Genomic DNA, 144,179 nt, shown 5'->3' with positions numbered 1-144,179 from the left:
CCCACCTGAGGACAGGGACCAGTCTGGTTTGTTTCAGAGAGGGTCTTTACCAGTTTGGTGGCAAAGGAGTGGACATTTTTGTTCATGGGAATCCTTGGGAGATAGAAGGGATAAAGAGGTGGCTATCTGCATTGATGTGGACAATATTCTGAATCTCTAGAATTATAGGTTTTTGGAAAATAAATGTGCGCATTTCAACTCCTCTACCTATACACATATATTTTAGCTCATTCGTATGCATATCTCTACATGCATGTGTGTACACAGATACATACTATGATTATGCATGATTCTATTGTCAATATACATGTACATTCATACATACAGAAATATTTTAATTGAAAGAAAATATGTACATGTGTAAGTGCATATGTTATGTAGGCACATACGTATGATATATGCAGAAATATTTTAATTAGAAAGATATACATATACACACATATATGTATAGAATATTCACACATATATGTTTAGTAGTGAAAATCTGCCCTTTGAGAGTTATAATTTGCATCAAAGTGGGAACCCTTTCAGGACAGGGAAAAGAATACTGGGTTTGTATTCATAGGGTCAGGGTTCAAACATTGCCTCTGCCACTTACATCCTTTGTGACCTAGTACTGGTTAATAGGGGCATCTAGGTGAGGTCATAATGCATAGACTGCTAAGCTTAGAATCAAGAAGACTCATCTTCATGAGTTCAAATCTAGCCTCAGACACTGACTAACCACTATGTGACCCTGACTGAGCAACTCATTTCACCCTGTTTGCTTCAGTTTTCTTATCTGTAAAATGAGCTGGAGAAGAAAATGGTCAACATCTCCAGTAGTTTTGCCAAGAAAACCCCAGATGGGGTCATGTAGAGTCACACAAGACTGAGACAACTGAACAAGAACAAATCACTTACTAAACCTCTACTGGTCTCACGTTCCTCATCTGTAAAATGAGGTTAGACTCAGTGGCCTCTAAGGTTCCTTCTAGCTCCAAATCTATGAATCTGTGGACCTTCCCCTTTTATAACTTGGGTTTTCCTCTTGGCCCCCCCTCCTCCCAAAAAACATCACTCCATGGTCAAACAGATGATGAACCCTTGTGAAATTAATGCATGACAGATAAGTGTGTATACAGCAAATATATGTGTGTGTGCGGTGAGGCAGCACGATGGCTAAAACCCTGGATTTGGACCCGGGAAGTCTGGATTTCAAAATGTACCCCCAGTACTTGTTGGGTATATGACCCTGGGCTTAAGCTTTATCCACCTCAATTTCCTCCTCTGTAAAATGGGGATAACAAAAGTATCTACCTTCCAGGGTAGTTGTGAAGATAAAACGAAATGATATTTGTAAAATTCTTAATGAACCTTAACTGCATTTTGTCATCTTCTCTAAGAATAGATGTATGCGTGTGTTTATACACAAAGGTACTTTATCCATTACTCTGTCTTTTTGTTTATCTGTCTATCATCTATCTGACTTTTTTCCCCCTTCCATCCAGACTTAGGTGCAATTGCTCATAACTTATGTAGTCTTGGAGTTTCTTGAGGCCATTGCGATGTGTACTAACTTGTTCAGGTTACACAATGATTGGTCCAGCAGACACAGGTCACAATCCCAGGTCTTTCAGACTCTGGGGATTGCTATCTATTATATTGTTCTCAACCCAGGTGACTCTGGAGGAGAAAATGGGCTGGTGATCTTGCACAACCCTCCCTCCCTCACATCAAAGTCAACTGCAAGTCCTGTCATCCTCTCCCTGATGTCATAGTCCTTTGCAAGAACAAAGGGCAAACATGACAACAACAACCAACAGCCTATGGTAATCTCTCTGTCTTTGTATAAAGTGCACAAATATGCTGTTTATACAAAATACAGAGAGATAACTGTAGGCAGAAAGACATATGCCCATGTCACACACTCATACACAATTGCTGAATTCCTATATATTAGACTACCTAAGTTTTCCCTCCCAGACTAGACCTCCCCAGCTCTCCTCATTCTCCCAAGGGCTGGAATGGGAAAGATAATCCACCACTTGGATTTCCCGTCAATTCGGGGTAGCTTGTTTCTTTGTTTTCAAAATCTAGCTGAGCTCAAAATTTAACTTTACGCTGAATCAACAGGGCATGACCCTCATCCCTGACATTAAATATCACAGAGAATTTGCAAGGATTAACAAAAGCATAGGAGTGCTAATTATTACTTACCTACTAATATCCGATGCTGCTCTGCTCCTTCCTTCATAACCATTTCAGGAGTGGTTTAAACCTTGCTATTACCAGGGCTGTTTTTCTTGTACAGTCAATGCCCTTCCTCACAAAAAAAAAAAAAAAAAAATCTGACTGCCGTGCAATCAAATTTTAGGCACTTACGCTTATCCCAGTGATCATCTTATCTTCCAAATTAATGAGCAGATGTTGAGATTTGCTTGGGGAGGGCCTGATGAGCAGGATTCCCTACTTCCTGTGAAGCTAATTACAACTATTTCTGATTCTCTGGTACTTCAAGGAGCTAGGTGGTACCATGGATATAGGGAGTCAGGAGAACCTGGGTTCAAATCTGACCTCAAATTCTTACTAGCTGTGTGACCCTGGGCAAGTCACTTCACCGTTTGCCTTTGTTTCCTCATCTGTAAAATTAGCTTGCGAAGGAAATGGTAAACCACTCTAGTATTGTTGCCAAGAAAACCCCAAACAGGGACACAAAGAATTGGACGTGACTGGAAGGCCTGAACAACAAGCAAGAACTTCGAAAAGTCTTCTTTACTAAAGGAAAACAAGCAAAGGGTAGAATGATGTTTTTGCTGTCCATCTAGTGCTTTTATTCTACCCGTCAAAAATCGCTCACTGTGGCTTTCAAGGATGTAAATGTTTGCCAAATAATCAAATCCAAAAGAAAATTATTAAACTTCGAGGACTGCAAGGTCGTAGATCTTGTTGTTGTTGGTATGTTTGCCCTTGGTTTTCTAAGAAGACCATGACATCAGAGGAGTGATGACATGACTTGTGCTTGACTTTGTGAGGAAGGACTGGGCAAGGTCACCAGCCTCACTTTCTCCTCCTAAGCCATTTGGATTCAGTGACCAGATATTCATCAGGCTGACTGGAGACAGGCAAGGATGCAATGGGAGACCTTGGTCTTTTTAGGTCAGGGCCTATTCATGTACTCACACCCATTCAGTGAATAGGTCTCTTTAAGAAGTAGTCAGGGAATGACCCCTTTAATGAGCAAAAGAAAAAATAACTAAATCAGTCTGGGAGGGAAAGAGCAACAGTTAGCACTGATAATCACTGTAAGGCAGGAGGGTCCAGCCATTAAGTGGAGCTTGGGCAGGGAAGGAAAGAAGGAAGGAAGGAAGGAAGGAAGGAAGGAAGGAAAGAAAGGGAGGGGGAGACATAAGGGAGAGGATGAGTTGAGTTCTGGGTCCCCATTCAGGAAGCTCTGTCTACTCATAAGTTGCATTTGTCCATTTTTGAAGACCATGACATCAGAGAAATGATGACATATTTTGTACTTGACTTCGTTTTGGGTGAGGAAGGACTGTTCAAGGTCACCAACCTCACTTTCTCCTCTGGAGCCATCTGGATCAAAGTATCAGAAGGAAGTAGAGGACGGCACAAAGTACTCTGGTTCTGAAGTCATCAAAGAACCTGGGTGCAAACCCTGAGCAAATTACTGAATCTCCATGGACCTCAGTTTCCTCACCTGTAAAATGTGAGGTTTGGATTAGGTTCTTTCCAGTACTAGAACTATGATTCTAAGAGGCTCATAGATGTTTAATGTCTTGTTTGAGGTCATATAGGTAGTTAGTAAGTGACAGATCTATGACTCAATAGGCAAGGCATTGTGCAAAGCATTAGAGATACTGAAACAAACAAACAAAAAAGAAGCAAAAAACAAAAAACAAAAAAAACATTTCTCCGCTCTGAAGAGTATATGATCTCTTGGGATACCACTACATTAAAGTGTAACAGACATATTGCAGACTTTTTGTGCTAATGAAGCAAAGCCAGAACTCTTCTCCCCTAACACACCTTTTGTTGGAGTTTCCATATATTTTAAAATTTTTAGTTTGGTCAGAAGCCATGGCTATAATTCAGGGTCCTGTATCAGACAATTGGAATGATTGCTTGTGATTCCTCCAAAAAAGTGAATTGTGAGTCAGAGGAAGGCTCTGTTATTTATTGGAAAGGGCACCAGATTTAAAAAGTCAGTTCAGATCTGGGCTCTGAAGATTTTGATTTTATCGTCCTTGGGCAAATCACTTTACAGTTCTTCCTAACCCGGGCCCTTCCTATCTCTTCAGCTTTATTCCCCCTTTCTCTTCTCCACTCACTCCACTATCCAGCTACCCTTCACTTCCTTGGAGATTCTCCAACATGACTCCATCTCCTGTTTCATGTGCCTAGAATCTTCTGCCTCTCCACCTTGTCCTCCTTTCCATCACTTCCTTCAAGATTCGGCTCAAATGCTGACTTCTGCAGAGGCTGTTCCCAATCTTATCTCTCCTTCAGCTGTCAACGCCTTTTTTTAAAAACATATTTGTCACTGTTTCCATCATCTACTCTTGTTTCTCTAGAATGTACCTGGCATTTCCAGGTTGTCTTCTTCTTTAGAATGTAAGCAGCTTGAGGGTAGAGTTTTTATTTGCTTTGTCTTTCTTTTTTGCCTTCCTATCTCATGAAGTTACCTCAAGACCTGGTATATAGTTAATAAATACTAATTGATTGATCTTAGCTCTCTGGGCCTCAGTTTCCTCATATATAAAATACAGGGGTTGGACTAGATGGTCTCGAAGGTCTGGCTTTACATCATCTGATGTACATGTTGTTGGTTAGTTATTTTTCAGTCATGTCTGACTCTCCGTGACCCCATTTGGGGTCTTCTTGACAAAGGTAGTGGAGTCATTTACTATTTCCTTCTTCGGAATATTTTTGTGGTCGAGTCATTTAAGTTGTGTCCCACTCTCCTTCACTTCATTTGGGGTTTTCTTGGCAGAGATACGTGAGTGGTTTCCCATTTCCTTCTCTAGCTCATTTTACAGGTGAGGAAACTAAGGCAAACAGGATTAAGTGACTTCCTTAGGGTCATACAGCTAGTATCTGAGACTATAGCAATAGATTGTTCTACAAGAAACTCTGAACTTAGCTACTATCATAGAAAAAAATCAAGGAAAAATATTACTAGTGGGTGGGATTTAAACCCAGATATCTTGAGTTTGGGTTTAATTCTACTTTGTCTATACAGTTCTGGCTCTCAGCAATCAGAAACTCTTTTCAGGAAAAAAGTCTTTGAAGGCTACTTGGAGATGCAAAAATTAATAAGGGGAAAAATATGCTACTGACTTTGGAAAGTTGAAGGTTTCCAATTTCATACATATTTTAGATACCTGTGAAGTAGAAAATTTGAGTATTTGTGAATCTTTTCAATTTCTCTCTACCTAATCAGTGTCTTGCCTGAATATTTAGGATGTTTTCTGAGTTAAATTTCTCATCTGGGAATATATCTACTAGTGATTAGAAATATAATGTCAAACTTAAGTCAGATTCTATTTTGTTAGCATCAATATATTTATCATTCAGTCTAAATGTAGCTTTGGAATACCCAGGCTATATAAATACATACAATAAACCATGTCAGGTTGTCAGTTGAACATTCCTTGGGTTTAGTCCTGGCACATTAGGTTCAAAGAATGTGATTTTGCTTTTTTTGTTTTGTTTTTGTGGTTAGTTTAATTTCAGATAGGCATTGTGACACATTGAAAAGAGAAGTCCATTTAAAGCCCAACGAGCTGTATTTGAATTTGGAGTCTGCTTCTACTCTTACCTTGAGCTAATCACTTCTCTCAGTTTTCCTGTCTGTAAAATAACAAATGATCTCTAGACCCCTTCAGGTTTAAATCCTCTGAATCTAGAAGCAACCTAACAGAGAATGCCAAGTCATTTTGTAGAGTTCATCAGATCTTACACAAATTATATGGCCTTTGTCACATTAGCCAGAGAACAGCAGGTTTTACCTTTATTCTTTTAGTACAGTTAACAACCATATGGAGAAACCCAATAAATCAGTTAAAATGACCTTGTGTTCATTCTTGGCAAAGTGATGTAGCAGCATCTAAAGGTCATTGAGGCTGTATTGTCAATAATTCTTAAAATTTGCATAGTTTGATTTTTCTTGTTTTTGTTTTTAAATGGCCAAGACCTGTGGGTATGTAGACATTTGCGCTGGTGATGTAGGGATGGAGTTGTGAATTTAGCTTCTAAGGTATCAATAAAAACAAATTTATGTTATTTTCCATAAAAAAGAACCATGAGTGAGTATGGGGCCTGTCATAAGAAATTAACGTTGTTTGGATTTAGACCATTGGTATCTGGTTAATGCCCAAGGCAGTATGAAAAGAACTTGGTGTCCAGAGAACTGGAAATTCCTCCTCATACAATTACAGGGCAACTAGGTGGCAGGGTGGATAGAGCACTGGGCCTAAAGTCAGGAAGACCTGAGTTCAAATTCTGCCTCAGATATTTTCTAACTGTGTGACCCTAGGGAAGTCACTTAAATTTGTTTGCCGCAGTTTCCTCAGCTGTAAAATGAACTGGAGAAGGAAATGACAAACCACTCCAGTATCTGTCAAGATAATCTCAGTGGGGTCATGAAGATTTGGACAACAACTTTTATTAGCTGTTACTATGAGCAAGAATGTTAACTTCACACAAACTCATTTTTCTGATCTGTATAATAGGAATAATAATACTTTCATTACCTAACTCACAGGGTTATTGTATGAAAGACTTTCAAGCCTTAAAGTACCACAGAAAGGGAAGTTGTGTGGACACTTGTTAATATCGGCAATATCGAATGGTCTGGGATTTCATTCGTGTTACCATTTCTACTGAAGCTGATCACAAATCCATCCTCCACTTCTCATCCTGTGGAAATCACATGTCCTTCAATAAATCCTCCAAAGGATATCCAACTAGTATCCTGGGGACCTTCTTCTGGGTCTTGGGACATTAAGCAGGTGTCAGTGTGACATGAGGACTCTCTGTTATTCTTTGGTAGTGGGACCAGCCAAGTTACCGTATATTTCTGAGATGCATGTATGCATGTATATGTGTATGTTTGTATACATATTTTTAGCATGACTTTTTGCACACAATTTGTCGTTGCTAATATGTTGCAGCCTATTTACATCCCTGACACATCTCTCTCCTGTGCTGAGTGACTTGAAATTTTGATTGCTCCGAGCTTGTGGTAGCCTGTAATTTACAGCTATATAGACATACTGGAAGAATATTGATGTTGAAATGATGGGGTTTTGTTTCAGGATAAAATACCTCCCAATTTCCACAAAACAATCCTGTCTTTTCTATTCTCCCTATTAAAAGCTGGGCCCAGTTCATTGTCTAGCCTCAATGCCTTTCCAAGATATGTGTACTGTCTCTATGAACTGTTCGTCCAAAGGCATAATATAATCCAGACAAAAGCCAATCTTTGTTTCCTTTTTCCTGTGTGGGTAATCAGGCCAAACTCATTTGGGTGACTGTGATTGAATTTAGGGAGCTCGAAGGTGTTTCATGGCTGGACATAGTCATCATGACATCTGTCCTTCCTCACCATGGCGGGAGGCATCTCTCTTCCTCACTGTACACTCAGCTTTCTTAATGAGGAACAAATGTCTTTGATGACCATTTTCCCATTTTATGCTTTGAATGATATCAGAACATCATCTAAGTTATTTCTAATATTTCATAAATTAAAGAATTTGCCATGATCTTAACACTTTCAGGACATTTTGTTGAGGGAAAGGCTTTAAAGCTGAATTTTGCTTTTCAGACTCAAATATTTTTAAATTGTTAAACAATAAGCACAATAGATTCTTACATTATCTCTGCTTTTATATTAATTACCTAATCACAAAAAAATGGTTAACTGTAAGATACTGTTTGTGAAAGTCAGTCTATCCCCTTCTCATACTTACATGAAGGATGCTTTTGATATGGCTATGTTGTTGAGTTGTGATTTCATACAGGGTTTTCTTGGTGAAGATACTAGAGTGGTTTGACATTTTCTTCTCCAGTTCATTTTACAGATGGGGAAACTGAGACAAACAGGGTTAAGTGACTCACTGAAGGTCACACAGCTAGTAAGGGTCTGATTTGAACTCAAGAAGAGCAGTCTTTCTGACTCCAGGTCCAGCCATTTTATCCATTATGCCACCTAGCTGCCCTGATATATCTATACATTAGTTTTATAAAGATTTTGGAGAGAAGAGAAAGGAGGCCCATTGGACAGGGATTATTAATGTTTTCTTTATTGTCTTTTTCTTTTAGTATCTATGATTTCCCCCCAATCAACCAGTATCACCCTGTTAATTCAGATGATTAGAAAATGGACTAATGGATATGTTAAAATTGTGCCTCCTTCAACAGGGACCTTTTCTGTATGTTTGTGACCCGGCTCAGCTGATCTTTTGAACATTGGTGCCATTTCCATTTCACCTATTCATCCTTGTTCATCACATAAGGAATTTGTGATTTTAGAATGCATATGGGATTACTCCACGTCATTGAAGATGGGAAAGAAAAAAAAATCATGCTGATATTGTACTCTGAATATTGGACATAAGTCTGCCAAAAAAGACCTTTATTAATTTATTATTGTTCTAAATTCAAGCATTGATTGGGAGACAGACAATGACACTGAGACAAAGATGTCCAAGAAGGTAGAGTTTTCTCATGGCCTTTAATATATCTCTCTAAAACAGATTAATGCTGGAATGTCAGTTGAATTAACAAATTAGGAGATTTTAATATGCCTCCACAATGAGGAAAATAATTTGATGTAGAAATTTTGACAGATTGTTTGCTTTTTTCTGTTTTCTTTCTTCCTGTTTTATCTTTAAATACCTGTGGGGTGGGTGGTCTGTCATCATTGGGTCTCACTCCAAACTTTTACGAACCATTTTTTCCCCTTAGAGTGTCTCTTAACATTTTGTAAGGAAATAAATGATCTTCCCCCATTCTCTTCTGAATTTTGCAAATAGGTTTAGATTTTCAATCAGTGTTGTCCTTTGCTTCAGTAGTTCTCTGCTTAACAAAGAGATGAGGTGTTTTCTGGTGGATAATTTCTAGGGTTTTTTGCTTGCTTTTTTGTTTTTCAGCTTCCTTGTGGTAATTTATTTACATTAGATAAGCTTTCATTTGAAGTGGTGATATTTTGTATCAACGTCTGCTCCTTTATCCTTTTTAACAATAACTTGTCAGGTTGGAGCTATTTTAATTACAAAATTTGCCAATTTTATTCTTTTAATTTTGTTTGAATTTTGATTTTTGCTAGAACAAAATTTTGGCTAATTTATAAATTATTCTCATATGAACAAATAGTCACTTCCTGTCTAGAATGGTCAGTTTCTTTTTTTTTTTCTTTTCTTTTTCTGGTATTTGTGCTCACCAAGTCCAAAACCTCCTGACTCATATAAAAGAAAATATTCGTGCTAAGTATGTGTGAAGCTGCTCTACAGGCTGTCAGCCTTTTGCCTGCTTTATTTCTCAATCCTGTACTATGTTTTATAATTTTTTTCCCTGTCCCCTTTCATGTCTACTTTCATGTTGGTCAGTGAGTATTAAAGATTTTTTTTTTTTGAATTTGCAGGATCTAATAGAGATTTGCACAAAATCCGCCTGCCCTGTCATCACGTACAACAACTGTGCTTATTTCTTATTGTCTGTTGAACTTTAATTCAATGAAAGTCACAGTAATTTGGGGCACTGAAATCTCTTAAAACAGGTATATTTAGAAGATCACAGAATCCTACACTAGTAAAGCTAGAAGGGACTTGAAAAATCACTTAATTCAAGTCTCCCCCACTTTTTTTTTGAGGAATTTGAGGGTTAATTATTCATTTAACAAACAGTTACTATTAAACCTTCCTGAGACAGTTTCATCTGCAATGGGAGGTCATGAGAAGAGAACTGATTAGGAGTCAAAGGGAGACCTGGCCTCTGAGAGCTTTGAACCCTGTGTAACAGCCTTCCAGATTTAGCAGTAGAAAAGATCTTAAGAATTTCAATGGCTTACCCAACGTTCCATAGCTAGGAAGTGGCAGAGCTTGGGTTTCGTTTCAGATTGACAACACCAAATCCAGCACTCCTCCTGCTGTCCTGCTCAGAGAACTTTTACCTCTTCATATCTCATTTGTAAAATTGTGATAATAAAACTTGTGCTACCTATTTTATAGATATTTATGAGGAAAGCACTTTATAAAATGTTAAGTGGCTGAATTTGAGTTATCACTGTTAGCCAAAAGGAGAGATACGAAGTTTAGGTGATTCAGTCCCTGTTCTCATGGAACTCACCTCTAGTAGGGGAAAGATAATTTTAGCATACAACAGTATGAGAAACATACCAGGGAAGAGAAAATAGTGCCATGTCAGCTATTTGATAGGGAGGATTGTTATTGTAGGGGTCAGTGTGGGTAAAGATCGGGGAAGACATTAAAAGAGATGCTGCTTGGGATGAATTTTAATGGATCAGAGGAATTCAGTGGCAAAAGGGGAGGAGGAAGGGCATTCCAGGTTTAGGGAATATCAGAAGCAAACACATGAAATCAGGAAATAGCATGCCGTGTGTGCGTGTGTATGTGTGTGTGCATATATATGTGCATGTATGTGCGTGTGTTTGTGTATATATGCATGTGCATGTGTGTTTGTGTGTGTATGTGTGTCTGTCTGTGTGTGTATGTGTGTGTGTGTGCAGAGACTAATTTAATTTATCTTGAGAACAGAGTGGGGGAAGGGATAAGACAGAAAAAGATAAGGTGGTATTGAATTGTAGTGGGCCTTGAATGCCAGGCTTAGGAGTTTGAGCTTTATTTGACAGGTGATAGAAAACCACTGAAGATTTTTGAGTTGTGTTTGACTGTTGTTTGTCCTCTATTCTTGAAAAAAGAATAATCAGGGAGGTAATGCCATGACATACGAGTGATTGGAATGAAGTAAGGGAGGGCTATGCAAATTCACCAACCTCACTTTCTCCTTTGGAGCCAGCCATCTGGGTACAATGGCCAGATATCTGTGTTTCATAGGATCTGATTGGATATCAGGAGGAAAAGAAGAATTCAAGAAGGGTTTGAACATGGGAAACTCAGTGAATGGTGTTGTCACAGGAAAAAAATAATTAAGTTAGAATGATTGAGTTGAGGGGGAAGGTTGATGATCTCAGTTTGGGACACACTCAGTTAGGGGTCACAGGGAGACAGGGAATGGACCTTGGATTTCATTTGTTTACAGAACTCCTAGTAAGAAATTTCTTCTCCCAATGCAGTGGCATCTACTCTTCCACTCAGAGTATTAAAAAGCTACCTAGGGCACTGAGGCACAAATTACTGTTATATAATTTGCCCAGGGTGACACACATATAGAAGAGGCAAGACTTGAGTTCAGGTCCTCCTGGCTCTGGGACCAGTTCTGCATCCTTCATACCATGCTGCATGTCATACCAATGGGGGCAGCTAGGTGGTGCAGTGGATAGAGCACTAGTGCAGGAGTCAAGAGGACCTGAGTTCAAATCTCCCCTCAGACGCTTGACACTCACTAGCTGTGTGACTTTGGGCAAGTCACTTAAACCCAATTGCTTCATCCTGGGTCATCTCCAGTCATCCTGATGAATATCTAGTCACTGGATTCAGATGGGTCTGGAAGAGAAGTGAGGTTGGTGACCTGCATAGCCCTTCTTCACTCAAAACAAAGTCAAGTGCAAGTTATGTCATTGTTTCTCTGATGGCATGGTCTTCTTCGGCAATGAAGGACAAACACACATACCAATGAGACATTTAAGTGAAAATGGCCTATAGGCAGTTGAAAAATTTGGTGTAGAGCTCAAGCTAGAGGTCAAGCCTGAGATAATAACTTGGGAAATACTGTAGAGCAGAGGTTCTCAAAGTTATTTGGCCTACCGACCCCTTTAAAAAAATTACTTGGTGCCCCCCTGAAAATCTTTTTTTTATGTCTCTTTAATGATTTTTAAAAAATTCTTGTCATTTCAATATATATATGTATATATATTTTAAAATGATGCATCTTTAATAATTTACTGTACATTTGTGATTTTTTCCTTTATTGAAATTTTAATGATGCAATATTATATAAGGTAATCATATAGTAATGTATAGTAAACAAGTCATTACATGCACATATCCTGCCGATCCATTCTGGAGTTCCCAACAATGCATGACATACTTGCCTGCCAGCACTTGCTTGTTAAGACCTGTTGGCAGACATGACCACTGATTTGTTATATTATAACTAATTATAACTTGTTATGATGATTATAACTTGTTATAATGGTTATAACTTGTTATAATGGTCATAACTTGAATTTTGTGTGTTTATTTGGGAAATAATGTAATCACTATGACTTTAATGCTGTTACACAAGAGATGAAACATGAACAATTGGTTTTTAAAAATTTTCTTCTTTCTCCGTCCCCTTGTGTTTGTATCACTCTGGGAACCTATGCAAGTGCAGAGCAATTGTAGTGGAAAGGAAAGGGAGAGAATATTGAGGCAATGTAAGTGCTTCAAGGGCAAGGACCTTTCCATTTTGACCTTCATGTTCCTAGAATGTCACGAAATGCTGACACACAGTAGGTCCTTCTTGACTAAGAAGAGAACTCTTCCAGGGATTCACAGACAAATTTTGTCAGAACCAGGGCTAGGACACAGGACTCAGCATAGTGCTCTAGGATTGTGGTGATGGCAATACATAAGGATTTTCAGTTCTATCTGTAAGAAAGGCAGCAGAGCATAGTGAATAGGGATCTGGTCTTGGAGCACAGAAGACCTGACAGCTAGGTGGCATATTGGATGGAGTACTGGCCTTGAATCTCAGGAAGACCCTAGTTCACATCCTGCCTCAGACACTTATTAGTTATCTAATCCTGGACAAGTGACTTCATCTTCAGCCTCAGTTTTCTCATCTATAAAATGAGGATAGCAATAGCACTTCCTCCACGAGGTTGTTGTAAGGACTATAAATGCCAGTTATTGTAATTGTTATTTTTAGTAAGATCTGGGTTATGTATGTTGCCACATCGGACTCTACGCTACTATAGTTACCTCTCTCTTATTTGCATGGAGAACATCTGTTACGGGGCTATCCCATTGCTATGGTATCTCTAACACCCAGCATGCTCCAGAGCTAGGTCCCCAACCTCTCCTCTCCCCACCCCTCAAATGTGTATTCAGAGTATGTAAATGCATTTAATATTGGCTGAGGCAAAATATAATTAAGAAGGTGAATTGCTGTTGGAAAAAACAATGTTGCATTCCCAAGTCAAATAAATATTAATTCTTAATGTTGAGCCTTTTGAATTACCCAGAGTCATTTGCTCCCTCCTAGACCAGCAGGGAGTGAGTGGACAGAGATTTTATTTTGCTGTGTTTTGTTTTTAGTGGCTGCAGGAGCTTGACTTGACCTCTATGTGTTACTGGGAGTGAGGTGTGAAGGTGTCCAATGCAGGCTAGCACCCCCACGGAGACAACAGAAGCTATCTCTGCCTGTGTGTTGGGGATGGTCTCTAGCAAAGCAGGGGAAACTTCCACGGGGAGAGCAGAAAAGAGCTTGACTGAGAAATAATATGGGTCATCTCTCCCAAGTATCTTCGGTACCTTTTTTTTTCTCCCAGACCTCATCTTCACTCTTATTCCACTAGAGTAAAATGGAGGCTTAGAAAAAGAAGGAGTCTTTAGAAATGTAGAGCAAGAAAACATGGAATTCCAGGATGATGCATGATTAAAAAAGTATTCCATTTAGTGGAGTGAGAGAAACGAAATGAAAATAAGTCTAGTGAAACGTGGACTCTGTTCTGATTTTGATTTTTTACTTGGAAAATTTGACTTTGTAAAACTTTAAAAATAGATGGGTAATACAGTTTTTCCAACTTTCAGAATCTGTCCAATAGGCTCTTCCACCTACCTACCTACCTACCTACCTACCCATTTTGTACATTCACCTGCCAGGCAGACTTAGCTCATTTTCCTTCAGAAGTCTTTTCTGCATACTCTTCTTACTTAAATAATTGTAGGGAGCAGCTACTACAAAGTCCGGTACTGAGGAGCATGCATCTAAGAGCTGACCCCAGTGTGCACACATAGGCTGGCCAGAAAGCTTAATCTTTAAGGCTGACAACATTATCGAAATGACTCTCCAAATGTAATTTTCTCACTTTTTATCTGAGATGTGAACTAGCGAGAATTCTATGTTCAGTTACAGAGAAGTCTATGGAACCCCACAGATGATAACAACCATTCTATTGGACCAAAATCCAATAGAATTCCCTACAAAGTGGTTAGACATGAGATTGTGCTGTGAGTCTGAAAGGAAACTAACATGATCCTTAGCTTTGAGGAAATGCTTGGGAAGAAATCATATGAGGATGAGGGAGGAGTAAAAATTTTTCTTTTCTTCTGCATGACACATAGGGCCACTGTAAAATAATAGAGAAATGACTTCTACCTAGAGTTTGGTGATTCATTTGTAAGTTCCTGAAAGCCAGGGATGGTTTTACTTGAAAGGAAAATCTTGATTGAGATGATTATTCAATGTTATTTCTTGGGTAGGCAAGGTAAAAAGTGAGATGAAGTCAAATCAACTTGATTCCTATGTTAGTCACTCAGCTAAGTGCTGGAGCATACAATGAAAGGTTAAAAAAAATCCTTGGCCCTGTAATCTTAATAAGGAAATCAATTATGTAGCAACAAGATAGATACAGGATGAACTGGGAGGTAATCTGAGAGGGAAGGCATGAGCATTAAGGGATTGAGAAAGGTTTCTTGTGGACGGTAGGATTTGAGTTCAGACTCAAAGAAAGCCAGGAAAGCCTGGGGGTGAAGATAAGGAGGGAGAAAGACCAGGCATGGAAGGTAGCCAGGACAAAATGCACAGAGCTGGAGTATAGATGGTCTTGTGCAAGGAAGAGCAAGGGAGCTAGTGTTATTGGATCACAAAGCATGACAGTGGGAGAAAGATGTTAGAAGAATGTAAAGTAGGAAGCAGCCAGGTTATGAAAGACTGAACCTAAGATTTTATGTTTGATATTGGAAGCAATAAGGAATCATGGATGTTTCTTTTTTTTTTATTTTTTTAAATGTTCTACAGTCAGTACCATAAAACTTAGATTTTTACCCCCCATACTTACCCCCTTCCACCCCCCTCCTTCCCCAGGACAGCATACAATTCTATATAGAATCTACATATACTTTCCTGTTGAATACATTTTCACTATAGTCGTGCTATGTAGACAAACTAAAATAAATGGAAGAAATCATATAACAAATCAAAACATAATACACACACACACACACACACACACACACACACACACACACACAAACATGATCTGCTACATTCTGCAAATGAATTCCATAGTTCTTTCTCTGAGCGTGGAAGGCATTTTGCCTTAGACAACCATTGGAATTTTTTTTTTTAAGTTCTTACGTTATTACGAAGTTCCAAGTCTACCAAAAAAAGCCTCTCGCACACTGTGGTCGTTGCTGTGCACAAAGTTCTCCTGGTTCTGCTCCTTTCACTCAGCATCAGGTCATATAAGTCCTTGCAGGCCTCCCTGAAGTCTTCTTGTTCATCATTTCTTATGATGGGATGTTTCTTAAATAGGGGAATGCCATGGTTAGGACTGTGATTTAGAAAGATACCTGTGATCGCTGAGTAGAGAATGTGTTTCAGTGGGGAAAACCTTGAGGCAAGAAGGCCAAAAAGTATAGGCAGAAGGTGATGAGAACCTGCACAAGAGTGGTGGCAGTGTCAGAGAGGGAAAGGAAGGCATATAACGTCATGGGAATAGGATTAATGGGACCTGATTGGAGATGGCGGATGAGAGAGTGATGAATTTCAAGAATGACTCCGAGTTTGGAAGCCTGGGTGACTTAGAGGATGGTGGTGACCTTGACAGTAAGAGGGATGTTAGGAAGCTGAGCGGATTTAGGGGGAAAGATGACAAGTTCATTTTTGGACATGTTGAGTTTAAAATGTTTAACATGCAAGACTAGAGGTTAAGGGTAGAACTCCTTAAGGAGATCTGGAAATCATTTCCATCAAGAAAATAATTTATTCCATGAAGGCTGAAGAGATGACCAAACTAATTAGCAGAGAGAGAAGAGAAAAGAATCCAGGACACAGCTATGGGGAACCTCCATCATTAGCTGGCATGACCTGGAAGAAGCAGTCAAATGTGTAGGAAGAGAACCAGAAGGAAGCAGCGTCCCCCCAAAACCTAGAGAGAGCAGTATCAAGGAGTAAATACTGTGGGAATGGGCAGGATCTGGAAGGAACTTCGGAAGTCACTGAATCCATTCCCTTTATTTTAAAGGTGAAGAAACTGAAGTTAAATGACCGGCCCAGAGTCACACAGCTAGGTAAGGATCTGAGGCTGGATAAAAAGTCAGGCCTTCTTGACTCCAAATCCAGAGCTCCATCCAGAGCACCAGGCCTCCTCCACCAAAACTTTCATAAATAGCCTCTGGAGGGGCCCTGCAAAGGCTTTTGTGTGACTGGGGGCCATAAGGAAAAGTGATAATTATATTTTGTGCACAAAGTTGTCTATTTCTTTTGTCGTTTTTCTCCTGGTCTGACGCTCCTGGAGATGATGGGGGAGGCTGGCTCTCCCCACCTTCCCACAGTCTTGGTAAAGTAAATGGGTCTAATAATATAATAGTGATCATAACAACCAGTGTTTGTTGAGGATGTAAGTTCATGTGCTTCCTCTTCTTCTCCACCAGAAAAGAGGAACATCCTGTAATAATGCTGTAGTGATATTTACTCCTTCCTTCCTTCCTTCCTTCCTTCCTTCCTTCCTTCCTTCCTTCCTTCCTTCCTCCCTCCCTCCCTCCCTCCCTTCCTTCCTTCCTTCCTGGAAGAGCCAGGTAATATTAAATTACAAAAGAGGATTTTTCTATAAGCATTAAGAACTTCAGAGAGGCTCTATTTACAAAGATTAGTTTCTTGTTCTGAGCTATTGCAATGCAGGATGATCTAAGGTTAAGTGACTTTGCCCTCACTGATTTAGTCTGTCTCTTTAGTTTCATTATCTTAATGATTTGATTTCATTAAAGAAACGTTAACCCAGTATATGATGGCAAAAGACTCAAGGCCGGTCTTCAGTATTTATCTTTGCTGCTAAAGAAGGTAATTTCATGCAAATGTGTCAAATTGTGCTTCAGTAAATCTTAGCTTTTCAAGCATCCATTCAAGAACTCATTAAGCCATATGAGAGTCCAGATTTTCTGTTATTCACATCATTTGGGCTTTAGTAAGGGCAGTGTTTTAGCCACGGAATTTACTAATATTAAAAGAAGAAAAAGAAGGGCAAAGACATGAGATGTATTATCTGTAACATATTAATTGTTTGGAAAAAAGAAACATTTGACAGACGAGATTTCTTGTCCTTAAAGGGACAAAAGATATCAGGACAGTAGGGCTGGTTTTGCTCATAAAAAGGGTTTTCGTACATTAGAATCCAATTTCTTCTATACAAGGCTTAGTACATTTTCTAATGACAAGGTAAACTTATGTAAGTTTCCATGACACCGGACTTAATCCACATTTTGATTGAAATACTTGTGAGAGTAAAGAAAAAGACATAGAGTTCAAGTACAGAAGTCACCAGTGGTGCCACCATCTTGGTTTCTGTTTCTTGATTCCTTTGCTCAGCCCAGGGGTGGGGAACTTATAGCCTCAAGGCTGCATGTGGCCCTCTAGGTCCTTGGGTGGGGCCTTTTGACTGAGTTCAAGTTTTACAGAACAAATCCTTTTACTGAGGGAATTTGTTCTGTGAAGTTTGTATTCAGTCAAAGGGCTGCATGTGGCCTCGAGGTCCTAGGTTCTCCACCTATGGCCCAGTCTCTATAGGCCTAGAGAGCAGGGATGCATTACTTTGTGTGTGTCATGCGTGGACTCCTTTAGAGTTCTTCTAAAACCTGTGGATCCCCTCCTTTCCTCAGAATAATGTTTTTAAATGCATTGCAGTAACCATTTTTGCCATATTGAGTTTACCGTAAGATTACAAAGAAAACCAAATACACTGAAATTGTTATTGAAATTAAAAGAAAATCACAGACCCGAGGTTAAACAGCTCTGCAATGAACTGAGAAGTCAATGTGCATTTATTAAGTTCCTACTGTGTGTTGGGCTCTGTGCTAATGATTGAAGATACAAAGAAAGGTAAAAGAAGATTCTTTTTCCTCAAGGAACTAGAGAAGCAACATGTACAAATATGTGCAGGCAATTCTGTACTAAATGGGAGATGTGTGTGTTCGTCCTTCACTGCCAAAGAAGACCATGCCATCAGAGAAACAATAACATGACTTGCACTTGACTTTGTTTTGAGTGAGGGAGGGCTGTGCAGGCCACCAGCCTCACTTCTCCTCCAGAGTCATCTGAATCCAGTGACCAGATATTCATCAGGATGACTGGAGATGACGCAGGATGAGGCAGTTGGGATTAAGTGATTTGGCCAAGGTCACACAGCTAGTGAGTGTCAAGTGTCTGAGATGAGATTTGAACTCAGGTCCTCCTGACTCCTGCAAAGTACTAGCATTGAGGGAAGAGCACAACATCGCATATACTTACACACACACACACACACACACACACACACACACATACATACACACACATATGCATGTATGAACTATAACGGTTATCTGGTCCAATTCTCTCAATTAAAAATGAGGAAACTGAGGCACAGAGAGATCCAGTGACTTGTCCATGGTCACACAGGTATGAAGTGACAGTGTCAAATTTTTGATTCTAGATTGTCTGACTCCAAGTCCAGAACTGTTTTCATTTGGCAGATCCAATAGCCCAATTAAAAAAAATATACACATGTATGTATCTATTTATATATGAGAGTGTGTATACATACATACATATATACATATACACATACACATATAGATGTGTGTGTGTGATTCAGAGCTTTAAAACAAACAAAACTAAACAAACTCTACTTTTACTAAATTCTAAACCATTTCACTAATACGGACTCAATACAACAAAGTCTATTTTTGAAATGTTTCATCATACTGAAATTCCAAGTATTTTGCTTTGGTCAGGCGGCTTTTGGAGTGTTGCATTCTGCTCTGGGCCTCCTGATTCAGAGAAAGGGTTTGGATGAACTGAAGGGGATCTAGAGGAGCAGGAGCAGCATAGGGGAAGGGCCTTAAGGCTCTGCTGTCTAAGAATGAGCAGCAGGGAGTGGGAATGTTTTGGCAGGAAACCCATAAACTAAGGCCCATCCTGCCCAACTGGAAAAGCTTGAGTCAGTCTGTACACTTAACACACAGCTATCCTGGCTAAGCTCAAGAGGGGTCACCACAGTGGAACATAACCCCTATTATCTGAGGGCCAAGTCTGTTACGTTTTAGCCTCCTCCTATCCTCCAGGGTTTTCTGGCATACCCATTTCTGGCATTCTTTACCATTGGCTTGAGCTTCCACCAATTATGCCACCACATTTTTAAGTACTTAGTATAAGAGTATCCCTTTTATAAAGGGATGTTTGCTTCAAAGTTATATCAAGAACAAGTCGTCGGATATTTCCCCCAACATTTGAGGTTGGGAGGGGGGGTAAAATGCCCTCCTTAGGCAGTGTCATTATCCAGAGAAGGGAAAGGTATATCAGGCTCATAATTTAGCTCAGTTGCTACTGTCAGCTCTGGTGACCAAAGAGTTACAGAAGTTTTGCAACCATTGTTAACTCCCCAAAAACCAAAGTGATCACACAGGTCTGAAATAAAAAGCTTCCTTTATTCTGCTGGGGTAGAGAAATTAGTCACATGTGTTGGGCCCTCCCTTGTAGGGGACCTGAGGCAGCGGGGCTAAACCTTGATTTATATATTTGTGACACAGTGTGGTGTAGGAGCAGTAATCAGGCATAGCAGCAGCAGTGAGGCAAGGTTGTCTGTGACAAAAAGTCCCTTCATGGCTGGGCTTTGTGGCTGGATCTGCAGGGGCCAGTGATTTAGTTGCATCTTGTTCATCCAGAGGGTGAGCCCAAAGGACTGTTGTTATGCCAAGCTCAGAGCACAGCTTGCTTGCTGGGCCTTAGCTCTGGAAAACAGGGTGTCCCCTGATAGTAAAAGGAGAGGAGTCATAAGAGAGGACTGGTCTTGGATCCTGACCCTACAAAGCATTAGTCCTACCAAACTCAAATCCTCAGGATCTTGATGTTGGGCTAACCACAGTGCTCAGCCTGGATTCTTGTATTCTTGGTTCCCCAAGGCTTGAGTCTTGGACCAGATCAGACATTATACTTCCTGCAGCCCAGGGAGAAAAGAGTAACAAGGAGGCCAAAACATTAGGCATGTTTCTCAGTCATGTGGTTTAAGGAGAGGAGGAGGGGAAGGAGGTGGCCCTTAGGCCCTCTCATTATCACACGGTGTGAATGAAGATCTTCACCCTCACGCAGGAATGCAGCAAAGGCCCCAGTAGTGTTCAGTCAGGCACAGACATTTCTGTCTGGGCAGACAGTTCTGGCTGCGTAACTAATTGAAAAAATTTGTTCCCAGTCACGTAGTAGGCCAATGTAAAATGTCCACAAATGCCCACTTCTCTGGCCTCTCAGAAACAAGCCTTCCAGTATCTTGCACATGGGGGATTTCATCTTAGGTGGTCTTGGCATACACCAAATCCCCATTATAACAGAAAGTTTAGCCACCAAATGAATATGGACCACTTCATTCCTAGGCTGAACTCCTATGGACGAGGATAACCTACCTACACTTACTCCTCAATGATTAACCTGCTCCCAGTCCACCATTCCTTTCCCATCCCAAAGATTCTGAACCTCTGGCTGCCATTGTTCAAACCCCATTCTCAGTCCCCAACAGACCACTTCCTAATTTTCAACCCCATCAACCCAACCTAGTCAACATCCTACTCTAAAACTACCCACCCTTTCCACTATTGTCTCTGGAATGCCTGCTCCATATGTAACAAACCAAGTTTCATTTTAAATAATTTCCTTTATTGCTCCTTTCATCTTTTTATACTCACTGGGACCTGTTCCCTACCTCGTGACCCAGCTCCCCTGCCTATGTTTCCAGCGCTTGTACTCATATGGCCAACTCACTGGTCATAGTAAGGGAGCTGGAATTCTCTCCCCACTGACACTGCCAGGCTCTCCCTTTACTGCCAGGACTCACTAATCTCCCTTCCTTTGAAGTTCATTCAATGAATATTCATCACCCAGTCAAGATTCTGGTAACTGTAGTCTACTGACATCAAGGATAAACTCTTTCCTTCTCCCATGAGTCTGGTGCTTGGTTCAGTCTTTCATCCTTAACTCCTGCCTTTGTGGGACAGTTCTTCAACACATATTTTGACACTCCCTACCAAACACCCTACCGTCTCACATCTCCACATGGGCATCTCAAACTGGTTGTCTAATAGACATCTTAAACTCAACATGTCCAAAAATGAAATTGTTTTCTTTCTCTGCAAACCTGCCACCTTCCCCAAATCCCATACTGCTGTTGAAAGCATCATTATCCTCCCAGTGACTCAGGCTCAAAACCTCAGTGTTGTCCTTGAGAACCCTCACTCTCTTTCATCCCCCCACCATGTTCAGTCAGTTGCCAATTACTGTTGTTTCTACTTTCATAATATCTCCTGTATATACCCCCTTCTCTCCTCTGGCACTGCTACCATCATGGTTCTCATCGCCTCCTGCCTGGCCCATTTCAATAGTCTGTTGGTTGGTCTCCCTGCCTCAAATCTATCTGTCCCTGCAATCCATTCTCCACTAAGCTGTCAAACTGTGCAAGTATGATCCTATCACCTTCCTATTTCCAACTAGAGTGATTCCCTGTCACATCCAGGATCAAATATACAATCCTTGGTTTGGCTTTTAAAGCCTCCATAACATGTCCCCTTCTTACCTTTCCTGTGCCTTTATACCTTCCACTCTTTTGTGTACTCTGTGATTCAGTGATGCTGGTCTCCTTGCTGGTCCTTGATCTTCTCTTGATGCTGAGCTCTGGCCTATGCTGAGGATTTTTTCCTTCCTCTACTTTTCTCATATCTTCTAGCTCCCTTCAGGTCTTAGCTAACACCCCACCTTCTATAAGGAGACTTTCCTAGTACACCTTAATCTTTGCACCTTCCCTCTTTCCTTATCTCCAATTTACCCACATCTATCCTATTCTTACAACGATGTTTGTGTATTGTCTCCACCATTAGATTGTGAGATCCTTGAGTTCAGTGATTGCTTTCAGCCTTTTTTGGTATCCTTGGTGCTTAGCCCAGTGACTGGTACATAGTAGGTGCTTAATAAATGCTTGCTGACTGACTGATACCAGATGATTGGAGGGCCACTGAAATCATGCATTATGATATGAAGAGTGTCCTCCCTGATGGAAGGGGTTTCCCCACCAAGGAAATTACAGACGTCTTTGCATATCAAAGTTTTAGTGTTTTTCTTGAGACACCTAGACGGTGCAGTTGATAGCTGAATTTCAGTGTGACACTTCTGCAAAAGGGTTTATGATAGCACCTACCCCGGCACCTACTTGTAAAGATCACATGAGAGCCTGATGTCAAGGGCTTTGTAACTTTAAAGAATTATGCAAAGGTTAGCTCTCTATTTAAATTGCACTGCTATTTTTTTTTCATTTGTGCAAGTAAATTATAGTTAGGTTTATTTATCAATAACAAGCATTTATAAAGATAGTAATAAATCGTAAACTTAGAAGTTCATCATTTAGCACAATTTGTGGAAGGTATCACTTGAAATGATTTCAATCAATGACCAAAGGCAGACTTTTCACCTTGAATGTGCTGCACATTTATTGGGGTTCCCACTGACAGTTTGTCTATGGCCTATCTCAGCCACAGATATAAGCTGACATTTTCTTGCAGGGTAAATGACAAGTCTCATCACAAGACAAAGACTCTAAGTTGGAATTGGAAAGTAATAGTTTACAAAAATGATTGATATCCTTTCTTTTCAAACAATTCTCCATTCCCTATATGTATCCCTCCCAAGAAGTTCATCCTTTAGAAACAAAGAATGAAAAAATAGAAAGAGGGAAAAAATAGCTTAGCAAAACTCAATCACAAATGAACCAAGTGTGATGTCATATGCAGTGGCTCACTTCCACAGTCTCTCAACTCTAAAAAAATGGGGTGCACAAATATTCTCATATAACTCTTCATGGGAGTCAAATATTCAGTTTTGGTTAGGGTTATTACGCTCTCATTTTTGATTCGTCAATGAATGTTATTTGCACGGCTCAGTTTTCTTTGCTCTGTATCAGTTTACTTAAGTAACCCCATTTTTTCTCTGTATTCTTTACAGTCATTTCCAGAATGGAGAATTTCAACATGTCACTCCCTGATGCATAGCTGAGCCCACAAAACCACTTTGGATGAAAACGAAGGAAGAATGAATAACGATAGTTTCCAATGAGAAGAACCTTAAAGACTGAGAAGATGGGAAGGAAGTGGCAAAGTTTGAAGGGCCTGAAATGCTGGGTGAAGGTTCTAATGCATGAGCCTTGGCTTCATGGCTTGCCCTCTCTCGACTAATCCAAAAGACTTCCCTTGGAGTCAAATTCACTATTTCTGTTAATATGAGAGAAACTCATGGAAGGTGTTGGTTTCCTATTTGGTTGGCATGTGTAAATAATGCTAGTTGCTGCAGAATAAAAGCAGTATTTCTGAAGGAAGAGACCAGAGACATCTCATAGATTTATTTTCATATATTTCAACCAGAAAGGGCTCTCTGAGATCATCTAGTGCAAGCTCTTCATTTTAATGATGGTGGAGGAATCTGCTTGCACAAGCAGCGACTGAGTCTCAGGAGGAAACTTACTCGATTAAATCCAAAACAACAATGACAAAACTTGACTCTGTCTTCCATTAAGCTACCATATCAAACAAAGTAATTTGTGATAAAATTAATTTAGAAGAGTGAAAACTACAGTACTGCTGAATCATTCTAAATTGGCAATTTTACCTGTATCATAAAAAGAGCTCAGGTTGGCCACTTCACCTTTGAAGATGTGGAAAACATCTAGTTTCAAAGGTGATTTCAGATGGCATTTAATCATCTGGAAAGTCAGGGGAAAAATGAATATGTTGCCTTGAAATATTTCTCTTCATGGCAAAAAGGAGAGATGTTTCTTCCTATATTTTCTTTTTTCCACTTTGCCATTATTTCAGGGTGTCAGTGACCTGGAGGAAAGAAGGAAGGAGTAGGATGGCTGGCCAGATGTGTGAAACTTGAAGGATTAAGAACAGGAGGTTACTGGATTTCATCTTATGACCACTGACTAAAGTTCAGGTGCCATGGACCCTTTTGGCAATATAAAGAAACCTATGAAAAAAATGAAGTATAAGAGAGCACATGGAAAACTAATTATATTGAAATCCATTTTTCAAAATATATCTTTGTAAAAGTTCATGGACTCCCAGATTAAGAATTCCTGCCCAACGAAGAAGCATTTTGGGCCCCACCATCTACATCCTCTTTCACTTAGCTTCCTCCACAGAATAGCGTGGGAGTCAGAAACAGTGAACTTTCCCCTGAAATGTGCAGGAAACTTAGTTTCCTCATCAGTAAATGGGGTAAAACCCATAATGCCTTCTTTGAACTCTTTTGGCAGGGTAGGGCTAATCCTAGCAGGTGTTATCTGACTTTCTGGTGAGTTTAAGTAGATTTAGGGCACCTCAATCTCAACCATGTTCAGAGGCTGACCACATTCTAAGACTTCCTCAACAGTGTGAGACCTTATGTAGAAGGGGGGGGTCCCAGTTTGGTAGAGAATGGTCCTGGCAAGCCTTGTTTGGTCTTGGTCTAGCTCAGACTAAGTCCAGGAATTCCAATTTTCTTCCTTTTCTTTCTTCTGGGGAAACCTCAGTTGTCCTTAGATATGCTGGAATTTTGGAAGTACTTTTCTTTGCCTCTCAACCTTGAGCTCAGAGAACATTAATCTCTTTGTTGTCCTGGAACTATGTAAGCCTTCAAGGTTGAGGAAGGTTTTGATATCTTTATGTAAGCATTTACCTCAATTAGTCACAATTAGTAGAAATGGTGCTGAGCTCAGAGTCAGGAATCTCCAAGTTAGAAAAGTTTTGACTACATGTAAGTTACCTAATCTTCCCCAGTCTCAGTTTTCTCATTTGTAAAATATAAAAAGCCTATAGTACTTGGGGATGTTGTATCAAAAGAAAAAAAAAACTATGCGTAAAATGTTTTTATGATTCGCTAAGTCAATCCATTAACAAACACTTATGAAGAACCTGCTCTGTGCCAGACATTGTACTAAAAGCACCACATAAATGTCAGTTATCCTGTGTTGATCCCGATTTTTATGTACGAAGAGACTATAGAATGCAGAAGTCAGTGACTACTAAATCCCAAATGATCAGCAGCAGCCCCCGGAGCCAAAGGATACAGCAGCGACTGAACAACAACATTGGACCCATTTGATTTCTTGTATTGAGAAACTTTGACCCTTCCTTCTATCTTTATGGCATCAGAAACCTTAAGATCTGAGGAAATCCACTGTTGGTAATAATATACTGAGGGAGTTTTTTTCTCCATAAATGATTTGCCACTTCCAGTCACCTTGCTTTTTCCCAATACATCTCAGCGATATTCAAGAAAATGTTTCTTAATATCTTATTTCTTTTCTTTTAAGGAGATGCAAAAATACAGAATTCAGTTCAATCCAATTCACTACACATTTCTTTAAAATCTGCAATATGCCAAGCACTGGGCTGGCTTAGAAAGTCAAAACCAAAACCATCCCAGTCATCAAGGACTTCTTTGGGGGAGGCAGGGGTAGAGGAGGACAATTCAAGTTTGATTTTTTTCCATCAGTTTGTCCAATATATCTCAGGATCCACAGTTTACAGAACGACATTAAACAATTCGGTTTTATTTCATGAATTCTACTGTACAAGAAATTTTGATACTTCCTTCTGTAATTATGAAATGACAGAAAATCCCTTCACTGGTGCAAATAGCAACCTCCAGATGGCTTGGTGGGCACATTCTATAGCTTCTTCCCTACTCCTCTCCCCCACCCAATTCATTGCTCAGTGGCCAACGTCTAGTGATAAAGGTTTAGGAGCTGATTCCAATAGATTTCAACTTGGTGATTTAAAGGAAAACTGCAGAATTAGAAATCATTCATGTTATAGAAAGGTACTGGACTTGGAGTTGGAAGAACTAGGTTTGAATCCTACACTGGGGTACTAAATTTTTTGGCAGAATTAATATTTTTGTGTACCATAGACTTTCAATGATTTTCACTGTGTATGGCTTAAATCGATGACTTCCAGTCCCATTTGCTCCAAATACTTAGCTCTATGATCTCGCTCATACCATTTTACCTCTCTGCAGCTCAGTTATATCATCTCTAAAAAGAGAGGGCTGAACCTCTTAGCTCTAACATTCCAGGTTCTTTTCTGTGGCTCCCAGATCCAATGCTCAGTTTGTGTGCACGTTTCAGAGAGAGTCAAAGTTATTCTAACATGAAAATTTTGAAACTACTTTCTACATTCACAGAAGGTAGGATGCAGTACAAAACTCTTAAAAAGGCAAAAATCATAATTTTCAAAACCCCTAACATTTAACATTGAATTGCAGTCCTATTTTTCCCTTATACTAAGATATGTAAAAATTAAACATGAAACCATGTATTTGAAATTATTTTAAGAAATGAAATAGTCTGTCTGTTATAGGTAATTCATGAATTTATTCCATAATGATCTTGCAAAGTCTATGTAGGGAAAATGTATTTTTCAGATAATGACAATTATTCTTTGATTTCTATCCATACAATTTCCCATTATTTTCAACAGATGAACTGATGTCTGAATATGACTCTGTACTCATTTGTGGCATCTGCAGGGCCACATGCTCTGCCGGATTTAGACCAAGCATCACTTCCCGAAGCCTTTCTGAAGGGTCTGAGCTTCCATCAGTCAGGTCTCTGTTGAAAGTCAGGGATGTTGGGGAGAGAGTAGCATGCTTCAAATAATGTTCCTTTTCCAGATGTTGGTGATTCACCAGGGAAAATAAACCAAGAAAGCTACCGCTTTCACTGATCCTAAAATAAAATCCTGGTGCCACTGCCACAATACCAATGTGCCTAATAGAATTGTACTGTATAGTTGTAGCTGGGACTCATGTACTAGTTATTCAAGTTGATACATCATTGGGGGAAGCGCATTTAAGTGTAGCACTCAGACCTGAATTATCATTCTCCTGCAAAGGGAAAACAAGCATGTGCAGTAGCTAAGCTGCAGAAATATGAGCCTGATTATACAGCTCAAGTTAGATGGGTGGAGGAAAAAAATGGGTAGAAGTTCTCTCCTTTGGAAACAATGAAAGTAAAGATTCAGTGTTCGGTAAAAATCAAAATAGCAAAAAAAAATTCCATAACCAGGTTTAAATGTTTGGTCACATAAAAAGAGCAAACTTCTATTAATCAGTTCATATTTATTTTTTCAACTGTCAGGCTGAAAGCAATGTGATAATTTGAATTTTTTTTGCCTGAGACATGATAATTATGTGATGTATTAATGGAAATTTGGTGATACTGCCTTGAAAAAAACCGCTTTGTGTTCCATTTCCCCTTGGATTGATAAGTGGGGTCACTGGACAAGGGGAAAAAAAGAAAATAAACACATAGCACTTCACAGCCAGTAATGCTTAACATTGGGAGCATTGCCCATCCTTGATTATGTACTTTTTAAAGGAGTCCAGTAACTGGTTGAGAAATATTATCTTTGATTATAGGGTCAAATGGACATAGTTTAAATCATAGGTAGCTTCTTTCAGTTAGAAAAAGAAAGAAAAGAAAAAGAGAATCTAATAGTGATCAATAATTTGACTTCATTTAAAAAAACATCTATTTTGTCCTTTTATTCTTTTCAAATAATATTTTAGTTTCTCCCATTACATGTAAAGACAATTTTTAACATTCATTTAAAAAAATGAGTTCCAAATTTTCTCCTTCTTTCCCTCACTTTCCCCCTCCCTGAGATAGCAAGCAATTTGATAAGTTCATTCATGTAAAACACATTACCATGTTAATCACATGTGAAAGAAGGTACAGACCTAAAGGGGGAAAAAGAAAAAAAAGTGAAAATAATATCCTTCAATCTGTATTCAGACTCCATCAATTCTTTCTCTGGAGGTAGATAGCATTTTTCATTATGAGTCCTTCCTTTGAAATTGTCTTGGATCATTGCATTCCTGAGAAGAGCAAAGTCATTCACAGTTGATCATCGAACAATGTTGCTGTTGCTGTATACAATGTTCTCCTTGTTCTACTCCCTTCACTCAGCATCAGTTCATGTAAGTCTTTGCAGGATTTTCCTGGATCATGCTGTTCATCATTTCTTATACCCCAATAGTATTCCATCAGAGTCATAAACCATAACTTGTTTGGCCATTCCCCAACTGATGCAATTTGCCCTATTGAAATTCTACTTGCTATTTACAGTGTTTCAGGTTATTCCTGAGGTTAACGTGCTCAGGCCCATAGAGTGGGTGCAGGTTTAGTGCTTGAAGGGGTCTTGGAGGTTTCCTAATCATTTTATAAAAGAGGGAACCAAGACTTAAGTAAGACCCAAGGTCAAACAGGGAGTAAATGGCAAAGCCAGAATCAATGCCACCTAAGTCATGGCATCATCTTTGGATAATAGATCTAGTTCTGGAAAGTGCCTCAGAAGCTGGGTCAGCTCCTCTGATTCCAAAATCAACATTTGGTGTGTATTTCATCATCTTAATCAACTTAATTTTTTATTAAAAGATTTGGAAAAATCTATGATTTTTTTTATTTTTCATTTTAAAAAGACATCTTGTTTTTGTATCATATTTATTTCTGTGATTACTGTTATTGTACCAGCCCAGAAATGAACCTTTCCTTATAACAAAGACAAAGTTAGTCTAGAACAGCATATAAAGTGGCAGAGTAAGAAAGTATACGCAGGATTCTGCTCCAGTAGTCCCCCACCTCTCTGCTGAGGTGGAGGAGATATCTCATTATCTCTTAGAGGGACCATTACCAGGTTCTTAACTGTTCTCACCATTAATCTTTCTCTTACTGGCCTTTCCACTTACATTTTTGTAGTTATTCTTAAGTTTTTCTTTTTGTGCCTTTCAAGTGAAGGCTAATTTATGAAGAACCTCTCAAAGGAGTTTGGAGAGGAATCTAACCATATTACTCCTGTGATGCTGCTCCAAGCTCTATAATTCTCTAGTTCCCAACTGGTCCCATTGCTGAGTTGATTTTTCCTTGCAGTTCTGGCTTGTTGAAGCCTAATTTCTTTCAGGTCCTTGAGCAATAGATCTAGGAGTGTGAACAGGGGCCTAGAGCTTCTGCCACTGGTCTTAATCTAGGGTGGAGGCCTCTTTTGGAGATCTAAAGTGTTCCTATAGTAGCCTTGCCAGATGAAGTATTTAACAAGGGAGTTGGCCTAAGCTGCTTTCTAAGCCACCCATGACCTCCACCCATGGAACCAACCTTGTTGGAGAACTCAGGAGAAGCTGGAAGCCAGTTTCAAAATCATGGCTGTATATGAGAAGATTACTAAGGAAACAGGACATGCCTTCAAAGTTCACCAATTGTTATTTCATTCAAAACAACAACAAAAAATATTGGTTTAAGCAGGCACCTCCTTCTGACTTCCTGGGCTTAATCAGCAATTCAAAAAAAAAAAGCTATAAGCACCTATTATATATTAAATATATTGTACTAAGGGCTGCGTATATGAGGATAAAAACGAAAGTCCCCTTGGCCCAGGGAACTTAAATTCTATCGATGGGGGTGGGGTTAAGGGAGGTATAGAATATACACAAAGAAGGAAACAGTTGAAATCCAAATGAATCTTGGAAAACTGGACCCTGATATACTGTCACCCTGGTGAAATCCTTCCTGAATACTAAAAGGTGGGGCTATAGGACAAGACAAATGAGGCCCAAGGACAAGGACCTGATGGGTCAGCATGTCCTTTCTTCAGATTCTGGAGTCACAGGCCTGAAGTTTGTAGCCCAGATTTGCCACCATGTGATGTTGGACAAGCCACTTCACTTGTCTGCACCTCAGAGACTTGGGGCAGATGACCTCTAAATATGCCTTGTCTCAAAGTTTTCCCTCCAGTTCATCCTTCACTCAGCTACCAACTCTGCCACTCCACAACTCAGCAAACTCCAGCGGCTCCCCACTGCCTTCAAAATCAAATACAAACCCTCTTTTGGCTTTTAAAGCTGTTTACAACTGGCTCCCTTCCTACCTGTCCAATGTTCTTAAACAACTCCCCTCCTCATACGGTGTCAGTGACACTGGCCTCTTACATATCCTTGTCCAAGACTTGTCCGACTCCTAGCCTTTTGTCATTTACCACACCTGGTGCCTGGAGTACACTCATATTTTTTTATTTTTATTTTTACTTCAACTTCCTGGCTTCCCTGGTCTCCTTCAAGACCCAGTTCAGGTTAAAATATTTTGTTGTTGTTCAGATGTGTGTGACTCTCCATGACCCCATTTGGGGTTATCTTAGCAGAGATACTGGAGAGGTTTGCCAGTTTCTTTGCAGTTCATTTTACAGATGAGGGAACTAAGACAAAAAGAGTTAAGTGACTTGCCCTGGGTCATACAGCTAGCAAATGTTGGAAGCTTGGACTCAGGTCTTTCTGACTCCAGGCCTCCCTCTCCATCCACTGAACCACCTAGTGGCCCTAGGTTAAAATTTACTCTGTATATATCTTGCATGTATGTAATGTTTTTGCATTCTTCCATTGGATTGTGAACTCCTTGAGATCAGGAACTGTCTTGGCCTTTCTCTGTTTTCCTACTAGGCTGGCACGTAGTAAATCCTCAATAATGTTTACTGATTGATTTGTTTAGGTCTTAGTTAATTGTGTGATCATATTTAGGATACTCATGACATTTGAAAGGCTGAAACCTGAAATGCAAATGTGATCCTATTTCTCACAATGTCTTTTCAGATTAAGAAATAAGCAGAGGCTTATTCTGAACATGTGACTTAGTGGTCCTGCCCATTGTCTAGGAAGCTACTATTTAATTTCTGGCAGAAGAGATGCAGGTTCCAGCTCTGCTTATGAATGGATTGTGTTCTGAAGCCTCCAACTTATTTAGCATTTGGGCTACATTTCCCCAGAGAAACCATGCTTTGCATGGTGGTCAGGTGCCCTGCTAGCCCATAAAAGTTCATTGGTTAATGTACCAGAGTGGCTGCCAAGATGTGGGCGATGGCTCTCTGCCAGTTCCAAGTCCTGAGGAGATGTCCAGGGCTTTAGGGAAGAATTCTAAGAGGGTCCTCCCTCACCGAACTCTCCTTTTCATTTCATATCTATTTTGTATATGCTTCCACACACATATATACATGTACATCCATATGTATATGAATACACACACACATACACACATGTTTAAATTTTGTTTTTATATCCCCAGCATTTAGAACCATGCCTGGAACATTGTAGGTTCTTATTCAATATTTGTTGATTGATACACACCCTCTGAAGTCATGAGCCCTTAGAGTTGATACACTCTCCCTGCTTCCCATCCTGTTTTGGAGATCACTGCCCCAGGCAGCTGAGAGGGCAGCCCAGGGCCATTAGTTGAGATGATTCCCTGATGTTACTCCTTAACTTCACCTAGTTCTCTATCAACTCCATTCTTCTAGGGTCTCAAAGATCAGACCATTCACTTCCTTTTCTGTTGTGGTTGAGATTTTTCTCCATTTCAGAGTCACTGAACCTGTTGGACATTTTCCCACAAGACATGAAGCTGGTGAAATGAGGGTGCTGGTGGGGGGAGCAGCTTCCAGTTTGGGGAGAGGGAGCATAGCTATAGCTGCCTGCTTTTCTCTCACTCTCACCATTCCCACCAGAGTAGAACTGGTTCTAGTTTTACTCCCTTTGGGATGAATCATCCCAAAGTGGGGAGAGTGCTCCTAGCCAGCAGTAGTGTGCTATTAAATGTCTACCAACTGTCTATCTGGGGAAAAGGCTTTACGTTTAACTTCCATCATGAATGTTCTCCATCACTTAAGTTTAGGCAATAACCAAAACAACAAATCAAGTCCTGGTTTGTAGCATTTGCTAATTTAAATGAAGATTTACCAATCAGCTCTCCTGATTTTGTAAGAGCCACATCATCATCAATAGTGGGGAAAGGGGAAGAGAAAGGAGAGGAGGGAAATTCCAAGTTACAGCATCAGGGTCAGCAAGGAGGATGAAGACTTTCAAGAGTTGTCAGGTCAAGCAGTCATTTACATGTAAGGGACATGGTTCAACATGGAACTGCCTAGAATTAGGTTTTAAGAGATGAGTGCTGCTCTAAAATAGGTGACCATTTTCAAGTTTTGAATCAGATAATCTTAAGAGCTATGGGAGGTAGCCAATGTGGTGTAGCTGAACTAGTGCTTGACTTTGAAGCCCAGGACCTCTCAGCTCTACTTCTTCCTGGCACTAGATACTTCTTGACCTTGGACAGCTCATTCATCTCTTTGAGCCCCAGTTTCTTTAAACAAAGGAGAGGCTAGACAATGATCTCTCTGAATACCTGGCCAGATCTCAGTCTAAGATTTTCAACCTGAGCAAACTTAATAATCACCTACTGTGGACAGTCCAGTCCCAGGTGCTGAGGTGGAGCTACAGAGACAAAAAAGTGAAGAAATAGCTCTAGCATTGAAGGAGCTTTCGAGTCAACAAACCTTTATTAAGTTTTTGCAACGTGCCTGGAGCTGTGCTAAGCACTGGGGATATAGAGAAAGGGGGGAAAAGTCTGTTATAGTCTGTGAGAATGTAATAATATTTGGCAATGATGTAATATTTGAAGAGTGCTTAGCAAAGTGCCTAGCACAGTGTACATGATATATAAATTCTATCATTATTGTTGTTTTTCTAATCAAGGAGTTCTTAACCTTTTGGGGGGTCATGGATCCTATTGAAAATCTGGTGAAAGCTATGGACCCCCTTTTAGAATAATATCTTAAAAATCACAATCGAAGGAAATGCTTAGTTTTAATTAGAGATGAGTAAAAATGAAGATGTATTTTTTCCCATCTGAAATTTTCCCATGTACCTTGGACCCCAGGTTAAGAACCCCTGATCTAGTTTGACCTCCTAATTTTATAGATGAGAAAATGGAGTCCTAGAGAGATTAATCATCTCACCTGAGTTCACACAGTTAGTCTATACCAGAGCTGGAATGAGAATCCAGGCGCCCTGACTCCCAGTCCTCTTTCTACCACACCACAAGTTTCTTCATATTTTGTATTCAGTTTCTTACTGACAGAGGACAAAACTCCTGGATACAAAAAGTCTAAGGCATGAAGTAAGCTCTTGAAAGGGGAGAGAGTGTTCATCGTACCCTTGCCTAAGGGAGCCAGTACGCACAGCGTGCCATCTGTAGTCTGGGCCATTGGACCTGGTTGTGAACTTTGGAGTCTTTATAAAGAAAGAAAGAAAGAAAGAAAGAAAGAAAGAAAGAAAGAAAGAAAGAAAGAAAGAAAGAAAGAAAGAACAAAAATCCCCTTTGGTGATCAAGGTGATCACAGAATGTCAGGATGAAAATGTTTCAGAACCTATCTGTAATGGTTGGAAATCTCTACCTTCCCCCTCTCTGCTCCCATAGGGCACAGATGGAGGGCCCCATTTATTGTTGGCTACATCTTTGATCAGTCATTGGCACCAAAGGAGGGCCCAGATTGGGAGGATTCTGCAGGCTAGTGGGAAAGGCTAAGAGTCACCTGATCCACCTAGAGCAGATAGGAGGGGTGTTGTAGAAAATTAAATGGCTCCTTGAGATTGGAAAAGGAAAGAGAACTTGACTTGAGATCTTTCCCTTATTTGTCACTAGGTGAATTAGAATAGCTAGGGAGTCTCCTCACAATGGTAGAATTTGTGCCACTTTCCTAGCTCCAATTCCTTCAACCAGTATTTACTAATCACTTCCTATGTGCAAGTCATTAGACTATCCCAGCCCTGACCTTCACAAATCTCCTCTCCTAGTACTAATGGTTACTGTGAATTTTGATGGAAGGAGAAAGGCTTTGATGTCTGATTTCATTGGTTTAGGGACCTTTCTGGTTTCTCTACCAATACAGAACTAGGCTTGTCTGAAAGTTACAGTCTTGGAGAGTTGTTTTCAGGACCAAAACTATTAAATGATAGGCGACGGACCTGAACCCAAGTCCTTGTTAGTTACATAGCTGTTGTACTATGCTGACTCTCAAGGCATGAGGGATACAAAGGTAATGATCAAAAATGTCTGTAACAATGAGAAGCTGACATTCCACTGAAAACTATAACTCACATGAGTAAATAAATTAAAAATATACAATAAGTAAATTCAAAGTAATTTTGATATGCTACTTATGTGAACTTTCTCTAAATCAAAAGGAACTCAGCACTGGGGGAAAAATAGACCTTGGAGATCATTTAAACAAATAATCACAGAGTTTAGAATTGAAAGAGACATGAGAAACCATCTAGTACAAATAATTTCTGATAGGAATCCCTACTATAATATACCCCCAAGATGGTTATGCGATCATCTTTGTTATTGTAACACCAACTGCTGACAAAATGTCATTGGACTCAAAAGCCCCTGCTAGTCACAGTGTTCTCCAAGTCACTGGTTTACTTCCATTCTAGCCCCTGGAACCATCATCAAGGGGAGCAAGCCCTGGAAGAAGAAACCAACCATCCCCATCATCAACTGACTTCTACTGATAGTACTGATACTAGTACTTATAATGCTAACTGTAGCAGGTAGACAGGAGGTATCCTGTTGCAAGCAAGTAAAAATAATGGCTTAATTATCACTACCCCTCAAATCCTGAAAGACACAATCCAGCACTCTGTGCCCAAGAATTCTAGCAATTACAGTATCCATCAGAGAACTAATGCGCTTCAACATAATCCCTCGAATAAGCCCATGTAGGGATATGACCTTCAATTTTCTCTTCAGGTCCTTAGTCATCCCCTACCTCTTTGGTAACCACAATTACTGAAGACCCCAAAGAGGAAGTTCTCACCCCCAAACTACTTGTTATTGTCAAATAGTTCAGCCTCAGAAATGGATATATTTTTACCCATGACAATATCATTGAAGTTACTATCTGCCTTTCCAGTGCATCCTAAATGCCACTGGGTCTTTCAATTTGCTTTGCAGCTGAAATCTCCTACATGTATTGTCTTCCCCATTAGAATCAGAGCTCATTTAGAGCAGGGACTATTTTTTTTCTTTTTGTTTCCTAGCATTTAGCATATACTTTGCATACAGTAAGTACTTCATATATGCCTTTCCATTTATTCATTCACTGAAGATATCCAAGGAGGAGAGATCTATCACCTCTTCTGGCAGCACATTCTACTTTTGGACTCCTTTAAATTTCAGAAGGGGAAGCTGGGGATGCAATGGATAGAGTGACAGGCCAAGAGTCAGAAGACTCAACTTCATGAGTTCAAATTTGGCCTCAAGTACCTACTACCTGTGTGACTCTAGGCAAAACACTTAAAACCCTGTTTGTCTCAATTTCCTCATATGAAAAAGTGAGCTGGAGAAGAAAACAGCAAACCACTCTAGTACCTTTCCCAAGGAAACCCCAAATGGGGTCACAAAGAGTCAGACACCAGTGAAAAATGCCTAAAACAGAACACATTTCAGGAAGTTTTTCTTCATCAACCCTAAATCTAACTCTTATAAAGTTGATGCAAACCTAACCCTCTTATGTTATTGGGGAAATGGCTTACCCTGTTCCCATAATGAACTAGAGATCAAGCCTGAGCTGGCAGGTCCTTCATCTTTTTTTTTTTTCCAGGACATTTCTTGATATTATTCTCCTGGGAGAACTACTTGAAAACCCTTAGTGTCTTCAAGGGGAGCTTATGGATGGTGGTAGGACTGATCCAGACCTCCATTTGGAATGCTCGTTTCCTGGAGGTGTTCAAATCAGTACATCTACAGGTTCCAATACTGTGTACTGAATTCAAGAAATCTTTCACCTGCCTCTTTGTGGCTCACCTACTGGCTCGGGAACAGGTGAGACAATGTGGGTTTTGTCCCATGTGTGAAAGCAGCTGACCCATCTCAGATGTCCTGGGTTCTTTCCCTATCTCTGCTCCTGATTACTACTGTGTCATCTTGGTCCAAGCAAGTGACTTTTATTGTACCTTATATAGTAAAATTCTGGAATCTAAAAGACTAGTAAGCTCAAATAACTGGTTTCCTGCCACCCCAGTCCACTACAGTCTGCTTTATGGGGAGAAAATCAAGTAATTTATTCCAAAAAGGAACTTCTAGTGCATATCTGGGGATGAGGACAGATTTAGCCCTGCCCTATATACTTTCTATATTTACTGTACAATAAAAATCAGTATTCTCCCTCATGATCCTGAAACCTTAACAAAACCTTAAATACCTTCTAAAGCATGTAAGAAAATTAAACCATATTAAGTACGTTTTCTCATTCTTATTTCTGTTGAGAGCATACTTTTAATTCTTCAGTTTTGTGCCTTAGAGTCATCCTTTGCTCTTTCCTCTCCTTCCCCCCCTCCATGAATTGTCAAGTACTGACAATTCTATCTTCACAGCATTTCTCCTCTCCCTCTCATTTTCTCTACTTGTGTGGCTATGACATTAGTGTATGTCCACTTTTCTCTTGCCCGCAATAATATCCTTACTCTTCTCTCCTTCAGGTCCCAACCCATCATTCACCCAACAACTAAAATGATATTCCTAAGGGACACAGGATCAGAAGATCAAGAATGTGAAGCTCAAAAGAATTGTGGAGGCATCTGGTTCATCGCAATCATTTAATGGATGAGGAAACTGGCCCAGAGAGCTGAAGTGATTTGAATCAGGTCATAAAGACCATCAAGAACCAGGTTCTCTAATTCCAAATCCAGGGCTTTACTCTCTGCTAATTTGTTATTTTCCAGTGGTTCTATTCCCTTTTGGATAAGATATAAACCCCTCTGTCTGACATTTAAATCCCTTCAGAGTTCAGTTCTACCATATCTTTACAGACTCATTCCATGGTACTTCTTTCACCCTCTATATTCTTGCCAAATTGTTCAAAATTTATTCAATTTCTTCCCTTTAGGGCTTTGTACAAACTTTCCCTTATGCTTGGAATGCATTCCTCCCTCATTTCCATCTCATAACCTCTACCACTCCTCAAAGATGAATTTAGTACAACCTCTTTTGATTTCCTCCCCCCACCACTGAGTAGTCTCCACCTCCCCCAAACAATGACTTTGCATACACTGTGTAAAGAGGCTCACTCTTCAATCCTCTACTTCTACTAGCAGATTGGGTTCCAAGAGGTTGATTAATCATCTCTCTGCTCAGGGTTCTAGGTGTAATCTGAGAACCATCAGTGTTCCTTATTGATTACCATCCAATTAATTGATTAATTAGATTTTAGAAGTGGGAATTAACTATGGTGATGGAGTAAGAGCAGTCCCCAAACCAGGGACTCACTCTTCCACCAGGATAAGGAGAGTCCAGGTGAAAATGAGCTTGAGTTTAGAAAGGTCCTGGGACAAATTAGTCAATTCCTAGTTATTGGAAAGCCATTTCCCCCTCCATGGAGGCCTCATGACGTCCCTGCTGGGTTCCTTGTAGAATCCTGAAACTGCCTTTCTTTGTTGCTTTCTCCTTAGCTCTCAGTGCACTTGCTGTTATCAGCTCTTGTTCCTGGGATGCTCCTAAAAGTCCAAATTTTCCAGTCATTTGAAGTTCATAAAGTTATCATTGGTCAGAGGAGTGGAGAGGAACTCTCTCCCCACTAGATGATTTGTTCTTACATATCCATATCATCCCCTACTTCCTCCCCACACCCTCATGTAAACTCCTTTAGGGTATCGGTTTAGTTTTTAATTTGTATCCCCTGCCCTTAGCACACAGTGCCTGATATATGGTAGGTAGTTAACAAATACTTATTGTATTGAATTGAATTGACCTAAATTGCAGTAAATACACAATCACTTAAGGAAACTAAATCCTTTTTTCATGTAGTAGTGTTGTCAAGTATATTCAATCTTGGAATTCCTTAAAAATCAAATTTTGGCCTATCTGGTATATTACTCAGTTAACTAGATTTTCCAGCTATCTTGGCTAAACAAGTATTCATTCTGTTAAATGCTTCCTAAGTGGTTATCAAGGAGATTATAATTGTAATGTGCTCTGAGGTCTCCTCATGAATAATTGTGAGAACAAAATAATTGCAGAGTGAGTCTTTAGAATTATTCTGTTTATGTCGCAGGCAAGAAGACCTTGCCAAGAGTCCAAATACAGAATGTGTTTTCATTTTTTTAATCCTTGATTTTAAAAGCTTGGTAAAAAGTAATATGTAAATTGCAGAAGTCCTACTATGGGAACTGATCCTCTCCAGACTACAAATGTCACAGATTTCTCTGGCATATATCCCTCTGCTTATTAGTCACCTAGTGCAAACAGCAAGTTTTCCTTAAGTAAAATGGTCTGGAAATAATCTTTCAGCAGAAAAAGTTTGACCTGAAGAATGGATAGAGGATAGAATTTGGAGAAGATATTTGAAAATGGAAATTTGCAAAGTCATTTGACAGAGGTAAGTAGACTCAAAGGAGAACAGGCTTAGGAATTTTCTTCTCAGAGTATACAATTTGAATGCAATGATGAAAATTGGCAAGGACTGATGAAAGATAAAGTCAATATCAGAGGTGCTATAGCAAAAAGGAGCAGAGGGAAGGCTGAAGCTATGAATTAGTTGAACTATTTTGGAAAATAATCTGCAATTATGGGAAAAATCATTACAGAATTCATACCCTTTAACGTAGCAGTCCTCCTTCAGGTCAAGAGGGGCCTCAAATATATCTTAAAAAAATAGTTAAGCTTTTAAAATGGCACCAAAAACCTGGAAGCAAAGGGTCTCGTGGGTGGGAAAATGACAGAATGAATTGTGGTATGTGAATATAATAGAATATTATTGTGCCATTAGGCACAATGAACACGAAGAATCTGAGAAACATAGGAAGATTTGTATGAACTGATATGGAATAAAAAAAAAGAGTAACCAGAAGAATACTGGAGACAAAAATGGAATGAAATGTAACACTACAGCAATGAAAAGTAACACTGAAAGGAACTTCCCTCGAGTTGATACAGTATCCACTATGGGTTTTGAAGGTCAATTGATGAAATGGTCTGCCTTCATCTTGGTAAACGAGGCACTGTGAGTACAGAATATTGTACAGACTGACCACCATTGTCTTGGTTGATCTTAAACTGTTTTTCATTTACAAAAGGGAAGTTTCTATTAGAATGGGATCCTAACAACAACTGTTGTTGTTCAGTTATTTCAGTTGTGTCCAAGTCTTTGTGACCCCATTTGGGGTTTTCTTGGCAGAGATACTAGGATAGTTAGCCATTTTCTTCTCCAGTTCATTTTACAGATCAGGAAACTGAGGCTAACAGGGTTAAGTGACTTGCCCAGGGTCACACAGCTAGTTAGGTATCTGGGTCCACATTTGAACTCAGGTCAGTGAGGCTTTCCGATTTCAGTCCCAGCATTCTATCCACCGCAGCTCCACCTACCAGCCACAATACTAATATCTGGTATGTAAACAGAGCTTTAAGGTTCACAGTACACTTTACATATTATCTCTTTTGACTCCATTTGATCAGATCAAGTTAGATTATATTGAGAAAAGACAAAGGAATGCAAAATGCATCAATAATTTAAAAATTCAGGGATGATTCCATTAACAAAATAGTGATCAGAAATGAGGACTGAGAGAACTGAGCAGAGTGGACAGCGCAATGTGGCCTTGTCCTGTCTTTTAGCTAGGGTGACCTTTCAGAGCTCTTTGAGTGAACTTTAAATTGCAGTCTTCATGTCTGGGCCCAGCAGTAGTGAATGCAGGCCTCAGTTCCTTTTCTGAATCTTGGAAATCCCCTGGAAGGGGATAGCAGCAACTATCTCATTTGTTATGGAAGTCGGTATGGGAGGAACTGAAGGGAAGGTTTTTAAATCTCACGTATTTTTTTTTTTCCCAAATGGAAGCATTTTCTTCCTGGATGAAGAAAGAAAAAAAAATGTAGCTGTAAAACTTCTCATTTGCACTCTCAGAATTAGAGACATATTTTATTAGGAGTAAAGTTGCAAGCAGAAATTTTTTTTTTTTTGAGGAAAAAAATCAAACCATACCAAGAAAGTTTGGTCATGGAATGGACTGGAGACAAGCTGCAGGTTGGGGGTTTGATTTGCAAATTAAGCTAGCATTGCTCTGGGGACTGGAAATTCGCATTATGTTCTTGAGGTATAGAGAGCAAAGGAGACCAGCTTTGGAGTTCCAAAGACCTAATTTTGACTTCCAGAACTTCCACTGTCTAGTTGTGAATGTGAGTAAATTGCTTAGTAAATCTGGGAATGATCTTGGGAGCAATTCCTTCCCTTTCTTCCCTCTCCCAGATGTACCTCAGTTTCCCGATCTTTTCAAAGAAGTTTAGTTACGAGTCTTTCGTCTCTAAAGACTGTGATCTAGGGATACTGTTTCCCATTTAGGAAACAGATGGCAGAAAAGACCACTGTGTGGTTGTGGCTTTTGAATTCTTAGAACTTTTTTTTTTTTTTTGCATCTTCTTGTTTTTGTTTTTTCACACACGCCTGGGACAAATGGTTCATTTAATTAAACTTTGAAGTGAGGCTTTTGTAATCTATGGAGGCAGGATCTAATTAAAATCCTCCCCACCTGAAGGTTTGTAACCAAGGTGTGAAAAGTACTCGACAGCACTTAAGTAAGGACCCTAACCCTCTGGAGGTGTGACCTGTGCAGGAAGCTGCTTGGCTGAAGACTTGGAGTCAGTCAGTCACTTTCACATTCATTATCTTAATCACAAACCTGAGTTTTTCTTCTCTTTTTATTTTTATTTTTTGCATTTAGCAAACATTTAAAAAACAAACAAATGAACTAATCTGCTACTGTGCCCTCCCCCTCAACTTTCCCTCTTTCAGCAAGTTAAAAAAAAAAAAAAAAGCTCTCAATATATAGTTATATAGTCTGGCAAAACAAACCATGACATTTGCCTTGTGTCAAAAATATACGTCTTTTTCTTTATTTTAAGTTCATTAAGTTCTTTCAAGAGGTGAGTGATGTGTGTCATTGTATTTTTTAAATCTTGTTTTCTCAAGTCTTTCAAAGTTGTTTTCTTTATTATATGATCATCATTGAATCGATTGCTCCTGTTCTGCTCACTTTGCGCATTTCGATTGTTTTGAGACTCCCCATCTCACCTAGGGTGGAAGTGCAGCAGCTACATACGGGCACAAAGCTTTCACCTGCTCTGTCCATTTCTGTCCTACCTGGAAGATTCATTCTTTGAGGGACTAACTCTTGACTTGGCGTGTGGCTTACTTTGGATACCCAATCTCAACCCAGATGTGTCTGCCTCAACCTCCTAGATAGCAGAGATTACATTGTACACTCCCATTTCCACCCTCTGTGCTATGGATCCTGGAAGTCTCCCTAGTTTCCTTCTGAAACTATCCATTTTACCATTTCTTATGGCAGAAAAATATTACATCCATATACCACATACTGATTAGCTCATTTAGGATAAGAGAACACTTTCTTCATTTCCAATTTGGGACCACCACCACTACTAGTACTACTCCTACTCCTACTATTGCTCCTCCTCCTCCACTACTACTGCTGCTGCTACTACTATAAATAGCTGTTTATATATATATATATATATATATATATATATATATATATATATATATATATATATATATATATATATACCCTTTTCATCTTTCTTTGATTTCTTTAAGATATGATTAATTTCTGCATTGAAGGGTATTCACAGTTTGGCCATTTTTGGGGGGAGAGGGATAATTTCAAATAAATTCCAGAACAGACCAATCCACAGTTCCATCAATAGTGCTCTAGTGTGCCTATGTTCCCACAGCCATCCTAACATTTTTCCTTTTCTTTTTTTGTCATTTTTGGCAGTCCAATAGGTGGGACATGGAAATTCAGAGTTGCCCTAGTTTGCATTTCTCTAATTATTATGGGTTTAGGTCATTTTTAAATATGATTGTTCATAGCTTGGATTTCTTATTTTGAAAACTGCCTCTTCATATCCCTTGACCATTTATTTATTGGAGAATGGCTTTAAGGCATAAATTTGAATCAGTTCCTTATAAATCTTGAATCTGAGAACTATATCAGGGAAACTAATAGCAGATATTTTTCTCCAGTTATTTGTTTCCCTTCTAATTTTTAGTACATTATATTTGACAAACTCAAATTTTCTAGGCACATCCACAGAGAAGTTAGATTTGGCCAGAAGTTTATATGTTAAAACAAAGCAAAATGTAAGATAGTATAGATTTGATAATTCTCATTTTCCAAGAGGTTGAATGAATACCATTCATGTCGACAAGCCTTTATTAAACACTAACTGTGTGCAAGACCCTGGGGATAAAAAGACAAAACCAAAAACAATATCTGCCCTGAAGGCATTCCTTTTGAATAGAGGAAAGTGTACTTATTTCAATATTTCATTTAAAAAGAGATAAAAAAAATGAATAATTGCGATTTAAGGTAACTTTAAATGGATTTAAAGGTTTTGCAATTTTGCTGCTTTGGAAGGAAAAGAGTGAGACGTAATTTTGAACTCCTTTTAAAAAGCTATGAGTTGTTAGAAAAATACACCTTCCATAAATGAAATACCACTTCATAGGTTCATGGATGTTCTATAAAGAAGAGACTTTAGAGGTTTTCCAGTCCAGTCTCCTCATTAGTTTCATTTTTAATTATCTGAATGATTTGTTAAGTAAAAAGTTTCTAATGATGCCCTTGGAAACATCTAGAAGAAGGTCTTTTAAAAGAATGTGATCTGAACTAATTTTTCTGTAATAGACTATCAAGATTAATAATTTAATATGAAAGGATAGAAATACATTACATACTTTTTTGGGGGGGGGAGGGGAGGCGTATCCAGACAAAGCTCCACCCACAAAGACAGAATAGTAACTATTCTGCAACTTATAGCCTCAAAGAGCTTTTAATTTAAGGAATACTGAATAACAGGTCACAGAGCCAATATGTGTCAAAGGCAGGATCTGAATCCAGGTCTTTTTGTATCTGAGGTAACAGATGCAAATATCCATATCCATAATACCACAAAATAATAGCTCGCATGGTTGTAAGGCTTTAATATTTGCAAAGTATTTTATATACGTTAACAGAGCAAGATTGGAAGCTAGATAGGTTCTCTTTAGCTGATGAGAAAACTGAGACTCAGATATGCTCAAGGTCCAAAACTATAAAATATTGAGAATGGATTTGAGCCTGTGTCTTCTAGCACTCTGCTAGAACTGCCTCTAAAATGCAGAGTGACTATTCAGAAGAATTTTTAGTCTTTCTCATTTTCTTTATCTGTAAAATGAGGGGGCTGTTCTAGATGGTCTCAGGGGTTCTTTCTAGCTTTAGATGTGTGATCCTTGGATACCAACACCGCCCCCCACCCCCACATACACACACCATGTGCATCAGTAAATAGTAAAGCTCTGATTGGAATGTCCATTTGGTTGGAGGGTGATAATCAAACTTACCAATGGTAGCTCAAAATCCTTCCTCATCAGTATAGCAAATAGCCTTTCAGTGGCACTGCTCCTCAGTCTGGTACTATTCACACAGCCATACATGGAGTCCAGGACATTGGGTGAGCCTCAAGAGAGCACAAGGGAAAGGAATCCTAAAGACTGAGAAGGAACGAAGGGGCTGTGATCTGAGATTCAGGGGAAAAGGCACCCACATAAATGGCATTGACTCTCCAGTGGAGTATCAGCATATGAATTGTTTAGATAATGGGTTAAGGCTCTTGCAGAAGAAGAAAAGAAAAGTGGGTGGGTAACTAGCACCATGAGAGTTAAAGTCAAATTTAGGTTTCAACTCATGGACATTCATTCGATCAACTTGAGTTAGGTGCCTACTGTACGCAGATCACCTTGCCAGTTGTTGGGGAAGCAGGTGGTGGAGGGCATGAATTATATATATATGTATGTATGTATGTATGTATGTATGTATGTACATATGTATGTATGTATGTATAAGACGTGCTCCCTGCCTTCTTGGAGTGTACAATTTCGTAAGGAGATAAAACACAAACTCAGGTAACTATAACATTAAAATATTCCATGATAAATGCGCTAAAGTGTTGCAACACAAACTACAGTGTGAATTCAGAGAGGAAAAGTTGATACCATCGGACAGCTCTCTGAGGTGGGGACTCCCTTCTGCCTCTCTTTGTATCCCCAGTGCTTAGCTCAGTGTCGGGCACAAGATAGTATGTAAATACTTGCTTGCTGACTATCGATCTGGGGACTCATGGAGAAGGTGAGATTTGAGTTAGATTTTAAAAGATGTTGGACTTTAACAAGAGACGTGGCATTCTCTACCAGGGGAACAGTGTGAATGTATGGGCACACATAGAATGTGTGGGGGCAGATAATGGTGGAGGTTGGGAGCCGGGAGCACAAAGTTTGTGCAGGAGAGCAATGGAAGATAAGGAGGAGTTCTGAAAGGGATTCCTTAGACTGTGAGTTTCTTGAGGACAGGAGCTATTTTTGTATCCCTAGCTGTTGGTACAGTGACTGCCCCACAGCAGACTGTCAATAAATGCTTGTTGATATGAATTTGATGTCAGACAAAGAAGGCAGAATTTTGCCTTGTAAACAATATTTTTTGAGCAGAGGAATGCTCAAAATCAGGACCTGTGGATGTGGGGCCAATGCTTTGACTCTTATAAACTGCTACCTCATTTAGAATATTGGGATATGAATGGAATGACTTTTTCTTCCAGTCCATAAACTGATAGGTAGCCCTCATCTTTTGGGTCTTCATCTCATCCTTGACCCAATTGGAAGACAAGGCCTAGGGGACTGCTTGGTGCCTCAGGGTAGCACTATTATTTGGGAGACTAGTGAAATAAGCAATACTTTGTGGGTGAAAACATAAGAGAACAAGGCTCTCAAATCCTTTAGTTCCATAGTTTATAAATTCTATAAGAGCTTTTACAGAAGGAACATCTGATTCCAGCATAAATTCCAATTCCTATCCCTTCTAGTTGTACTTTCAATAGAAGACCCTTTAATTTTGGGAGATAGAACCATGTGAAAATGGGACTGTCAACCTGAGCTATTTAAATACATGGTTAAACTTTATAAATATATCATCAGAGAGATGCAGCCCCTCTGCCTACAGGGCATTCCATAAATAGGAATGATATTGAAAAATCCGGAGCTTTGAAACTCAAATCAGGTGACTTGATTCAATGTCCTCTCCCTGTCCCTGGGTGAGACAGAAGCCTGTGGGTCATTAGGAAGCATGCTGTTAACCTGGCCTGAAGCTGTTGCAGAAGCAGCAGGCCCTGAATGACGGGGACCCACAATGAGTCATGATTGCTAAATCCACAAGGGAAGCCAGATTTCCTAGCAAGCCAAGTTTGCTTCTCTGCCAATTGCAGGGAAGTTAAAATGGGGGTGGGAAGGAACAGTGGCATCGGGCCTGGCTGACAGACAATAAAAGTTGCCAGAGACCAGAATCCAAATGGATGTAGCTATGAGATGGTACCAAGGAGAGATGACTAAGCGGAAAAGGACAGATGGAAGGCGCAGAGTTACTTGTGTGAGAATCACTCTGAAGTTGGATGGGAATTATCATGGGTAGTCAGTGCTATGATGAGTTATTGAGTGACAGACGTTGAGTATTTTGTAGATTGCTTCCTGTTCTTGTTTGACAGCTGAAAAAAATAAAACTGAGGCCCAGATTAAATATCTGACTTGCTTAAGCTTGGGCAGATAGTGAGTGGGTGAACTGGAACTTTAGGCCGGATCCTCAGAGGTTCTTCTGAGTACCATCTGTCTGATCCTGGGCAAGTCACTTAACCACTGGGAAACTCAGTTTCCTCTTGTACAGAATAAGAGAGCTGAGATCCTTAGGCTCTGGTCTATGTTTCCATGATCTTCCAGAACCGGTCATAGTGAGTTATAAGGTCTGCTGTACAAGTCTAGATAGGATGTAGTTTGTGTCTGTAGAGGGAGGGCCCAAATTGACTAGATCACTGATCTTCAGTGAATTGAAGAAGTGTTCACATTTCTCTGAAAGGGCACTGCTGCCCAGCAGGATCACCAGCAACAGCCATTTCCCACTTTGTGCCTCTCCTTCATAGGTTCTAGTTCTTTCCTGAGATTTATCTGAGGCTAAGGGTGGGCAGGCAGACACAAATTACACCTTCTTGTGGGAAACAGAAGAATGAAATTCAAGATAAGGTGTGAAAGGTGAGTATGACCATCAGGTCAAGTCAAGAGCTCTTAATGTGGGCATTTTGGACACCCTTGATATATTGACTAACCCAGGCAGGTTGCCCTGGGTAATCTCATTAGGAAAAAGCTTAATATTTAATTGAGAAAATGGTGGTGGGGAAGTAGAAAAGGGTCAAAGATACAGGACTCTTTCCTCATTGGTGGGGATTAATTCCTCAAATTCCTGCACCTGTGTAAGGATCAGGACTAGCTGGTGAGAGTGAGAGAGGAGAGATCCACACTCTTCTAGCTTCCAGAGTTCAGAGAGATGTGTAAGTAACACCAATCTTTCTTTGGGGCTTGGGAAAGAGACTCTGGGAAGAAGTTGACCCATAGAACTTTGATCATGTCCCTATTCTCAACTTGCTTCCCTAGAGACTTTGGGGGGAAGTTTCTCCTTGGAAGAGATCAGAGGCTCTTGGTTGAGCTGAGTTCTCTCACTCCCAGTGGGAGAGCTCATGACTGTCTGTGTTGTTTAGTAGGCATTCTCTTATGTATACTTTTTCCGACTTCTGTTTTGCTGTTGACTTAGATAACTGTTTCTGTTGTTAGTGGTGAAATTTTTTGTTCTTTTTTATATTTGCTATGTGTTGTGGAGCAGAAATTTGGTAGGAAGAAAGTCACGTCTTGGTTGTCAGACTTGAGACCCTCTTTCCCCACTAAGGAGTTTGTTATCGCACTTCAATTCTTCAGTCAGGTCCACCTCTTCATCAGCCCATGGGTCGCTGCACATCAGTGTTGTCCATGTGGTCTCATTGGCAAAGACAGGGGAGTGCTTGGCCATTTCCTTCTCCAGAGAAGTAAGCCAAACAGAGGTAAAATGACTTTTCCAGAGCCATACAACTAGCAAGTGTCTGAAGCTGGATTTGAACTCAGGTCTTCCTGTCTCCGGGCACAGTCCTCTATCCTCCAAGTCACCTAGCTGCTTCCAATCAGGAATTGAGCTTGAACCTAAAAATAACTTCCTCAAGACTTATGATATTTGGGGAAGAAGCTATAATTCTAGCTCAATACTCCCTCTTTCTGAGGAGAACTGGGTGGCTAGCATTTGGGCCCAATCTCCTGCTTCCCCTCTTGGCAAGAATTAAAGTCCTCCTTGAGTGGGGAAGAAGATAATAGAAATATTTATTCTTGCCTCCCCGTGGACATCTGGATAGACCCATGTAGGCCCACATAATCCATCCATTCCATAACCACTTACATATTATGATACATGGGCAGATATGTACCTATATATACATATGTGTGGATATGCATGTCTTTGTATCCCTAATGTCTGCCATTCCTGATAAGACTGTTTTTTTTTTTTAAATCAAAGAATCCTCAAATACTAGAGTCAAAAAGCCTTAGAGAGATAAACTACCACAATCCCTTCTTTGGGACATGCTGTAATACTAATTCATTAAGTTTGACTCAAAAAGCTGCAAGTATATAATGAAAGCACTTGGTATGACTCCCAACATGCTGTTGCTGCAGCATGGCACCCCCAGTCTCAGATCCAGTGGGCATTTCTTCCAGAGGAGAATGTAGAGGTGGCTAGTAAATCTTTAACTAGGCAAACGAAGGGAATTAGTACGTGTGTATGGCACCAGTAGATGTGCCAGGCATTGTACTAAGCATTTTTTAAACAAATATTATCTCCTCTGATCCTCATGGCATTGAGAGATAGGTATTATAATGACGATGATGATTTTACGCTTGAGGGGAATGGGATTAAGTGGCTTTCTCAGGGTTACATAGCTAATAAGTAGTTGAGCTCTGATTTGAACTCGGGTCTTCCTGACTCTAGGCACTCTCTCCACCAAGCCTCTCCAAAGCCCCTAGAGTACACTTTCAAGTGAATGTGCACTAATAACTTTCTCTCACTCTCTTAAGTTGATACAATGAGCAAAGTAGCAAGTCAAGCCCTGATCTGTATCAGCTGCCAATTTCGGAGGTGGAAAGGGTCACACTGAAAATTTAACAATTGCCTTTTGGCAGTCGGCTCTCCCCTGAGAGGAAGGAAAGTAAGAGGACTTTGGACCTGAATGTGAATCCCGCCTCCACTGTCGGGAGCTGTGTCATCATGAACAAGCTACTTCATCTCAAAGTTTCAGTTTCCTCATCTGTAAAATGAAGGAGTTGAATTCAATCTCTCTGGCCTCTGAGTCTGTGACCTGGTAGGCAAAAGGTGATGATTCATATAATATCAGAATCCAAAAATGCAAAAGAGAGTTGATGTTTCTCCTCAGGCCCCAGAGAAGTCCTGCTTAGGACTTTTCAAGAGAAAATCCAAAGGGTTTTCCCTTGCCTTCTCGAGGCCACCATACCTGGTGCTGATGTTCTGTGTAAGGCTTGGAGACAGCCATGAATACCAGGAACTCGTGAGTCACTACAAGGACCATTTGATTGAGATAATGTGTGTAAAGCACTTTGCAAAGCTTAAAAGTGCTAAGTAATGCTATTATTATCTCTGTCTTCCCCCTCCAATCCACCTCTCCCCCTCTTCTATTGTGAGTGAACAGTGGTTTAGCAGGAAGCTGAACCATAGTGCCACTGACAGAGGGACCGACTGAGGCCATAGCCCTGCTGTAACATTGGCTGCTCTCACCCAGAATGACAACCTGAGTCATTGCAGACTGGAGCAGCTGGGACAGGAGTGGGAAGGGAAGATGAGGCCAGTGAAGGGAGACCTATTGGAGAGAGTGCAGGAGTTGGGTAAAAGCTGTAGAAGACAAGACCATGGATGCTGGACCTGAGTACCAGATAAGGAGCTAAGCCTGGGACCCAAACCAGTGAAGCCTGGGAATATCTTGAAAGAAAATATTATGTGGTTATACATCTAGTATTCATATTTCTACAGTCCAAGGGTTTTCAAGAAGGATTTTTTGTTAAGTCACAGTCAGGGAAAACAAGCAAACATGTCAGGACTTTTTACTCAGACTAATCCACCCCCTCAAACTGCTGGCTCCCTGGTCAGCTGGTTCTCCCTCATGTGCTGAATTTCTAGCACTAAATATTTCTGGTACTTTCCTTCATGTTGAATGTCACTATCTTACATTATTTTAGTTTGTGTGTGCATGTCTTCTTAAGAGCTGAGGGTCTTAGAAACCTAACCCCTCTACCAGTTGCATTGTCTATATCTCATATGTGCAGAGCTGTTTACAGAGAGTCAGCAAGGTGGTGCAAGAAATAGAGCTTTGTCCCAGGAGTCAGGAAGACCTGAATTCAAATCAGAACTTGTACACTTACTAGCTGTGAGACTATGGGCAAGTCATTTAACCCCTACTGGCCTCAATGTTCTCAACTCTAAAAGGAAGGTAATAATAGTACCTCTCTCCCAGGGCTGTTGTGAGGACCAAATGAGATAATGATTGGAAACTCTTAGTAGAGTGCCTAGGACAGAGTGTTGGCCATGATGACGACGATGATAATGATCTTCTTTTCCTTCTTCTCCTTCCTTCCTTCCTTCCTTCCTTCCTTCCTTCCTTCCTTCCTTCCTTCCTTCCTTCCTTCCTTCCTTCCTTCCTTCGTTCCTTCCTTCGTTCCTTCCTTCGTTCCTTCCTTCATTCCTTCCTTCGTTCCTTCTTATCTTCCATCTTTTCTTTCTCTTTCTCTCTCTCTCTCTTTCTTCTTCTTCTCCCTCTCCCAAGCTCTTAACACAGTCCCTAGCACATAACAGATAATTAATGAATGCTTGTTCCTCACCCTGTTCAAACTTTTGAAAAGTTATCTAGAAGGCAGCTGGTTTTTCATCTGAGAGCTGGGAGAGGTCTTAAGTACCATGGGATTGTAAATTTTGAGCCTGAAGAGCCTTCCAAGGTCATCAGATCCATCCCCCAGTCCCCTTCCATTTTTATAAATGAGGGAACTTGGGCCTAGGGTATAAAGTGACTTTTCCAATGTCAAGTAGTCTGGTAGCAGATCTAGAGTTTGAACCCTGGCCAAATTATTCTATGCCTGTCCCTTTCTACTCCATCTTACAAGGAGACATTGTATTCCATCTGAGCTTATTTTACAGATGGATGACAAGCCTCTCCAAAGGCCAAGTGATTTATGTACCATGTTGCATGAGCAGTAAATGTAACAGGCAGGATGAAAACTCAGGATCTTGAAATCCAGCTCCAATATGATTTCTATTACATTGCCCACCCATCTCCTTATGTTATAGTTGAGGAAACTGAGACATAAAACAAGGAAGGGTCTTGCTCTCTGGCACGTGCCAAGTCAGGGACCTAGACCCACTCCTTCTGCCTCTTTTTCTGCCGTGTTTACTGACAACTTGCCATTGAATTGGAGACATGGCATTGCACAGTCCCTTGCTCCTTTGCTTGGATCTTGTTCTCTTGGTGGTTTCACAAGGATCTGGCCCTCTGTTATTGCCTGGCTAAGACCAATGACCGCCATTTTGTTGTGCTAATCATTGGTCTCAAAGACAGGTATCTACTTGAGTATTGGTACTGTTGTGCTTTGCTCTGGTGGCTGCCTCCTCAGAGAGATAACTAGGGGTCCTAGATTCAGGGCTAGAGGGGTCTGCTCAGGCCATCTGGTCTATACACCTTATTTTACAGATGAGGAAATAAGGCCCAGAGAAATGGAATGACTTGTCCAAGGTCACATGAGAAGTAATCCTGAATCAGGATTTGAATCCAATTTCTCTGCCTACAGAGCTGCCACCACCTCTGCCCCTACCCACTGTAAGCTCCTGAGGGCAGGGACTGTTTCATTTCTACCTTTGTAGGTCCAGTTCCTGGCACAGTGCCTGGCATAGAGTTGGCATTGAGTGAATGCTTATTCACTGGTTCCTGCAAATGTGTGGAAGCCTGAGTCCATGAACAAAATGTCATTTGAAACAGTGGAGCTTTTTCTGAAGAAAGTCTGGACTCAGTGCCTTGTGGAGGCAATGCTCACCTTTCTGTCTTCTCAATAGGTAATTCAGACTGATGCCTTTCCTTGCAGTCTGAAGTCAAGGGAATGGAGAGCACAAGAGAGCTAAGTCCACATCAAGGCCAGGGCTGCTCAAGCCAGGTGAGGGAAGGATGCAAAGAAGGATCACACCTTGGAGCCTTTGTCCTGCATTTCTCTGGCCACGGATGTGGTTTGTTGCACTAGAAGGTCAGGGTCCTTGCTCCATGTCACGGACTTGCTGCTTCTCTCTCATTGCTGGGTTCTGGTAGCTCTGCAGCCCAGCTGGTAGAGGGCAGGAAGGAAGGGTGGATCGTCCTGGATTTCCTGTCTTGCTGTGAGTCACTGATACAGAAAGTGCTTTTTTTTCTTCCTTTTATCCCCTTTTTTTCTTTTTCTTTTTTTTTCTGTTTGGTTTTTAGCTTGCTGCTATCAGAATGGGAGGAATGTGGCTGGAGAAGTCAGAGGAGAACAATAGCCAAACTTTATGACCCTGCTGTTACTACTGAGAGTGCTAAGGGTGGTTCATGGCCCCTGTGAAGGAGAATCCATCTGGGTCAGAAGAAAAGTCCAACAGGGCTCCCCATGTCTACCTCCACTCATATCTGCACTAACTGTGAACAACAGGGTAGTGATGCACTATGGGGGAATGCAAGGAATACTGGAAAGTCAAGCTGAAGATCTGACTGAGCAGCATGACCTCAGCATTTAGCACAGTGCCCAACACACAGATTGTGTTTAATACACCCTGACTGACCAACTGACTGGCTCTCTGGGCAAGCTATAAAATCATTCTGAGCCTCAGATATCTAAAGCTGCCTTGGGAGTAAAAAATAAACTTCAGAAGAGCAAGGATGGATGCCGATTTATCTGAAAAAGACCTGGGGGTTTTAGTGGATTGCTCATCAGATCAAAAGTAGGATATGGTATGGTAACCATGGGTGAGTAGCAGTTATAGAATTGGATGATAAGCCAGTTTAAAAGGCTCAAATAGAGATCACAGAATCGTAGATTTAGAGTTGGAAAGGACCTCAAATAGTTATGTAGCCCAAGATCCCCATTTCTCTGAGGAAAAGGAGGATGAATGTTTATGTGACTTTCTCAAGGTCCCATAGGTGGTAAGGGGAATCGGTGGGATATGGAATCAGAGGGCCCTCTGATTCCAAGCCTAGAGTTTTTTCTGCTCTACCAAAAGTATGCTGAAAGGATTTTGAGGCCCACAGAGGAGGAGAGAGAAGGGAGTAAGCAGTTATATAGTGCCTACTATATGCAAGGCACACAAACACTTCCCTAAGATTTCCTCATTTCATCCTTCCAACAATCCTGTGAGGTAGGTGCTATTAATATTCCCATTTTTCAGTTGAAGAAACAGAGGCAAATTGAGGTTAAGTGACTTGCCCAGAGTCACACAGCTAGTAAGTGTCTGAGACTGGATTTGGACTTAGGTCTTTTTGCATCCTACCCCAGCGCTCTAACCACTGAGCCATCTAGCTGCCTCTGTTTCACAAGGGAATGTTCTTAAAGAGAAAAAAGTCCCACATACATGTGTGAAATGAAGTAAAAGGTACAACCTTATCATGGAAATAACAGTAGAACTAAAGAATTAGAAGGACTCTTAGAAGTCAATGAGTCTAGTCTTTTGAGAAAAAATTTAATTTCATATTTTATGAATAAAGCTTGAAATGGAGTATTTGAAAACTGATTAGCCACCAGGAATTGTTCTTCTCATCATGTGCTCATGGGTTTAGCATGAGAATGAACTTGAGAAATCATCTGGTCCAATGTCCTTATTTTACAAGTGAGGAAACTGAGGCCCAGGAATATTAAGTGATTGGCTAAAGGGGGGCCAGAGCTGAGATCTGAACCTGGGTCCTTCAGTTCCCACTCTAGCAGCATTTTTTCCAGTGTCCCTCAGTGCCATGGCAAGATCATTGGACTCCAGTTTGGGGCACCTAGATTCTGGTCCTGCCTCTTCTAGTAAGTGGATATGTGATCTTGGACAGCTCCCTCAGGCTCTCCAGGCCCCATTTCAGAATCTGCTGGGTGGAGATCATACTTCAGAGCAGCTCTCCTGGGACTGACGTCAAAATCCAATGCCATTATGTATCTATGGAGACTTTGCCAAACCAAAGATGACTGATAAACACCCTTAGGATCACTAACTCACTGTCTCCTAATGAAGGCGAAGGGGAGGGGTAGGGCATGAAAGAAGAGAAGAAAAACAAATAGTTCAAACAGCCTGGCCAATGGAGAACATCGGATAATTGCTGCATCCTGGGCCCCTGAAAGGAACTGTTTGTTCTGACTCCTTGGAAATGATGGCAGAATGGAGATGGAATCACTCTGTTTTGTTCCTTTAATTTTTCTTCATCACTAATACATCTTAGCGAATGGTGACTTGATTCCAGGGTCCTTCTGTGGAAACTGCTGAGGATTCAGCTGTGAAAGACAAAAGCCCCTGATGGATGCTTGTCAGCCAGCACCCTGTGCAGGAGGGCTGAGGGCGCATGGTTGCAGGGCCTGAAATCTCTGCTCTCAGGTTTGCAACTGTTAGGAAAGAGAAACTAATTGGAAAACAGCAAATGTGAAAGAATGTAAAGCTTTCACATTGGTCTCATGGTCAGACTTTCTTCAGATGTTTCTCATGATTAAAATGGTTTTCTCATGTTTAAACCTGTTTTCTCATGTATTCAATTCAACAAACCTATTTTAGTCACTGGTGGTTGTTGATCAGTCACTCAGTCTTGTCTGACTCTTCTTGATTTCATGGACCATAGCACACTGTCCATGAGGTTTTCTTGGCAAGAATTTTAGTGTTTTGCCATTTCCTCCTTCATGGATTAAGACAAACAGAAGTTAAATGACTTACCTAGGGTCTTATAGCTGCTAAGTATCTAACACCAGATTTTAACTCAGGTATTTCTGACTCGAGACTATATTCATTGAGCCACATTGGTCATTGGATGTGGGTCCTAATCCTAACTCTGGAACCAATTTGCTACTTGTGTGTAGATCTGAGTGAGGCAAACTCTCTGAACCTTATTTTTCTCTCTCCCCCATTGAAGAAGCTAGGTCCTGCCATGTCTAGAGAGCTGAGCCTGAACTCAGAAAGACCCAAAACAGCACCTTCCTCTCAGGGTTGCTGTGAAGATCAAATGGAATATTTGTAAAGTGCTTAACACAATAGTTTCCACATAAATGCTCGTTTCCTTCTTCTTTCCCTTCCTCATCTGTAAAATGAGGAGATTGGATTAGATGACAACGAAGTAACTTCCAGTCTTGGATCTATGATTCGACAATTCTGTACCTGCTGACACTTTTAGGCATGGAGGAGAGAAGAACAACTAAGATCTTTGCTTTCTTTGCCTTAGTTTCAGTCTTCCTTTGTGATAAAACATATACTCAATATACAAGGCAATTTAAAGACAGATAGAACACTGACAACTGGTTATATTTAATTCAATTCAATAGGTATCTATTAAACTCCTCCTATATGCGAGGAACTGTGGAACTAATTGGGGGCTCAAAGACCAAATGAAGCAATCCTTGCCCTCATGAAGCTTATAGTCTTGTACATCATGCTTTGAAGATGAAAAGGCTGTTTCATAGTGGAGAGAGTCCTGGACTTGGAATCAGGAAGAGTTGGATTCAAATTTTGCTTTCTATCCTTACCAGCTGTGTATTCTTGAGTAAGTTATTTAAATGAAGTCAATATCATTGATTAAGCCCCTACTCTGTACTAAACACTGGGGATACGAGGACAGGTAAAAGCAGACCCCAAAGTCAAAGTAGCTTACAGGGACACAATGTACAAACAATTCTCTTCAAACAAGATGGAAACAGGGAGAGCTGGAGATGATGAACAGAGAGCAGGTAATGGCATGAAGGGGACCCAGAAAGTCTTCTTGTAGGAGGTGGGATGTTAGCTGAGACTTGAGGGAAGCCAGGGAAGTCAGAAGGCAGGGATAAGGAGAGGGAACATTCCATGCCTGGGGGCAACTGAGCTGGGACATGAAATGTTATGTTCAAGGAAAAGGAAAGGGGTCAGTGTTATTGAATCTCAGGGTATTTGGGAATGAGGGAGGGATTAAAGTATAGGATGATTGAAAGGGCAGGAGATAATGTAATGTAATGGGATATAAGGTCTTCCCCCACCCATAATAGACCTCAGGTGAAGTCCATTAAGGGAAGCTTGCTTAGGGGAAGCTTGATTGCTAGAAGGGTTTCATACCTTTTGGTAATTAGGCACTGAAGCACATGGGTTGTGATGCCTTCTGGCTCTCTATATACTCTGAGGTGAGATTTTAGTTTGGGTTCACTCACTGGAAGAGTGTTCATGTGTTTTGGTCAGATGGGTCTCTGCGTAGTTGTTAAGGAGCCCCTGGCTTTGAAAATCTAGATGTTGGTGCTTCTCTCTCTGATAACTATGCATGTATGTAATGGTCAGACAGTTGGATCTGTCTGTTGATCTGTGATATATGTATTGCTTATGACCAGACAGAAGCTCTGTCTGTTGGTCTTTATGTTATTTTCTCTGTTTGTAATTACTACTTGTAATTTGTTTGTATTTTCTCTGAAGTTCAAGATATTGACTCTTCCCCTGAACTAAGTGGATGACATATATGTTTAAATAAAGTGATTATTGACCCCTTAAAAGTTGCTGTTCTTTAAGAAAAGCAGATCCAAGAACCTGTGCTAGCAGGTCATCCTGGGTATGCCAGAGGGGTTGCCTTTATTGGTAGTCAGGGTGTGAAAGGCTGTGGATGGCCAACAGAGAATTTTATATTGGATGCTGGAGGTCCTAGAGAGCCACTGGAATTTATTGAGTATCAGGGTGATACAGTCATAGTGTAGATACCTTTAGGAAGGTCATCTTAACAGCTGAATCAAAGATGGACTGCAATGAGTAGAGAGCTGGGGCAGGGAGCCCACCCAACAGCCCAAGTTTAAGATGATAAAGGTCTCCAGCAGTATGGTAGCAGTGTCAGAGGAGAGAAGGATTAATATCAGAGACATGTTAATACGGTAGAATCCCAAAGAGCCAGCAACTGATTGTATATAAGAGGTGAGAGTGAGAAGTCAAGGATGACACCTAGCTTGGGTGACTGGGAGGATAGATGTGCTTTCAACAGAACAAACTAGTGAAATTAGGGAGAGAGAAAATGGGTGGGGGATGTGGGGAAAATATACCTGGTTTTAAATCTGTTGAATTTAAAATGTTTGTGGGATATGTAGTTCAAGATATTTTTTTATTAAATTATTTGCTTTCAGTGTTCTGCAATCACTTCCATATAGCTTAGATTTTTTTCCCCTCCCTCCCCCTATTAAATACATTTTCATCTTACTCATGTTGCATAGAAGAATTAAAATGAATGGGAGAAATCATAAAACAAAACAAAGCATAATATAAAAGAAAATGATCTGCTTCATTCTGTGATAAAATTCCATAGTTGCTTCTCTGGATGTGGAAGGCATTTTACCTCTAGTCCATTGGGAATTTTTTAAGTCCTTGCATTGCAATGAAGTACTAAGTCTACCAGAAAAATTTCTCGCACACTATGGTTGTTGCTGTGTACAAAGTTCTCCTGGTTCTGCTCCTTTCACTCAGCATCAGTTCATATAAGTCTTTCCAGGCTTCTCTGAAGTCTTCCCATTCATCATTTCTTATAGCACAATAGTATTCCATTGCATTCGTATAACAGAATTTATTCAGTCATTTCCCAATTGATGAACATACTCTTGATTTCCAGTTTTTGGCCACCGCAAAGAGAGCTACTATAAATATTTTTGTATATGTGGGACCCTTTCCTATTTTTATGATTTCTTTGGGATACAATGCTAGAAGTGATATTGCTGGGTCAAAGGGTATGCACATTTTTGTAGCTTTTGGGTATAGTTCCAAATTGCTCTCCAGAATGGTTGGATCAGCTCACAGTTCCACCAACAATGAATTAGTATTCCAACTCTCCCACATCTTCTCCAACATTTATTGTCTTCCTTTTTTGTCATGTTAGCCAATCTGATAGGTGTGATGTGATACCTCAGAGTTGTTTTGATTTGCATGTCTCTAATCAATAGTGATTTAGAGCATTTTTTCATATGACTATAGATACCTTTAATTTCTTCCTCTGAAAACTGCCTGTTCATATCCTTTGACCATTTATCAACTGGGGAATGACTTATTGTCTTGTAAATTTGACTCTGTTCTCTATATATTTTAGAAATGGACACTAGCTGCAAAAATTCTTTCCCAGTTTTCTATTTCCTTTATTATCTTGGTTGCATTAGGTTTGTTTGTGCAAAAACTTTTCAATTTAATGTAATGAAAATTATCCATTTTGTTCTTCATTATGTTTTCTATCTCTTGTTTAGTCAAAAATTTCTCTATTCTCCATAAATCTGATAAATATACTATTCCTTGCTCCCCTAATTTGTTTACAGTATCAATCTTTATACCTAGGTAATGTACCCATTTGGACTTTATTCTTGGGTACAGTGTCAGGCTATGCCCAGTTTCTACAACACTGTTATCCAGTTTTCCCAGCAATTTTTGTAGAACAGTGAGTTCTTATCCCAGAAGCTGGGGTCCTTAAGTATATCAAGCTATATTCATTGACTGTATTCATTGGCTACTGTGTCGTGAGTACCTAACGTATTCCATTGGTCTACACCTCTGTTTCTTAGCCAGTACCAAGTGGTTTTGATAATTGCTGCTTTGTAATACAATTTGAGATCTGGTAGGTCTAGGTCACCTTCTCTAGCATTTCTTTCCATTAGTTCCCTAGATATTCCGGTGCTTTTGTTCTTCCAGATGATTTTTGATATTATTTTTTCTAGCTCTAGAAAATAATTATCTGATAGTTTGATTGGTGTGGCACTGAATAAGTATATTAATTTAGGTGGAATTGTCATTTTTATTATATTTACTCGGCCTACCCACAAGCAACTGATATTTTCCCATTTACTTGGATCTGACTTCATTTGTGTGAAAAGTGTTTTTTAATTATGTTCATATAGTCTCTGGGTTTCTTTTAACAGATAGACTCCCAAGTATTTTATAGTGTCTACCTGATCTTTAAATGGGATTTCTCTTTCTATCTCTTGCTGTTGGGCTTTGTTAGTAATATATAGAAATTCAGATGATTTGTGTAGGTTTATTTTGTAACCTGCAATTTTGCCAAAGTTGTTTATTATTTCAAGTAGTTTTTTTATTTGATTCTCTGGGATTCTCTAAGTATATCATCATATCATCTGCAAAGGGTGATAACTTAGTTTCTTCTTTGCCTATTCTAATTCCTTCAATGTCTTTTTCTTCTCTTATTGCTACAGCTAACTTTTCTAGTGCCATATTGAATAATAGTAGTGACAGTGGATATCCTTGTTTCACCCCTGATCTTATTGGAAATGCATCTAGCTTATTCCCATTGCATATAATACTTGCTGAAGGTTTTAGTTAGATACTGCTTATTATTTTATGGAAAGTTCCATTTATTCCTATACTGTCCTATCTTTCAATAGGAATGGGTGTTGTAGTTTGTGAAAAGGTTTTTCTGCATCTATTGAGATAATCATGTGGTTTCTATTAGTTTTATTGTTGATATGATCAATAATGCTAATAATTTTCCTAATATTGAGCCAGCCCTGCATGCCTGGTATAAATCCTGCCTGGTCATAATGTATTACTCTTGGGATAAGTTGCTTTTTGCTAAAATCTTATTTAAAATTTTGCATCTATATTCATTAGAGATATTGGTCTATAATTTTTTTTTCTCTGTTTTGGTTCTTCCTGGTTTAAGTATTGAAACCATATTTATATCATAAAGAGAATTTGAGAGGACTTCTCCATTTTCCTAAATTATATAGTATTGGAATTAGCTATTCTTAAAATGTTTGATAGAATTCACTTGTAAATCCATCTGGTCCTGGGGACTTTTTCCTAGGGAGATCATTCATGGCTTGTTCAATTTCTTTTTCTGAGATGGGGTTATTTAAGTATTCAACTTCCTTTTTCTGTTAATCTATCAATTTACATCTTTGAAAATAATCATCCATCTCTTTTAGATTGTCGAATTTATGGGCATACAGTTGGGCAAACTAATTTCTATTTATTGTTTTAATTTCCTCCTCATTGGAGGTGAGTTCACCCTTTTCATTTTTGATATTGGTAATTTGGTTTTCTTCTTTTTTAAACCAAATTGACCAAAGGTTTATCAATTTTCTTGTTTTTTTCATAAAACCAAGTCTTAGTTTTATTTATTAGTTCAATAGTTTTCTTAATTTCAATTTTATTAATCCCTTCTTTGGTTTTTAGTATTTTTAATTTGGTATTTACTTGGGGATTTTCAATTTGTTATCCCATAAGATTTGGTAGGTTGTCTCATTATTGTGATTCTCTTGAATGAAGTTGGTGATTGTTTCTATGATTTCTGTTTAATCCACTCATTTTGTAGGATTAAATTATTTAGTTTCCAATTAATTTTTGGTCTATCTTTCCATGGCCTTTTATTACATATAATTTTTATTGCATTATGATCTGAAAAGGATGCATTCACTATCTTTGCCTTTCTGCACTGGATTGTGAGGTTTTTATGTCTTCCTATATGGTCAGTTCTTGTATATGTGCCATGTACAGCTGAGAAAAATATATAATCCTTTCTATCCTCATTCAGTTTTCTCCAGAGATCTATCACATTTATCTCATCCAGAGTTTTATTCACTTCATTAACTTCTTTCTTGTTTATTTTGAGTTTAGATTTATCAAGTGCAGAGAGAGAGAGAGACTGAGGTCCCCCACTAGTAGAGTTTTGCTGTCTATTTCTTCCTGTAACTCCCTTAATTTCTCCTCTAAGAGTTTGGATGCTATACCACTTAGAGTATATATGCTTAGTAATGATATTGCTTCATTGTCTATGGTGCCTTTTAGTAGAATATGCTATCCTTCCTTATCTCTTTTGATTAGATGTATTTCTGCTTTTTCTTTGTCTGAGATTAGGATTGCTACCTCTGCTTTTATTTTACATCAGATGAAGCACAATATATTCTGCTCCAACCTTTTCCATTTTCCCTATGTGTATCCTCTCATTTCAAATGTGTTTCATGTAAACAACAAGAACATATTGTTGGATTATGGTTTTTAATCCATCCTGCTATCCATCTCCATTTTATGGGAGAGTTCATTCCATTCCCATTCACAGTTATGATTACTATCTGTGTCTTTCCTTCCATCCTCTTTCCCCACAATTTGTGCCTTTCATTCTCCCTTCTCCCTTCCGTTCTACAATAGACTTTTAATTTTTGACCACCGCCTCCCTCAGTCTTCCCTTCCTTCTTTCAGCCCCCTTCCCTTTTCCTCCCTTTTACCCTTATTACTTCTTCTTTCCCTTTTAGCCTCCCCTCCCTTTTCTTTCCCCTTTCCCCTCCTACTGCCTATAGAATTAGTTACATTTCTACACTTAACTGAGTTTGTTGTTTCCTCCTTGAACCAAATCAGATGAGGGTAAATATCAAACAATGCCCATCTCCCTCCTTTCTTTCCCTCTACTGTAATATGATTTTGTGCCCTTCATGTGATGTAATTTATCATTTTCTGCCTCCTCCTTTTCACATCTTCTGTTACAATTCCTTTGCATGCTTAATCACATTTTTATCATCACATTTACTTTATACCTACTCCCTCTATCTATGTATATCCCTTTCATATATCATGATAAATATACAATTCTCAAGATTAACAAGTATCATCTTGCCTTTTAGGGATGCAAACAGTATGTTCATATAGAATAGCAAGTTTTTTGTCCCCTGTTTTACTTTTTTATGTTTCTCTTGAGACCTGTGTTTGAAAATCTAATTTTCTATTGAGCTCTGGACTTTTCATCAGGAAGGTCTGGGAATCCCTTATGTCACTGAATGTCCATCTCTTTGTCTGAAATATTATGCTCAACTTTGCTGGGTAATTGACCTTTGGTTGTCGTTCCAGCTCCTTTGCCTTATGGAATATCATATTCCAATTCCTTTGATCTTTTAATGTAGAAGCTGCAAGGCCCTGTGTGATCCTGACTGTATCTCTTCGTTATTTGAATGGTTTCTTTCTTGCTGCCTGTAGTATTTTCTCCTTCACTTGATAGTTCTGGAATTTGGCAGTGATATTCCTTGGTGTTTTTAGTTTGGGATCCCTTTTGAGAGGTGAACACTGGATTCTTTCAGCGACTCTTTTGCCCTCTGGATCTAGGACTTCTGGGCAGTTTTCCTTGATGATTTCTTAGAAACTATTGTCCAGGCTCTTTTTTTCATCATGGCTTTCTGTTAGACCAATAATTCTTAGATTTCTCTCTATATTTTCCAGGTTAGTTGTTTTTCCAATTAGATATTTTACATGTTCTTCTATCTTTTCATTCTTTAGATTCTGTTTGACTGATTCTTGATGTCTCATAGAGTCATTAGCTTCTACTTGCCCAATGCTAATTTTTATCAAATTGTTTTCTTCGGTTAGCTTTTGTATCTCCTTTTTCATCTGCCCAATTGTTCCTTTAAGGAGTTATGTTCTCCAGTTAGTTTTTATACTTCCTTTTCCATTTGTCCAATTTTCTCAGTTAGATTTTGTGCTTCCTTTTCCATTTGTTCAATTTTCCTTTTAAATTCTTCTGTGATTTCTTTTTTTCATATTTTAAAAATTATTGGCCAGCTTTGCTTCTATTTATATAATTTGGCTTTTAAAATCTTTCTTTAGCTCTTCCAAGAATGCTCTTTGTCCTTGCGACCAGTTCATATTCCCTTCTGAAGTTTCAGATGGGAGTACAGTCTCAATACTGACCTCTTTGATATTCCTGTTTTGGTCCTTATCCCCACAGAAAGATTTTATGGTCTTTTCTGCTTTGTTTCTTACTCATGATGATCACCCTTTTCCTGGCTTTTAAAGTAGATCTCTGATTCTAGGGCACAAGGGGCTCTGTCCCACAGTTCTTGTGCCTTGAACTTGAGGCTTTGTGTGTTGTGACCTCTGATTCCTTCAGCTAGAAGCTAAAATACTGCAGCTTCCCTGGTGCTGAGTTGGCTGGTATGAGAAAGTAGAGGTCAAGTGAATTCTGAGTTTCCCTGGAGTTGCTCTGGAGCTAGATGTGTTAAGTATGGGGGAGGGGTGATCTGACTACAGCAGGTCTCCTATGCTGAGCTAAAGCATAGGCAAGCTTTGTGGTTGGTGATCCCATCTGTGCTACTGTCTTCCCGATTCCCCTGCATGTCTGGTGTCCTGCTGTTGGTGCTTGTGGGCTTCACCCTTCTGTGGCTCAGGATCTCCTCCTGGTTTGCTGAGGTGGGGCTATCTGGGACAGCTCCAGTCCTGCACTGGTCCCCTTTAGCCACAGCTAGAGGGACCCTCCTTAGCAATTTTCCTAGCCTCACATGCTAAGAGACTGTCTGCCCTTTCGACTGATCTCATTGTTCCAGAATTTTTCTGGGGAAATATTTTATGGGTCTTTCAAGGTCATCAAGGGATGGGGGAGAGCATTTACCTATCACTTTGCCATCTTGGCTCCCAGAAGTTCAAGTAGGTGACTTACGAACCTTTAATCTTCGGGCTGACAGTCTCAGGAGTAGCTGCTGCAGATACCTGGGGCTCTGTGACTCTCACTCACTCAGTTCGGCTGGACTCCAGCCTTGGGCTGAATATGCCTGAGATTCTGCAGTGCGGCTGCTGCCTCAAACTGCCCGGGGTTTCCTGCTCAGCCCTGCCACAGTGGGGCCTGTGCACTGTGTGCTTCTCCAGCCCTGTGCAACAGATCCTTCCTGTGGACCTTCCAGTCTGTTCTGGGGTCTGAATGTGCCACAGTCTGTCTCCTATTGGATTCTGCCTCTCCAAAATCCGGTCATATTCTCTTTTTAGAAATATCTTAAGGAGTTTGTCTAAGAGCTTAGGTGAGTGGTTGCTCTCCACCATCTTGGCTCTACCTAGTTCAAGATATTTAATAGACAAGATTAGACGTCCCTCTGGTCCTTAGTTTTCTCATATAGAAAATGAGAAGATTAGTCTTGATGACTTCCAAGATCCCTTCCAGCCCTAAATCTATGATCCTCTGTACTGAAATATGTAAATATTAATATGATTTGGCAGGCTGTATTAATAATAGAAGACACTGAAATAATACTAAATGATATCTATCTTTCTACTTCTATCTATCATCTTTCTGCATCTCTCTATCATCTGTCTATCATCTATCTAACTCTATCCACTTCTATCTATCATCTATCTCATCTATTTACCTCTATCTATCATCTCTCTATCTACCTCTGTCTATCTGTCTGTCTACCTACCTACCTATCTATCTCTACCTCTGTCTATCCACTCATATTTATTACTAGGAATAGGTATATGGGATGGACTTTATAGTTGCAGATTAACTGATGTATTCACTCACAAATAAAATTGGAGTCAGCCTAATTCAATTCAATAAATATTTGTTAAACCTTTATTATACTGCAGGTGTTTGACACCATGGAATGCTGATGATAAAAGATGATAAAGCAAAAGTTTCTGTCTTTGAGGTACTTAACATTTCATAGAGGAGAAAACACGAATGGTGATAAAACATAGATTAAATGTTTCAGGATGTCAGTGCAAAAAGCAAGACAACCTGTCTTCTATTTTCATAGGGGTAGACAATATATAAAGATGAGCAGTGGCTGAGAAGTGGTGTGTTTCTATTTGAGAAAGACCAGGATGGTGAAGGGAGCCAGAATGATCCATTACTTCAGTTTTTCCAGAAGCAATGATAGTATTGATGCGATGACAATCAATTTGATTATGACTAGAGTGCTAGGTAGAAAAGGATGTATGTGTGTAGAGTTGGGCTAATTTCAGAAGCTGTTGGGCTCCATGGCATCCTTGAGAAATATTTCAGTGAACCCTCCTAAGGGCAGGGAATGGGGAGATAAAGAGGGCTATTAGCAATCATTTACTCCTTAAGGACGCTGGGCAAGTCACCTCTCAGAGTCCTAGTTTTCTCATCTATCCAATGATGGAGTTGGATAGGTGACCTCCAATTTATCTGAGAGGCAATAGGGAGCCCCATGTCATACAATTGATTATTCCCCTTTCCTTAATCCCATTCCTGCTGATAATCCTTTAAGGTGAAAATAAGAATCTTTTCTTTTTATCAGCATGGGGTACTCTACTGACCTTATCAGTGTTCTGGAGATTGGAGGGGAAATGCATGTGCACATAGAAGGGATTGCTGGAGTTGCCAAGGCTATTGGACTCCACAGATGGGTTGAGAAATGAGAAGAGAACTCCCCAATCCCAGAATCATAGAGTGATGCTGACATGGGCTTCTTCTGCCTGGAATACTGCCTTCTTTCTATCTAGGCAAGCAAGCCCTTTCCACTACACCTTGGAAATGAGAGATTGATGAGGGGTACAGACAGTGCACTAGGTAAATATGTGACATTCTTTCCTACAATTTTGGAAGCTCCAAAAATGTTGGGTTCCTGAGTTTATTTGCACAGTGAAACAATAAACAGTGTTTTTGCCAAGTGAATACTCAAAGGCCAACTTGAATAGTTGAAACAGACCATAAATCTTAAAATAATAAAGGACTTTTATTGTGTTTGCCAGTGGTATCTAATTGCATTCCAGCTTTATCTATGTCAGACATACCATCAGGGCATTTAGCTCTGAAACAGATCCTAGAGACAAATACATTCTAACCCCTTTAATTTTATAGATGAGAATAGAGAGGAATAACTTGCCCAGAGTCACACAGATAGCAGCTAGAAAGTTCAGGCTTTGAAGCCAAATTCTAGTATGACGTAGTAGGGTAATGCGTAAATTGGTAGGTAGAGGACCTGGATTCAAATCTAGACTTGGCTTCTGGCTACCATTGTGACCTAAGACAACAGACTTCTAAAACAAGAGAACTGGCCTAGGAGATGTTGAAGGCCTCATCTAGTTCTTCTTGGTCTTCATATCCAGTGTTCCAACCATTCCACTAACTTGCCTCTTTCCAACTGGAATGGAATTTGTTGCTGGTGGTAGGTTGGTTAGAAATTTATACACTTTGAAAACACTGAGCACGTGGTCCTTCACATTCATTCTGGATATTCCAGTTACAGGGGACTGGGGATTCTAATTTCCACACATGACTCTTCAGTCTGCAAACAAATAGTTAATGAAAATGCTCAAAGGGTATTAGGAAGCTGGCAAGGTTTTTTATTTTATTTTATTTTCTATTTGGAAAGGAGGGTAGTGAAATGGAACTTACTGGTCTGGGAGTCAGAAGGCTTAGGATTTTGGCTCTGCTGTTAACTACCTATGTGAATGTGAGTAAGTCACTTAACAGCCCTGCGTTGGACTGGATCATTTTTAAGGTCTCTTCCCGCTTCTAATCTATGAAGCTCTGGTTGAAGTCATAGGATGTGGGCCAGAAATTCTGATGTTCCTGCTTATTCCTAGTGTGATCTTTGGAAAATAATTTAACCTTTTCCAGCCTCAGTTTCTCCATCAGTAAAATGAACGAGTTGGATGAGATGGCTGCCAAGATCCCTATAGTGGTGGTTATAGGATCCTATGTTGCTGCTAATCAATTTATTCCTAGAAGAGAATGTACTGTCATGTTTGTTTGCAGGTATTTTGACTATTTAATAGACCATAATCCTCTCCCATCCTCTACACAAAATTTAGCTTTTGATTCTAAGGACCATCTACTTGGGACCCTGACATGTTGATAATAGACCTGAGTAGATCAGGGGACATATCTGCGTTTCAATCTAGAATTTATTACCTATGTAATAGGTAATTACCTTCAGCAAGTCATGATTTTTTTATTGGTAAAAATGGGGATGATACATGAGCTTTTCATGTAATAAGGTTGTTATGAAGAAACTGTTTTGTAAACCTTTAGGTGCTACAAAAGTGCAAGATAGGAGTCTTGGGTCAAGTCAGCCTCTCAGGCTATTTCCTCCTCTTCCTGCATTATCTCTAAGATGCCTTCCAGCGCTAATACCCATGACCACAGCCAGATATGATATTGAATGAGTCAAACAAAAGAAGTGGTAATGTCCAACATTGTCACAATCAAGAAAGGCTCAATGGTCTGAATGGACACACAAATCTGTGATGTCTGCCCCCAAATCAAAACGACAATCACATCTTATAACTGTTGAAGTTTGCTACTGGAAGGAGCTGAGAAGTCATCTAGTCTAGCTCCCCACTCATTACAGGAATGTCTTTTGTGGCATCTCTCACAGGTGGTCATGTATTTGATTCCAGATTGGCTAACCTTAATTTCCCAAAATAACTTAGAACAAGTATTTAAAAAGGTAATTTTTAAATTAAATTTTTTTTTTGTAAATTCTGTTTTTCCCAAGGTTTGCATGATTACATTACCTTATATTCTTACGTTTCCTTATATTCTCTAATACACTGTGTTTAAAGCTTGTGTGGAGAATGTTTTAAAGTTAGATTATCACAGGTGAAATCATCTTCAAGATAATTTAATCTAACAATTTCCTTTTACAGGGGAAGCGATGGATCTCTGAGAAGGAAGCAAATGACCCAAAGCCACATAATCACTAACTGAGCCTATGACTTTCAGGATTCTGTAATATGCCCGCAGATACGACATGTCAGAAATGGAAGTTTCCATTTAGCCAGTCACTTTCCCTTTAGAATAGCTTATGTTACCTAAAATTGTAACATTAGCCACTTATAACGTAAGAATCTGTGCTTTATTTTTTAATTGAAAAATTAACACCGCAAAATGCACATTTTATGCTAGAAAAATGAGAATTTGATATGAAACCATTAATATTTATTTCATGCCCCTTGTTTCAATGACTTTTTCCCTTGCTTTTTTGGCATCACCTTTAAGATGTCACTCCCTCAATTAAAAACAAAAAAATAAATCCCTTGTAACAAATGAGCATCACCAAGGAAAACAAATCCACAGACTGACCATATCTAAAAATGATTTTATTCTTTTAAACCTTGACTCCATCACCCCTCAGTGAGGAGCTGGGTAACATACTTAATCACAGATTCCCTGATTGTTGATTTCATCAGAGTTCTTGTTTTCTTTTCAATTGCTGTGGTCTCTATGTTAGGTCTTCTCATGGTCCTGTTGTCCTCACTCAGCATCAGTCCCTACTTCCCCATACTGAAATCTCCTCTTTCATCATTTTTTTTTTTTACTTAGCAATAATTTTCTGTTACATTCATATTACAATGTTTATTCAGCCATTACCCAGGTGATGGACACACAGTTTCCATGTCTTTTCTTTTTCTTAAAAAATATTAATAATTTCCCTTTGGGGTCATGAAGTTTGTTTGGAATATTACTTTTCCTTCCCAAATATTATCCTGAAAATGTCTCTCAAGTTTTATGGGAGGTTTAGAAAGCCATTCTTACAGTTTTGTTACTTTAACAAATATCCATTGAAGTATAACTGGCCTTTTGATATCAGCTAAGTCAATGAAGGAACATACTGGGAGCTTGTTGCATTCTCAAATCCTCAGGGTTAGCCCTAGAACACTGAGGGGAGAAGTAGCCATGCCCTAGGGATTCATTCTCCTAGCACAAGTCACAGTTGAGAGAGCGAACCTGGGAGTTTGTACTAATACTTTTGTTTTCACTCTGGTCCTAATTGATCTGGGCAATATTCATGTATGATTTTTTGGATCATCATTTTCAGAGGTCCAGCGAATATTAAATTGATTCTCCTTGATCTATTTTTCAGGTCAGTTGTCTTTTATAGTAGATACCTTACATTTTCTTGTTATTTTTTGATCTATTGTTCTCAAGTATCTTTTTTAATATTTTATTTATTTTTTGACATTTTATTTATTTTGTTCTGAACTTAAGAAATAAACCAAACATTTACTTAACATAGTAGAATAGGAACAAAAAGAAGACAGCACATGAAACTGCAAATCTATTAGGTACAACTTGCTATTGCTTTTAAATATATAATAAAGTTATAGTGTAACTTTCTTTCCCCCTCTTTTATTTCTTCCCTACCCTCACCACCACCCTAGAGATGGCTACCATAGATCCAAATATGTGTGTGTGTGTGTTTGGGGGGGGAGTGTATGCATGTATGTAAAATCATTCCATACATCTATTTATCAGTTCTTCTTTTGGATGCAGATAGTGTCTTCCTTCCTGTGTCCTTTCGAGTTAATTTGAATGTTTATAATAATAAAAATCACTTAGTCACTCACTATGACTATTACCCTATACAAGATTCTCTTGGTTCTACTCATTTCACTTCATTATTTCATGCAAGTCTATGTTTTCCTAAGATCATCTGGCACATCGTTTCTTATAGTGAAGTAGTATTCCATCAGAATCATATAGCACAACTTGTTTAGTCATTCCCCAACTGATGGGCATCCCTGCAATTTCCAGTTCATTGCCACCACAAAGGGAGTGGATATAAATATTTTAGAAAACATAGGTTCATTTTCTTTTGCCCCAATCATCTTTGGAAACAGACCTACTAGTAGTATTGGTGGGTGAAAATGGATAGGCAGTTGAATAACTCTTTGGGCATAATTCCAAGTTGATCTCCAAAATGGTGAATTAATGTCCCAATGTTTCTAGTTGCTTTCCCCTTTAATTAATTTAGCCAATCTGATACATATAAAATGATGTCTCAAGCTTGTTTTATTTTGCATTTTTCTAATCCATAATTATTTATATAATTTGTTTTGATTGCTTCATTGGAAAACTGCCTATTCATATTTATCAACTGGTAAATGATTCATATTCTTAAAGAGCGATAATTTTTTTTGAGAGACCTTTATCTAAGAAACTGTGTGTAAAATTCCTCCCCCTCCAAATTTTCTGATTTTCTTCTAATCTTGGCTACATTGTTTTTATTTGTATGAACCCCTTTTAATTTAATATAATCAAAATTATTAATTTTATTTCATTGTTTATTCATAAATTATTTTCCTGTCCATAAGTCTGATAAGTTATATTTTCCATGTTCTTAGGATTTTCTTGTACTATCTTACTTATATCTAGGTCATGTTTCCATTTTGATCTTTTTTGACTTTATTTTGCTTATTCATAAATTGTTCCCTTATCGACACATCTGATTGATAATATATTCTATGTTCTTCAATTTTTCTTGTAATATCTTCCTTTATATCTAGTCCATGTATTCATCTTGAATTTATTTTGGTAAATATTATAAGATATTGATCTATGCTCAATTTTTGCCAGGCTGCTTTCTAATTTCCCAACAATTTTTACCACATAATGAATTCTTATCCTCCAAACTTAAGTCTTTACACTTGTCAAATATGTTACTAAAGTCATTTGTTGCTGTAAATTTTATGTCTGTGTTCCACTCATCTACTTTTCTACTTCTTTGCGAGTATCCAATAGCATTGACCATTACTGCCTTATAATGTAGTTTAGGATCTGATACTGCTAAATCTCCTTCCTCTGCATGTATTCTTTTTTAGTTCTTTTGATATTCTTGACATTTTTTTCTTCTAAATGAATTTTATTGTATTTTTTGTGTAACAATATTTTTTTTTTTGGTAATTTAATTGGGACGGTATTGGTTATATAAATTAGTTTATGTGAAATTATAATTTTTATCATACTGACCCTCCTGTCCATGAATAATTAATACTTCTCCAATTGTTTAACTATAATTTTATTTGTATAAAAAATTAAATAATTTTGTTCATATATTTCCTGGGTTTGCTTTGGTAAGTATACTCCTAAGTATTTTATACTGTCCAGAGTGATCTAAAATTTCTTGTGTTTTTCCTGTTAGTCATTGATTTCTGATTAATCTCTTCTAATTTTCAAGGGAGATATTATTTCAATCACTTTTACCACTTTATCTTTTAAGATATTTATTTTACTTAAAAGTCTTTTCTCCAGTTTTTTTTTTATTTTTAAAAATTTTGCCTCAATTCTTCTAAATAGTCATATAATCCTTGTGGAAAATTTCCCTTTACTCCTATTTTTCTTTTCTTTCCTTTTTTCTTTTGAGTCTCTGCTAGTCTCTGCTAGACACTTTTTGGTGTCTCTGGATCTACTATCATTTGTTGTTAATATAAATTATAATATGATTATTTTTGAAATAGAATAGAGTGGAAGACTATGTAAGGACAAGCTACATGTGCAGTGGATAGAGTGCTGAGTTTGGAATCGAGATGACTCACCTTCCTGAGTTCAAATCTGTCCTCAGACACGTACTAGCTTTGTGACCTTGGGCAAGTCACTTCACCCTGTTTGCCTCAGCTTCCTCATCTATAAAATAATCTGTAGAAGAAAATGGCAAACCACTATAGAATCTCTGCCAAGAAAATCTTAAATGGGGTCACCAAGAGTTGGCCATGACTGAACAACAACCATAAAGTCTGCATCTTCTTGGGCTCACTCTTCTCTCCAGTTTTAGTCACTGAATTGGGGCTTTGTGTTAGCACCAGGTGTTACATACTACTGAACTTTTAGGTGAGGTAGATGGCGGTGCTTGGTACTGACTTATGTCATGTCATTTCTTGTGCAGACAGACCTGTACCTCTTGGGATTAATGACTTCTGGATCTTTGAAATTCAGGGCAGTATATCTTCAGGACTCTCTATGGCATTCAAGGACAAAGTGATAGGATCCTTGAAGGCCTTGGCCTGACATGTCATGGTCTGAGTGCTGCTGTCCCCATATTCACCACCATTGCTCCTGTTTTCTTCCCCCAATGTACCCTGCCTTCCCCCCATGAATCCCTCCTCTTTAACTGGCTCAGGATAGAGAACTTTCCAGGCCACACTTATCCCTGACTGGCTTCTCCTCCCTTTGGAAGAGTTTGAGATTGATGGCTTATGCTGGAACTGGCTTTGCTGGTGGGGCCCTGTTTCCTAGTGCCTATGGACTTTCTGCTAACTTTTTGTTCAGTGATCGGATAGAAAACCTCACTTACTGGAATTTCCCATTTTATTTCTTGATCATTATTCAGTCTGGGTTATTAGGTTTTAGCTGGAGTAGGTGTTTGGGAGTTCAGTTCCCCGGTTCAGAGAACCAATCTGTCCTGAAGTCCCCCATAAGGGGTTTCCCTAATTATTACTGTAAGATCACACAGTTGCACTATCCAGAGCTTTCTTATCTTCAGTGTCCTCTTCTTTGGATATTTACAATATCTAACTGAGTGCTAGAACAGATCACAAAATAATGCTGAATCGACTCTTTGGTAATGACTTAAAATAAAGGGTTAAATTTCCTGCATTATAGATTCCATAATTCACATAAAACAATTCAAAGTTTATTTAGAAAAAAAAAGATATCTAGAACAGTAATCTAGAACAATCCTGGAGGATCATTCTACCCCTGTTGTCTTTTCTTCTGATTGGTCAGATCCTTCCATAATCATTTAAAGGAAATTATCCATGCCAGCCACACTCAGTCCTTCATTCCTCTCTTAGCTCCTTCCCAGACCCCTCAGATTTCTTTTTCCACTTCTCCACCTTTCATAGTTCTTTTATGTGCTGTCTTCTCCCATAAGGATATAACCTCCCTGAGGACAAAGCTTGTCCTATTTGCTGGCATTTGCATTCCAGCACTTAGGACAGGGTTTAGTTAATGCTGTTGACTTGACTGACATCTGGAATTTCTTTGTAAAGTCCTGCTGAACTTTTTCTTGATGCTAAATGCTGAATATAGTTTAAGAATAAATTAGGGAGAGGACATTTCAAAACCTCTTTTTGGGGAAAGCGATGCATTCATTTTCCCACAACATTGTTTGAGTCATTGAGGTATGGTGAAGGGAAGTTTGTGCCTGCTGATAGGGAATAGTGTGTATGCATGAGTGAGTGTGTTGATGGGGGGATAGGGAAGGGGAAGAAGGGGTGTGCTTATCGCTGAGGCCCTGAATGCAGTCAGCAACCAGAATGTCTGTACTCAGAGACCCAATGGAAACCCCAGTCAACTTTGGAACAAGGGAATCTGATGTCAAAACCAAAACAAAGGGGAATAAAAGGTTTATTGATCCACTGGTTGGTTCCAGTCTATTTTCTGGGGCCTCTTGTTACTGCATTTTTTTAAGGATACTCAGCAGTCTAAATGATGCCTTTTAGAGAATAGTTTTGTGGAAAACAAGGGAAATATAAAATGCAAAACTTCATTTTTGTTATGCACAGAAAATGCCAGTTTCTCAAGCCAGTCCTTGTGCCCATCCCCCTCTTTTAAAAATATTGCTTTCTCATTCCTTCCTGTCCCTGTTTCAGATAACATGGCAGCCTTTTCTTCTGATCTTCTAATTATTTGCATATGAAATAATTTTTAGGAGATTGAAAACTTTTCAATGAATTGCCCTCCACTACCTTCTCCTTCCTCTACTATGAAAAGATAGCTTTCAGAGCAGTTTGTCCAGTACTGTTGAAGGCTATTTTGTGTGTGTATGTGTTGTGTGTGTGTTTGTGTGTGTGTGCCCCTACCTTCTGCCATGCACTCCCTTCCCCCATATGCTCATGGCCATTTTGTCTCTGTTTTTCTTTGAAGACAAACTTTCCCATGCCTGGAGTCTACTTCCTCCTTACTTCCTCCTGGACCTTGTAGGAGCCCAGCCGCCTTTTGAAGCATTATTCAGGGACCTTTTTCTAGATGAGACCATTCTTTTCCTCATCTTGCTGATTAGTAAGAAATAGTCTATGTATACTTTGTCTTTATATGTACATATTCCCCCTAAATTATTTTTGAGCATAGGGATGGTCTCATTTTTGTGTTTTCAGAGTGATGCATAAAAAAATTGAGAGAGAATTTCTGGAAAATTATTTTTTATGGCTAGCAAATAATTAATAAAAGGATGAACACAATTCAGTTGCACACACTAGAGTCTTTATAAATTTCTATTGACTTAAATTGTGTTTGTGTGTACGTACACAATTCAATTTAATCCAACAAATTCTTATTAAGTGTCTTCTATGAACAAGGTAGACATTTGCTGTTGTGGGAAGAATGCAGAGCCTGAGGTCAGGAAGACGGGTTCAAATCCTTCTTTTGACACTCTTGATGTATGATACTGTGTCATGCTCAGCTTCTAAGGGTATCTCTAACGCTTGTCAAATGGAGCTTGGCCTATTTTGATGGAAAGGATTCCTACAAATGAAGTTAAAGATTCTTCCCATGTTTCCATACGCACAATTGACATACTCAATGATGGGGCATAAAATAGGGGTAAGATCATGTTCCTGATCTCAAGAAGTACATGGTGTTATGCGAGCAAAGACAAATGCAGAACAAATGTCGAGTGAGATTATTAGTGCAGAGGAGAAGGTAACAAAGAAACATTCCACTCTGGCTCTGAATCCTGATCTTGTTCCAAGGCTAAACCATGGGCCATCTGCTTAGTGATACCTTCCTCACCGCCTCATTTGTTAACATACTCCTTCCTTAAATCATCTTTTATTTACTGTGGGGCCACCCAACCCACCCTGCTCCTACATAGAATTGGAGTTTTTGATGAGTACCTTACTCACTATCCTCCACATATAAATCTTCATTGGATTGAAGGGGATTTTGCTGGGAGTTTTGAGGAACAGAGATCCTGTCCAGCTGGGAGAACCAGAGCAAGCTCCATGAAGCCTGGAGCTCTTGAACTTGACCTTAAAGGAAGAGAAAGACTTTCAGCAGTTGAGATAAATGGGGGTGGGTGTAAGAGTCCCTTGTGAATGCAATGTATTCCCTCCTTTGTCCATTCAGGGCTTAGGACAAGCGTCACCTCCTACACAAAACCTGTCTTGAGCTCTCCAGTTATGAGTTATGCTCCTCCCCCCCTCAACTTTTACAAAGAGATATCTGCTAAAAAAACATACTTACAAGAACTTTGGTTCTTGTACACAAATATCCACCTGACTTGGGGCAGCCTCTCTTTGGTCACCTCAGTTGATCCCTGAAAGTGAGCTCAGATTTTCTGTGGCTGCTACAATATTTGCCCCCAAAAGTTGAATTCTTCTCTTGCAGTAGTTTAGCGGATGAGGAGGTTCACTGCTGAGCTGCCACCTTCCTGCACGACTGCCTCCATGCCTTTGCTTATTCTGTACCCAGAATGCCCTTCTTCACCCTTTATACCTATTGAATTTTCAGTCTTATTTTTTCTGTCATGTCTGACTCTGTGGCGTCATTTGAGGTTTTCTTGGCAGAGACACTACAGTGGTTTGCCATTTTCTTCTCCATTTCATTTTACAGATGAGGAAACTGAGGCAAACAAAGTTAAGTGACTTTTTCAGGGTGACACAGCTTGTTACTGTCTGAGGCCAGATTTGAATTCAGGAAGATGAGTCTTCCTGACTCCAGGCCTGACACTCTATCCACTGTAGCTGCCTTATTGAATCCTTACTTATAAAGCCCAACTCAAACTCCACCTCTCATAGGAAGATTTCCTTCTGCCCTCTCAGGCTGTGCAAATATCTTGTACTTCCCCAATGTAGAACTCTATCTGAATCATATACCTGAGCTCTAGTAGGGTGTGCATGCTGTCTCAGTCAAGTCTCTCTCAGTGTCCAGTCCAGAGGAAGCACTGGTTACATATACTTTCAGTCAAAGGGAAAGGGGTGGACTTGGTTTGCCATGTAGATGAATTCCTTTCCTAGATGGTCAATATCTGGTCTGATATGGAATATGATATAGAGCTTCCAGCGTCTGCCCACTTCTATGTTAAGAAGGTATTCACAATGAAAAAAAAAAGAGACCTCCCCTGGAACAGGTGCTCCCTAGAATTGATAAAAGCATGCTATTGTTAGAAATCTAAGGTATCAAACAGAAAGGTAGGGCAGGGAAAACCCTAGCATTGGGACCACAACCTGCCAAACTGACATTGCACCATTTAAAAAACAGGCATGAAAATGCTGATTATTCTTTTGGTGCCTCATAGCTCATCTCCATATTTATTTCACAGATGTATTCTCATCCCCTCGAGACTATGATAACTTTCTTACGTCAAGAATCAGTGTCTTGGAAATCTTTTGTATTTGCTAAAGAACTAGGCCACTCGTTTACTCTGTGACCTTGAAGAAAACACTGAACCTCTCTGGACTTCTGTTCTCTCATCTGTAACAAGAAACATTTATGTAGCACTCTAAAGTTGGCAAAGTGCTTTAAAATATTATCTCCTGTGATTGTACAAATAGTCCTGAGATAGGGACTGTTATTATCCTCACTGTGCAGAGAAAGAAACTGAGAGAATTAAGTGACCCATCCAAGGTGATACAACAAGTACATATGAGGCTGAATTTGAACTCAATTCTTTCTGATTCCAAGTAGAGCACTTTCCCCCCAAAATTTATTTACTTATTTGTTTTCAATTTTCAACAATCACTTCCATAAGTTTTAAATTTTCTCCCCCTTCCTCCCCTTTCCTTCCCCAAGACAACATGCAATCTTATGTGGACTCTACACATACATTCTTATTAAACACATTTTGACATTAGTTATATTGCATAGAATTTAAACAAATGAGAGAAACCATGAGAAAAGCAAAACCAAACCAAACATAACAAAAGAGAAAATAGTCTGCTTCATTCTGTGTTCTGACTCCACAGTTCTTTCTCTGGACATGGATGGCATTTGGCATCATGAGTCCTTTGGAAATATTTGAGGTCCTTGCCTTGCTATGGAGGATTAACTCTATCAAAAACAGTCCTCACACCCTGTGGCTGTTACTGCGTAGAATGTTCTCCTGGTTCTGCTCACTTCACTCAGCACCGGTTCATGGAAGTCTTTTCAAGTATTTCTGAAATCTAAGTGGACCACTTTTACCCACTGTAGTGTCTTGATGACTCCATAACTGGACTAGACTGGTACTTTCAACCTATAGACTTCTTGTTCCTTTGGGAGGTAGTGGGGCAGGGACAGAATTATTGCAAGGAGTCCAAAAAGCTCTACATGAATCCATGAATAAGCAAACATGTCTTCTGTGAACTGACTAAGTAACTTCTCTTGTCTATGATATTAATAAGTAATTCACTTAATAGGACGACTATGGTATAGTAGTCTTTGACCAGGTATTTCCTCTGTGGATACTTACTAATAGCACAACACCACATAGGTGGAGGTCCTTATGGATTCTTTGATGTTCTTCATTAAGTGGTCTTCCTATTCCAAAAGGTTGGGAACCATGGGACACTGCCAACAATGACATTCCTAGTTTTGTGAGTTCTTGTAAGTGTTTGGGAAATGTTTTCTGACTTGAAATTCAAGTCTACCTCCCTGTGCCCACTGCCCAGTGTAAGCTCCTTCTGGGAAGGAGCTCTACAGCTGTTTCTTCTTGTGATTAATCCCCAGCGCCTGGCAAGGTACCTTGAACTCAACAGATACTTGATAAATATTTGTTGAACTTAAAGCAATTTTGTTACATTGAGTTAAATCAAAAGGAAAGGAGATGACTAGACACCTAGAAGAAGAAAAGAAAAGAGAAGAGGGGAGAAAAGATGAGAGGAGAGAAGAGGAGAGAAAAGAGGAGCAGAGAGGAGGGGAGTGGAGCACTTATATCCCTGGCCATCCTTCCTTAAGCCATTTTTCAACCATGTTGAACTCTCATGTTTGCATTTGGAGTTTTCTTGGCAAAGATACAGGAGGGGTTTGCCATTTCCTTCTCCAGTTCATTTTACAGTTGAGAAAACTGAGGCCATCAGGGTTAAGTGACTTCCCAGGGTTAAGTCACACAGTTAGTAAGTGTCTGAGGCCATATTTGAACTCAGGAAGAGGAGTCTCCCTGACCCCAGACCCAGCACACTGTCCATTGCAGTGGTCACTCAAACCTGACTGTTACATCACCTTCCCTAGTCAGAAGACAACAATCAAGAGTAGTATCAAAGGACAAATTCTGATTTCCATAAGAGAGGCTCTAAGAGTATAAAACAAGAATCAGATAATCCAAAGAGGAATTTTGGAAGGAACAAGGCTCCGCCTCATTAATCCTGTGTCTGGTGCATGTTCTAAGAAAGGGGATGCTCAGTGGATGTTTCTGGAAGCTCTCTCTTTGTGTTCATTTTCAACATAGGCACCCAGATGGTTTCTTCTTTTTTCTCTTCTGTTTCTTCTTCTTTTTTTATTTGTGATTGTTATAAAATGAGTTGAGTAAATTTCAGGCAGTCTGCTAGTCCAAGTTAAAAATAAGTCAGTAAGTCTCGGGGTGAAAAATGAATGCTATCTCTGTGGTTATGACTAATTTCTAGATATTAACCCCTTGCTGTCTTAGACTGTTGCTCCTCCTTCACTGCAGTTTTTCCCCTCTCATCAGAAATCTCATGAGTATCACATGCAGGTCACAAGACATAGAGTGAACACAAGTCCCCTGTTCATTCTTCTTCCAGCAATGTGGGCTTCCTGGAGGTCTTTGTCTTCATGTTTTAGCCTCCATGCTACGACCATATATCCTGAGAGTTGGGTTCCTTCCTGTGTTTGTAGTCTATCATTCAAATTCCCCCCTTGGGATGTGCAAGCACACATATGTACTTGTGTGTATGTATGCATGTATATGTAGGCATATAGGGTATATGCGTGCATGTTCATGTATATGCACATATGTGTATATGTGTAGGACATGTGATTTTACTGATATAGGAAGTTCTGCTTTGAGGAAACTCCCTCTACCAATGCAGCTCATTATCTGCTCTGCAACTTAAAATTTCAGTTAGTTGTCTAGAGGACTGTGAGGTTAAGTTACTTGTCATAATCCAATTAGCCAATATGTGCCAGGTATGGGACTGAACCTAGATCTTCCTTATTCTGTTTTGGGTCTCTAGCTACTATTTGTCCCTTCTGTCCTCCCTCCCTCCCTCCTTCCCTATCTCCCTCTCCCCTTCCTATCCCTGCTCTCCTTTTCCTCTCCTCCTCCCTACCCTTCTCCCTCTCCCCATCCCATTACCTCTCTTCTTCTCTGTCTCCCCACTTTTGGACTAGATCTGTGATTTTATCAGTACACACAGAATTCTCTATGAGGAGACACTACTAAATCATACCAATAACTATTTTTGCAACTTAGAATCCTGCTGAGTTGCTTCAGTCACTAGGAAGTAGAGGGACTTGCCCAGGGTCGCACAGCCCTTGTGTGTCAGAGGTATCAGGTCTTCCTGACTGAGGCCAAGTCCTCTGTCTTCTGGGCCTGCCTTTTTGGTAGTTAAAAAATTACACATTCCCATGGACATTCACGAATATTTCCCCCCACCCCTAATAACACTTTATTTTCATATGCATTTCAACAATGAAGTGTTGTGTGTAGTACAATGTAATGGTACAAAGAGGCAAAAACCACCTGATTTGGGCAGAACTGGGTGTGTCAAACAAACCACAGCCAGTCTTCTGCAGTTTCCCGGAACAGCTTTATCTTACGTTGTCTGTATAAGAGGATGCATCTTAAAAGGTGTCAACCACCCACAGAAAGTACACAAATGACACTAGTCCTTTGCCCCCATTTTAGGCCTCTTATATAGGAAATATAAACTGTTTTCCTTTTTACTTCTGTTACGGTTTTTGAATATAGATTGTGTTATTCTTCATATATATTGGTAGTTCAAATATTCTACTTTCATGAGAGATTTTAAGAGTCAACAAGCATTTATTAATCACCTACTGGGTGTCAGGCACTACACTAAGTTCTGGTATACAAAAAAGGAAAAAAAAAAACTGGCCTCCATCCTCAAGAAACTCTCAACCTAATGGGGACAGGAAAAGTCTGAATTTTTGATTTCTCCATATGCACCTTGGTCATTACTTGAATTTGATCAAGAAATCAAAAGTTCATTGGGGAATGGCTCTAATAACTAGATATGAATAATTTGTTATTACATGTAAATTGTATGTAATATCTGCTTCTGATATATCCCCAAAATACCTTATTGTTTTATTCTGAAGAAGCTTAATGATTCCCTCTGCAATCCTTTGGATGCTAGTCATATGCTTAACAATCCTTTTTTTTTCCTTTGTTTCATAACACCAACAAAACCTTCAGCACCGTATCTGTCCAAATGATCACATATTCCAAATGAGCAGGGAGAGAATTAATGAGATCGTCTTATAGGCAGAGGTTCTGCTGTGATTGTAAAAGTCATATATCTCGTCACAAAGCTAAAAATAAGTAGCATGACTTAGGTCTTTGTTCTCATGGTGGGGAGCAGAGAGGGGATCAGTTCCCTCAAGCTTTCCCTGATTTTTTTTTTTAGCACTTTCCCTTCATTATCTTCTTTATGAAAAGAAATCAAAATGGAAAAATAAAATTTTTGTTGTTTCACCCCCTGTCAGTTGTTCCCATTACTGATGATAGAGAGAGATATGGACATTAGTAGGTGTTTTGAGATTTGGATTGTTTTTAATTTGGGTGCTCCCTCTACAGAGATGCTCATACTTGAGCCTGTCATTTTCTCCCTTCTAATACCTCTAGCAAACACAGAATCATAGTAATGTGAGTTCTTCAGTCTCAGGCAACATGGTTAATTGATAGAAGGCCTGCCTTAGACACAAGAAGATGTGGGTTTGTTTCTTGCTTCTAAGACATACTGACTGGGTAACCATGAAGAATTTACTTCATCTCCCCATGCTCCAGACAACTGTGGAAAATAGTAAGTTATAGAAAAGTGGTTAGCCTCAATCAGGGGAGGAAGTTTCTATACTGGGGGTTTCCTATACCAATTAAGTCTCCAGCCCATGGCAGACAGCAGCAACAAGAGCAAAAACTCAGTTCACAGATTTTGCTATTTAAAAAGAAATGGCCTCTAAAAAGAAAACTAAATTACCAGTATCAAAAATGAAAAGGGTGAACTAGCATCCAATGAGGAGGAAATTAAAACAACAATTAGAAATTACTTTGTCCAATTGTATGCCCATAAATTTGAGAACCTAAGAGAAATGGATGAATATTTAAAAAAATATAACATAGGAGAGGGATGGGATATCAAAGACTTTAAAAGTCAAACAGAGGATCTTTTATGTGATACTGGAGGTAATCCAGAGTTGTTGGAGATAATGAGTAGGTGGGTGACATAGTCAGACCTGGTTCAGGGGTGTGTTGGAGTCATCTTGGACCATCTCAAGTGGAGAGAGAGAGGACGAAGAGTTGATAATAACAAGGTTGTAAGCCTAGATGACTGGAAAGATAGTGGCACCCTCAATAGTAATAGGGGATTTAAGAAGGGTTTAGTGTTTGGAGAAAAGATAACAAATTCAGTTTTGGATCCTTTCAGTTTAAGATGTTTATGGGTCATCAGTGGTAAATGTCTAACATATACTTGGAGATACAGGAATGGAGGTCAGAAGAAATATTATGTCTAGGGAAAGAGATCTGAAGGTCATCTGCATAGAGATGACATTTCATATCATGGGAGCTGATGAGATCACTAGTGAAATAGAAAGATAAGAAATCCCAGGACATAGCTATGGGGATCCTATGATTAGCAGGCTTGACCTGGAGAAAAATACAGTAAAGACTGAGAAGGAGAAGTCATTTAGGTAGGAAGAGAACCAGGAGAGAGGTGTCACAAAAAACTAGAGAGAAGACTATTAAAGAAAAGAGGGCAATCAATAGTATAAAAGACTGCAGAGAGGTCAAAGGCAATGATGCTTGAGAAAGGACCCTTGTATTTGGCAACTAACAGATTACTGGTAACTTTGGAGAGAATAGTTTTAGTTGAATTATGAGGTCAGAAGTCCGACTGAAAAGACTGAAGAGAATGAGAGGAAAGGAAGTAGAGGCACCTGTTTTAAATCTTCTTCTCAAGTTTAGTCGCAAAAGAGAGGAGAAGTAGTAGATGATAGCTAGTAGGGATAAAGAGAGGACTTTTTTGAGGATGGGGGAGATGGGTTAGCCTTGACAAGAAAAAAAGTCATCTCATTATGTGAGACAAAAGTAGTGACAGAAGACATCTGCATGGTGTGATGTGAGGTGGTGAGAGAGAGAGAGCTATTAGTGAATGGCCTCAATTATTTTTTCAGAGAAATATCAGGCATGTTTCTTAGCTGAGAGCCTGGGGAGAGAAGGAGCCATGGGACATTGGAAAAGGTTTGGAAGAACTGTGATGGAGAGTGCGATAGTGAGTTAATAAGGGAGGTATAGGATTGCCTAGCAGCAGTGAGGGCCCATTTGAGATTATGTAACAAATTTATAGTGGGCCCATTCAGAACAATTGCATTGTTTTCTTCAGCTTCATTTAACAATACATGAATAAGAGTGAAGGAAAAAATGGTAGGAATGATCCAAAGCTCATATTTGAAAGAGTGAGATTTCCTATAACCCCAAGGATAGAAAGAAGACTAGAGAGAACCCTATGAGTCTCAAAGATTCCCAGGATTTCAGAAATAAACAGGATGACAAAAGCCATCTAATACATTAGCAACAAAGAAACAACTAGTGCATCAGTCTGTGGACAAGAGGACTTGTAGTCAGGGAGACCTGAATTGAAATCCTTCTGAATCCTTGGTAGCTGTGTGACCATGAGAAAATCACTTAACCATTCTGTGCCTCAGTTTCCTCATCTATAAAGTGGGGATAATAATAGCCTCTATCTTAAAGCTATGAGGATCGAATAAGTTAATATATGTAGATTACTTTGCAGGCCTTATTATTTTCTCAAACCCCCTCAGTGAAGAACTAATGACCAGTTCATTAGCTTGCATTTTGAGCTCATTTTAGGCTTGCCAAATTGTACTCAGGTACGTTACCTCCTTCATCTGTGCAACAACCTTCTAAAGTAAGCAGAGCAGATATGGTTACCCTAGATTTCTTAATGAGAAAGTAGCCACTCAAAGAGAAGGTGACTTGCTGCAAGTATCGAAAGTGGCAGCCTGGGATTCTTTCTTTGACAATTGTAGAACCTTTGATATGTGGTGTGGTCTCCTCCACCATAGATGCAGATTCCCCTCCTTTTATGACTTGATAAATGGCCTTTAGGAAATGGTGACGTTGGAAAAACTTCACCCTGATGCCAACCTGACATTGAGACTATTTTAAACTTTCATTAGCCTGGTCTTTGGATGACAGATGTATTTATCCCTAGATCTGAACTTTTCTAAATCTTTTAATGCAGCCTTCTCGTTGGCTTCCATCTAGTTATCTCTCTCCAAATTTATTTCTCACTCTGGCCTCCATCCCTTTTCTCTTTACCCACAACGCCCTCACATTCCATACTGTCAATCCATGACCATTATTTCCTTCAAACTCTGGCTCCAGCCACCCTCTATCCCAGCCATCCCTACTTCCTCCCCACCTTTTCTTTTAATTCTCTTCATATTTTATTATCTTCACAAATGCAGACTCCTCCCCAGTCACATGTTCTTATCCTAGTTTTTTGTTTGTTTGGTTTTTTAAAATCAAATCCTTACTGGCTATGTGGCTCTGAGAAGGTCATAGAATTTCAGAACTAGAAGGGCTGCCAGACACTCCAACTGAGACCTTGTAAGGTCAAGCAAAGTAGAATCTTTTGCTGTTTAATGTTTTACTAAAAGTGCCTCTGAATAATGTGATTAAGGAGAATCTTTTCCACCCATTGTCAGGACTAGGAAAATTTGTAAGAAGGTGCACACTTTTTGTTAATGATGCACTGGTTCTCAAGAGATGTGGGGCTTACTGATTGGAAGTGTTTATTTGGCCAGATTAGGATTCTGGGAAGCTGCTAAGGAGGCCCCCAGCTTGGAAAACCCAGATGTTGGTGCTTCCCTCTCTGGTAACTATGGTCACACAGCTGGACCTCTCTGTTGAATTGTAATGTATGTATTGATTATGGTCAGACAGAGGAAGCCATGTCTTTTGATCTTTGATTTCTCTGTGTTTTCTCTAAATTTCAGGGTGCTGACTTTTACATGTGCTTGATTAAAATGATTGTTAACCCCTCAAAAGTTGCCTTTCTTTTTATGAATATGGATCTAAGAACCTGTGATAGCAGGACCCCTGTGTGTGTTGGGGTGCTGATACAGACCTGATGAGGAATCTACACTACCACACACCTGAGCCATAGGTAGCCAACTTTCATTTGGAGACCTTCAGTGAAGGGAACTCCATGATGGTCCACAGCAGCCTGTGCTCCTTAGGAGACCATATCTAATTGTTTTAAAGTGTTTCCTCTCATCAAACCCAAGTCTACCCCTTTCAAATTTCCCTTATTACTTCTTATTCTCTCCTCTGGGGCCAAGAAAAACAGACCTAACCCCGCACCTATGAGATAGGTGAGAGTCATCATGTCCCTTGGAGACAGTCATCATGTCCCTCAAAATCTTCTCAAGGCTAAAAACCTCCAATTCCTTTAGTTGATTTGCATGGACCTTCATTACTCTGCTTGCTCTCTGTGTCTGCAGTTTATCAAAGTCCTTCCTAAAATGTCATCACCAGAATGGAGCACAGTCCTCCAGTTGGGGTCTGATCAAGGTAGGGTGTGCAGAAGGCCCATTATCTTCCTTGCACTGGTCACCCTGGTTCTCCTAATGCAGACCAAGTTTCCTGTGGCTTCCTTGGTCACTTGAGTCTTTGAAAGCCTTCTTCCAGTTGTGACTGGAATGCACTGTCTTCCCTTTGTTTTTCAGAAGTCTTGTCTGCCTTAAAGACTCAGCTCAGGTACAAAGTCCTTCTCCATATAGCCTTTCTTGATTCCTGTCCCCTCCTTTAAAAATATGCTTCTCTCCTCCCCCACATAATTTGTCTTTTTACATTGCTGCTTTAATCCTACCATTCCTGATCTTGTGTTATGTTTAGGTAACACAATTATATTGACTTATTAATTTATAGGATGCAAATACACACACATACATATATATATTTCCATATACACAGAAAAATATATGCTTACATACTACATACATCCCTCAGGTGGTGTCATGTAAGCTCATTACACTCCTAGTACATGGAGGTTTTATTTTGTTAATCTTCTTAATCCCACTGCCTAAAACAATGCCTTACATATAAAGAAATGTTTATAAAAATGTGTGTTAAACAAGGGCTATATGTAAGCTAAAATCAATGGTAAATTCCATTAAAACAAGTCCACAATGCTCTAAGTGCATGTGTAGTCAGTTTCATTTCTACCTTTGCAACCCCAGTGCCTGGCACAGAATATAAAAACTTCTTGATGGGTTGATTGGGCAAGATAAAAATTGATAGGGAGCTGGGAATCTCCACGGAGTTCTGGGTATTATGTGTGTCTTTGACTCTCCCTTTTTTGAGTAACTTATCTAGTTAACTTCACAGTTCAGTGAGAAGTTTTACTATTTTCCTGTAGGGATGGATATATCCAGCAAGTTAAATAAAATTTAATTAATTTTCTTATTGCTTAACAAAAGAAAGAAAAACAGATTGAAACACACACAGAGTTCATAGTATAAACAAGTTTGCCATTTTCATAAAGCCATTATTATAAAATAATAATTTTCCAGTGTATTTTCATAGAAGGAAGCTACAAATGCTACCATTTAGCTTAAGAACCCCAATTTTAATTCAAATGGGCTATGCACTTATTTCAATTAAGGGCATTAAAAGGGAAATTATTATGTTCCATGTCTTCAGGGGTATCGATTTTGGTGAAACTTTCATAGTATGTAGTAAGATATTGAAAAAAAAAACTTCTGGGGCTAAAATGAGAGTAAAGGAGGGAGCCTCTGAAGCCCTCCCAAATTCCCATCCAAACAACTAGAAAACTACCTTAGAATTGGCCTAGGAGCAGGGAAGCAGTTTGCCACCCCAACAGTAAAGGTCTATCTATATTACTGGGGTGGGATGGGAGGGAGGTCCAAGAGCAGTAGCAGCAGCCAGTCTCACAGCAGAGGGCCTGCAGCAAGACTCCAAGCTAGAGTAATCCACCAGCAAGGGCCTGCCCTCCTGAAAACCAGCAGTTCCCTACATGAGTGAGCAATCTGGGTAGCACAGCAAGACCCCACCACAGGGACCTCATGCCAAGGACAAACCATCAGCTAGGCCTTGACCCCATTGCTGACTAGTAATAAAAGTCTCCCTAAGACTGGCCAAAAAGTAGATCCCACCCCTGGGTCCTACCAGTAGAGAGACTGTTTCCATAGCAACCAAGCAGCAGGGTCCCACCCATGGGGTAAGCCAGCAGCTGGACACCACACTCAGGGGGAGGAAAACTGGGAGGCCCTAACACACAGCACAAGCCAGAAGGGAAGCTTGCCCTCCTGTGAAAGCAAGCAGTTAAGCCCTGAATCTCAGTGAAAGCCAGCAGCAAGACCCAGAGCCCAAACACAAACGACCTGTGACAGTGTAGGACCAGAACCTAACTCTCACATAAAAACACCAAGTCACAAAAAAAGCAGAGAAAAAAGTAGGCAAAAAACAGAAAAAAAGAGCTTGATTATAGAAAGTTACTATGTGACAGGAAGGATCATGGCATAAACTTAGAAGAGGATAGTAGTGTCAAAATGGCTTCAAAATGTGAAGCCTCAAAGAAAAATGTAATTTGGTCTCTGCATAATATATGACACCTACACAAATACTGAGCATGCAATAGGACATAAAAAACCTCACAACCAAAAGCAGAAAAGCAGAAATAGTAAACACTTTCTTTTCAGATCATAATGCAATAAATATTACATTTAATAATGGACAATGAAAAGAGAAATTGAAAATTGATCAGAAATTAAAGAATTTCTAACCCTAAAACCAAGTGGGTCAAAGAACAAATCATAGAAACAATCAGTACTTTTATTAAAGAAAATGACAACAATGAAATCAAGTATGGAAATTTATGGAATGAAGCTAAAGTGGTACACTTAGGAGAAAATTTACATCTCTGATTTCTTACATCAATAAAATGGAGAAAAAAAATCAGAGAAATGAATTAGGTATGCAACTAAAAAAAACAAAGTAGAAAAAGAGCAAATTAAAAATCTCCAGTTAAACACCAAATTGGAAATCCTGAAAAATCAAATGGGAGATTAATAAAATTGAAAGAAGTCATTGAACTAATAGATAAAATTAGAAGCTGGTTTTATTAAAAACCAGTAATAAAATAGATAAACCCTCAGTCAATTTGATTCAGAAAAGGAAAGAAGCAAAGCAAATTACTAGTATCAAAAATGAAAGGAGTGAACTTAACCACCAATGAAGAAGAAATTAAGACAATTGTCAGGACCTATTTTGTCCTCTTATTTGCCAACAAATTTTTCAATCTAAATGAAGTGGATACATATCTACAAAAATATTAATTACCTGATTAACAGAAGAAAGTGCTTAAATAACCCAATCTTAGAAAAAGTAATTGAATAAACCATCAATGAACTTCCTAAGAAAAAATCCCCAGGACCAGATGGATTCACAAGTGAATTCTGTCAGACATTTAAAGAACAACGAATCCCAATACTATATAAATTATTTTGAAAAATACAAAGCATTCTTAACAAAGTTCTTTTATGATACAAATATAGCACTGATACCTCAATCAGGAAGAGCTAAAACAGAAAAAGAAAACTATAAACCAATTTCTCTAATGAATACTGATGCAACAGTTTTAAATAAAATACTAGCAAAGAGATTACAGCAATATATCACAAGGATAATGCACTATGACTAGATGGGATTTATATCAGGAATGTAGTTCAATATTAGGAAAGTTATTAGCATAACTGATCATATCAATAACAAACCAACAGAAATCACATGATTTTCTCAACAGATGTAGAAAAAGCCTTTGGCAAAATATAGCACTTATTCCTATTAAAAACACTGGAGAGCATAGGAATAAATGGAATTTTCTTTAAAATGATAAGTAGTATCTATCTAAAATCATAGCAAGCATTATTATTAACAGGAATAAGCTAGAAGCCTCCCCAGTACAATCAGGGGTGAATCAAGGATGCCCACTATCACCTCTATTATTTAATATTGTGCTAGAAACATTAGCCATAGTAACGAGAAGAAAAAAATGAAAAGAATTAGAATAGGCGATGGGGAAACAAAACTATCAGTTTTTGCAGAAGATACAGTTATATTTAGAAAATCCTAGAGAATCAACTGAAAAAAAGCTACTTGAAGTTATTAACAACTCTACAAAGTTGTAGGATACAAAATAAATCTACATAAATCATCAGCATTTCTAGATATTACCAACAAAGTCTATCAGCAAGAGATAGTAAGAAAAAATTCCATTTAAAGTAACTTTAGACAATATGAAATACTTGGGAATCTACCTGCCAAGACAAACTCAGGAACTACATGAATACAACTATAAAACATTTTTCACACAAATTAAGCCAGATCTTAATATGGAATTGGAAAAATATTAATTACTCACAGGTAGGCTGAACCAATAAAATAAAATGACAATTTGACTGAAATGAATCTATTTACTTAGTGCTATATGAATCAAACTGTCAAAAATTATTTTATAGACCTAGAAAAAATAATACAATTCATCAGGAAGAACAAAAGCTCAAGGATATGAAGGAAATCAGTAAAAAGAAATGAAAGAAGTTGGTCTAGCCACAACAGATCTTAAACTATATTGTAAAGTGGCAATTATCAAATTAATTTGATACTGGCTAAAAAATAGAGCGGTGGATCAGTGAGATAGATTAGGTACACTTTGCTTTACAGCAAAAAAATCATAGCAATCTAGTATATGATAAATCCAAAGATTCAAGCTTTTGGAATAAAAACTCATTATTTGACAAAAAAGAGCTGGGAAAACTGAAAAACAATATGGCAGAAACTAGGTATAGACCAACATCTCACATTGTATACCAAGATAAGGTTAAAATAGGTACATGATTACACATAAAGGGTGATACCATAAGCAAATTAAGAAAGCATAGAAAATTTTTTCTGTCAGATTTATGACTGAGGGAAGAATTTAGCACCAAAGAAGATATAGAGAGCATTACAAAATGTAAAACAGAACATTTTGATTGCATATTTTTTTTAAAAAAAACTGCATAATCAAAACTAATGCTACCAAAATTATAGGGAAAACAGAAAACTGGGGGAAAATTGCAACAAATGTCTGATACAGATCTCATTTCTCCAATATGTAGGGAACTGAGGCAAATTTATAAAAAAATGCAAGTAATTCCTCAGTTGATAAGTAGTCAAAGACATGAACAGGCAGTTTTCAGACTCAGAAATCAAAACTATCTATAGTCACATGAAAGAAATGCTTTAAATCACTATTGATAAGAGAAATGCAAATTAAAACAACTCTGAGGTACCACCTCTCACTTATCAGGTTGACTAATAACCACAAAAAAGGAAAATGTTAGATGTTGGAGGGGATGTAGGAAAACTGGAACACTAATGCATTGTTGGTGGAATTGTGAAGTGATCTAAACATTCTGGAGGGTAATTTGGAACTATACCCAAAGGACTATAAAACTTTAAACCCTTTGGTCCAGCAATACCACTGCTAGGTCTATATCGCAAAGATATCCATGATTTCAGAAAAACCTGGAAATACTTATGTGAACTCATATATAGTGAAATGAACACTACCAGGAGAATGTTGTACACATTAGCAACAATATTGTTTGAGGAAGAATTATGAATAATTTAGCTATTCTCAGCAATTCAGTGATCCAAGACATTCGAATGGACTCATGATAAAGCATACTAGCTGCCTTTAGACAAAAAGATGGTATTGATTGAATACTGAAACATACTATTTTAACTTCCTTGCATTTTTCCCCTCTTATTCAAGTTTTCTTGTACAAAATTATTAATGTGGGGATGTTTTACACAACTGCACATGCATAACCTATATCTGATTGCTTAATATCTAAGAGAAGGTAGAGAGGGGAAAGGGATACAATTTGGAACTCAAAATTTTAAGTAAAAATATTAAAAAATATATCTCAAACCTCTAAACTTATAAAGGCAGAAAACATCACATAATATAAGGAAATCATGTGGACCAGTGCACAAACGAAGGACTCTTGGGGAGTTCCTCAATGCAGAGATCCTACGATTTTAGAGAGTCACTCCTCGCACCTTGGTCTGTTTGACTGGAGGTCAATAAATCAAGAGGCCAGAGTAGAAGAGAAAAGGTTTAATTGTCATCAGCTGATGGGCAGGTGGCTGGTAGATAGCAATGCTCAGAATAAAAGGAGATGTACATGTATGATTTTACACACATTGATGGCAACATTACAAGTTGGAAAAAAAAGCCTACAGGTGAGTCTGCTCAGTCACTTTCCCTTATTTGGGATGTTAAGTAACAGGGACAGGAGAGCAGATGATCTGGGATTGAATGTGTTAACCTTGGGGCCTCAGCCCAAAGATAAGGTTTGTTACAGTGGGATGTTTTCTGCTCAGCTAATCTTATCAGCTATCCTGGCAAGGAACCTCTAAGATAGTGCAAGTCTCTTCAAGATAGAAATCAGTAAAGATCATCCTGTCCTTGCTAGACTGGGGACCTCTGTTTTCATAACCTTGTAGCTTTATTTCTTTTTCTTGGAAAATGATGTTTACCCTGAACTCCCAGTACAGAGGTTTTATTCTCTACAGTTCCTTTACAAGACAAGCAACCTTTGCAAACCTAAACCATAATGAAAACCAAATTAATCATCTACATGTTGTAAAAGCTTGTTGTGAGAAATAAAACTTATACTTTATCAACTGAAAAAAAATCATCTGAAATCTCAGTGAGAATTTCAGAGGATCAACTCTGGGGAGTCCCTTGACCTGTCTCCAGAGAATACTATCATTTGAGATGTTGTTGTGTGAAGATAGCCTCCGTGTCACCTGGCAGTGGTACTGGGTTTAGGAAGGCTAAGCCAGCTGAGCAAAGGCTCCATCAGGTACATCCAAACTGGAGAGGCGTTGGATAGGGGTCCAGTGTTTACCAACTCTGAGATTCCCTTTTTTGATTATAATCTGTTGTCATTCCACCTCTCACTTCCAATTCCTAACCCTCTTCTTCATCTTAATCTTGACTTCTAAAACCTCTACCCCTCAGTTCTTTCCTAGACCATCAACCATCATTGACCATGATGTCTTCCAAATCTGAAATTATGAAATTTGAATTTATAAAATGAAATTATGAAAGAAAATGGGAAGGCCTCTCTCCATAGGTTTCTATGGATTTCTTTGTTACCTTATACCAAGGGTTCTTAAGCTAGGGCCTTTAATTACTTAAAAAAAAATTCTGATAAGTTCATTTCAGTATAATTGTTTTCCTTTGTAATCCTACATACTTAATTGTATTTCTGTAATCCTGATTATTTTTTATATAAGGAACTGAATATTTCTTATTAATGCTATTGAAGGAGAATTTCTGCATGACAAGTGAAATACAATTACAATTTGAGATGGATCTAAAAGTCTGGATACAGCTCTAAAAAGAGTTTGGTTACATCAGGAATAGCAGTCACTTTTCCAGACCATGACCTTAGGTCTATTTTTGAGATGATTTGGCCAATGAGAGAGTTATTATGGATCAGCTTAAATGAGTACCAATGCACTGTCTTGTACCATTTTAAGAGAATACAGAACTTGAATGAAATCAGAACTGTAATAAGATCTTGCTATGGCCAGCAGTGCTAGGAATAGCTTCCCTCCTGTTCATTTTGCTCCATAGTAAAACCCATGCAAAGTGGTGTTCAGGATTCTTTTGAATGCATTGTAACCCAATTCATTTTAAGTATTGCAAGACACCAATGTACTCCTTTTGCAGAAAGGAGGAGAAAATCCAGTTACTGTGGTCATGTCTCATTTCTGAATTCCTGGCACTGGAAGATTGCCTGATAAGTATCTTCAGCAACAGATTCAAAGGTTTCTTGAGCGATAATGGGGATAAAATGAAAAAAAAAAGGCAGGCACAATAGCTTTTATCTTGAATGAGATGGCATAGTGACTATCTTAAGGGATGGCCAGGTCAACAATGTTGAGAAGGAAGGGGGCTATTTAGATAAAGCAAGTTTTATCACAATACAAGTTTTTCCTTTGGATACGTGGATGAACTTTAAAAAACTTCAGACATTTAAGAGGAATAAGGTAAAACAGGTTTCACTAACATAGCTATGGAGTTTTGAGTTTCTGATAGTGAGATCTTGTTTGAATTTTCTAAGGACGAGAATAGGAAAAAAAAGTACTTTAAAGAGATATCTTATGGCAGTGAGATTCCACTTGAATCTTAAAGTCCACTTTGTTTTTTCTCTTTTCCTTACTAATCTCTTTGAGCTGGATGTTACTATTTAAAATAGAAAAACTAGGATGAATTCAAGTCCTTTAGAGCCATCATGGTGTTATGTAAAGAACCCTGCACTGAAGGGAGTCCTGAGTCCCACCCTGAAATTGCAGTTGACTTTCTCTCTGACTATGGGGGAGTTGTTCAATTTCCCTGCCCTATTTTCACATCTATAGAATGATTGAGTTATGGACAAGATGATCTGGAAAGTCTCTTTGAGTCCTCCAAGAAGAAAGAAGCAAGCTCAAATAATTCATTGACTGTTAAATATAATATTTTATCTTTTCTACCTTAGAATATTATTTTCACCTAAATTTATTTTTTTAAAGGACTGTGTGAACAAAATAAATTATCATGGAATCAGTATCATACTGTTTAAAGAATATTCCCTCTAGAGATGGAAAATTTAAGTTCAAATCCCATCTCTGATGTTATATGTATGTGACCACCTAACCATCCTGATTCCAGCTTCTTTGCCTGTAAAATGAAGGAGTTGAATTAGATGACCATGCCAACCTTCTAGGTCCTACCAAACTGGAAAAAATTTCAGGGGAGGACTGAGTGATAGATTAGCTAAGTTTACTTGTCCCTAGAAAGATTGCTGTTAAGATGATTATATTTTTCAGTCACAGTAACTCATGGCAACTGTCTAGTTAGGGATAAGGAGGCTTTTAAATCTTTTCGGTGAAATTGTCTATTTAGATGAAATCACGTATCTGTAAAGTAAAAGGTATAAGTGGGCAGCAATTGAATCAGTCAATTTTATCAACCCATCACCCTTCTACTCCACTTAAAATATCTAATAAGATACTTTCCACCCCAACATCCGCACCAGGTGAGAGTACCTCTCTTGTAGCAGTCATTTGAAGGTATTAAACTAGGCTTGAAAATAAAGTTTTTAATCCATTTAAAAGGAGTAAAATCCACTGGAAGAAATGAGATGATCCTATGGAGGAAGTATGTATCACATACATTTTAGAGCTGAATGAAGAGTCAGTCATGCCTTATGGTGCTTGGATAAAAGCAGTAAGTTTATTTAGACTCCAAAGAAGCCAGTGGCAGTCCACCCTAATAATGGAATCACTTCTAGCCAAACACTTGAGAGGAAATTGCTCAGGGTACAGGGCAGGGAAGAAAAGCGACTCTATCTCTTCCTCACCTTCACAATTCTGACCAGAGGATGACCTTGTAAATATAGAAAGGTCTGAAGACTTTGAAATTTCTATGGGCATCCTAGTATTATCTCTGCAACAGCCATGTCTGCATAAGAAACAAAGGACAAAGTAGACCTATTGAAGAAAGGTGGGTTCACTACCCGCTGCAGAAAGTTATGCCACACCTAAGGGTAACTTGATGAGGAGAGAAAAGGATGTCAAGCAACAAGAATTTCTGAGTTACACCTTTGCGACTTGTATACTCTAAGCTTGAGCCTCTTTTCCTCCGTACTCTGCATGTATTTATGAAAGCATGTGCTCCCAACATGGGAGAATGTTTTGTATTTACTCTTCGTCTTCCACCACTTTAGTAAAAACCTGTTTCTACGCTTAGTAAGTCTGAATGATTAATTGATATCACCTGATAAACACCCTGAGTGTGTGTCTCAGTGGGGGCTCATGAGCGATATTATTTGAAAAGCACTCTAAACTCTCAAGATTGACCCTAGAATCTTAAGGGGACAGTGAAAGTTGTGTTCTGGAAATCTGACTGTTTATCCATGTGGGCAGAATGAGCCCAGAACAAGTATCACACAAATCCAAGTATAGTTACATGCCAAGGCAAATAAGAGAAATATGTTATTAGGTTGCCTATATTTGGAATCTGAGGATAATGTGGGAGGCTAAGATGATAGCCTATTTACGACTTTTCCCCAGAGCTTGTGGTTGTTCCACTGAGTCACATTAGTAATCAAACTACTACAAGGATCTGTGATTTCATCAGTAAATGACAATCTGTCTATACCCCACTATATCGTTTTTATGAATTACTATGGCCAGGGACTTTCATTTTCTCATAGCCAAATTTCTGATAGTAGATTCTCTGAATTTAGCCTAGCTTGTCCTTGGATGACAGACACAAAGTCCATTATCAAAATCAAAGTCTTTTCAGTTTGTACTTCCCAGGTTCCCGTCTACATTTTAGTAAAAGGATCCTAATGAAAGCTTTCATTTGTGTTTACAGCTAATAAAAACACTTTGTTCAAAACAATCCTTTCAAACAAATAGTACAGATGTCCATGACTCCACAAGGATGATCAGTTGTGGTTTAAATATTATGTCTATGATCAGGTAAAGCAAAAGATCTACTTTTCTTAGCCTAGGCACAGATGCTGTTTGCCTTTCACAGTGGTTGTCTTTATGCCAAGTAGAGGCATATTCCAAGAATTGAAGGGATATGTGCAAGCTTAAGAAAGATGTAATGGCTCCCAGACTGGACCTACTTTCACTACAGTCTTTTTTTGTGCTACTGGATCACGCTTAATAGGTATAGTTTCCATTCTTGGTCTGATGATCATTTAGTTGCTGAGAGGGTTTCACCATGTTCACCTGTAGATACAATTATGACTTGTGCCCATATGAAAGTGCAAAGATTGAGTGTATTGAGCTGAGGGGTGGGTATTTACAGTTATAGTTGGTGTGATTTGCTTGTGTAGAGATGCTTAGTCTTTCTTTCTTCTGTCCACATTTAAGAGCTTAAACACAGTCTGATTATACCATCTCCTACTCAATAAACTCCAAAGGTTCCATGTTACCTCCAAGAACAAATAAGAAATCCTGTGTTTGGCATTTTAAGGTCTTCATAACCTGGCCTCTGTCTTCTTACATTTACTCCCCTCCACATAGGGGCAGCTCGGTGATGCAGGGAATAGGGCACCAGTGCAGGAGTCAGAAGGACCTGAGTTCAAATCTCACCTCAGACACTTGACACTCACTAGCTGTGTGACCTTGGGTAAGTCACTTAACCCCAACTGTGCCTCATCCTGTAGTCATCCTGATGAATAACTGGTCCCTGGATTCAGATGGCTCTGGAGGAGAAGTGAGGCTGGTGACCTGTACAACTCTCCCTCACTCAAAACAAAGTCAAGTTCAAGTCATGTCATTATTTCTCTGATGGCATGGTCTTTTTAGGCAACAAAGGACAAACACACACCCCTCCTCCTATTCTGTGGTCTACCCATTCTTGCTGTTCCTTGCTCACAAAAAATGCCCTATGTCCTGTCCACGTGCCTTTGCACTGACTGTCACCCCTACTGCCTAAAGTCTTGCCTCTGCCTCTAAGAATCCCCAGTTTCTTTTCAGACTCAGCTCAAACTGCCCCTTTCTGCAGGAGGTCTTTCCTAGTCGGCCCAGGTGCTAGAACCTCCCTGCTAAGGTAACCTTCCATCTATTCTGTACACATCGTGTAAGTACCTGCATATGTGCTATCTCTCCATTAGAATAATAACAATAGCTATCATCTATACAGTGCCTACTATGAGCCAGCACTGTGTAGAGTGATTTACAAATATTTTCTTATTTGACTCACACAAGAATATAAGCTTCTAGGGCAGATGTTACTTTTTCTTTTACTAACACATATGCATGTATGTATATGTAAAACATATTATACATATACGCACACATATGTATTTTTTTTACTAAGTAGATACTATACTAGAAGCTGCTCAGTCCCTTCTAAATTTCAGCTCCCTTTGCCAAAGCTCTAAATGCTCTCCCTCAGTTATTACTCTACTAACGAATTGTCTTGCTTAAAAGAGAAATGCCCAGATATTTAGAGTGCCTGTTATTTGTATTTATTTTTGTCTGGAAGGCACCTTGAGGCCATACAGGAAAAGATGTTTTTAAGGATGCATTTTCCTGGCTACTTAGTCCTATTAATTCTGGAATGACTCCCTGTCACGATCTGTGAGTGTGGCTCTATCAGCTGTTTATCATTCTTCAGACCGACTTCATTTCATCCTCATCAGGAAAAATGCCGTGCAAAGGGAACAAACAGGGAAGTGACTCTGAGGTCTGGTTTATTGAGCAAGGGAAGGAAGATGAACAAAAGGCTAATGTTCATTGAAGCGAGATGGCGAGATGGGCCAAATAAAGGGAAGGAGAAATTAGTCCCCTGTCCCCCATCTGTTTGAAAGCCCGAGCATTGGAGGCATCTGTCAATTTCAATTATGGTTTTTCCCTAGAATCTCATTATATTGCCTCTATGAGAGTTCTACTGAAAATGCTGAAGCCATTTTCCTGTAGGCCTTATATACCCTTTATGAGATAACTTGCAAATATATTTTTATTGCTGAAAAAGTGTAACATTGCCTCCTCCTTTTTTCTTTCATTCTTGCTAAGGGAATTCTCTCCTTCAGATGCATGGCTATCTGAACAGCAGCCCTCCTCCTGATCTCCAGGATCAAATATGCTTATTCAACTTCAAATTCCTTTCAAAAGCAGGTTTAGATGGCTCATTACAACACAAACTGAAAATGGATCACATTTTTTCCCCCCAAAATCTAATGCTTGCCTTACTATTTAATCATGAGTAATTAATCAATTCTTGCTTTTTACCCATCTGGACTCAACGTGCCTTATCCTAGAAGCAAAGAAACAAAAGAAACAAATAAACAAAAAACAACATCCAGTAGCACTAAGGGCTATGAAAGCTGCCTGTCTGGGCAAAGGCCTGTTTCCAGGATGCCCTAAGGCATTTCTTATCTCATTGCATTAAAGACTATGTGTCTCCCTTGCCTAACCCCGGACATCATTGATTGGTTTAGGATTTAGTTAATAATCTTGTTCTAAAATACAATTAGTTGTCATGATTAGTTTTTTCTTATAAATTTGTAGCTTGATCTCATTTCCAAATGCAAATTTAATTGAGCTAGTCATTAATCTTTATAGACTTTTCTTTTAAAAGGCAAGACTGCAGATCCTGTTTTAATATGTAAGAATTATAAAAAGACAACAACAATCAGAACCTTTAACTGGAAAATTTGTAGACTGGATTATTCAAAAAGGAATACAGGAGAAAACTGTTAAGGATTTCCCCCCCCCCCCCCATTCTTGTTACTAATTCCTAAACCCTGAGGCTATTACTTCTACTTTGCTTTGCTGGGTTAACTTTGAGTTGAGGAGTCAGAAAAGGCACTGATTACCCAATGTGTCGTCAAAACTCTTACCCAAACTCAAGGAATCTGAGTTCTGAATTTTCACATTAGTAACTTCATGAACTGGAAGTTTGCTGAACTATGGCACTCTGTGAAATCCTTAATTTAGCTTTCAGATTTCTCTTCACTGTTTCACAAGAGTAGAAATGTGATAAATCAATGTTTTCTTAAGCTTTCTATTTTTAGACATGGACTAGAGGCATTCAAATTTTTGTCTAGGTAAAGCTAATTATACTGGGTTAATTCACACTTCTTATAATTGCATTTAGCTATCTTAAAAAAAAAATATAGTGCTCCCATTTTTCCCCCACGCTGACTATCTTGGTGTTAGTGAAAGGCTTCTTTTCCCCTCTTTCCTTTTCTTTTCTTTTCCTTTGGCCTGTAATTAACCCTGGGGATCTCCCAATATCCCCTGCTCCTCTACTGCTAATTTTCCATTTTCTCATTTCCCCTCACAAGTGCTGCCCCTCTCTTCCTCCCCTCTCAATGTTCATACTTGTTCTCTCTCTCTCTCTGTGTATACACATATGTATACATACACACAGATGGAGTATAGATAGGCTTATCTACATTTTATCTATTTATCTGTTTGTCTGTCTATCATTTAAGTGGTGCAGTGAACAGAGAACTCTGGGTGTGGAGTCAAGAAAATCTGAGTTCAAATGGAGCCTCAGACATTTAGCTATGTGACCCTGAGTAAGTCACTAAATCTCTGCCTGCCTCAGTTTCTTCATTGTCAAATGAGCTGGAGAAAGAAATGGAAAACCACTCCAGGGTCCCTGCCAGAAAAACCTACGAAGAGACAGACATGATTGAAATAACTGAACAGTAAACAACAAGCCTGTAGCAACTTTTAGGGATGATTTATTAGCATAATTACATAATGCATATTTTTTCAGGTAATTTTGAGGTCTTCATTACAATTCTAGGGAAAAGTACATGCATAGCAAATATTATAATATGTATATTATAATATTTGCTATGCATGTACATTTGTTCCTTCTTTGTACTTAAGAGGACCAAATGACATCACAAAGTTGGGGTCAAGGTACAGTGTGTTCTACTGTTGCTGCTCAAACCAGTAAGAACTAGGAAAGCACAAATAGTGTGTTTGAACATTTGGGATGGAGATGTCTCTAGACTTGTGCATCTCACACTTCCTTTGTCCTACTATGGCCCTTCTCTGCTCATAGAGCACAGTGCCCTCTTTGATGTGGGCATGCCATGTTGGGTGGTCCCATGCCAGCATTTCCCATTGTTGGGATTGGAAGCTCAATTCCGTGTGGACAGTCTCGGGCGGGTAAAAGTGGGACTTCTAAATCTTAGAGTCTTACGAGGCCCTCCATGAACAGTGGGGGTTCGAGAAGGTCAGACTGAGCTAGCTCGGCTAGCTCGGGTATTTCCGCCTCTCCCCTGGAGATACGTGATGGGTGGAGTCTCCCTGCCCTCGAGGTCGTCCCGGATTGGAGCACACCTAGTTACCTAACAGCACGGTATTGAGATGCAAACTGTGTGGCTGAAGATTAAGTAGGATTGAGGAAGCCAGAAAGCTCTCTCTTAGCACGTGTGGAGCCAAAGAGGATAGTAGGGCTCCGCTTCTTTTCTTTCGTCTCTCCCCTCCCCTTCTCTCCCCGCTTGTACTTCTACTTCCAATCCCTTAAGCTTAGCCTCCTTAGGAAATCTCCCCCTCTTCCTCCTAAGGAAGACCCTCCTGCATTTGGAATCCCAGACCCTGAAATAAAGCTCAACCCCTGTTTGACTCTGGAACGTCCTTTCTCTCATACGTGCATCCGGCGTGGCCAGCCGAAGACCTCGGAGGTGAGGTAGGAAAGACTCGGGTAGCCCAATACAGGCCTCTAGGCTTGGCATCCCATGTCTCACAACCAATACTAAAGTTCTTCATAGAGACCTTGAGAGTGCCCTTGGATCATTACTTTTGACCTGCATGTCAACATTTTCCTTGTGTGAGTTCTCTATAAACTTATCTTTTAGGCAAACATTCATCTGGCATTTGAACAACATGGCTAGCCCATCCGAGTTGCACTTTCTCCAGTATAGTTTGAATGCTTGGCAGTTCAGCTTGAGAGAGGACCTCAGCGTTTGGTACCTTATCCTGGAAGGTGATCTTCAGAAACTTCCTAAGACAATTCCGATAGAAGCTTCTCAGTTTCTTGGAATGGTGCGGGTATACTGTCTAGGTTTCACAGCATGCTTTCCAAAGATGTTCACATAGAGGAGGTTGATGCACAAATTGCCAGGACTACGTCTGCATTTGGGAAGCTCCCAAAGCAAGTGTGGGAGGGAAGAGGTATTAGGCTGCCTACCAAACTGAAAGTCTACAAAGCCCTTGCACTAACTTTAATGTTAAATAGATTAATTAATGTTAATATATTGATACATGTATGATTAATCAATATAATATATAAATAAATCTATGAATAAAACTAATCATTTTAATTTCTAATAGATGTGTATTAGAATTTAGAATGATTACATTTATGTTGTTAAATAAAAGTATCTGCAACTCCACTGCAACTGTATGTAAAGAATCAACCAGTCCCACACAGTGTTTTTATGGATGTAATGGAAAGTTCTAAGATGTGAAAGAAATGATTATCAGTTGAATACTGAAGACAGGCAAATAGAAAACTACTGAAAAGTGGTGGTGGTGGGGGGTTTCTGCTTTTCAGATTCTTCATTATTAATTTTTTGGTTTATTTCTCTCTCTTATTTTTACAAAATCATTGTATCACACATTCAGTTTGGCTGAGAGCTACTCTACAAATCGCCTTATTTTACCAATGGCTTACAAGACTCTTATGGAAGTAGAGCAAAAAGTCTGCCGTCAATTCTATAGAGGAAAAAGTGATGAACCAGATGAGTGCAGTTAAATAGTATGACTAAAGAGAGAACAAACTTAGGGGTAGACATTGCTGCAATCAGTATTGGGAATGATTGGTATAAGAGAAGTCTAAATCACAATTAAGAGATTGTTTGAACCTTAACTTTTATAGATTATAACATGTTTCCTTGGGTATTTAAGTGATAGAGGCAGCTTTATTGACAAATGAGCCAGTGGCTTCCATCTCCCTGGTTATAAATGAGAAAATTCCATTATACTGGGCATCTCTATCTTTCCAACAGAACTGAAGTATTTCACATTATCTATATCATATCTGGAAGGAGTTCCTGGAATGGTAAAGTTAGAAGGGACTTGAGCATTCATCTAACCCAGAATCTTCAATTCATAGATCAGGAAAGTGAGTCTCAAAGGAGGAAAATGTCCAAATTTATATATTTCATGTGTGGCAGAATTAGAACTCCCATCTGGGCATCTTTACTGCCAGGTTGTTACTGTTACCACTGTGCCACATAGAGCCTTGACTCATCTATTTTCCTTCTTGCCCACCCCCTTCCTTGTTTTTTTGCTCTCCCCTCCCCTCTCCTCTCCCCTCTCCTCTCCTCCCCTTTTCCTTTCCCTCTCCCCTCCCCTCTCCTCCTCTCCCCTCCTCTACCTGCCTTCATGTTTGCCTCTTCCTTTCCCCCCTCACTTCTCTCTTTTCCCATCTTCTTTCCTTTCCTTCCCTTCCCTCCTCTTCCCTTCCCTGACATTTCTTATCCCACCTTCTACATAGTTGCATATTACTGTAGAAATTTTTTTTCCTTTGGCTAAAACTTTAAGGCTACTTTGGGACCAAATCTATTCATTCATCAATATTCATTCATTTCTTTGGGAGGTTTGTTGCATGGTGTCTTCCCCAGGAATTCTTCAAAACAATAAGATAATGACATGATCACCTAATGGTATGACCATCTCTGTATCATTTGGGTGCTTTTCTGCTCAATATGAAGCAATAAATGAAATGACTTCTGAGGTTCTATATTTCTCTATGCTTAACACAATCACTTTTCACTAGAGAATTGAAAAATTAGAATCTGGAAAATATCAAATCTTTTGAACAGACAAATTAAAAGTATGAGTTTTATTTCTTGCCTTTTCTCTAAATAAGTTGGGCAGATTACACATTTTAGTATGTTTGTCTTTTTTTATTTTTTTTACATTTTTAACCTTTTTAAAAATTTTAGACTTAAACACTAAAACTTAAATACATAATGCAAAAAGAAGAATTATTATAAACTTAGATATTAAAACTTAAATAAAAAATAAGAAAAAATGTCTTGTTCATAGCAGAATGTGAAAGGATTCAAATATACAGCAACACATCCTATTTCAAGATAGCCTATATAATAAATACTATGCATTGTGTTGAGAGCTGTCCATTTTTCTTAGTTTTCTGTAGGTTTTCTTTTGTTCTCTTTAGCATATTTCAATAAAAAAATGCTCATGGTTCCTCATCATATTATGTAAAAGTACTTTCAAATACCCACCTTTATGTCAAGCTTTGAAGGCTGTTGGGCGGTTAGGACAAATGTCATTATAACTCTCCCCTGCCCATCACCTCCCCCACCCCCATTTTCACTTCCAGATGAGAAAGAGGACATTCAGAGTAGGTGTGTATACTGCTTATATCCACAGAGTTGATATTCCAGCATGTTTCCCTTAATATTTCAAGGATCTGTATTCCCTAGATTCTGTTACTTCCTCTAGAGTTCCTGATCATAATCTCTTTATCAGTTGTTAGGTGGTCTTCAAGATATGCTTGAGGTAACGTAATCAGGATGCTGCCAATCTGGAAACAAGCTTCTCCAACCTTAGACTGGGCTGATCTGCAGATAACACATAATAATAGCAATAATAAAGAGCTAGAATATATTTTCACCTTCAATGTGCCAGGGATGGTGCTAAGCATATTATAAATATCATCTTATTTTATCTTTACGACAGCTCTTGGGAGGAAGGTGCTATTAGTCATAGTTCTCAGATGAGGACACTTAAATACAGAGAGGTTAAGTGACTTGTACAGGGATTACATAGCTAGTAAGTATCTGGATCTGGATTTGAACCCAGGTCTGTCTGACTTCAAACCCAGTGTTAGATGTACAACACCACCTTACTTCCTCTTACGTTTTTGTGACTGCAAGCAAATAAAATAACTTAACCTATTTGAGTTTCAGCTTCATCTTCAGTAAAGTGATGTAAGTCTCTTGTAGCATTTGCCTTAGTGATGTTGTAAGTCTCAAATGACATATTTGAAAAGCATTTTGAGAAGTGCTGTAGGAATATCATGTATCAGAATCATTCTTGTTCTCATCCTTATGTGCTACTCAGTGGAGCTCCAGAGGGAGAATTCAATCTTGGGACAAGATGGTATTTTACTACTGTTCTTTTGTGATTTATATTTGCCAAATTATTGTTCAAGTCAACAAAACATTTACTTTTTAAAAATCAATTAATTTATTTTTAGTTTTCAACATTCACTTCCACAAGATTTTGAGTTTCAAATTTTCTGCCCATCTGTCACCTCTGCCCACTGCAAGACAGCATGCATTCTGATTACCCCTTCCCCCAATCTGTCCTCCCTTCTACCACACCCCTCCCTTCTCTTCTATTTTCTTGTAGGGCAAGATATATTTCTGTACCCCTTTTGACTATGTGTGATATTTCCTAGCTGCATGTAAAAACAATTTTTACCACTTTTTAAAAAAACTTTTGAGTTCCAGCTTCTCCGCTTTCCTCCATCACCACCTATCCCCATTGATAAGGCAAACAATTTGATATAGATTACTCGTGTAGTCATACAAAGCACTTCTAGAACAGTCATGTTGTGAAAGACTAACTATATTTTCCTTCCATCCTATCCTGTCCCCCATTCATCCTATTCTCTATTTTGACCCTGTCCCTCCTCAAAAATGTTTACTTCTAATTACCCCCATACCATTTGCCCTTCCTTCTATCAAGTCCCCTGCTTAACCCCTTCCCCCTACTTTCCTGTAGTGTAAGGTAGATTTTCATACCAAATTGAGTGTACATGTTATTTTCTCCTAAAGTAAAATCTGATGAGAATAAGGTTCACTCTTTCGCTCTCACCTTCCCCTTCTTCTTCTCCATTGAAAAAGCTTTTTCTTGCCTCTTTTATGTGAGAGATAATTTACCCCATTCTATTTCTCCCTTTCTCCTCCCAATATATTTCTCTCTCACCCCTTAATTTCTTTTTAGATATCATCCCTTCATGTTCAACTTGCCCTGTGCCCTCTGTCTATATATGTAATCCCTCCAACTTTTCTAGTATCATATCCATTCTGCTTGTCATTTCTATAGTACAAAAATATTCTATCACAATCATTTACCAGAAATAATTTGTTCAGCTCTTCCCCAATTCATGAACATCCCCTCAATTTCCAGTTCTTTGCCGTTACAAAAAGAGCTTTTATATCTATCTCATCTATCTCTGTCTCTATCTCTATCTCTTTTTCTGTCTGTCTCTATTCATACATATGTATATATGCAAGTATATACACACATACATATGTATGTATATATTTATGTGTATATGTATATATATATGTATATATATATACATATACACATAAATATATACACACATACATATGTATGTATATATTTATGTGTATATGTATATATATATGTATATATATATATACATATACACATACCCCACATGTACCACACACACACATATCTATATACACTATATATATGTATATATATATATACATGCATACATACACATACAAATACAAGTCCTTTTCTTTTTTCTTTGATCTCTTTGGGATACAAACTTAGTAGTGGTATTGCTGGGTCAAAGTTTATGCACAATTTTATAGGCCTTTGAACATAGTTTCAAACTGTTTACCCAAATGGTTGGACCAATTCGTAACACCAAAGCACATTAGTGTTCCAATTCTTCCATGTTTTTTCCAACATTTGTCATTTTTGTTTTCTGTCATATTACTCAATATGGCAGTATGAATTGGTACTTCAGAGTTGTTTTAATTTATATTTCTCCATTGTTGTTTCATCAGTTCATGTGTGTCTGGCTCTCTATGACCCCATTTGGATTTTTCTTGGTAAAGATACTGGAGTGGTTTGCCATTTCTGTCTCTGGCTTATTTTTCAAATGAGAAAATAGCAAACAGGGTAAAGCGACTTAGCATTACACAGCTAGTAAGTGTCTGCAGCCCAATTTGAACTCAGATCTTACCCTACCACAAAATTGATTAAACACTAGATAACTTTGGTCATTGATTATTGTGTATTGTGCACCTAATTCATTTCACTGATCCAGCTGCCTCTTTCTTAGTCATTGCCAGATTGTTTTGATGATTATTACTTTATAAGACAGTTTAAAATCTGATACTTCTATGCTACCTTCTTTCACATTAAAAAAAATAATTCCCTTGTATTCTTGATTTTTTGTTCTTCGAAACTGAATTTTTTATTAATTTTTTTCTAGCTCTAAAATAGAATTCTTTGTTAGCTTCACTTCTATGATAGTAAATATGTGGATTAATTTAAGCAAAATGATCATTTTTATTACATTAATTTGGCCTACTCATGAGCAATTGATACTTCTCCAATTATTTAATCATGTTTTCATTTGCGTGGAAAGTGTTTTATAATTTTGTTCATTTAGTTTCTGGGTTTGTCATGGCAGGTCAAATTTTATATTACCTCTTCCTGTTGAATTTTGTTGGTAATATTTGGAAATGCTAATCATTTTTGTGGGTTTATATTTTTTACCCGCGACTACGCTAAAATAATTTATTGTTTCAACTATTTTTAGTTGATTCTCTAGGATTCTTCAAGTATACCAGCATATCATCTGCAAAAAGTGATCATTTTGTTTCTTTATTGCCTATGCTAATTCCTTCAATTTCTTTTTCTTCCCTTGTTGTTATAACAAGAACTTTTAATTCAACATTGAATAATAGTGATGATCATGAACATCTTTGCTTTACCCCTGATCTTACTGAGAAAAATTTTAACTTATCCCCATTACAGATACTGTTTGCTGATTGTTTTAGATAGATATTGCTTATCATTTTAAAATAAAGATTCATTTATTCCTATGCTTTCATGTAATTTTAATAGAAAAGTGTGTTGTATTTTGTCAGAAGATTTTTCTACATCTATTGAGATAATAATATGATTTCCTTTGGTTTTGTTATTGATGGTCAATAATCCTTATAATTTTCCTAGTATTGAAGCAGTTGCATTTTTGGTATAAATCCCATGTGGTCACAGTGTATGATCTTTATGATATATTTCTGTTATCTCCTTGCTACTACTTTATTTTAGAAAATTGCATCAATATTCACTAGGGAAATGGGTTCATAGTTTTCTTTCTCTGTTTTTGCTCTTCCTGGTTTAAGTATCAGCCATGTATTTGTGTCATAAAAGAACTTTTGTAGGACAGCATCTTTCACTATTCTTCCAAATAGAGTATTGGAATTTCCAATTGGGAAGCAATGTGCTGTAGTGGAAATACACTTCAGGTGGAATTGAGAAGACCTAGTCATTGCGTCTTCTGTACCACTTGTGTGCCTTTGAAAAATTCATGTAATATCTTTTTTTTTATTGCAGTTTCCTCATTTATAGTAGAAAAAAGTTGGAATTCTCTTCCTCATCTTTCTCTCCTGTATTCTCTGGTTCAAGTCTCAGGTAAAATCCCACCTTCTGCAAGACAACTTTCCCAATCTGCTTTCATGCTAGTACCTTCCCTATGTGATTATCTCCAGTTTGTCTGCTTTAGATAGTATTTGAACATAGTTGTTTGCATGTTGTCTTCCCTTGTGAGATTGTGAGCTTCTTGAAGGCAAAGGTTATCACTTTACTTTTTTCTGTATCCTCATCCCTTAGCACAGGGCTGATACTTCATAAGTACTAATTACAGGTTGGTGATTCTACTGGATGATTTCCAAGTTCCCTTTAACTCTAACTCTTACAATCTGAAGGACTACCCTCCCACTCCCCCCCCCCTCCACCTTAGCTCACTGCTTAAGTGGTTCTTAGATTTGTTTATCTTCAATCATAAAAGTAGCCAGTCTGTTAGCCCAAAGGCAACCATATCCCTTATTTATGTCATTTTAGATAGACAGGTTACTGCTTCAACCTGGCCTCAGTTTTTATCAATATTAGTAAAACAGTTCTAATGATACCACTGGCCAAGGAGATACCAAATAGCTGATTCCAATTGGTTTCATGTCATTGCAGATCAGGGTTATGGAAAAAAACATTCACTGCAAAGTGCTAAAGTACCCACCTCTGTCAGAAGATTTAAAGATCAAAAAATGGCCATCAGGATATGAAGCAACACGATAAGTGTCCCATTCAGCTGATTGGTGCCGATTTTTCCCTTCTGGATCACTTTACAGAGAACTTCATGTTGGATTCTGGTGCTTTCCTATTTTAAATTTAAGATGGTGACTATTAGCAAGTTATAGTCAAGTAACTGATCATGACTTTGCTCTAATTATCTATCCATCCATTTATTTACTTTTCTATTTATTTCACTATTTTGTCTATTAGCCTATTTATTCATTTATTTTATTTATTAATTTATTTGTTAATTTATTTATTAATTAAAAATATTAAGTACCTATACTATGTTCCAGGCATTGTGTTCCACATTGGGGAAACAAAAGGAAAAAAAAAAAAAGAAATATTTCCTGACCTCAAACACATGATAGGTTTTGGGGAAAACTTTCCATGCAGAAACATGGCTACAAAATATACACAAAGGAAACATGAACTGACTTAGGGAAGGGCAGTATGGGAGACCAGGGTATCAGAAAAGGTCTCATGTAGGAGGAAGCACTTGTGATGAGCCTTAAGGGGAATTGAGGATTTTCAGAGGTGAAGGTGGAGAAGGAAACCATTCCAAGCATGACAGAAAAAGACCTGGGGAGGGGAGGCATATTCTTGCAAATGACAAACAGCAATTGTGTCAGTTCAGCAGGGACACAGGGTGTAGGAAGGGGAATACTGTGTAAAAAGCCTGGGAATGGAGGATGGAGTTAGGTAGCAAAGAGTTTCTGTTCCCAAACAGGAGCATCTACATATTTTTAACAATGGAATTATTTTATTTTCAGTGTTTGACAATCACTTCCATATATCTTAGATTTTTTTCCATTCCTTCCCCCTCATTTCCCCCTCCCTTCCCACTCCCTCCCTGAGATGGCGTACAATCCAGGAGCATCTATATTTGATCCAGAGACTAGAAGGAGCCACTGGTGCTTTTCAGGTAGGGGAACACTATGAGTAGACAGGTGCTTTGGGGATCACATGTTGGCAGCTGTGGGGGGATAGATTAGACAAGGGAGAGATGAGAGATTGGGACTCCAAGTAAGAGGCTATTGTGATAGTATGTGTGAGAGGTGAAGTGACCTGAACAAGACTTGCATCTTTGTGTGTGTGTGTGTGTGTGTGTGTGTGTGTGTGTGTGTGTGTGTGTGTAGACAAGTGAATGGATGTGAGAGAAAATATGGTGATAAAATGGATAACCCTTAGCAACCAATTGGCTATGGGGAATGAGGAAGAGAGAAGAGTTGAGTATGACTCTGAGGTTGTGAACTTGGATGTCTAGAGGATGATGATGTCCTAGACAAAAATGAGGAAGTTAGGAAGTGGACAGAATTTGAAGGGGATGACAATGTGTTCTGGACACATAGAATTAAAGATGTCAATTGAACAAGCAATTGAAATATCTGATAGGTTGTTCATGAACTGGTGATTAAAACTCAGAAAATGAATTAGGGTAGGAAATATAGATATAGAAGCCATCTGTGTAGGGATGATAGTTGAACTCAGGATAGATGATAAGATCAAACACGAACCAAATGAAAAAATTGCTACCAGTTCCAGTCCCCCATGAAAGGGAAGGCAAATCTAGGTGGCCTGGTGTGAACTAATCCTAGGGCTAAATCCAAAGGTGACCTTGGCCCTGGGACATGCAACATCTGACAGTTTTCATCTCCCACCCTCTTTGAGTGATTGTTGAACCAGAAGAAATGAGAGAGAGACAAAGCCAAGCTGATTAGTCTTGTTTATAGGTTTTACTCCCATGGAATGATAAAGCTGCAGTTACGGTTGCTACATGATATTCAGACATAATCACAATTATGCATTGTTACTTAATTTAGATAGTGTTTGTATGTGTATGGGAGGCCAGACCAGTGATTTTATCAGTGTGAGAAATCTAAGTGTTGAAACTCCCTTCACTGGTGCAGATGAAGAACTTGTTTTGGATTTATAACCTCAGAGAGTTCCCTGGAGCTCTGACTTCCCCGGGGTCACTCAGTTAGGATAAGTCAGAGGCAGTATACACTGGAAGGCCAGCCCTCCCTAGACTGTGCCACACTTCCATATCTCTAAGTCCTGCTCTAATGCCTGATTGTGTCATGGAGGTGACCACCCATTCTCAAAGGCTCTGCTAGTGCTTTTCAAGGTTAGGTTACTGCAAGATGGATTTTAGATTCTTCTAGCTAAAAAATGTGCCTTCCTTCTGAGGACTGCTTTCTGATTAAAGTAGAAATTATCCTCTCATTACTAGACTGGCCAATTGGTGATGATTTTTTTTGTCCGAGAGACCCATGAACCAAGCTATTTTTTTAATAGCCCTCAATCCTGTGTCATTCATCCCCTTCTCTAGTCAGTGGCAGAAAAAGAGCAAAAGTTCCTGATCATCCCACAGTTTTTAGGTCCATTAGCATGGACAACTGTTGTATGTGAAACTGGAGATCCCTACCCAGTGACTAAGTGGAAATACTGCCTGATAAGATGAATCATTCCTGTGTGTTCTGGGAAAAATCTCCTGCCCTCCCTGAAACTCTGGATGAGACTCCATACACTCTGAGGTAATTTCTGGCTCTAAACTTATGAATTAAATTCTAATTTTGGTTTTCTCGATGATGAGCTTTGTGATTTTGCTTTGTATATTGAGCCTCTGTAAAATGAAGGAATTGGATTAGATGCCAGCTGAGTTTCACTGTGGAAGTAAATCTAGGACCTATGACCTCAGAAATCATGGCCTGGTGGCAGCCTGGAGGGAAGAGTGAGTGGAGTGGAGAAGGCAAGCTAGGAGCCTAACAACCCCAGGGAGTAGCCCTCTTTGGCTTCTCCTGCAGGAACACTCCTCATCTGGCCTCTTCCTTTCTATATCCTCCCCATACAAGTGTCTGAGAGGGAGGCCCAAGTTCAAGAGAAGGAGGGAAATTGGACCCTCAGATTTCCCCAACTGAGATTGGAGGAGGAAGAGACAGCTTGAACCATCTCGGTGTATTTTCTGACTGTGTGACCCTGGGTAGGTCACTTAAATTTAACAACAACAACAACAAATAATAACAATAATACAATTGATTGATGTTGATATAATCCTTTGAGGGTTGCAATGATCTTCCCACCAACCCTTGGAGGCTATGCTGCCTCTAATAGTGCTTACTCGTAGAACTTCCATTTTTACAGATGAGGAAACTGAGTGTAAGAAAGGGTAAGAGCATTGCCCAGATCCATTCAGCCAACGAGGGTCAGAGGTGGGACCCAAACTCAAGTCCTCCCGACTTCATGTCAAGCACTCTGTCTACCTTGTGACCTGGTTGTCCAATAGCATTTTTCCCCTCTGGGAGTTTTTCTCCCATAGGATCATAGAGGACCAGTGCTCTGGAAGCTGTAAGGAAGCTCAAAAGTCATGGAGCCAAACCCCCTAATTTATAGAGGAGGAGGCTGAGGTCCAGGTGGGTGAAGCTGCTTTTGGTCCCACACAACATCAGGGTGTCTGAGATGAGATCTGAGCAAAGATTCTCTGCCTCCAGAGGCAGGGTTCCTCCTACAGTGTCGCGCTGCTGGCATCCAGCTCAGGGGATCTCTTTCTCCACTCCCTGCCCTGGTAGATGATGGAACTAGTGGAGGGCTCCACAACTAGGAGTCAGCTCATACTCAGTTTTATTCTTTGGCCTGGAGTCCATTGTAAATCTCCTAAAATAATTAACAAATTATTCCCAAATTCCTTAAGAAAGATTTACTGTGTGTCAGGCATTGTGAAAAATACTGTAGATACAAAGAAAGCAAAGACACAATCCCTGCTCTCAAGAAGCCCATAGTTTAATGGGGGAGTCAGTCATATGGAACTTAATCATAGTTGGAATGATGAAATGCCTCTCTTGCGCCTAATGCTTGTATCATTTAACTTTCTACATGTCTGTACTTCATCTCTTCAGCTAGATTGCAAGTCCCTCCAGGGAAGGAGCAATGTATTACATTATCTGCATGTCTGTCTATATCCACTTATCTATGTATCTATAAATTCATCCATCCATCCATCCATTCATCTATTCATCATCTATCTCTCTATCTACCTATGCATATACACATCTGTCCACCTGTCCACTCACTCATCTATCATCCATCTATCTATCTATCTATCTATCTATCTATCTATCTATCTATCTATCTATCTATCTATTATCTATCTATCTATCTATCTATCTATCTATCTATCTATCTATCCATCCATCTATCATCTCCCTAAGTGCTTACTATCATGACATATGGTTTAGATACACATTTTGACAAGAAATAGTTAAAATTGATTGTATCAGCTCAATGAAACACTTTTTGTTTTTGCAAATGATTCATCTGTGTAAAAAATCAAGATACCTCTTATGAAGTTAATATCATAGTAGAGTACAGAAATATGGAGGAAGATAGCATTAATCTTATATTCTGAAGGCATAGGGATATATTTTGGATTGTCTACCTTCATGATTTGTCCCAAGACAGATTATTAAGAGAATTTTCAAAGTTTCTTTAAGTTCTGAAATGGACTTTTTGCTCTAGGATGAATGTTCCATCTTACAGAAATGTGACAGGTAATCTGGTTGTCTTCAAGTGAATGATCGGAGTTATCAGATTAAACTTTTAAAGATCCATTGAGTTTTATTGTTCCATTGTTTCAGTCATGTCTGACTCTTCATGATTCTTTTGTTTTGTTTTGTTTTTGGCAAAGATGCTTGGAGTGGTTTGTCATTTCCTTCTTCAGATCATTTTACAGATGAGGAAACAGATCTGAACAGGGTTAAGTGACTTGCCCAGGGCCACACAGCTAGTGTTCAAGATGTATTTGAACTCAGAGAAGATGAGTCTTCCTGACTCCAGGCCCAGCATTCTATCTACTACCCTACCTAGCAGCCCTAAAATAGACTCCATGTACTGAACTCTACTGATCTCCTACCTCTGAAACCATTCCTTTATTTCCTTTTTTGATTTCTCATACTGATCTCTTCTTCCTTAAAAGTGGATGTTGCCTAGGATTCTGTTATTGGCCCTCTGTTCTTTTCCTGCTTTCCCCCTTAGGGATCTAATGTGCTCCCACCACTTTCTTTGTCATATCTTTGCACATGACTTCCAAATCACTTTCTTCATTCTGACATTGTCCTAAGATTTGGTTCTATATTTCCAAATAATGACCAGATGAATGTCCTGTGCACAACTTTCAATTAAATACGTCCAAAATTGAACTTCTCATTTCCAACCCCACCCTAAATATACCTCCTTCCCTCAACTTCCCTTTTCTGTGGATATCACCACTTTGCATCTTTTTAGTAGTTTGGGCTTATAACCTCAGAGTTATCTCTGATTTTTATTTTTTCACCACTTTCCACATTTAATCATGTGTCAGGTCTCAGCAATTTGACCTCTTCATATCTCCCGCATCTGCTCTTTCCTTCCTGCTGCCATTACAGTTACCCTTAAATGAGATAATGTATGTAAAATATTTCAACAACCTTAAAGCAGTTTATAAATGTTAGCTCTTAGTTCAGGTTCATATCTCTTCTTGCCAAGATTATTGAAGGAACATCTTCACTGATTTTTCAGCCTTCAGTCTCTCCAATTCATCCTTCAAACCTCTGCAAAAGTAATCTGGAGGGAAAAAAAGGAAAAAGAAATTTACATAATGACATTATTATATATTTAAAAGGAATAGCAAATTGTACTTAATAGATTTACAGTTTAATGTGCAATCATGTTTTTTCCTACTATGTTATGGAAATGCTTGTTTTGTTTCATAAATTAAAAATAACAAATATTTTTAAAAGTAATCTTTAAATCCCATTTAAAGTTATGATAGACATTATAAAATATTTGGGAGTCTACCTGCCAAAATAAACTCAATAAATATATGAACACAATTACAAAATTTTCCCACAAATCAAATTAGATCTAAGTAATTGTAAAAGCTTCATTTGCTCATGGATTGGCTGAGCTAATATGATAAAAATGACAATTCTACCTAAATTAATTTACTTATTCATTGCCATACCAATCAAACTACTAGAAAATTGTTTTTTAGAGCTAGAAAAAATAATATCAAAATTAATCTGGAAAAATAATAGGTCCAGAATATTAAAGGAATTAATGAAACAAAATGCTGGGAAGGTATGAATATACCAGATCTCAAATTGTATTATAAGGCAGCAATCATCAAAACCACTTCACACTGGCTGAGAAATAGAGGGGTAGACCAGTGGAATAGGTTAGGTACTCAAGTATTACCTAACAATTCACTGATAGTAGTCAATGAATATAGAAATCTATTGTTTGATAAACACAAGAGCCCCAGCTTCAGGGATAAGAACTCACTTTTTGACAAAATCTTCTGGGAAAAGCAGATAATAGTGTGGTAGAAACTGGGCATAGACAAATGCCTGACACCGTACACAAGAATAACCAGATAATAGTGTGGTGGAAACTGGGCATACACAAGAATAAAGGAGGACAAGGGATAGTGTACTTGTCAGATTTATGGAGAATGGAGGAATTTATTACCAAACAAGAGATGGAGAACATTACAAAGTGTAAAATGGATAATTTTGCTTACATTAAAGTGAAAATTTTTTGTTCAAACAAACTCAATGCAGCAAAGATTAGGAGGGAATCAGAAAACTGGGAAAGAATTTTTACAAGTGTCTTGTTATAAAGGTCTCATTTCTAAAATATATAAAGAACTGAGTGAAATTTACAAGAATGCAAGTCATTTCCCGATTGATTAATGGTCAAAGGAGAGGAATAGGCAGTTTTCAGAGGAAGAAATTAAAGTTATCTATAGTCATATGAAAAAATGCTATTAGAGAGATGCAAATCAAAATAACTCTGAGGTACCATATCACACCTATCAGATTGGCTAACATGACAAAACAGAAACATGATAAATGTTGGAGAAGATGTGGGAGAGTTGGAACATTAATTTATTGTTGGTAGAGCTGTGAGCTGATTCAACCATTCTGGGGAGCAATTTGGAACTATGCCCAAAGGGCTACAAAAATGTGCATACCCTTTGACCTAGCAATACCACTTCTAGGACTATATCCCAAAGAGATCATAAAAATGGGAAAAAGTTCCACATGTACAAAAATATTTATTGCAGCTGTTTTTTGTGGTAGCCAAGAACTGGAAATTGAGGGAATACCAATCAATTGGGGAATGACTGAACAAGCTGTGGTATATGAATGTAATGGAATATTATTGTGCTATAAATAATGACAAACAGACAGACTTCAGAAAAACCTGGAAAGGCTTATATGAATTGATGCTGAGTGAAATGAGCAGAACCAGTAGAACATTATACATAGTAAGAGCCACAATGTGAGAAGACTATTTCTGACAGGCAGCCCTTCATAGCAGTGCAAGAACCTAAAACATTCCCAAAGGACTCTTGAGGCAAAATGCCTTTCACATTCAGAGAAAGAACTACGGAATCAGAATGCAGAATGAAGCAGACTGTTTTCTCTTTTGTTATATTTTAGCTTGGTTTGGTTTTTCTCATGGTTTCTCCCATTAGTTTTAATTCTTCTATGCAACATGACTAATGTGAAAATGTGTTTAATAAGAATGCATGTGTAGAACCCACGTAAGATTGCAAGCTGTCTTGAGAAGGGAGGGAGGGGAAAGGGAGGGGGAAAAATTCAATGTCTTCTCATTGTTGACCAAAATAAAATGTCAGCTTTGTATCCTATCATTCATCTCTTCCTTAATTCTATTGGTCCATCCCTTCTTTCAAAGCCCAGTTCTAGTTTCTCAGGCTGAATTTCCTCACCACCTCTCTGAAGTCCTCCTTACTCTCCCTTTCCCCATTCCCTATTCTTTAGTTAAAGTTGATCTCCATTTTCTCAGATTTGTGATTGAACTTCTGCTAACTTCTGCTAAATCACCCCTTTGCCCCAATGAGACTCTCTGTTGTCACCCAAATTACATGTCATTGTCTCCTCTCTCCTTGTCATATTATGACTATATTTTTCTTTAAAAATAATCATTGTTTATTTGTTAACTTTAAAAAAATGTTCCTCCATCACCTACTGAGAATGCAAACAATCTGGTGTCAGTTATACATGTGGAATCATGTAAAACACATTTTTTTCATATTTGATATGTTAAGAATGTAAGAAAAAAGGAGATAAAGTTATATTTCAATTTGCACTCAGAATTTTGTTCTATTTATGAACACAGCATTTTTTATCAATAGTCCTTTGGAATTGTCTTGGATCATTGTATTGATGAGAGTAGCTACGTCTTTCACCATTTATGCTTATTATGATAATGTTACTAAAAACAATATTCTCTTGGTTCTGCTTACTTCATTTTGTGTCAATTCATACAGGTCTTCCTAGTTTTTTCTGAAAACATAAGCTCATCGTTTCCTGTAGCACTACAGTCTTCCATCAAAATCACATATACAATTGGTTCAGTTATTCTTCACAGATGTGGCCATCCCTTTTTGGGGCAGAGACACTTATCTATTAGATAATGATCATTACTTCATCTTATGTGACTTCCAGAGTATGCAGTGAATGTAAATACATTAGGATGATATAGATATTCACAATGATTTCTGTTCATACATAGTGGTAATATGGATCTTTTTTCTGAGTAGAAGTGTGTTATTCCTCATTTAATCTCAGTTTTGAAGATAATTTTATTGCTTTTACCAAGAAAACACTCACTGGTCAGGCCAAATAATGATGCATTTGCACAATTTCAACAATAACGCATTGCTACAACACTGTATACTTGGTGAGAATAGAAACATTCACAATGAATGACTGGGGTAGTTGGAGCTTGACCAGTGAGTTTCCAGCCTCAACACCATGGCTCAGTGGCAGTCTCACCCTGGAATGTCCCTCAGTGAATAGGGCCTCTTTACCCTCAAATATCCTGGGACATCCCTCCATCATGCTGACCCCCTTATCCTATTGGTGAGTTCCTGGGGGAGGGACACCCCATTTTGAGGAGAATCCTAGGTATGTGAACTTTCATTCTCCTTTTGGCCTGGCTTTTGATCTCCCCTCCCTGACTCCTTCCCCACTTTAAACGTCTCTTTAGCGTGTCTTCTTTCCCCATTGGAACTTCCACTCCTTGAAGACAGGGACTGCCTTTTTTTCTTCTATTTCATATCCTAGTGTTTTGCACAGGGCCCAGCACACAGTATGCTTGTTGCCTGCTTGCCTACCTGCCAGTGAGGTGCACAAAGGGTTTGAGATAACGAGCTAACCACCGAAGCAGACATATTTTCTTCCATATACACATGCCTAATCAGTTCTAAAAAAACTGGCCTAAATGTATTTTGTTTGTATCTGGATGAGCAAAAACAAACTTTCTGTGTGCTTGGTTTCTGAAGGAAAGTTAACCTTAAGCTTAGCAGGATTGTATAATGGGAAGATAAATGGGAGTTTCTTTGAGGGAAACAACATAGAAAGGAGACTTTGAAAGGCAGAGGGAGGCCCATGTCAGATGAGGTGTTCTCCTGGGAGAGAGGTGGAGGCCTGGATCCAGCTACTTGAGGATAGGGGTTATCTCTCACCTCTTTTTGTATCCCCAGTGCTTAGTGCCTGGCACATAGTTTAAATGTTTCTCGATTTGCCAAAGCTCCTACCATGTACAGGGTCACAAGTCAGATGGGAAATGCTGGCTCGCCCTTGCTCTTATAATTTGTATTATAGCATGATCTACACCTGACAGCCCCTCCACGAATTTCTTCAAAGTAAGAAATTTGATGAAACTGCACCATTTCCTGAACTTGAAGAGTCTGAGCAATCCCTTTCTGAGAGGAAAAACAACATAGATTGCCTCCAGACTTATGAAAACTCTTCTTTTCATGAATATAACTAGATTTGGATCATACACCTCTCTTGTTATCTCCTTAATTTTAGTATGCTTAACTTCTTTGGGATGAAAAGAAAGAGATCAGTCCTTCCATTTTTGCCACAGAACTATCATCTGAACAAGAAAAGCATGCAGTGCAGTAGGAGAGACTGAGGCCTAAACTGGAGTCAGGGGATTGGAGCTTATTTTTGGTTTTATCTATGCAGGCTGTTCCATCTCCTTTCTCCATGTCTTTGTAGCTGCTGTCCTCTATGTCCCGAATGCCCTCACTCCTCGCCTTTTGTTTCTTAGATATCCTAGTTTCCTTCCAAGGTCAACTCACATGCCACGTCCTGCCTATATCAGACCTCTCCTGATTCTCCAAATACTGGTGTGTCTCCCTTTGAAATGACATTGTGTGTGTGTGTGTGTGTGTGTGTGTGTGTGTGTGTGTGTGTGTGTGTGTACACACACATATGTACGTATATGTATACAAAACATGCAAATGTGTATATTTGTGTGAGTATGTAGTTACATCTATACATGCTGTTTTAATCATAGAATGTAGGTTCCTTGAGAACAGGATTCTTATACGACAGTTTCATTTTTGTCTCTTTTCCCCCTAGGGCTTAGCAGTAATTAGCTCTAGTAGACGATTAATAAATTCTTGTGAATGGCTGATCAATGGGCTTTTGGGTAAGTTATTTCAGTTCTGTGGGCCTCCTTTTCTTCACTAACTTCAGGGAGGGTAGGCTATGTTACACCAACAGTCATAGGATTTTAGATTTAGGACTGCAAGGAATGATAGAGATCACTTTACCTAATGCCCCTCTTTACAAATGAGGAAACTGAGGCTAGATAGGTTCAGTGACTTTCTCAAAATCACACGGGTAGTACATATTGGAGTCAAGATTCAAACTCAGGTCCTCTTATTGTAAATCCAGCATTCTTTCCATCTGATCACACATGATCATCACTTATTCCTTTTTTTGGGGGGAGGTGATCATCTACTTTATTTCATTCAATGTCACTTTGAATTTTCTTTTTTTCAATTTTCAATGTATTTTTAGTTTTCAACATTCACTTCCATATGTTTTAAGCTTTCTCCCCTTTCCTCCTCTTCTCTTCCCAAGATGGTGTGAAATCTGATATAGGCTCTACACATACATTCCTATGAAACACATTTTCAAATTAGTCATGTTGCATAGAAGAATTATAACAAATGGGAGAAATAGATGAGAAAGAAAATAAATAAGACAAAAAAAAAATAGTCTCCTTTGCTCTCCATTCCAACTCCATAGTTCTTTGTCTGGATGTGGATGACATTTTCCATCACGAGTCCTTTGGAATTGTTTTAGGTCCTTGCATTGCTGAGAAGTCTATCAAAATCAGTCCTCACACACTGTGGCTGTTTCTGTGTACAAAGTTCTGGTTCTGCTCACTTCACTCAGCATCAGTTCATATAGGCCTTTCCAGATTTTTCTGAAGTGTGCCTATTCGTCATTTCTTATAGCACAATATTCCATTACATTCATATACCACAAGTTGTTCAGCCATTCCCCAATTGATGGGCATCCCTTTGATTTACAGATCTTGTCTACCACAAAAAGAGCTGCTATAAATACTTTTGTTCATGTGGGACCTTTTCCTATTTTCTGATCTCTTTGGGATACAGTTCTAGAAGGGATATTGCTGGGTCAAAGAGTATGCACATTTTTGTAGCCCTTTGGGCATAGTTCCAAACTGCTCTCCAGAACGGTTGGATCAGCTCACAGCTCTACCAACAATAAATTAATGTTCCAACTCTCCCACATCTTCTCCAACATTTATCATGTTCCTGTTTTGTCATGTTAGCCAATCTGATAGGTGTGATGTGTATCATCCCTTATTCTTGTTGTGACCTGCAGTTGTTGTGGCTTTTATTATTATTATTACTGTCATTATTTTATGTCAGAGATGGAGAAAGGAGAAGCAACCGCTATGCAGGAAAAAAAATAAAACTATCTGAGATCTACTTAGGGATCCCTTTCAGTCTTTGAATTCCATGACTCTGAATTATCCCCCCAATCTGCATGTTTGCTCATGACATGCCCCCTTCCTATAATTGTCTTGTCCCCCACTTTTCTCCTTAAAAATGGGACCTCCAAAGGCCCACTTTCTCTTTGAAGTCAGTGTGAAGCCTTGGTGACTGGCCTCACCTCTGAGTTCCAAAAACACTTTGCTCCTTAAGTCTTGGAACATTTAACCCCTAGGCTACCTTGCCTTTTTAGTTCTATGTCCTGTTTCCCCTTTTAGACTATAAGGCTATGAAAGATGAGATTCAATTGAACCCAACAATCTTTTATTAACCATGATATATCAGGAAGGCAGTTACTGGTAGCTAGGTGATACAATGGATAGAGCACTGGGATTGGAACCAGGAAGACTCATCTTCATGAGTTCAAATCTAGCCTTAGACACTTACTAGATGTGCAACCCTGGGCAAGTCACTTAACCGTATTTGTCTCAGTTTCCTCATTTGTAAAATGAGCTGCAGAAGGAAATGGCAAACCACTCCAGTATTTTTGCCAAGAACACCACAAAATGGTGTCATGATGAGTTGGACATGACTTAATTCAACAATAACAACATAAGGAAGGCACTGTTTCCAATGACTGTGAAGTTCTTTAAATATTATTCTCAGATTGCCAATGTACCGATGTATAGTCAGTCTCTTGGCACACCAGAATCATAGATTTAGAATGAGAGAGGATCTCAGATGCCATTCAGGCCAAATGTTTTTTACAGGTGATAAAAGTGAAGCCCTAAGAGGTTCAACTAGCCCAATGTTGCCCAGGGAGGGAAAGGGAAGGGAACTTGCTTAGTTGTAAGTACCTACTATGTGCAAGTCACTGTGTTAAGTGTAGCACCAGGATTTGAATCTCCTTCTACTGACTCTGAATCCAATGCCTTTCCATTGCCCTACACTGCTTCTTTGCTTATGTTAGGCCTCGGAGGGTATTGGGATAATAGTTATTTAAAGAGAATGTTGGCTTTGCCTTTCTGTACAAATATCATTATAAAGCTCTTCAGTGCCTGGGGCACTCTGCATTATTTCAGATAATGACAAATATAAGCAGGTACTGTATTGTATTTTCATATAGATGCTGGAGTCATCATTTAGGAATAATCCTATTACATAAGCATTCAATTTTAATGGTCTCTGATGTTCAGTAATAAAACAAACAAATAACTGGTCAGAACTACATTTATTGAACATTCCCATTATTAACGTACCATCACTGTAAATTCTTGCTGGAATGGTTTGGGGTTCTGACCACCCTGGGTCAATCTATTGTTCCTGTTTCTATGTGATATGGCTGGCTGTTGCTTTCAGCATAGAGTGGGAGAGTTAGCATTTGGCTTACAAAATTAGAGGGATTAACACAATTAGTTTCAGATGTTAACAACTCTTGAGCATTCTTGTTTGCTATTAAAAGGAGAGACTCACTAAGACTTCAGTGGAGTCCCTCTGCGACAGATTTCTGCTGAATGCTAGAGAAGGACCTTCCTTTAAAGATGTTTTCAAACAGTTGTAAAGGTTAAGTGCTATTAATTGTTTTCACTGCCATCCAGTACCACCTCTACATGTGGAACTTACATCACACAATTCATTTAAATCCCATGCCATCCCTTAGTACTTACTCTTAATCAGTGTGATTATTTAAATTACTCTTAATTTAAATTGACTTGGGCAGAAATATAGTATCTCATAATGAAAGACTGTAATATGTCAGACCATAACAACACTAAACTTTTCCCATTTTCAGCAATTACTTAAATGGGAAATCAGTGGAATGGTAGGGATGTTTTACCTAGACTTTAGCAAACCATTTGGTGAGGACTTTCATGCTGTTCTGGAGGAAAAAGATGGCAATATGGGATACAGATTGGACCAGTGATTTCATTTCTTTAGGGACATTTTTTTTAATTTTAAAAATAGAGCCAGATGGGTGGTGCAGTGGTTAAAGTGCTAAATTCAGAATCTGGAAGACCTGAGTTAAATCTAAGACCAGATTTCACCTGCATCTTCCTCACTTCACCTATGTTTGCCTCAGTTTCCCCAATAGTAAAATGTGGATAATAACAGCACTTATCTTACAGGATTGTTGTGAGGATCAAATGAAATAATATTTGTAAAAAGCGTTTAGCATGGTGCTTAGCACATAGTAGGTGCTATAAAAATGGTAATTCCCTGCTACCCCATAACACCTTTAAAAAATACTGATCTGTCCTTCTCTTTACCACCCTCCACATTGAGTAAATTAAAGACACACACACACACACACACACACATACCCCTTTAACCAAATCTTTCTATAAATATCTGTTTGGCATAACAGAGTTTGGCAAAACAAATCCTCCTATTAGCTATGTACAAAAAAACATATATCTCTATCTTCATTATAAGTTCATCATCTCTATTTTAAGAAGTGAGCGTCATGTTTCATCTTTGTTCTTCTGAACTTGTGGTTTATCACTGCTAGATTGGGGTTCGAAAGACTTTCAAAGTTGTCTTCCTCTATAATAGTTATCATTGTATAAATTTTTCTTCCAGCTCTGCTTACTTCACTCTGTCTTTTCATAAAGGCCTTTCCAGTTTCCTCTGAAATTGCTAATTTCACCATTTCTTATGGAACAATAATAGTCTATTACATTCCTATACCACAATTTGTTTAGTCATTCCTCAATAGGAGAATAATGTCTTAGTTTCTAATATTTGACTAAGATAAAAAGCTGACACAAATTTATGGGTTTTTTTTTTCTTTTTGGTACAGCTAAGTCTTTGCCCCCCCCTTTTCTTTGATTTTTTTTTTTTTTTTTTGCTGTATAGGTCTAATAGTTGCTGCACCAAAGGGCATCGATAATTTGGTGACTTTCTTGGCATAGTTCTTAATTAATTTTCAGAATGACAAGACTAATTAATTCACAACTCTACCAAAATGGCTTAGTATATGGGTTTTCCCACAATGCTTCCAATATTTGTCCTTTTCCTCCTTATTCTTTTTTCTTTTTTGTCTTTGCTAGTATGATTGGCATGAAGTGGAAGCTCAAAGTTGTTTTAATCTACAGTTTTTTCCAATAACTAGTGATTTGGAGCATTTTATGTGATTGTTAATAACTTTGACTTCTTCCTTTGAATACTCTCTGCTGCTACCACTTGAGTACTTATTTATAAAAGATGAATATTAATCTTATACATTTTAATCAGTCCTTTATTTATCCTGGAAATGAGACTTTTATTGGAGATTTTTTTTGCAAAGATGTTCCTTTTTCTCTTCTATTTTTAAAGCTATATTAGACTTGTTTATTTAAAATCTTTCAGTTTTTACATAATTAAAAATCTGTCTTATCTGGTGTGATCCCTTTATTGCTTAGTCATCAACTATAATCCTATCTGAAAAATGCCTCCATCCTAATGAATTGCTCCTCTAATTTTTATGATGTTACCATTTAAGAGCTGGGTTATTTATCCATTTGGTGTTTGGTCCATTGTGTGAGCTGTTGATATAAACCCAATTTCTGTTGGACTTCTAGATATGGATTGATGATTTCATTGGTAAGTGGGACATCCTGGATGTGGAAAGGCTCTCTTGTGCAGTATCATTTTTTACAATTTATAGGCTTAGAAAGTTGCTTAGATCATTGAAATGTTATATAATTTTACCCAGATTCATACTGGTTCCCTAGCCAGTACACATCAGAGATGAGAATTGAACTTGTCTATGTAACTCCCCTTATTAAATATTAATTGTCAAAAACATGAAGACAGATTCCTAAGGAACTTTAGTGGAAACCACCTTCCAAGCTGAAAATGGAATCATTGATGACTACTCTTTGGGTCTGGCCATTTTGATCCATAGAGTTATAATGGGAAGGACACTGATAAATTGAAGAGCGCCTATGGAAGATTACTAGTATATTATATATTTAACCTGTAAAAAGAGAGATATTGAAGAGATAATAATGCAATTAGATGGATTAAAACCTAGATAAATGGTGGTTCCCATAAAGTCGTCATTAATTCTCAATGACAACATTGGAAGGGAATCTTCAGGGGAATACCCTAGGGATCTCTTCTTGGCCAGTGACATAGAGTAGTTTTATTGATGACTTAGTTGCTAACAGTAATAGCAGTAAGTAGTAGCTGTCACAGGTAGCATACCATCCAATTTGTAGAAGACACAAAACTGGGAAGGTTCTCTAACCAGCTGGGTGAGACAGGATTGGAAAAGTCCTTAAGAGGCCAGAATATGGGTCGGAAACAAATGTGATTAAATTTAATAGACTTGAGTTAGGAAAAGAATTTCTAACAATTAGAGTTGCCACTGAATGTCATGGGCTGTCTTAGAAAGAACTGGTGTATTTTTCTTTTTTTAAAAATTAATTAATTTATTTTTAGTTTTCAACATTCACCTTCACAAGATTTTCAGTTCAAATTTTTTCCCCAACTCTCCCATCCACCGACGTCAAGACAGCCTGCATTCTGATCACCATTTCTCCCAATCTTCCCTCCCTTCTATCATACCCTTTCTTTCTCTTATCCCATTCCTCTCTATTTTCTTGTATGGCAAGATAAATTTCTATACCCCATTGACTGTATGTTTTATTTTCTAGTTGCATGTAAAAACAATTTTTAACATGCATTTCTAACTTTGAGTTCCACCTACTCTCCCTTCCTCCCTCCCTAACCATCTCCACTGAGAAGGTAAGCAATTCAATATAGGTTATACCTGTGTAGTGACTTCCATAGCAGTCATATTGGGGAAAAACTAACTATATTTCCCTCCATCCTATCCTTCCTCCATTTATTCTATTCTCTCTTTTGACCCTATTCCTCCTCCAAAGTGTTTACCTCCAACTCCCACCTCCCATTTTCCCTCCCTTCTATCACCCCCTCATTTATTCCCTTCCCCCTTACTTCCCAATAGTGTAAGATAGATTTTCATACCAGTTTGAGTGTGATATTATTCCCTCCTTAAGTCAAATGTGATGAAGGTAAGGTTCGCTCTTTCCCTTTCATCTTCCCCCACTTCCCCTCCATTGAAAAAAACTTTTTCTTGCCTCTTTTATTTATTTATTTATTTATTTTTGTTAATTAAATTTTATTATTTTTTTAATGTTTTACAATCACTGCCATAAAATTAAGATTTTACCCCCCCATACCTACCCCCCACTACCCCCCTCCCTCCCCATGACAGCATACAATTCTGTATAGGTTCTGCATATACTTTCCTATTGAGTATGTTTTCACTGTAGTCATGCTATGTACTCGAACTGAAATAAATGGAAGAAATCATATAACAAATCAAGCCATGATACACAAAAACACACACACACACTCAAACATGATCTGCTACATTCTGCGAATGACTTCCATATTTCTTTCTCTCAGTGTGGAAGGCATTTTACCTTAGAAAACCACCATTGGGATTTTTTTTTTTAATAAGTTCTTACGTTATTACGAAATTCCAAGTCTACCAGAAAAAACTCTCGCACACTGTGGTCGTTGCTGTGCACAAAATTCTCCTGGTTCTGCTCCTTTCACTCAGCATCAGATCATATAAGTCCTTCCAGGCCTCTCTGAAGTCTTCTTGTTCATCATTTCTTGTGGTGCAGTAGTACTCCATTACCTTCATACACCATAATTTATTCAGCCATTCCCCAATTGATGGGCATCCCCTTGACTTCCAGTTTTTGGCAACTACAAAGAGTGCTGCTATAAATATTTTTGTACATGTGGGACCCTTTCCCATTTTTATGATCTCTTGGGGATACAGTCCTAGTAACGATATTGCTGGGTCAAAGGGTATGCACGTTTTTGTAGCCCTTTGGGCATAGTTCCAAATTGCTCTCCAGTATGGTTGGATGAGCTCACAGCTCCACCAACAATGAATTAGTGTTCCAACTCTCCCACATACTCTCCAGCATTTATCATTTTCTTGTTCTGTCATGTTTGCCAATCTTATAGGTGTGATGTGGTACCTCAGAGTTGTTTTGATTTGCATCTCTAATCAATAGTGATTTAGAGCATTTTTTCATGTGATTATAGATATCTTTAATTTCTTCCTCTGAAAATTACCTGTTCATATCCTTTGACCATTTATCAATTGGGGAATGACTTGTATGGTTATACATTTGAGTCAGTTCTCTATATATTCTAGAAATGAGGTCTTTATCCCCGAGCTTAGCCTTAAAAATTCTTTCCCAATTTACTACATCCCTCCAAATTTTGGTTGCATTGGGTTTGGTTGTGCAAAAACTTCTCAGTTTAATGTAATCAAAATTATCCATCTTGCATTTCATAATGCTTTCTATCTCTTCTTTAGTAAAAAATTCTTCCCTTCTCCATAAATCTGATAAATACACTATTCCTTGCTTCTCCAGTTTATTCATGGTATCAATCTTTATACCTAAATCATGTACCCATTTGGACTTTATTCTTGTGTATGGTGTCAGGCATGGGTCTATGCCTAATTTCCTCCACACTGTTATCCAGTTTTCCCAGCAATTTTTATTGAACAGTGAGTTCTTATCCCAGAAGCTGGGGTCCTTGGGTTTATCAGACAGGAGGTTGCTATATTGCTTGCCTACTGTGTCTTGAGTGCCATGTATATTCCACTTGTCTACCTCTCTGTTTCTTAGCCAATACCAAGTGGTTTTGATAATTGCAGCTTTATAGCACAATTTGAGGTCTGGTAGTGCTAGGCCACCTTGCCAAGCATTTCTTTTCATTAGTCCGTTTGATATTCTGGACCTTTTGTTCTTCCAAATGAATTTTGATATTATTTTATCCAGCTCTAGAAAATAATTATCTGATAGTTTAATTGGTATGGCACTAAATCAGTAAATTAAATTAGGTAGAATTGTCATTTTTATTATATTAGCACAGCCTACCCATGAGCAACTGATGCTTTTCCACTTACATCTGATTTTATTTGTGCAAAAATGTCTTGTAATTGTGTTCATATAATCCCTGGGTTTGTTTTGGCAGTATTTTATAGTGTCTGCCCTAGCTTTAAATGGGATTTCTCTTTCTATCTCTTGCTGTTGGACTTTGTTGCTAATATATAGGAATGCAGAAGATTTGTGTGGGTTTATTTTGTAACCTGCAACTTTGTCAAAGTTGTTTATTATTTCAAGTAGTTTTTTACTTGAATCTCTGGGATTCTCTAAGTAAATCATCATATCATTTGCAAAGAGTGATAACTTAGTTTCTTCTTTGGCTATTCTTATTCTTTCAATATCTTTATCTTGTCTACTTGCTACAGCTAACATTTCTAGTACCATATTGAATAATAGTGGTGATAATGGACATCCTTGTTTCACCCCTGATCTTATTGGGAATGCATCTAGCTTATCCCCATTGCATATAATGCTTGCTGAAGATTTTAGATAAATACTGCTTATTATTTTATGGAAAGTTCCCTTTATTCCTATGTTCTCCAGTGTTTTTAATAGGAATGGGTGTTGTATTTTGTCAAAAGCTTTTTCTGCATCTATTGAGATAATCATGTGGTTTTTGTTAGCTTTGTTGTTGATATGATCAATAATGCTAATAGTTTTCCTAATATTGAACCAGCCCTGCAATCCTGGTATGAATCCTACCTGATCATAATGTATTAATCTCGTGATAAGATGTTGTATTCGTTTTGCTAATATCTTATTTAAAATTTTTGCATCTATATTCATTAGGGAAATTGGTCTATAATTTTCTTTCTCTGTTTTGTCTCTTCCTGGTTTGTGTATCAAAACCATATTTGTATCATAGAAAGAATTTGGGAGGACTCCTTCTTCCCCAGTTTTCAAAAATAGTCTATATAGTATTGGAATTAACTGTTCTTTAAATGTTTGATAGAATTCACTTGTGAATCCATCTGGCCCTGGAGATTTTTTCCTAGGGAGTTCATTGGTGGCTTGTTCAATTTATTTTTCTGAGATGGGGTTGTTTAAGTATTCAACTTCCTCTTCTGTTAATCTCGGCAATTTGTATTTTTTAAAATATTCATCCATCTCGTTTAGATTATCGAATTTGTGGGCATAAAGTTGGGCAAAGTACTTTCTAATTATTGTTTTAATTTCCTGCTTATTGGAGGTGAGTTCACCTCTTTCATTTTTAATATTAGTAATTTGATTTTCTGCTGTCTTTTTTAAATTAAATTCACCAAAGGTTTATCAATTTTATTAGTTTTTTCATAAAACCAACCATTTGTTTTATTTATTAATTCAATAGTTTTCTAAATTTCAATTTTATTAATCTCTCCTTTGGTTTTCAGTATTTCTAATTTGGTATTTACTTGGGGATTTTCAATTTGTTCTTTTTCTAGCTTTTTCAGCAGCATGCCCAATTTATTCATCTCCTCTTTCTCTATTTTATTTATGTAGGCATTTAAAGATATAAAACTTCCCCAAGAACTGCTTTTGCAGTATCCCATAAGATTTGGTATGTTGTCTCATTGTTGTCATTCTCTTGAATGAAATTGTTGATTGTTTCTATGATTTCTTCTTTAACCCATTCCTTCTTTAGGATTAGATTATTTAGTTTCCAATTGATTTTTGGTTTATCTTTCCATGGCCTTTTATTACATGTAATTTTTATTGCATTATAATCTGAGAAGGATGCGTTGATTATCTCTACCTTTCTGCACTGGATTGTGAGATTTTTTCATGTGCTAGAACATGGTCAGTTTTTGTAAATGTTCTATGTACTGCTGAGAAAAAGGTATGTTCCTTTCTATTCCCATTCAGTTTTCTCCAAAGATCTATCATATCTACTTTATCCAGAGTTTTATTTACTTCCTTAACCTCTTTCTTGTTTGTTTGGAGGTTAGATTTATCGAGTTCAGAGATGGGGAGGTTGAGGTCCCCCACTAGTATAGCTTTGCTGTCAATTTCTTCCTTCAACTCCCCCAACCTCTCCTCTAAGAATCTGGATGCTATACCACTTGGAGCATATATGTTTAGTAATGACATTGCTTCATTGTCTGTGGTTCCTTTTAGCAGGATATAGTTTCCATCCTTATCCCTTTTGATTAGATCTATTTCTACTTTTGCTTTGTCTGAGATTAGGATTGCTACTCCTGCCTTTCTTACATCAGCTGAAGCACAATATATTCTGCTCCATCCTTTGACCTTTATCCTATGTGTATCCCCCCGTTTCAAATGTGTTTCTTGTAAGCAGCGTATTGTTGGATTATGGCTTTTAATCCATTCTGCTATCCTTCTCCATTTTGTGGGAGAATTCATTCCATTCACATTCACAGTTATGATTACAATCTGTGTATTTCCCTCCATCCTCTTTCCCACCATTTGTGCTTTTAGCTCTCCCTTCCCCTCCTCAATAGTATTCACTTTTCACCACCTCCTCCTGCAGCCTTCCCCTCCTTCTTTAGCCCCCCTCCCTTTTCCTCCCCTGTACTCTTATTGCTTCTTCCCTCCCTTTTAGCCTCCCTCCCCTTTCTTCCCCCTTTCCCTTCTACTGCCTATAGAGCTAGTTAGGATTATCTACTTAAGTTTATTGTTCCCTCCTTTAAACAAATCAGATGAGAGTACCTCTCAAACAATGCTTATCTCCCTCCCCTCTTTCCTTCTACTATAATTTTGTACTTCTTCCTGTGATGTAATTTGCCATTTTCTGCTTCTTCCTTTTCACACCTCCTATTACAATCCCTTCTCATACTTAAGTCATATTTTTGACATGACATCATTTACTTTATACCCGTTCCCTCTATGTATATCCCTTTTATCATAATAACTGCACAATTCTCAAGATTAACAGGTATCATCTTCCCTTACAGGGAGGTAAACAGTTTGCCCTAATTGAGTAAGAAGTTTTTGTTTTTGTTTTTCCCCCCTATTTACTGTTTTATGGTTCTCTTGAGACCTGCGTTTGAAGATCGAATTGTCTATTGAGTTCTGGTGTTTTGGTCAGGAAGCTCTGGAAATCCCTTATTTCGTTGAATGACTTTCTCCTTGCCTGAAATGTTATGCTGAACTTTGCTGGGTAGTTGATCCTTGGTTGTAGTCCCAACTCCTTTGCCTTACACAGTATTGGGTTCCCATTCTTTCAATCTTTTAACGTAGAAGCTGCAAAGTCCTGTGTGATCCTGACTGTATCTCCTTGATATTTGAATTGCTTCTTTCTGACTGCTTGTAGTATTTTCTCCTTCACTTGATAGCTCTGGAATTTGGCAACGATATTTCTTGTGGTTTTGAGTTTGGGATCCCTTTCCGGAGGGGAACAGTGGATTCTTTCGATGACTATTTTGCCCTTTGCATCCAGCACTTTTGGGCAGTTTTCCTTGATGATTTCCTGGAAGATATTGTCCAGTCTTTTCTTCATCATGGGTTTCTGGCAGGCCAATTATTCTAAAACTTTCTCTCCTGGATCTATTTTCCAGGTCAGTTGTTTTTCCAATTAAATATTTTACATTTTCTTCTATCTTTTCATTCTTTAGATTTTGTTTGACTGATTCTTGCTGTCTCATTGTCATTAGTTTCTACTTGCCCAATTCTAATCTTTATCATATTATTTTCTTCAGTTAGCTTTTGCATCTCCTTTTCCATCTGACCAATTTTTCCCTTTAAGGAGCTATTTTTTCCAGTTAATTTTTGTACTTCCTTTTCCATTTGACCAATTTTCCTAGTTAGGTTTTGTGCCTTCTTTTCCATTTGACCAATTTTCCCAATTAGGTTTTGGGTTTCCTTTTCCATTTGATCAACTGTTCCTTTTAGGGAATTATTTTCTCCAGTTAATTTTTGAATTTCCTTTACCATTTGTTCAATTTTCCTTTTCAAAGTGATGTTCTCATCAGTGAATTCTTTTTTTGTAATTTTAAAATCATTGGCCAGTTTTCCTTCTATTTCCTTCTTCAGCTGTTCCTGGAGAGCTACTTGTGCTTGTGGGAAGTTCATAGTCCCTTCTGAAGTTTCAGATGGAAGTACAGTCTCAGCTCTGACCTCTTTGGTGTTTGTGTTTTCGTCCTTATCCCCATAGAAAGATTCTATGGTTTTTTCACCCTTCATCTTCCTTTTCTTGTTCATGATGTTGACTGAATATTGTAGCTTCTGGTTCTTTCAGTCAGAAGCTACAGAACTTTGTGTTGAGCTGATGTGTGAAAAAGCTAAAAGCAGGTTTTTGTTTTTTGTTTCCCGGATCAACCCCAGGGGTTAGCTTGTTAAGTGTGTGGGAGGAGTGGTCTGGTCACAGGAGATCTTCTCAGCTGAACTGAGGAGAAGACAAGCTTAGGGGATGTTGATCCCAGCTGTCCTATTGTCTTCCCGTTTCCCCTGGAGGGCTGAGGCACACCTAGATGCTAATGTGTGTTCCCACCCCTCCTGGGGCTCCTGTCCTGGCGCTGAGGCTTGCCTGGGTCCTAGTGCAAATTTTCTCTGCCCTGGGTCCTCTGTCCTTCCAGTTTGCCTCCACCACAGTAGGAGGAATCCCCCTTAGCTATTTTCCTAGCCTCAGGTGTTATGAGACTATTTTCCCCTTTCTGCTGTTCCCGCTGATCCAGGATTTTTCTGGGGAAATATTTTATGGTTCTTTCATGGTCATCAAGGCGGGAGGAGAGAGCATTTACTGATCACTCTGCCATCCTGGCTCCTGGAAGTTCAAGTGGTTGACTTACTGAAGTTTAATCTTTGGGCTGAAGGTCTCAGGAGCTGCTGCGCTGATATCTGGCGCTCAGCAGCTCTCACTGGCTCGATTCAGCTTGTCTTCCACCCTCGGTGCTGCTCTCAGGTTTCTTGGTTCCCTTCCACTCCGCTGCGCTGACCACACTGCTCACCCTCATGGAACAGATCCTTCCAATGGACCTTCCAGTCTAACCTGGGCTCTGAATCTGTCACAGTCTGTATCCCACTGGATTCTACACCTCCAAAATTTAGTCAGATTCTCCTTTCAGAGGTATCCAAAGGAGTTTGTCCAAGAGCTTAGATGAGTTGTTGCTCTCACTCCACCATCTTGGCTCCACCCCCTCTTGTGTCTTTTATGTGTGGTAGTTTGCCTCATTTTATTTCTCCCTTTCTCCTCCTAATATATTCCTCTCTTACTCCTTAATTTTATTTTTTTAGATATCCATACCTATTCAACTCATCCTGTGTCCTCTGTCTATATGTATATAATCCCTTCAACTACCCCAATAGTGAGACAAATCTCAAGAGTTACAAATATGATCTTTCCATGTAGGAATGTAAACAGTTTAACTTTAATATATCCATTATGATTTCCCTTTCCTATTTACCTTTCATGCTTCTCTTGATTCCTGTTTTTGAAAGGCATATTTTCTATTCAGCTCTGGTCTTTTCAACAAGAATGCCTGAAAGTCCTCTATTTCATTGAATGACCATTTTTCCCCTGAAGTGTTATACTCAGTTTTGCTGGGTAGGTGATCCTTGGTTTTAATCCTGCCTCCTTTGACTTCTGGAATATATTCCAAGCCCTGAGATCCCTTAATGGAGAAGCTGCTAGATCTTGTGTTATTCTGATTGTATTTCCATAATACTCAAATTGTTTCTTTTTGGCTGCCTACAATATTTTCTCCTTGACCTGGGAGCAATGGAATTTGACCACAATATTCTTAGAAGCTTTCCTTTTCAGATTTCTTTCACTAGGAGACCAATGAATTCTTTCAATAACTATTTTGCCTGCTTGTTCTAAAATATCAGGACAATTTTCTTTGATAATTCTTGAAAGATGGTATTTAGGCTCTGTTTTTGATCATGGCTTTTAGGTAGTCCCATAATTTTTAAATTTTCTCTTATGGATCTGTTTTCCAGTTCAATTGTTTTTCCAATGAGATATTTCACGTTGACTGCTATTTTTTCATTCCTTTGGCTTTGTTTATAATTTCTTGATTTTTCATAAAGTCATTAGCTTCCATCTCCTCCATTCTAATCTGTAAGGAATTATTTTTTTCAGTGAGCTTTTGGACCTCCTTTTCCATCTGGTCAATTCTGCTTTTTAGGGAATTCTTCTCCTCATTGACTTTTTGGATCACTTTTGCCATTTGTGTCAGTCAATTTTTTAAAGTGTTATTTTCTTCAGCATTTTTTGGGTCTCCTTTCAGAAGTAGGTGACTCGTTTTTTATGATTTTCTTGCATCACTCTTATTTCTCTTCCCAATTTTTCTTCTACTTACTTGATTTTTAAAATCTTTTGTGAGCTGTTCCATGGCCTGAGACTAATTCATATTTTTCTTGAAGTCATTGGGTGTAGGAGTTTTGACTCTTTTGTCTTCTGTTTGTCTACTTTGGTTTTTCTTGTCACCAAAGTAAGATTCTATAGTCTGATTCTTTTTCTGGGTTTTCTCATTTTCCCAGCTATTTACTTGACTTTTGAGCTCTTTGTCAAAGCAGTTTTCTGCTTCCATTGGGGATTAGGGGTGTACTGTCAGCCCCTTGATTCCCCCACAATTTGTGAGCCTAGAGCTTCAGAAATAGTGGCTGCTGCTGCCCCCGTTGCTGTTGCTACCCCTGTGCCACAGGCTTCTCCTCAGTGTACTTCTTCAACCTCTCTGCAGCCCTGAGGCTGTGGCCCAATCTTTCTACTCCCACAGGTTTTTTTTCCACTGACCTTCCAATTTGTCCTCAGTGTTTTGGGATCCTAAAGTCTGGAAACCACCACAAATGCCCGAGATTCAGTCCCCCCAAGGCCTGCTTAGGTCCTGTCTGTGCCAGTGTGGCCCACACTTCACTGAACTCTGCTCCCCGTGTGTTGTGATAGACACTTCCAGGTGACCTTCAAGGATGTCTTGGGTTGGAGATTTGCTTCACTCTGTCATGCTGTGGGTTTTACAGCTCCAGAATTTGTTTAGAGTCATTTTTTACAGGTATTTGGCTGGGTTTGTGGGGAGAGCACTAGCAAGTCCTGGCTATTTTTCCACTGTCTTGATTCTGCCCCAACTGGTGTATTTTTCTGTTGCATTAACTCTTGAAGACCCATCTAAGAGGAAGAGTGGCAATTCTCAGCTCCCTGACAAATTTTCAGAGCCTTGACATTTCACACTGTATATACACTTAACACTTGGATAACTCTCTGTGTTTCTCTCTTTCCACACACACACACACGCACACACACATAATACAAAATACACAGATATCCATATGTACTGATTTTATGATTACATGTGCATATGTGAGTATACACACACATAAACGTGTATTATATATACTCACTGACTTTAGACTAATTGCTGAATGATACTTCAGAGTATTTTCTGAAGGGAATGTGGTATTTTATTGCTTCAAAATATGATTCTGTAACTAAGCTGCAAGCTGTTTTTAAAAAGTCTTTCTGTTCTGAGGTCTCATTGATTGTTCTCATTTTTTGAGTAGGTAAGATTCACTTGAAATTAGTCTCACCTATTTGCTCATGGAGGATTAATGGGCTAAAGTGCTTAAAACCAGTTTCTTCTCCTAAGTAGGTTAAACACATCCCCTGAAGTTTTGCCTGGTCAATTTGTTCTTCATAAAAAGGAAAAGAGAATAGAGGAAAAAAATGCTACAAAAAATCCCACATATTCCCTCTGCACTGGAATCTCCCATACATTGTCACTGGATTAACTTGGGTCACTGGATTAATGTAGATAAAGACTCCTTTTCTCAGTTTAGAGGATTAGATATGATAGAAACAGAAAATAAGACTTAAGGTATTAATTTCATTTTTTATTAGATATACTCACCAACATTGGTTTCCCTTACTTGTCTGCCATTATTTGCCCAAGGTGTATTATTATTTTGACCAGAGCTCTGGTTTCATGGCTATGCAGAACTCCTTGCGGAGGACCTCCTTCAACAATGCACACTGACCTTTCAGTAACTTACAGTCTTAGAGAGTTTCTTGGAAGATAGACTGATTCCTTGACTCACCCAAGGTCATGCAGCCAGTCTGTATATGAAGTGAGAGATAAGCCGACGTATCCTGCCTCCAGGAGCCATTCTCTATTCACAGTTTCATGCTACCTCTTAGAAATATTATAGGAATTAGAAAGACACAACATAACTATATCTCTTGAAACAGCTTATCTTGTAGTCTAGAAAGTTTGCCCCTTTGGCTACATCATCTGTAGTAGTCTGAGATTCTCTTGTCTGTGTCATACCTGTGTAACACTCCTCCTGGTTCCATTTCTCTAATTCCCACTTGAAACAGCGCTCATCTTGTGGAGTCCCCAGAGGACAGATGCATACTTCATGGAGGTGAGGGTGGTGGTGGGAGGGCCAGGAGACAGGAAGAGAAGGAAGTAAATGTGTAAATTGTGCCTACTATGTGCCAGGCACTGTGCTAAGTGCTTTCAGAAATATTTTATTTGATCCTTACAACTGACCCTGTGAGGCAGGTGTTATTGTTAGCTCCATTTTACAATGGAGGAAACTGAGGTCAACAGAGGTTAAGTGACTTGTGGGTAACAGAACTAGTAAGTATCTGAGACTGGATTGGAACTCCAGTTTTTTCTGATTCTAGACCCAGTAAGACACCATCTGCTACCAAAGACTTGATCACGAGCCCCCAGCAGTATGTTTTCCATTAACAATCAACTAGTTAAACTGCATTAGCTTTTAGAAGAGATTTTTCTGAGAAGATAAAGCAAGAATTGTTAATATAAAACATTGTCTCCCCTCCCCATGCTTGATCAAGAGAATATTTTCTTCTGTCACTCACAAAGTCCCTGGGGCAAGTAGTTGCAAAGCTAAGATGCTGTGGTGGTGAGGCCAAAATGTAAGGGACCCTGTGTTCAAGCTTTTGGCCCTGGAAGCACTTCTCTCTTTGAAGAGTTTTCATGAAGATTGCTGTTGTACTAATACTGCAATATAGATTATGGATGAGTTGCTCTGCCATTCTATTCTGCTGGCTCCTTGTATCTCTGCAGGCCCAGGCTGTAATTTTTTCCCTTGATCGTGGTATTTCTCTTCCCATCTTCTGTATGGCTGCCCAGAGAAGAGAAGACTATTGCTTTCATCCAGCAATCTCTCCAGATCATAAGATGCTCACATGGTCAACGCGTGGATACTTCAATCTGAGAATGGTCACTCAGTTAGCTTCCAACTCCTGGGAATTTAGCAACCACCTCCATGGATGCTGCTGTTAAGTCTGGTAGTCAGTGGGACTTTTGGATCCATAAATGCGAAAAGACAGCGGTAGTCATGTGAGAGAGAGCTAAAGCCCCTCTTTCTAATTCTGTGGACAAGGTCAGAGCAGTTAGGTCCCCTTGAAACCACAAGAGAATATGTCTGGGAGACAGTCAGTTTATAGTTATTGTATGTCTCAGGTATAGCTGTCTCAGGAATAGCTCACACCTCCTGAATTATTATAGCCATTTAGAACTTTTCATCATCATACAATATTAACCCCCAAGTCATCACGGCCTACCAGTTTACATAAGATTCATTTGGAATAAGTACAAATATTCTAAGTCCTGTCTTTTATAGGTTGATTCACCCATGCTATACTTGGAAGGATGCTTAGTTTACTTCATGAGTTTGTTGAATAATTTTTCTCAAATCATAAATTTTAAGACTCCTTTATTTCCCATGGCCATGTGTCCTGTGATGGATATTGCTTTTAAATCAGTTTCCATCGTATTAGTTTGTTCCCATGAAAATTCTGAATGTTGTCTTCTTGGAAAGGGACAAGAAAGCAAGCTTGTTTTATGAATAATGTAAAATGACATTAATGGGCTAAAGATAAACAGAGCTTGAATTAATTAAAAATATGAAATCGTTGAAAAATATAGCTCTGTCCTGAGCGTGTGTGTGTGTGTGTGTGTGTGTGTGTGTGTGTGTGTGTGTGTGAGAGAGAGAGAGAGAGAGAGAGAGAGAGAGAGGAGAGAGAGCACCATATTAGGAGAGCTAGCTTTGATGGAGAAGAAAATAAAATGAATTTTTAACAAAATCAAAGAAACAATAAAACTAATATAATGAGGATTTTATGTTAATTGTATTTCTCTATACGTTTTAAATTGTGACAGACATTGATCATTATTATAACCATTCAGAAGCAGTGCTAATATATGAAGAGAACTAACCTTGAATCCAAAAACATCTGTGCTGAAGTCCCACCTTTGACACATACTGAATGTGTGACCCTCAGAAAATTACTTTATCTAATAATGCCTCAGACAGCTCTCTAAGACTGTATAGATAAGGTGCTGATCTGTATTAGTCGAGGGTTTTGTTTTTTAATCTGGGATTTCATTATATAAGTGAAATGATAGGTTCAGTCCCTATACCTGTACAATATTTATGACTGTAATTTTGAGAACTGGTTTGGAGATAGCTTAGTGGTATAGTGGATTGAGTATTGGGCGTGGTGTCAGGAAGAACTCAGTTCATATCCCACCTGAGACAGTTCCTAGCTGCATGACCTTGGACAAATCACTTATCTTCTGTTGGTCTCAGTGTCCTCATCTGCAAAATGGTGTTAATAATATCAATTACTTGTTGTGAGGATCAAATGAGATAATGTTTGCAAAATGAGATATCTTTCTTTAGTGTCTGGCATATAGTAAGGTGCTTAATAAATGCCTGTTCCTTTCCTCATTTTTCCTCTATCATGACTTATGGAACATACTACTCTTATATGTGGATGACAAGAAGTGACAAGAGGCAGCGCTTATTTGTTAGAATCATAGCAACATCTGATTCAAGATTAGAAAAAAATCTTGGAGATCATTTAATCTAAATGCCTCATATTATGAATGAGGAAACTGAGATTCAGAGAAGTGGAGTAACTCACCTAAGGTGACTGACCAGAATCCAAAGTGATTAAAGTATATATCAAAGGAAGTGAAATGAAAGTTCATGACAGACAACTATAGATAGCATACCAAAGAAGAGAAAAACCTGAAAAGTCAAGATGAGGAAGGATTAATTTTTTTGTTAAGTAGAGAAAGTAGAAAAAGAAGAACATTGTAGATGAAAGTGGAAGAAAGACAAGAAGTAGTTGGGAAATGAAGTGGACTTTCCAGTGTCTCTACAGGAATCAAGTCTTATCTTTCATGACAGGGGAGCACCAATGCCTGAACTCTCAAATTTCTATTCTTGATGTGCTATTGGAGGATATGGAAGAGGCACTTGAGAAGATGCAATGGGAAAGTTAGGCTTGATGTGACAGAAAGAAATCGATACAGAAGATGATACAATTGGAAGGACATTCAGAGACAGAATATTAAGAGTAGAAGAAACAGAGTATATTAAGATGGTGTTATTAATCATGAAAATGTGACTCAAAAGATATTAACAATTACTAACCAAATGCCCACTTTCTCATTTCTACTTTAAGATCTTAATGAGAGTCATTTTTTGTAAATAATGAAGATGGCCTTTTCCATGAGATCAGGGGTAAGAAGACTGGAAAGGTAGGATAGGGCTAGGTTATGAAGGTCTTTCAATGTCAAACCAATAATTAATATTTAATTGAGTTTAATATGTCTAAAGGATACCCATTATCATTATCACTATTTAACACAAAGCTTGAAATGATAGCTATTCTAATAAGACAAGAAAGAAAATAATAACAAAGGAAATCTAAACATGAGCTTTTTCAGAGGATATTATGGTGTTTTTAGAGAATTGTAGGGAGTCAATTGACAATTGAAATAATTAATCACCAGTAAAGTTGCAGAACTCAAGATAAATTCATATAAATCATCACAATTCCTATATGAACCAACAAAACTCCAAAAGAAGAACTAGAGAAAGAAATTCCTTTCAAACGTACTTGAGAATCTTCTAAGTTTTACCCAAATGCTATGTTGGAGAAATGTTATGTTATTGGAGAAACATTAATTACTCATGGGTAGAGTGAATCAGTATAATCAATTTGAAAATATTACCTTATTATATTTTTCAGTGTTGTATCAAACCCCCTAAAGCATATTTTATAAAGCTAGAAAAATAACAAAATTTACATAGAGGAATGAAAGTATACATAAATATACATATGTATACAATGGAAGTATACATAAGTATACAATGAAAGTATATATAAATAATGAATTCTTTACAAAAATATAGCAATGAAGAAAAAGTGAAACAGAAGGAAGACTATCATTACCAGATCTCAAATTGTAAAACCAGATAATGATTTAGTGGTACACTGATCATTAAACATGATTATTAAAATGAATTGATATTACTTAAAATAGATTGGTCAAAAGCATTGCAACAATAAGTAAAGTTAGGAGCTGATTTTTATGAAAACTCCCCCCCAAATAGAGAAATCATTGGTTAATTTGAATAAAAAGAAAGAACTGAAATTACTAGTGTCAAAAATTGAAAAAGCAAATTGAATTTTAAGTGATTATTAGGATCCATTTTGCCCGGTTATATGCAAATACATTTAACAATCTAAGTGAAATGTAAGAATATTTAGAAAAAAGAAATTGCCCAGACCAACAGAAAAGGAAATGGAATACTTAAATAATCCTGTCTTAGACAAAAAAAAACACAAAACATTAAACAAGACATCAATGAACTCCCTAAGAAAAAAATTCTCTGGATCAGATGGATTCACAAGTGAATTCTACCAAGCATTTACAGAACAATTAATTCTAATACTATACAAATTATTTGGAAAAATAGGCAAAGGAGTCCTACCAAGTTCCTTTTATGACACAGATATGATACTGTTACCTAAACCAAGAAAAGCAAAAGTAGAGAAAGTAATCTATAAACTCACTTCTGTAATGAATATTGATGCAAAAAAATATCAAATATTAGCAAAGAAATTACGGCAATATATCACAAAGATCCTACAGCATGACCAGTTGGGATTTATACAAGGAATGCAGGGCTTCTTCATTATTAGGAAAACACTCAGAATAATCAGCCACATCAATAACATAAACAGCAAATATCGTATTATTATCTCAGTAGAGGGAGTAAAAGCTTTGGACAATATACAAACTCATTTTTATAAAAATCACTAGGAAGCATAGGAATAAATGGAGCTTTCCTAAAAAGGATTTATTATCTATACAAAACCATCAGCAAACGTTATTTCTTTTGGAGATAAGTTGGAGGCCCTCCCATAAAATCAGGGTGAAGCAAGGATGCTACCATAAATGCTAGCTATAGCAATAAGAAGAAAAATTAATTAAAGAATTGGAATAGGCAATGAGGAAACAAAGTTATCACTCCTTGCAGATGATATGATGGTATACTGAGAGGATCCTAGAGAATCTACTAAAATATATAAAAAAAACCTACCTGAAATATTTACTTAAGAGAAATTGCAAGATTTAAAATAAACCCACATAAATCATCAGCATTTTTTATTACAAAGTCTAGTAGGAAGAGAAATTGCATTACAAAACATGTATAATTATTTGTATGTAAAACATATGGAGTTATATTAACACAATTGCAAAACACTCATCACAGAATTAAGGTCAGATCTAAAGAAATAGAGAAATATTAATTGATTATTAGTAGGCTGAGATAATGTAATAAAGTGACAATTCATATCAATCAAACTACCAAGGGATTATGTTAAAGAACTAGTAAAAAGAATAACAACATTATCTGGGAGAACAAAAAGTCAAGAATAGCAAAGGAATCAGTTTCAAAAATGTGAAGCAAGGTGGCTTAACAGGATCAGATCTCAAACTATACTATGAAGTTGTAATCATCAACACCATCTAGTATCTGTGTAAGAAATGGAGTGATGGACCAGCGAAATATATTGGACACCTAACAGAAAGTAGTGAATGACTACAGTGATCTAGGGTCTGATAAACCCAAACATCCAAGCATTTGGGACAAGAACTTAATATTTGACAAAAATTGCTGGGAAAACTGGAAAACAATTTGGCAGAAACTAGTAGACCAACATCTAATTGTATAAAAAGATAAGCATGGAATATTTCCCCCATCAAATCTATGGATATGGGAAGAATTTATGATCACACAAGAAATGAAAAGCATCGTAGTATGTAAAATGGATAATTTTGATTATTTTAAATTTAAGAAGTCTTTCACAAACAAAACCAATGCAGCCAAGATTAGAAGGAATGTTGGAAACTGAGAGAATTTTACAGCATTTTTTTCAGATAAAGTTCTCATTTCTCAAATATTTAGACAACAGAGTCAAATTTATAGAAATATAAGTGATTCCCCCGTTGATTAATAGTCAAAGGAGGTGAATAAGCAGTTTTTCAGAAGAGAAATCAAAATTATTTATAGTCATATAAAATGCTTTAAATCAATACTGATTATACAAATACAAATCAAAACAAATCTGAGGTACCACTTCACACCTATTAGACTGGTTAATATGAGAGAAATGAAAAATGACAAATGTTGGAGGGGATGTGGAAAACTAGGAACACTAATGCATTGCTGGCAAAGTTGTGAACACTTCTCAACATTTTGGGGAGCAATTTGGAACTGTGTCCAAAGGGTTATAAAACTTTGGATAGCTTATGACCCAGCAATACCACTACTAAATCTGTATCTCAAAAATATATATATGTATATATATATATATATGTATATATATTATATATACATATATATATATATATATATATATACAAAAAAGCAAAAAGGAAAAGGACTAGCAGATGTTTTTGTGGTGGCAAATAAATTGTATGGAAGGGATGTCTCAGTTGATTATGATTACTGAACTATAAGAATTGATGAGCAATATTGTTTTATTAAAAAAAAGAGGAGATTTATATGACTGATGTGAAGTGAAGTGAACAGATCCAGAGTACTATTGTACTCTATGTATTATTGTGTACTGTTGCACAATAATAATAGCAATATTATACAATGGTCAGCTGTGAATGACTTAGCTATTCTTTACAACATCATGCACCAAAGTCATTCCAAGGAACTTAGGATGAAAGATACTATGCATCTTCAGATAAGGAGCTAATGGAGTCTGAATGCAGATAAAAGCATATTTTTTCTTGTTTTTTATTTGTTATTTTTCTTTTGCAATATGATTTATGTGGAAATGTTTTGCGTGACTGCATATGTATAATCTATATCACATTGCTTGCCTTCTGAAGGAAGGGAATGAAGAAGAAAGGAGGGAAAAAATTGGGGATTAAAAAAACACAAATGTTAAAATTTACTTTTACATGTAAGCAAAAAAAAAAAAAAAAAAGAAAATGAAAACCCTTGAGAGGTTGTGTGAAAGCAGCTATATTTCTACGTTTGTTATAGCCTCACATGAGCCTAGCCATTCTGGAAAGCAATTTTCCAGATGTCTCATTTGTGGGGCACTAAGAATTGGATCACACCATGGTCTCTTTAGAGAGATCCATAGCCATTCAAAAATAGAATCTGCATAGCAATTTGCCTAGGGAGAACTAAGTGGATGAAGAATTCCTGTAGCACAAATTATGGCCTTCCACTGGATAGGCATCTCATTGAGTCAGATCTGTAGAATACAGACACACATATACATATGTATGTGTACATGTGTATGTGTAATAGACAATATACTTAGGTCTAGAATTTAAAAGAGAAGAGATTTCTGAATGAGTTTTGGAAAGTCACTTATCCTAAGCTATTAACTGCTTAAGCTCATCTTTTAGATAACATTTCCCTGGTTTAAGTGAATGACCACAAATCATGAAGAACTGTGATCTTAGAGGAATGGAGTGACATATCCTAGTTATGAATAGCTTGCAGCATATTACCCATGATAAAGAAGTGCGTGAGACAGGTGTCAGTAAAGCAGTTTCAAGGATATCTGTCCAAGTCTATCAAAAGAGGTACATCACTCATATAGTGAAAATGAAGGCTGACTAATGAGTGGTCCAAGTGCTTGCTTTGTGTTTATGTGATATTAAAGACTCAAACAAAGTCATTTATTATATTTGGTAGTTCTTCTATGGAGGATGAATAGGACATGTGCAAAAATCTATAAACTAGGTATATGTTAACACTTCATGATGCACAAAAGTGAATGGACTGCCCAAATTGGTAACTTTCATAAATCCACTGAAGTATTAATTAATAGATCAAAAAGACCAAGGGGTCATAATAGATAAAAGAATTAGCAATGTTGGATTGTAACTAAGAAGGCACATATGATTTTTGAATTATAAACAGGAGAGCAGTGGTCAGGGAATCCTCTAATCATGTAGTCAATGTCTGCAATCTTTTTACCTGAACATTTGTGCCTCATGGTTTGTTGTGTCTGAAGAAAAGACTGAATGATAATTTAACAGCATTCACAAAGCTAGTGTTAACTACTTATAGATAAATAATTCCATGAAACATTCTTGTACAAAGAATAATAGAAATTGTGCTTTTTTGTATACTCCACTAATTGGACTTGGTGGGCTCCTAGCCTAATAATGATGAGTTCAGTTGCTATTTGTCATTTGTGGAGAAGCCAAATAGAACTAGTGAGTTAAAGTTGCTTCTTATTCCTAGACTTCCTAGTTCTCATTTACTGGATATATCTGATGCCTGACAAGGAAATGATGCTTCCTGTCTTTGTGCCTGGACTACTTTTCTCCATTCCTCTCCTGCTTGAAGATGCTTTGTGCTGATAGGCAATTTGGCAAAGTGGAAAGAATTTTGAACTCTGAGACCCAAGGGTCAAGTACTGGGACTTATACTTACTGTTGACCTATCTGAGTCTCAGTTTCCTCATCTTTAAAATGAGAATGATGATATTTATACGATCTAATGAGATTGTTATGAGGAAAACATTTTGTATAAAATCCTATATATGTAATGCATTTAAATCCTATATAAATCTGAACTCTGGTTATTTTTCCAAATCTTAACCCATGTGCCCTCAGTTATCATTCCTTCCTTGCTGGTTGCTACTATTCAGTGTTTATAGGTTATGGAATGATGGGATGGGAGGGAGAAGAAAGTCAGGGAAGTGAGATGGAAAGGGATAGAGGAGGAAGATGGTCATGTTCCTATATTCCAACACCAGAAGCTTAGGCTATATTTTATTTAGTCATCTGTAAAATGAGGGACTTTGACTAGGTCATCTCCAAGGTTTCTTACATCTCTGAAGATTATAGTTTACATATAAATATGGTACAGTGCAAAGTAGACTTGGAATCAGGGGAGAAGGTTTGAAGCCCATCTGTGCTCATGCTACCCATGTGATCTTGGGTGAATTCCTGACATCTTTGACTTCAGTCTTAAATTTTTTTTTTAAATGAAGAGCTTTGACTAGATGGCCTCCAAGTTTCCTTCCAATTCTAAATCAATAGTCATGTTGACATTTTCTCAGTGTTGAAGGTAGAACTGTAGATATTTTGGGACATGGAAGATGATTTGTTGGTTGGGATAGTAACGAATGAATCAAAGAGGATCGGTGGTTATGTGGTAGGTGACAGAAGTAAGAGAAAATTTGTGGAGAAAAAGCTTAGTGTAATCTGACCATGAGATTTGGAGTAGGAGAGAAGAGCGGAAAGAAAATGGGTATGGAATTGATAAGAAGTGGGAATGGATCTTGGATGGATCTAAAGATCTTATGATTCTTTTCAGGGAAAGGGTTTTATTTAGTGATAAAATGAATTAGAAAATGCCAGGGTTTGGCAAAGTATACAATTCATTTCCTTTTCCAGAAGTCCCACTGTACTTGTCCCAGCCAGTGGGGAACACATGGATTTGATGACCTCTAGAGCCCTTTCTAGCATATGGCACTGTGAATAATGCAGATTTTTCTAACATATCATAGAAAGCAGCAAGTGGGGACTTTACTTATTCTAGTTACACATAAAAAGCAGGAGAGAAATGAAGGGCTTTGAAGCTTTATTGAGTCAGTGACATAACTTATTAACTTGTAAATAACTAGGTGACACAATGATAAGATCAGTGGACTTGGAGTCAGGAAAAGTTGAGTTCAAATCTAGCCTCAGACACTTAACCATATTTGTCTCAGTTTCTTCATTTGTAAAATGAGCTAGAGAAGGAAATGGGGCACCACTTCAGTATCTTTGCCAAACAAACCCCAAGTGGGGTCACAGAGAGTACAACATGTATGACAGCATGTTGGACAGCAACAGTTGGACAGCAAGGGACAGAATGACAGTGTGTGCTCAACAGGAAAAGAATTTTTTTCTTTTTGTCATCCCCAGCAGTGTTATTGCATAAGCCAGAAAGATGATCTCATCTGAGGAGATGAATGTATTGAGAAATATTCCCCAAATGTCTTCACAGTTGTGAAGGTCTCCTGACAATCCTGCATAACCTTTTGCAATCAGTGCTCCAAGCTTGTGACATTGCTTTATTTACCACTTTAAGTTTCACAGAAGCAACTTTCTTTAGAACTCTCATGACCAAATATCATCTGCCTTGGGCCTTGATGGTTCAGAGTGAGTGTAAATAGCAATTGGTTCTGTTTTGGCCAAAAATCCTGAGGGTCTTTCCCTCCCAGATTGATTTTTTTGACTAGATAAAAGAGTCCTTCTTTACCTTGTTTCCTACTTAGCCTTATTCACTGAATGGAAATTAGTTCAGACAAATTAAGACTTGGGAAAGACCTTAGTTTAAAAAAGGCCAAGATCTCCCACTGCATCTGGGACCATCTCCTGTCATCCTGATCAATATCTTCTTGCTGGACTCAGAGGAGAGAGTGAAGCTGGTGACTTCACACACTCCTGCCTTACTTAAATCCAATTTATTTGCTAGTCATGACCTCACCCCCTTAATGTCACGGCCCTCTTTGAGAATGAATGACAAACAGAAACAGTCCTACACAGCCAACTGTCCACTGTACATCTCTATCCAGATTTCTCATTTGCCTCTCAAGTTCATCATATCCAAAAGAAAATTCACTTTCTTTCCCTTTAAACATACTCCTCTTCTAATTTCCACTCTGTCTGGTAAGGGCATCACCATTCTTCCATTTTACCCAAACTTGCAGCCTCAGAACCATCCTTTACCCTTCCCTTTCCCGTATCCAGTCAGTTTCAAAGACTTATTGATTCTATCTTCCCAGCACCTTTCAAAGTCATCCCTTTCTCTTCAATCACATGGCTACCACTCGAGTTTATGTCTACCTGTAGGATTGCAATGTCCACTTAATTAGTCTCCTGTCTCTTCCCTCTCCAACATGTCCTCTGTACAGTCACCAAATTCTTGGACCTAAATCACAACTCTGTCCACATTGTTCACATGATCAGAAATTTCAAAGATCTTGAAGATAAAATACAAGATATTTGAAGATATAATACAAACATCTCTGTTAAGTCCTGAAACTCCACTATAAATTAGCTCCAACCTGTCTTTCCAGGCTGATTTTATAGATACTCCCCTGTAACACATTCTATTTCAGACAAATTGTCCTACTAGATGATTCTTGTATCCATTTCTGCCCTTGATACCTCATACAGGTAACTGACTGCCCATCCCTGGAATACTGTCCTTCTTTATCAGTGCCTTTTAGAATGACTTAATTTAATTTCTTAAGTTCTCTACTCAAGTGCTACCTTCTTTAAAACCTTTCTGAATTCCTCCTTTTGTTAACACATCCTGAACTTACTTTGTATTTCTCATATGTGTTTTATTGTTTTTGCTTATTTGTAGGCA

Source organism: Notamacropus eugenii, chromosome 6 (genome assembly GCF_028372415.1).
Source record: "Notamacropus eugenii isolate mMacEug1 chromosome 6, mMacEug1.pri_v2, whole genome shotgun sequence".
Lineage (NCBI taxonomy): Eukaryota > Metazoa > Chordata > Mammalia > Diprotodontia > Macropodidae > Notamacropus > Notamacropus eugenii.
Note: the sequence above shows the minus strand (reverse complement) of the source record.